Here is a 141,582-nt window from a genome sequence, read left to right as displayed (position 1 = left end):
TCCCAACCCACGAATAAAGAATATTCACGAGTTAGGGTGTGAGCCATACCTTAGCTATAGAAATAAATTCTACAACCAAGATATGGTGGAAAAATTAAAATAAAATTATTTGGAGCTGATTACACAACACATCCTATGTCACTAGTTAACAACTTTTACGTACTAAACACTTGAGTTTACTACATAAAATTTATTGAATACGCAGCAGAATAACTATAGTGCAAAAATTTATTCACAGCAAAAAGTACCAACAAAATAATAATTAAATTGTAACAATTCTTTCGAATGCATGAAATATATGCAAATGAGATGGATGAATGTACTCACTCCATTCTAATCCCGCTAACCTATACCTAAGGCACTCAAGCCTACACGTCCTATACCATTCTTATACCACTTGGCTTCGAATACCTTAGAATATGAGTTAACTCCCGTTCATCCCTTGAACCCAATTTTTGTAATTAGATTCTCAGTTTCCACTTTATTATACAAGCACTTCCCCGAACGACTAATTGTATATTCAAGCCCTTCCCCCAACACCTGAAATATACAAACTTTCATTATTTTATAACCAATCGGTTGTATACTCAAGCCCTTCCCCCAACGCCTGACGTATACAAGGTTCATTATTTTATATTCAAGGCAAACTTCAGCCCTTGAATATCTTCACAACTTAAACACTTTACACAAGTGAGCACTTGACACAACATAACTCTTTTACTTGCTTTGCAATGCATATGTATATGTACTGCACCTAAAGATTAAGAATCACTTACTCACCATATATAAATATGAGCAAAGATTAAACTAATTAGTAACCAATGTAATAATGTTTGATACTATTATTTAAAGGGTAAATTGTTGGAGATATGCCCTAAAAGTTAATCTTTGGAAGAAACCTTCAGGACAATGTCTATATGTATAGATAACTCTAATACAGCAAAAGGCAAAGTCACTCATTAGGACTATCTCAATAAACGATATACATCCAAAATAGTGAATCCATGGACAATGGATCGATAGAATAAGTAATCTAATGATGTTAGACTGCAGAGACCTTCTTGACATAGCCATAATGTCCAAAAAGGTTCTTGGTCGTAGGATTGTCAAAGAAACACTGACAATACATAGACCAGTACATACTATGTCCCCTTTAAATGGGAAGGATGGAAAGTCTCATGCCATCCATGTAGTGACACTAAGACAAGTATGTAGGTGTGCATTAAGGGAATAAGTTCACTAAACACAATCAAACGAGAGTACTTGCATGGAGGTCTACGCACATGTCAAAAAAGTAACTCTACTGGTTGGAATAATGGAAGTAATCTTTTGACCTGAGACATCATAATTGTCTTAGGGATACATTGTTGATCATTTGATAATGAAACGTGACCACATCTCATCTTGGATGTGTTCTATGCATTATTGGGGTCAATGATTTATTCTCAGAGGCATGTAAATGATCAACAAGGCATCTCTAATTCTCGTTATGAGAGGAAGAATACTCTAAGACATGATTCAGAAATCTTCGGTCGAAGTATCGAGCGTAATGATGGAAGCGTTCCAATATGACTCAATTGAATCATATAACTAAGTATAATCACATTAGGGGTTTGACATTAAGTATCCATACCCTAGTAATGTGACTGTGAGTATTGTATTAGAGAAGGATCAAATTACATTGTAATTCCAACTGAATAGGTTCTTTGACCAAATTATACATTAGCTTGGGTAGTCATGATATATGGTTAGATGTCACTCATGGCTTGTGGGTTCTTCTAGATGATTAAATAAGTAGTCATCAAAGAAGAACGAGAATTAAAAGTAAGTTTTAATTCACTAAGTGATTGGATAAATACTAATCAATTGGATTGGTACTAATCAATTGGATTGGTACTAATCACCTCACTGCCTCGCTAATTAGAACCTAAGACAATTGTACACCGATACACTCTTGTGGTGAGACAACTAAAGGATGATGGAATTAATTATGTGCTATGATTAATTAGAAAGTGTAAATAAATCATAGAAGCGATGAAAGATCGTTTCGGGCTTAAAGAAAAGTTTGGGTTCATTCGAGCCCATTAGGCCCAAACCCATTTGGCTTTTTATTCAAGCATAGGATGACTTGAAATGATAAAAACCCAAAGCCTAAATAAACACTTAGTGGCCGGCCGAGGATGTAGAAAGAAGAAAGTGAAAGTGTCAATTAGTTGACTTACTTCTTTTACCTTTATAAATGGTGTTTAATGAAAAAGTTTCATTAGGGCTTTTTGTGTGAACTTTTCAACAAGAGAAAAACAAGTCTCTCTTTCTACACACATACATAGTTGGCTACCAAAGGGGGATATAGCTAATCATCTCTTCTCCTTTTGGTTATTCCAACATCCATCTCACTACACTAGTGAGTGTGGATCTTTAGAGGTCTTCTACTTTGGAGACTAGAGGAGAATCAAAGGAGTTCCAAACCCATTAGGGTGGAGAAATCAAGGAGGGAGGCTAGACTCAAGGAGTTCCAAGAAAAAAGAGCTTAGAAGTGGTCCATCCTTGGTCTAAGGTCCAGATCAATAGGTATAAAACTCAACCTTTACTTTGTTCTTCAATATTTTGTTAGATGCATCATATATGAACCTATGCTTCTTGAAGGAGATTTGCATGACTATAGATTTGATAATATGTGCTAATATGCTTCCGTTACTTATGTATATAAATTTAGAATTGTATATGCACGCTAGTCACTAGAAATCCCACATAAATGTCATATTTCCCTTCATAAATTACATGTTACCCCCCTCAGGTTTGGGGTCAATTTTAGTTCCTTACAACATCTTTAAAATATTTCACTTTCATACTTCAAGTACTATTTTATTTCAATATAATACATCCGTTACATTTTTCATCTATTGGTCCGTTAAGAGCTGAAGTGACTACCAAATTTGTGCCACGTGACAAAAAAATAATTTTTTATGTATTTAAAATATTATAATATTTATCCTATATATTTTAAATAAATAAAAATCCTATCAAACCCAGAAACCAATCCCCCTGACCCGCTCCCTCTACTCTGCCCCACCTCCCCTGCAACCCCCCATCTCACCTTCTCCCTTTCCTCTCTCTCTCTGACTACAATTACAACTCCTCTTCGATTTGAATTTGTATGCGCTCCCAACTCCTCTTCAGACGAGAGCCCATCCCCAACACCGAGAAGAATCAGATCGAGAGCCTCATCGTCTTTTATGCTTCGCGACCCAGATTTGCTGATTTTATTAGTAATCTATTAGGATTTAATTCAAATGGATTTTAGTTTTTTGCTTTGAGGAAGAAGATATTAGAGTTATGGAGGTTTGGAAAGAGATGAAGAGAACTGAGAGGGAAGAAGATGGAATTGCATAAGTCATAGTGGTGCGGCAGTCGGACGGGAAGGAAGAGATAGGTAGGGGTAAAGGGTTGTGAAGAAAGGGAAAGGGAACGATTTTTCGTTTTTTTTTATTTATTTGTTTTAATAGGGTAAATTGTTATAATATTTTAAATGCATAAAAAAAAATTTTTTTTTTTGCCACATAGCACAAATGTGGTAGCCACGTCAGCTCGTAACAAACCAATGGATGGAAAATGTAACGGATGTATTATATTGAAATAAAATAGTACTTGAGGTATGAAAGTGAAATGTTTTAAAAATATTGTATGAGGTTGCAATAGACCTCAAACATGAGGTGGTAAAGTCTAATTTACCCTTATTTAAAATATTGATCATTTACCACTCTATAGAATTACAATCGTCTTGTTCACTCTCGCCTGGCTTTTACTTGTTATTAGTTAGACAAGAATTAGACGTCCATGTTAGTGAAGAAAATTGAAAGTGAAATAAATATCTCAAAAGCAACAAGGCATGAAACTCTACTTCTAGCTTTTCCCCTTCCAAACCTCATCTTTTATTTTTATTTTTATTTGAACCCACCACTTATAGTTCTTCTTATCTCATTTCCTATATTTTCTCACCCACAAACCTGGTCATTTTCTTCCACCTGACTCTCCTCTTCTTCCCACACAACACTTTACCCTTCAATGTCTTTTTATCATCTTTTTGCTTCTCCTTTTTATTCCCTCAAGAACCACTACTTAATCCTTTTCTTCTTTTTTTCAAATTTGTATCTCCTTTCTTTTCTACAAATCGATCCCTCTCCTCCTCCTCTCTCTCTCTCCACAAAACATTATCATCTCTCTTTGTCAACTCCACAGTTAAAGGTGTGGTAATAGACACTATGGATGGAACGGATGATGCACACGGAATGGTCTCATGAAAGCTTAGCCACAATGGCATCATCCATCGTCTCATTTGTCATGGCTGCCATTGATGAGTGTGACTGGCCAAGTGTAGCAGTTGTTGCATTGTGGTGGTGGTCAGACAAAGGTGAAAAGATGTAGAAGGCAGATGTTGGATGCTTGGATTGTTTATGTATAAAGTTGTAGTTCATTTTGAAACTCAGTATTGTTCTATTAATACTGGTTTGTCAGAATTTTGGTTTGGAATTTGAAGTGAAGAATTGTCTTCGAGATTAAGATGAAAGCTTGCAAATATTATAATAATGAACACAAAGATTTAAGTGGTTCACGAAATCGGCTACGTCCACTAGAGTTGTATATGCATTTGTGTTTTCACTATGCAAGAGAGATTTACAAAATACAATGAAGATGGCCGAGAGCCCTTACATAAGGTAAAAGAAAGGGATGGTGGGGAAAGTGGTCTGAGAAGGAAAGATCTTTCTTGTTGTTGCTAGGTTCTTGCTAGTGTGTATTCTTCCTCCCGTGTTCTTTCCTCCCTCTACCTTTATGGAGAAAGAAATGGAATCCTCAATTAAGCCTTTAAGGAAACATTTCAATTCTTTTGCAACACTTAGACATCAATCATTGGAAACATTAGTAATTGATCATGATCACAATGCATGTGGATAAATACATAAAGGCCACGTCCAAACTCTAAAGGATATAGAATCCCACTTCTCCAAATTTGGGGGATGAATCCTCACTAATCATTAACTCCTACATTCCTAATGATTACAAACTTGTCAACTCACCCTTAAGTAGACTTCCACCTTTTATTTTAGAGTGATGAATGATACCTACTCTTTACTCTTTAATGATTGTCAAAATGACATCTTGCCTTTGTGAGAAAAAAATCAAGCCAAACTCATCATAATTTCCTTCTCCAATTCAAACTAAAAATATCTCTAATTACATATAAACATGAAATAATACTAGCTAGTTTTTGAAATAATTTTGTAGCAAAAATGATTTTATTTTGAGACTATTTTACATATTGAAAGTAGGTTCTTGCATAAAAGAAATCTAATAAAGTCATTACGTAAAAATAATTACCCACATGCACACGCGCGCGCACATACACACACACACACACACACATATAACCATTTTTTTAAATACAGGGTATTACATATGTGAACAACGAATTATGCCCATGCGTATTCATAAAGAAGTCACATTCTGGATTTGCGATCGTTACAGTTTATGTCAACAACATGAACCTCATCGAAACTCCCACAGAGCTTGAGCAAATTACCGTTCACTTGAAATCAGAATTTGAGATCAAAGATCTTGGGAAAACCCGATATTGTCTCGACCTGGAGATCAAGCATTGTTTTGATGGAACCCTAGTGCAACAATCGAACTACACCCAAAAGGTGTTGCGACGTTTTAATGAGGATTAAACAAAGCCTTCAAGTACTCTTAAGGTCGTTCAGACTCTAGATGCTAAACGAGATCCTTTTCGTCCAAAGGAGGATAAGGAAGAGATTTTGGTGCCTAAAGTTTCATAACTAAGTGCAATTGAGGCTTTATTGTACTTGGCTTAATGCACTAGACCCAACATCTCCTTCGCTTTTAATCTTTTAGTTAGATATAACAATGCGCCCACGCACAGACATTGGAATAGTGTTAAAGACATTTTCTGCTACCTCAAGGGCATGATGGATTTGGGCTTGTTCTACACCAATGAATCCTCGAGAGGAGCCGCCGCCCCCCTCAGTTCTCGGGTTAATTCTCGCCTTGTTGGTTACACAGATGCTAGATATCTGTCTGACCCACATAGAGCACGTTCTCAAACAAGCTATGTCTTTACCATTACAGATACCGTTATATCTTGGAGGTCTACCAAGCAAACGCTAGTTGCGACTTCTTCAAACCATGTTGAAATCCTTGCCTTGCATGAAGCATCGCGTGAGTGCTTTTGGTTGAGAGCAATCATGGAACATATTCGAAGCACTAGTGGTCTTACTTCTATCATTAACCTTCCTAAAACGATCTTTGAAGACAATGCAGCATGTATCGAGCAGTCAAATAAGGGATACATCAAGGGAGACAACACCAAGCATATAGCACCAAAGTTCTTTTATTCTCACCAGCAACAATAGCATCAGAACATTAAAGTCAAGCAAATCCAATCTCAGGATAACCTGGCTGATCTATTTACCAAGGCATTGCCCAAGTCTACTTTTCAAAAGCTCCTCCAAGGAATCGGTATGCATAAATTATCTGAGTTGAATTGCTTGTAGTTCTCTTATTTGGAAGTTATGTCTAACTAAGGGGGAGTATCCTAAAGCATACTAACCTAAGCTTAATGTACTCTTTTTCCTATGATTAGGAGCATTTTTCCCATTGGGTTTTTGCTACCTAATGAGGTTTTGATGAGGCACCCATCCTCGGATGATCATACTCCATTGATTTCACTATTTTCGTTATGTTTGACATTTCTTTTAGACATTATGCATACTTCTCACTTTTCTCCTTAATCTATAGGTTTTCTCTTGCCTTAGGTTTTACCGTAGCGAGATTTTGTCAGTTTTACTACCAATGCATACTTTCTTTAAATTTGAGACTCGCATTCACCCGTTGTGCTGCCGACTTCATCAACTATTCTACCTTATCTACTGAAGATCTGATATGATGTTTTGTTTGAGTATTTACACTTAAAGGGGAGTGTAGCAGTCATTTTTAGAATAAGAATGTGATTGTGTAAATCATAGTATATCTAGGGATATCTTTGAATATTCCCTTTAGCAGTTAATATCCTATTAGAGTTGTAATCCTAAAAAGGTAAGGATTTAGCCTATCCTACTACTATAAATACAGGCACAATGGGGTGATACAACACGCACCTCACAATTAAATCTCTCTCTTCTCTCTCTTATTGTCGCCGGCCTCTCCCTCTCTATTCCCTTAGAATAGTTCCATCAAATAGGCCTACAATGGGTAGCGCAATTTTTTTTGGATTTTAACTTTTTAATTTAAATGTATGGCTTTATTTTTTTTAATTACGTTAATTTAATTTTTTTTATAGATATTTTAATATAAATTGACATATTCAAAATAAAATTACATATGAAAAGAAGTGATCAAATTATCCATAATAGACATTTTATTAAAAATGTACATATAAATTAACAAATTACAATAATAAAATCCTAATACAAGTCTATTGTGGTGGTAGTGGGTGGGTGGGTGGGTGGGTGGGGGGGGGGGGGGGGGTTGATATGGTATGATAGCGTCATAATCCTCAACTCCTCAATTTTCACCATCAAAGTCCCGGCGATTCCTACAAAAAATAAAAAATAAATATGGTCAAATAACCAAAAAAAAAAAAATATACCAAAAAATGGGCAAAACCTCCCCTAAAATTGGCATACCCCAAATTCCACCCCAAACTCCACCCCTCACCCTATACCCAACCCTAAACCCCACCCAAACCCAAAATTAACTCCAAAAACACATATTAATGAAAAATAAATTAAAATTAGAGAGAAAATACCTTTTGGCAAGATTGAGAGTGAGTGAGAGATAGGGAGAGGGGATAAGTGAAAGATAGGGAGAGAGGAGAGAGTGTGAGAGAGTGAGAAGAGATAGTGAGAGAGTGAGTGAGAGATAAGGAGAGGGGATAAGTGAGAGATAGGGAGAGAGAAGAGAGTGTGAGAGAATGAGAGAATGAGAAGAGATAGTGAGAGAGTGAGAGAAAGAGAGAGAGAGGGGTTGAGTGTGAGAGGGGGTTGAATTTGGGGACAGGGAAAAAGATAAAAGGTAAGAGAACAAGAGAAGATACATTGAGAAAATTGTGGAGGAGTTATTTTGGTTTTAAAAATCATATCACTTTGCACAACGAAAGATTGGTCATGCAAAGTCTTAAAAAAAATTATACAAAAAAAAAAAATATCGCGCTCTATTTTTGGCGCTCACCCAAATTTTTGGGGTCTTGCGTGACGAAACATTTGTTCGTCACACAAAACTTTGCGCGATGAAATATTGGTCGTGCAAAACTTTGTGCGACGAAAGATTGGTCGCACAAAGTTTAAAAAAATTTAAAATTAAATTTCCCGCATCCTATTTTCGGCACCCACCCAAATTTAATGATTTTGTGGGACAAAATATTGGTTCATCGCAGAAAATTTATAGAAATAAACTTTATTAGACAATTTAAAATATAAAATTAAATAAATAAATTAAATAAACAGGATTTATGCCAAGAAATATCAGTATTCGTCGTGCAAAGTTTTTAAAACATAACTGAGCTGAGAGAGAGACTGAGAAATGAAATGAAAGTTAGAAACTGGAATGGAGTTAGTTCAGTCCTCGATGGGGACAAACAAAGCTGAAACTTGAAAGCCTAACAAGGAATAGATGGACGGCATAGATTAATTAGAAACAATCCAACGGTTCAAATTAATTCTAATTATAATTAAAAGAATAATATATATATATAATATTAAAAATATATATTTTCAGTTCGGTATGGGAATACCGAAATATTGGAAAGGCAATCCCGATTCCCATCGAATATAAAAGATGTCAATGCATATCTATCGAATATAAAATTAAAATTAAAACTTGACAGCTCTTAAATGCTTCCATGTATTTCACTCTTTCTAGAAACAATCAATTTCTTTTTTCTTATTTTTTTTAATCAAACATATATATATATATATAGAACTAAAAAATAAAAATAAAAATATTTTGAATAAACGATATTATCCATATTAGGGGTGAGAGAGTGAGTTAAGCCTCACAATAAGCTAGTTAAATGTGATTCAAAATTATCTTTAACGATAATCGAACCTAAAACTCTCACTTTCAAATGGATGGGAGTACACTAAACCGTAGTACTAAGTGGCAATAAAAATAAATATAATCTTAAATTGAATCAGATTATGCCAGATCCAGATTTGTTCCGTTAACGGGTTAATGGTTTTGGAACTTTAATCGGATTATCAGATTGTATCCGTAGATCCATCTCCAATAAATTTTACCTGATAGGATCCGGAGCTCCATCGACACGCCTACTTGTAGGTTGCATACAGGGTAGACTCGTTTGGTTCAACCCATATGGGTTTTGTGATAAGCTCATATTTATATATTTTTTATATCAAATTCACTTGTCTTTTCTTAGTTAGTTCCTTATATTTTTTAGTTATTTACTTTGTTTTTGTGTTTTGTAGGATTTGTCAAGTAAAGAAAAGAAAAATAACACAAGTAGAATTTTAAGTAATAAATTTGTCAAAACTGCCTGTGCAGGTCAGCTGACTTTGGAAGCAAGTTGCAGATAGCTCAGAATGAATTAGAGAATGAGCCTTATATGCTTGGAAAGTTACGGATGTATATTTTCTGAAGCATTTCGCGGATTGTTAATATCATTTTTCTAGAAAAAGTTATGGTCGTTCTAACACTGAAAGGTTCCCAGGAGGCTGAGCAGTTTGTAACTGACAAGAAAGCATTGAAAGCAATAAATCCCATAAAACTAACAGCCAAAACTGATGCAGCCAAGAACAAGCCAGCTAACACCTATTCAAATATCAGAGGAAATGAAAAATTAAGTGAGAGTAATGGGCATAAAGGCTGCCCAAAGAGTTACAATTGTTTTAGCATTTCCTTCCACTTATTGTCATCACTAAATGGCTGTTAGTGGGGTGAGTTATGGAGAAAAAACTGTGGCAGCAGAAAAGAAAAAAAGACCTACAGGTTGCAGCAACAAAAAGGGAGAAAAAGTGTGAAAAAAGATAGAAAAAAAAGAAGCAAAGCAAGGGAAAAAGGCCAAGCTGTTGTGTTGGGGAAGGAAGGAAAGGAAGGAGGAAATCTTGGCATTCTCTTCTCTCGGTTTTATCTTCTCAAACTCATGTCTTTCTTTTGGTTTAATTTGAGAATTATGTGTAACTAATTTTTAGTAGTTAGGGGCTATTTTGAAGCCCATAATATGATTGCAAGTTTGTTATGACATTTCATTTGAATTACTTTTACGAATAGATGAAAATTGGTTCACTACTTGTCTCATTGATGAATTTTTTATGTGTTTTTGTTTGGGCCCAAAATATTATTGCTGGGCCGAGCAGCAGGATGTGCTCGGCCCAAGGAGATGACAAATACTATGGGCCGAATAATAAGGCCCGGGCCAGCTAACAGGGTCGGCCAAATCCTATCATAAATAGTCCAGATAAATAGAAAGGTTGAGGGAGTCGTGTTGCAACCAGGAATCTCGACCAGCAAGGAATGAAGTCCCGAAAAGAAGGAAAATTCAGAATCCCAGTAGGAGTAGGTTTGATCGAGGAAGAAGCGAAATGGGTCAAGAACTCCCAATCCAAATCGTAGTCAGTTTCAAGGAATGGGGCACTATAAATACAAGAAATCATGCAAACAGAAAGGACCTTCGAATCAGCATACAATTGCCCTGCGCAAAACCTCTCAACATCTTGAGATTTTTTCCTTTTCTTTTCCTGCCGACACACCTTCAGTTTGGATAAACAGCACTGTGGAAGCGCCCGGCGAGCACCTTCAGTTTGGATAAACAGCACTGCTGCCGCAGAATCAGCCAACCAAGAAGCATTTTCAGTTTGGATAAACAGCACTGCGTCGAGGTCGACCGATTATCTATCCAAGTCTCGGTCGAGAAAGGTTTTCGAACCTTTGTTGGCAGAGGTCACCTTGCTAAGCTTTCTCGGCATATTTAGGTGTTACGAATTACATTGCTCGGCGTACTGGTCGCCGAGTGGTTTTATGATTGGATACTCACAAGTGAGTTTCAGGGTTCGGCATTCCGACGGCCGAACTACATTTACCATCAAGACATATATCACGTTCGAGTACCTGTGTCCATACACTTTGGTCTCGATTCGACGTGCTTATACTCTCACGAACATAATCACAGTGACCGAATCGGGCTCGGACGATTTGTGAACTCCGCAGAATTGGCAGCCTTGTCTTCAGGCTGTAGAACCCAGAGACCGAGAGTGTTCCTTCCTAGGTCGCAATCGCAAGTTAAAGAAGTCAGCAACGCGCTCAAAGCTACATCAACATATTTTACTCCTCGGCCAGGCTCGGCCGACGAGTTGGCACACCCCGCATTCGACCGAAGGACGTAGTTAGCTTATTAGTTACTCGGCCTGCGCGCCACGTAGGATTTGTAATTTTTAAGGTCAACATTTTGGCACGCCCAGTGGGACCATTGTGCTAAACCTTCGGAGTTCATGACCATTAAGACACGGTCTACGAAGCAAAAAACAACCATGGGAAAGTCAACGACTGACTTACCAGTGCAAGGCCTTGGGCAGGATTTGCACTCTACAAAAAATCCGATCATAATTACGCCGCCCGAGGCCACAAGTGTAACACGCCGAGAGAATGAAGTCTACCTCGGCGGGCAACCTTACAACCCCGCAGTCCCGAATCAAGCAGCTGGAATGTTCATGGAAGGGATCGTGAAAGATTGTGATGACGATGGTGGAGAAGGTTCCGATCCACCAACTAGGACATTCCTTCGAAGACGACTGGATGAACAATATCGTCAGGTCGAGCAATCGATTGGTCAGAAGATGAATGATTTGCTAGACGCAATACGTAGCAACAGCGATACACAGACCAGAATGCTTGAACTACTAGTCAGTAAAGCTTTCGAAGATGGCCAGGTCGGCCAACCGCGGCAGCTCCCGACGAATGTGCCCATACCAGCAGAGAGAGGGTCCGCTCGGCCACAACCAGTCCCCTTAGAAAGAAGAGGACCAGGAAATAGATCCGAGGAACCAAGCCAGGGAAAAGAAGTCGCTTCCATAAACGTGACCGAAGTCCAGATGATGATTGATTTGGCCCTAAAGAAAGGGCCGAAGTTTCCAAAATTCATTCACCCATACCCGGCTTATGTGGAAAGGTTTGAATACCCACGAGGATTTAAGATCCCCGATTTCAGCCTCTTCACCGGGGAATCATCATTATCCTCACTAGAACATGTGGCTCGGTTCACAGCGCAGTGTGGGGACGTCAATAGTGATTTCTACAAACTACGACTGTTTAACTTTTCATTGACAGGCTCAGCTTTTGCCTGGTACATTAATCTTCCACCCAACTCCGTGCAGAGTTGGGAAGAGTTGGTCGAAAAGTTCCATGAACAATTCTATCGGCCAGGGATAGAGATGTCCGTATCATCCTTGGCCAGGATGGCTCAAGCATCTGATGAATCTCCAATGGAATACCTAACAAGGTTTAAATCGGCCAGGAATTGGTGCCGAGTGCCACTCCCCGAAGTGGAATTCGTCAGGATCGCCCTCAACGGATTAGACGTGGAGTACAAAAAGAAGTTTCTGGGGGCAAATATTCGAGATATGTACGAACTTGCTCAACACGTCGAACAATATGAGTATCTGCTCCGAGAAGAAAAGATATCAAAGTCACCATCCCGGGGGACGTTGTATAAGAACCCCACGGTGAGCTATGCATCGGCCGAAAGTGAAGACCCTCAGTATGCTACTGTGGACGCGGCCGAGATAATAATAGACAAACCCTATGTTTGCAAGGCTTTGGCGCAAGTAAATACCAAAGACGCCAAAACACGTTTGACCGCCGAGGAAACGGCTAAGTCATCAAAAGTATACACTTTTGATATCACCAAAGCTAACGCAATTTTCGATCAGTTATTAACAGCAAAAATCATCAAGCTTCGGCCGGGGCATACTATCCCTAAGGCCGATGAATTAAAAGGAAAGATATACTGCAAGTATCATAATTCTAATAAGCATGCAACCAATAATTGTGTTGTGTTCCGGGACACAATTCAAAGCTGGATCGATAAAGGAAAGTTGAAATTTCTGGAAAAGATGGCAGTCGACGTTAATCCTTTCCCTTCAACAACGATTGGTATGGTGGATGCTCACCTTCCCAAAAACAAAGGGAAGGCCGAATATGTCCCGGTGCAGCATATCCGTCAACAAAATGGTCGAACAAGACTAAAGCTTGATATTTTTTCAAATGCACCACCAACGGAACAATCGATGCGACCCGCCGATGAGCCGATGACAAGGTCAAAATCCGACGGAACTTGTGGATCGAAGGTTTTATGTGACCATTGTAAAGCACCAGTCGAACCTGTGAAGAAATCTTCAACACCACCCACGGCCCCTACAACATCATCAAAGGGATTAGGTCCACGACGTCAAGTGTTTGATCGACTCGGCCCATAAGTACAGCCGAAGGACCAGACCTCAGTCAGGCGGCGTCTCGATTTCGACGCACCTTTCTATAATGAGGATTATTACTCGCGCAATGCCAACAGTTTGGGATTACCAGCCGATCGCAAAACTTTCAAACCACCAAGGACATCGGATCAACGCTGGTACAGTTACAATTCTCCGACTGGTTTGTATACGGCGCTGTCCAAATCCCAAAAACGTCGTCGTCAACGGATAGATTGCATGGCTCGGCGACGAGAAGCGCAGGCCAGCCCGGCCAATCAATGGCAACCAAAAAAGGCCGTGGAAGATAGTAGCGAACGGCCAACCCCGACTATCATGACCGAGTTAGCCGAAGGGAAGAAAGTAGCGGATGCTGATTTCGAAACCACCATTGAGGAGGCTGAGAAACGTATTAAGATCCTTCTCCGGCCTGGGGAAACGAGAGCTCGTCTAGAGTACTTTACACAAGAGGCCGAAAGGAAACTTTCTCCGTTACCACCGCGCGAGCCGTTTATCAAAATACGGCGCAACTTACACCCTCCATTCCTCGGAGCATCCATGGAATACATGCGAGAATTTCATAAGAAATACTCCGCAAATGACTTATACGGACTCCCCAAGGCATGTCAGGAAGCCCTCGACTTAGCGCTAACTTGCCCTGATGCCGAGCAAATTATCCAGAAAACTTCTGATCCGGCCATTAAGGCTAGGTTTCAACATATACGGGAGGCTCGGGTCCTTGGTTTTGAGGTCGATCCTTATACAGATATCGACGCCGCCGAATTACCCTTTTCGCTCGAAGACCTTCAGCATTTACGCTATCATTTCGAAGTCTTCTCGGCTGTATCACTCTTCGGCCTCACGGCCGACGAGGAAAAACGGATAGCACGATTGGATACCTATCTGGACACGAGGAACGCCCGTATTGCATATGAAGAACGAGCCCGTGTAACAAAGGACCAACGTAAATCTTCGGCAGTCCACATCGTCGAAGGAAATGGCTCACCCGCACTCGATTTGGTTCCCACGTCTCAGATACCGGCTCTTACTGAGGAACTCAAAAGTTTGATCGAGGATTTTCCGACGACTGCTACAGAAGATAGTTCTCCGGAAGACGACGACCATGACCCAATGGGCCCTTCGGTCCTCGAACAGATGAAGATTAGTATGGTACACGTTTTACCAGCTGAATTCCAACCGAGTACCCACCAGTCAAGTTTCTTGGACGGGGACGTAGTTGCCGAAGAAGCCACACAGGTAGACTTCGTCGCAAACGACGACGACCGAGAAAACCAAAGCGGAGATAACCTCAAGGCAGCTTTGGCCGAGCTATTTCCCCGCTCCTCTTCAGTTAATCTCCAACACCTGAAGCCGTTGTACGTCACGGCTCACATCGAAGGATTTCCCATTTCTAAAGTATTTGTCGACTGTGGAGCCACAGTCAACATTATGCCAATATCCGTCATGAAGGCTTTACGCCGTTCTGATAATGAACTCATTCCGTCAGGGATCACTATGAGCAGCTTTGTTGGTGACAAATCTCAGACCAAAGGGGTGCTCCCGTTGGAAGTTAGCATTGTCGGTCGTCAACACATGACGACATTCTTTGTCATTGATTCCAAGACAGATTATAACGCATTACTTGGCCGCGACTGGATCCACCAAACCAGTTGCATTCCTTCATCATTATACCAAGTCCTCATCTTTTGGGATGGCAAATCGGTCGTAGTTCACCCGGCCGATAACCAACCATTTGAAACCAACATGATTCAGGCTCGCTATTATGATGATCACGTCGGCTACATCACCCTCCAAGGCCTTAACGAGGACGGACGGCCGACGAGAATTTCAGTACAAAAAGTGATTGAGTCGGCGCCGAGACTGTCCAACAGGATTCGGCGAGACTTGGCTTGGCGAACTTGGTTATCAATGCCGATGATTGAGCACACCACACAAGAACGGCGTCAGGCCGCGGTTTCATCTACAATGGGACGTCTGCTGGCCCATTGGTACGCCATTACCAAGCAACCACATTCTGGCGTCAATTTAATCGAATTTCTGGCCGAAGCAGATAACGGCCCCGTTCTATCTTTTGATAAAGTTCAGGCTGCGCCGGCCGAACTTGAAGACCATCGACCTCAAGTCAAGGACCCGTTAGAGGAAGTGAACGTCGGAACGGCCGAGGATCCTCGAACATTGTTTATTAGTGAGTTACTCCCCTCGTCCATGAAGTTCGAACTCCGTAAACTACTCCACGAATTTAAAGATTGCTTTGCGTGGAGTTATCATGAAATGCCAGGCCTCGACCGAAACCTTGTAGAGCATGAGCTACGCATCAAGGAGGGGTGTAAGCCTTTTCGACAGCCCCCTCGCCGATTTTCAAACGAAGTGCAACTCGGCATTAAGGAAGAATTAGTTCGGCTTCTAAAGGCCGGGTTTATTAGGACCGCTCGGTATGTCGAATGGTTGGCCAATATCGTCCCCGTATTAAAGAAAAACGGTGCCCTTCGCATTTGCATCGATTTCCGTAATCTAAATCTGGCTACTCCCAAGGATGAATATACGATGCCGATCTCAGATTTATTAATTGATGCTGCAGCTAATCATGAACTGCTATCTTTTATGGACGGTCATGCGGGTTATAACCAGATTTTCATCGCCGAAGCTGACGTCCACAAGACGGCTTTCCGTTGCCCGGGGGCACTTGGTACTTACGAATGGGTAGTCATGCCTTTCGGCCTCAAGAATGCTGGCGCCACATACCAAAGAGCCATGAATATGATCTTCCACGACTTAATCGGTACAATCGTGGAAGTTTATATCGATGATGTGGTCGTAAAATCCAAACGTCGTCAAACACACCTGGACGACCTGAGGCAAGCGTTCCTTCGCATGCGCAAAAACAACCTCAAGATGAACCCGGCCAAGTGTGCTTTCGGTGTTTCGGCCGGTAATTTCTTAGGATTTTTGGTGCACCATCGCGGCATCGAGGTCGACGAAAATAAAGCCCGCGCCATCATTAGCGCACCACCGCCGACGACAAAGAAACAGCTCCAGTCGTTACTCGGGCAGATCAATTTCCTCCGTCGTTTCATCGCCAATTCGGCCGGAAAAATGTAAGCATTCTCTACACTCCTTAAACTGAAGGAGACCGACCGATTTGAATGGCGCGAAGAGCATCAAGCTGCATTTACGCAAATCAAGGTGGCCCTTTCCACCCCATCTGTGCTCGTTCCACCTTGTCGCAACAAACCCCTTAAATTGTACATTTCGGCAGCTGCTGAATCCATTGGGTGCCTACTCGCACAAGATAACAACGTCGACCGCGAACAAGCTATCTTTTACCTTAGCCGAAACCTGAATTCACCAGAACTTAATTATTCCCCTGTCGAAAAACTTTGCTTAGCATTGTTTTTCGCCGCATCCAACCTTCGGCATTACATGCTCCCCACAGTTACGCAGGTCATCGCCCAAACCGACGTAATTCGTTACATGCTGACTCGGCCTATGGTCAAATGACGAATTGGGAAATGGACACTCGCCTTATCCGAGTTCAGCCTTCAGTATGTATCACAAAAGGCCGTCAAGGGGCAAGCCCTCGCCGACTTCCTGGCACAACACCCATCCCCTTATGGTCTTGAGGGGGGCGATGTCGACATCGGTTTCGTCACCACACGCGATAACCATTGGACTATGTATTTTGATGGTTCCAGTACTTCGACCTCGGCAGGTGTCGGTATCGCAGTTCAGTCGCCTGACCACTGCCGATGGTATTTTTCTCTCAAGTTAGATTTCAGCTGCACCAATAATCAGGCCGAGTATGAAGCCCTCATTATCGGCCTCCATGTTTTACACGATATACGGGCCCCCCGCGTTCTCGTCCTTGGTGATTCCGAACTTGTGATTAACCAACTAAACGGCGTGTTTCGTTGCATGAGTTGTACTTTAGCTCCCTATCACATGGTCGCCACTTACCTGGCCGAGTCGTTCGACCAAATCACATTTGAACACATTTCACGTATCCACAATATTGACGCCGACGAACTCGCCCAGATCGCCTCCGGAGCACAACTCATGGGGGGCAAACCAAGTCGAATTATGGAAATTGCGAACACGGGTCAACGCTCGTACCCCGTTTTGATTAATCAGCAAACTCTCCAACGCGCGCACGTAATACGTACAAGGGTGATGTCGCTCCCATCCATATTAGAACGAGGAGATCCCATAGAAGTATGTGTCGTCGAAGTAGAACCGGATGATTGGAGAAAGACGATGTTACGGTACCTCAATAACCCCAATGGGAAACACGACCGAAGAACGAAGGTGCTCGCGACGAATTACGTGTCATATCAAAATGAGTTATATCGCAAGGGCGAAGATGGTTTACTACTATTGTGCCTCGGCCCACACGAGGCTGCCCAAGTAATGGCCGAGGTACATGAAGGAATTTACGGAGCGCACCAATCTGGACGAAAGATGCGCTGGTTGCTCCGACGACACGGTTATTTTTGGCCCAATATATTAAAGGATTGCATCGAATATGTGCGGAGATGTGTATCATGCCAGATTCATGGACCCGTTCAGAGAGCCCCGGCCGAGTTGTTACACTCGGTTACTAACCCGTGGCCATTCAGGGGTTGGGCAATGGATGTAATTGGCAAAATTACGCCATCATCGGGGGCAGCGAAACACGCATGGATAATTGTAGCAACTGACTATTTCACTAAGTGGGTCGAGGCAAGGTCATACGCCGAATTAAAGGCTAAAGAGGTATGCAACTTCGTAGAGGAGAATATTGTGACCAGATTCGACGTGCCAGAAACGATCATAACTGATAATGGCACTATATTTACGGCCGATAGGTTTAGGGAATACGCGGCAAGTTTGAATATCCGACTCGAGCAATCTACGCCTTACTACCCACAGGCAAACGGACAGGCCGAGGCAAGCAACAAAGTGTTGATCGGCATCCTTGAAAAAATGGTAAAAGAGAAACCTGGTTTGTGGCATTCGAAGTTAAGTGAAGCATTATGGGCATACCGAACTTCACCTCGGTCGGCCACTGGAACCACTCCTTACGCGTTAACTTATGGACACGACGCCGTGTTACCGGTCGAATTGAGTATAAGTTCGTTGCGAGTAATCGAGCAGAGTGATTTGTACAGTATTGAATATAGTCAAGCGATGCGACAAGAGTTAGAAGACTTAGAAGAAAGTCGAATCGATGCAGTTAACTTGTTAATAGCACAAAAGAAAATTGCCGAGCGAGCGTATAATCAGCGTGTAAGACAAAAACGTTCGGCGAAGGAGAATTGGTTTGGCAAACTGTGTTGCCCGTTGGGATTAAAGATCCCAGGTTTGGTAAGTGGTCGCTGAATTGGGAAGGGCCATTCATCGTTCATAAAGTACTCGGCAAGGGGGCATATCATCTAAGAGATCGGACGGGTTCAGTTCATAAATTGCCGATTAATGGAAAGTTTTTAAAGAAGTACTACCCAATTACATGGGAAATGCAAGAGTAAGACCATTGTACTGATAACAAAATAACCATTGTATTGATAACAAAAGATTCATTACAAGAGAACAAATACAATGATTAAATTCCTAAGGGGTCGAAGGGAGGAAAGTCTCAAGGGCAGCTTTCAGCTCCAGCCACTTCGCCTCGCTCAAAATTATCTCAGCCTGCCGCGTCTTCTTGTTGCATTGCAGTTGCTGGATACGCCGTGCGCCGGCAGCGAAGGCCGTCAGCCGAGCCTTGTTAGCCTCAAAATCTTTCTCAAGCTCGGAAGCAGCAGCCGACCTTTGGCATTGAAGGTCAGAAATCTGACGCTGGAGGTCAGAAATCTGGAGATCAAACTCGGTCAGTTTTGCTTTCTTTGCCTTGAAAGTCTCCATCTCTACTCGGCCAGCCTCATGCGCGACCTTGGCCACCTTCAAATCGTCATCGGCCTGTAGGGCACGCTCAAAGATAAGAAAGTGTTGCCGAGTCCGCTCCAGGAGGTCGGTTAGGAAAGAGATACCCTCCGGGCTCAAGTGACCACCGCTGGCGAGGTCATTGAGACACTCTCCAACAGAGTCAAGGCCCTTGCACCGAAGAGCTTGGGAAGCAGTCAGAGATAGGACTTCGTGCAGCTTCACGAAGACTTCGGCGGGCGTGGCTCCTGCCGATTCGGCCGGAGCTGCAGAGAAGCCGACCTCACCGGTCGTGCTTTGAAGCAGAGCGTCAAGTTCCACTTCCCACGATGGCTGTGCACATAAAAGGAAAATGTGAGGGAAAGTAAGACGTGATATAGTGCATAAAGAAAAAGGGGATTGTTTTAGACCTGCTGAGAGGAGACTTCGGCCATGCCCTCTGGGTCATTGCTCGAACCCAGGGAGCTTAATGGCCGAGCCCAGTGCCTTAGACCGCTACGCAATTCACGCGGCCGATGGAGGTTATCTACATTTGATGGCCACGACGGCGGCCAGGAAATATAGACAACGCCCCTCGGCGCGTAAAATTGCCGGTGAAATGAATGTTCAGGCACCTGACATTTAATATCTTTTAAAAAACATGTGTCACAAAAAACTCAAAAACACAAAAGAAACAATACTTACAAAGGCCGAAGAGACTTCCTGTGGAGGAATGGGAGGGTCTTCGTCCTGCGGGTGGATCGGTGACTCGGCCGTGGCCTCAGGATCGACCATGGGTCTCTTACCACGATCCGCCGCAGTAGGACGTGGTCGAGCGGTCACCTCGACTACAGGAGGAGGATGGACGGGAGGAGAGTTGACTGGTCGACGGCGGCGTTGCAGCGGGACTTCGTCACTCTCGCTCTCGACATCCTGAACAAAAAGAGAAAACAGTTAGCATTACGACCAGAAACCTAAAAGAAGCAAGTGGAAGCAGAATTATACCTCCAAAACGACCGTTGGAGACAAGGGTGCTTCGGCAGGCGCAGCCGACTTCCCCACTTCAGGTACCACGACCGGCTCCGAAGCTGGAGCGGGTGCGACGATTGGATCGGCCGAGGAGACGGCTGGAGGATTCGGGGTTGGAGATGCCGGGGTAGCCGGCACAGTTGGAGAGCCGGCAGGAGCAGGCGTCCCAGTAGTGTCACTGGGGACGACATGAATTTCCCGGTCGCCCTTCTTCGCCAATTTCTTGACGCGTTTAAAAGGGCGAGGGGCCTTTTCCGCCGGCTCGGTCTCTTGGTGGGGGCGTTTGGCAGGGACCGACCGCTCGGTGACAAGGGTCCCCTTCTTGGGCACCAGCTTCTTCGTCCTTGCCACCGCGGTGACCACCTCGACAGTTTTCGACCCGCGACCCCCTGAAGTAGCAAAGCAATTAGGAAACAAGGACAAGTGAGTTTTTCTGAACTGGCAAAGCAATTAGTCAACAATATACCTTGGACCGACTCCTTAGGTTGAGTCGAGGGCACTGGTCTAGGCCGGTCACCAAACACTTTGCTCACCACGTCTTCGGCCGAGGCACCGAAGAAGTCGCCAACGTACTCGTCCCACCAGTCCCCAAACGTGTCGGTGCCCAAGGATTCCGGAACGGTTGGCCGAAGACGAAACTTCTTGCACCGATCCTGAAACTCCTGCTCCATCGTCCGGCACTCCCTCTCGGAAGAACCAGAAAGACGTCCCCGGCTCAGGAGGGAACGAGAGACGATCAGGGGTACAGGGCAACCTTGGAGGTAGCCGAGCTGTCGGGCGACAAAGTGGGGCTGGTAGACCTCCCAACCGGCTCGGCGAGCGTCGCAACCAAGGGGAAGGTCGCGAGCCAGTACGATTGACCCCCAGGACTGACGAAAGCCCGCGTCCTCGGCCGAGGCCCAAGTTGCCGTCGGGAGCCCGATTGACGCAGGGTACTCCTGGCGCCGGCACACCAAGAACTCGTCGTCCGAAAGAACTTTGAGACTGAAAAAGTGCTTGAGGACCTCGTCAGCCCGGTGAGGAGGAGCCGGTCGAGAGGCAAGTTGGGGGCCGAGGGCGGTCGAGCGCTGGAAGGCGGGGACCTCAGGCCGAAGAGTGGAAAAATAGACCTGCAGCCAGAGTTGGAAAACCCAGAGGGGCCCATTCTGGTGCGGGTCAATCTTGTTGATGGTCGTCTCGGCCAAGCAACGAAAAAGGTTGGCAAGAATAGCCGGGCTAAGCGCCAGAGAGTGACCACTAGCCAGGGCCTAGGCCACTGGCATATTCTCGACCAAGCACTTGTTCGACCTGGTACAACAAATAAATTTGTTGTACCAATAGAAGAGGAAGGCTTCATGTTCTCCCTTCCTGAGACTCTCCTCGCCTTGGCCGGCAAAATGGAGAATCAGAGTATTGTAGTTAAAGAAGTTCTTATGAAGCTTCTGAACTTCTTCTCTTGAAGGCTCCCGACCACCTCGGCTGAGCGTTTCGACAGCCCGCTCGTCGAAAAGCGCCTTCAGGTCGAGGAGGGAGGGGCATCCAGAAAGAGCGGCATCGATTGGGAGGCCGGATGGTGGAGTCCCAAGAATGGCCGAGATGTCGAGGATCGTAGGGCCGAGGGGTCCGAATGGAAGGACCATGGTGTTGGTGGCCGAACACCATAGGGTCAAGGCCGCCATAAGCAGCTCTTTGTCCATGGTAATTTCCATGGTCGAGAGCAGGATGGCATCATAGATGCCGAGGGCTTTCCACTCCTCGCCGAAGAATGATCTCATTCGATCCACCCAAGCGGCCCAGGCTGTGGTGGTCGAGGGCCAAGCTCCTTGAGGCCGAGCCAAGCACCATTTGGACCAGTCGAACCCTTGAAGCAGGGGTGCTAGGCACTGCTCCTTGAGAAGGGTGGTGATGCACATCGGCACTGCATCTCTGAAGAGGGGGCCCAGAATCTGATGAGTCGTGGCCATGTCATTCTCGAAGCGTAGGGTTTTGATTGCGCTCCGATCGATGAAGTCTTTGCACTTGTTGATTTCGTCGGAGAGTTTTGAGATAAAGGAGGCCATTGGAAGAAGAAGAAATTGCAGAAAGGAAAACTGGGGAAGAAATCGCAGAAGGAAGCACTGGAAAGGTTTTGGCTTAAAACAAGTGTGAACAAATTGGGATTTTGGAGTTTCTGAAAGCGTAAGATGTGAATGGTAGAAATGTGGGCATTTATAGGTTTTTCAAAATGAATATCAAACGACTGGAATTCGAAATTGGGGGAAAATTTAACCGGGAAAAGTTCCCAATCATTTCGAATATTTTTGGAACCTGCGAAGAGGGGATCGAGGAGTCGAAAATCCAGGATGCACGATTGCGTGCGACGCCAGTTTTAAGGCATTAATGAGGATAAGACGTTCCAGTTAGTGCACGGTTTCGAGGCCCACGATTGAAAGTTTTGAGAACGGCGTAGAATCGACACGTGGCCACGCTTTGGGGGCAACGAGGAAAGTGCAATCATGCCTCATAAATACGCAGGAATAACGGTCATTAAGTAAAGTTCCAAAAGCAATAAACGTTTTCGCTTCTGCAAGGTCGAGGCCCTACCAAGAGTTAATGGTCGGCGACCTCAGAAGCGAGGGGGCAATGTTTGGGCCCAAAATATTATTGCTGGGCCGAGCAGCAGGATGTGCTCGGCCCAAGGAGATGACAAATACTATGGGCCGAATAATAAGGCCCGGGCCAGCTAACAGGGTCGGCCAAATCCTATCATAAATAGTCCAGATAAATAGAAAGGTCGAGGGAGTCGTGTTGCAACCAGGAATCTCGACCAGCAAGGAATGAAGTCCCGAAAAGAAGGAAAATTCAGAATCCCAGTAGGAGTAGGTTTGATCGAGGAAGAAGCGAAATGGGACAAGAACTCCCAATCCAAATCGGAGTCAGTTTCAAGGAATGGGGCACTATAAATACAAGAAATCATGCAAACAGAAAGGACCTTCGAATCAGCATACAATTGCCCTGCGCAAAACCTCTCAACATCTTGAGATTTTTTCCTTTTCTTTTCCTGCCGACACACCTTCAGTTTGGATAAACAGCACTGTGGATGCGCCCGGCGAGCACCTTCAGTTTGGATAAACAGCACTGCTGCCGCAGAATCAGCCGACCAAGAAGCATCTTCAGTTTGGATAAACAGCACTGCGTCGAGGTCGACCGATTATCTATCCAAGTCTCGGTCGAGAAAGGTTTTCGAACCTTTGTTGGCAGAGGTCACCTTGCTAAGCTTTCTCGGCATAGTTAGGTGTTACGAATTACATTGCTCGGCGTATTGGTCGCCGAGTGGTTTTATGATTGGATACTCACAAGTGAGTTTCAGGGTTCGGCATTCCGACGGCCGAACTACGTTTACCATCAAGACATATATCACGTTCGAGTACCTGTGTCCATACACTTTGGTCTCGATTCGACGTGCTTATACTCTCACGAACATAATCACAGTGACCGAATCGGGCTCGGACGATTTGTGAACTCCGCAGAATTGGCAGCCTTGTCTTCAGGCTGTAGAACCCAGAGACCGAGAGTGTTCCTTCCTAGGTCGCAATCGCAAGTTAAAGAAGTCAGCAACGCGCTCAAAGCTACATCAACATATTTTACTCCTCGGCCAGGCTCGGCCGACGAGTTGGCACGCCCCGCATTCGACCGAAGGACGTAGTTAGCTTATTAGTTACTCGGCCTGCGCGCCACGTAGGATTTGTAATTTTTAAGGTCAACAGTTTTCTATGGATGCATACTTAGTAAGCATATCTAGGATTCTAATGCTATGAATATGTGTGTGCCTGCCCTTGTCGAATGAGGACCTACATATGTTCTAGAGTAGTACTTGTTAATTGTGATTAACATGTGAACCAATTTCTAGGATAAGTAAGACAACGCCAGTACTTACGATGCCTTGTGATGACTCAAACTCTTTTCGTTCTTAATGATTTCTACTTGTTAAATCTATGAACACACCCTTCTAGATTGCATGTTAGGGACTAAGTTAAGTTGAAAACGTCATTCTCTTAATATACTACATAAGAAAAAGTAATAGGTTGGGTTCTAACATTGAGCCAACTTGAGCATCTTCATCCGAAAATGAAAGGAATTTGAATGAAACATAACATGTTTGCATGATTATTTGGTGGTGGATAGCAATTCCCCTAACTCGTTTTTCTTAATTTGTGAACTACTTAAAAATTTGTCTCTGTCTTGTTTTTGTTCGATTTAATTTAAATATCAAATCAACTTCAAAAATCCCAAAAATTTGTGTGAGTATAGCTCTGTGTGTCTAGTATATGCATCTAAAATTTCGTTGACTTTAGATAAGTGTAAGTCGGTCTAATAATTATTTTTCGGTGGCTGGTCAGTAGGGACAACAGCCAAGTTTGTGTGACATTCTAAGTAGTTAGATAAAACAATCTTCTGCGGGAAAGACCCTTATTTTCATATGCTACAATTGATAAATCTTATTGTTAATAAGGAAAATTAGTAGGACATTTGTGTGCTACTTTGTGGTGTGCTTTTAATCCTTTCATTTTGCTTGTCCTTTGTACGTATAAACCCTTTGTGACGGTTTCTAGTCAGTCATTTCAGGCGCCAATTAAGGCCAACCGCAAGAGCATAACCGACCGCTTCTGACTTGGTGACTTTGTAGGCAAACATGATTGAAGACGACATGGCGAGCTGAGTAAGGGAGACGAAATTGGGGTTTTGCTGTTCTTGAGAGAGGCTCTCGTGGTTCTCGTTTGCTGGATTGGAGTCCAAATTCTAATAGTGATTGGATCGGGCTGCGGTCGAGTTTCAAAATTTTTCCAGAAGGGTTTTGTCTTTGTGTGCCCTTCAGGTTGAAGAATGATCGAAGGGCTGCGGCTGAGAAAATTAGGGTTTGCTACAGACCAGTGAAAAAAAGTACAAAACTAGGGTTTGCTGCACTCTTCTTCGAATTCATCAAATTCCAGAATCTGTAGGCCAAAGGAAGTTGGAGGCGCATCCACGCATATGAGCTCGCACATGTTCAAACTGGCTTTATGCGATTAGGTACTTCGAAACAGCTTATTAATTTCAGAATCTTCGTTTTGGTTAATTGATGTTTCAGTGTTCAATTGAATAACATATTGGCTACTGCAAGTCGTAGTGAGAGTATGACTGTGGTAGATAGATTCAGTGATCTCCCGATTGGAGTTACTCATCACATCCTTTCGTTCCTTAATATAAGGGACCTCACTTGTTTCAGCATTGCGTCCAAAAGATGCAGAGAACTTTATCTGTCAACTCCGTCATTGGATTTCGGTGATTTATTACCGAAGAGAACACCCAAGGGTTCCAGCCACGTTACATGTGAGTTTAGGTTGAAGTTGTTGAGTTCATTGGATAGGTTCTTGCTTAAACGTGGGGATAATAAGATAAAGTACTTTCGTCTGTTTTGGACCGGTCACTTAATCAAAACCAGAGATCGAACACCATGCTTCTGTGTTCATGAGAATTTTCGAATAGTCAATTTAATTCACAATGCAGTGAGGTGTAATGTTGAAGTCCTTGATATTTTTTTGGAGGAAAAGTTAGCATTTCCCTTTAGTGTCTTCCTTTGTGAAACTTTGAAGTCTCTGGTGATTAATATGCCTTCCGTTGTTAAAACACCTTCGGTTGCTTTTTCCTCCAACCTTGAATACTTGGAGTTGATGAATGTAGAAATAAAAGATGAGGGGTTTTTCAAGTGGATCTCATGTTCCTGCAAATCCATCAAGGAATTAATTCTTTGCGGTCTTGGTCGCATAAAAAATATCACCATTGAAAGCTCGTCCTTGGAAAAATTTGAACTATATGACGGCTTTTGTACCCCAATCCATCTTAACATCTCAGGTGAGAAACTTGAAACCATACGCGTTTCCTGGAGATTCCGTTCGTCTAAAGGCAAATCGTTAAATATTTTTGCTCCAAAACTTAGATATTTGTTTTGGAGGGGGAATGTGATGAAGAAAGCAAACCTGGGAAAATTAGAATGTGTAGAAGAAGCATCTATGTTTCTGGAGCCTAAAGCAGATGACTTTGACAACCTGTTAAAGGTTTTTTGCAGTATGCACAGGGTTGAATATCTTGTTATAAATGAAGCAACCATTAAGGTACTGAGAACAACAATCCTTCATTCTGAATATTACTTTTCAGACCTATATATTTTAACCTGACTAATCTTTTATTTCTCACTTGCTACTTGCTAGAATAAAATGATATACGTTTCCCATTTTATGTCATTGCAGGCTTTGTTCAGGGAAGGAGGATCCACACAAGCTCGATTCAATAACCTTTCGTATTTGGAAATGGATATTCGGAGCTTTTCTGATGAGCTGGTTCCTGCATTGGTCTCTCTTTTAAGAGGAATGCCCAATTTGTGTACTTTATACATAGGTTATCACTCAAGTCGTGACACCAAATCTGATGTAGGGGTTTAGTCTACGTTTTTCATTCTAAAGAATTTGTATGGTTTCTTTTCGTTTGGAATATTTCAGTTGGGTTGCATGTTGACATTTTGCTTTTCCAGTCATCTAGTTTTGATGTGGAACACTGGAAGCTCCAACATCTGGAATTTATTCATCAAACTGAGGAGGTTACCATAGCGCTTTCCAGTGGGTCGAATGGGATTGAGTTTGCAAGGTACATACTCGAGAATGCCGAGAAGCTGGAGCAAATGACAATAATTCATTTACCCGAGCAATCTGATGCTATACAGAAGCTAAATGATAGTAGGATGATGTCCAAGGCCACAGTGATATTCAAGGAAGACAGCTAGATAACCAAGTTGTTTTGATGTTTTTCATAACTTTGTTTCATTTTATAATGTTGAAACCGTAAATTTAAATGGAAAGTAATACTCCAAAAATCTCATTATACACTCCTTACAAATGTATTTTCTTTCTAATTATTGAAAGTTTGGAGTGTAAAATGAGATTTGGAGTGCCAATAATATTTCTCATTTAAATTACCTATAAAATAAGGCGAAAAGACAATTTTTTCTTCTTTCACTAAATAAAATTATAGGCAGTAATTTAGTTTTGCACAGACCAAATTTTATTTTTCTTCAAACATCATTCACATGTCATCATAGCATCTCTCATTAAAATAAAATAAAAAAGAAACTCACATTTTCTCTATTTCTTTTACATTTCTCTTTCATATATCTTGTATAAATTAAATTTAGAGTTTGCAAAGCAAAAGGGCATAAAAGGCTGGCATGAGAAGAATATATGTTTTGATGTCAAATTTAAAACATGAAAATGAAATTTGATGGCCTATGTGGTAGTTTGACGTTTTGTATAATTTTTTGCTCCACTCGATATGTTAAATAATAATGTCATTTTATAATATATTTTTTTTTAATCTCTTTGTGGGTTCCAATTATTGAGATAACCAACCAAATTCTTGGAATACAAATAACATTTATTATATATTGCTTCACAATTATTAAAAAATTATAATATAAATTTGATACCTGCTGTCAAATTTGACAGCAGAAAATCTTGCCTACAAATGACTCAGCATCACGTAGGAAACTGAAAGCTCGGTTGGAAAGAGTTTGCTGCCATTTTTTACTATTGTATATCTGTTGACCCTAAAAACTATCATGCCTACGTGGCGCGCAGGCCGAGTAATTATTAAGTTAACTACGTCATTCGATTATCTGCAAGGCGTGCCAACTCGTTGGCCGAGCTCAATCAGGAGTAAAATATGTTGATGTTGCGTTAAGCGTGCTGCTGACTTCTGGATCTCGCAACTGCAGCCGAGGAAGGAACACGTCTCGGCCTTCGGGTTCTAGAGCCTGAAGACAAGGCTGTTAGTTTTGTGAAGTTCAATATCATATTCGGCTTTCAATGTGCCGAATGTAGTAACTTGGTAACACCTCACTTCGCCGAGAAGGCTGATGAGATGACCTCTACCAACAAGGGCTCGAAAATCCTTGTCGACGGAGACTTGGATAGGTAATCAGTCAGCCGAAGCAGTGCTGTTTATCCAAACTAAAGGTGTTTCTTGATCGACTAATTCTACAGCTCCAATGTTGTTTATCCAAACTGAAGATGTCGCCAGTTGTCTTCACAGTGCTGTTTATCCAAACTGAAGATGTGTCGGCAGGAAAAAGAAAATAAAAATCTCAAGGTTATTGAGAGGTTTCGCGTAGAGCGAGAGTTTGCGCAAGGCAGTTTGTGTGTTGAATTGGCAGGGCTTCCAAAATGTTGCACGATGGCTTGTATTTATTGCAACGAGCCTGCTCTTAGCCGAACTAGAGATGTACTTGGACTAGGACTCCTTAATCCGATCCAATTAGGCTTCGGCCAATCCTAGTTCCAACAGGACTTTGAACCAAGCTCTATAATGAACCAGATTCATTTCCTAATTCTCAGCGCCTTCAGCTTCGAGACCCATCATTGTACCAGGATTAGACCGATTTTCCTTTATTCGAATCAATCCTTCTCACAATAGGACTCGGTCGACCTAATTGGGCAGCCTATGGCGGCTGGATGGCCCACAATACTTTTGGAAGAGTACTGAGCCGAGAACAAACCTAGGCTCAACCCAATAATATTATTTTGGGCTCAAACATTGCCTCCTCGCTTCTGAGGTCTTCGGCCTGCAAATCTTGGCCGAACTCTAACCTTGAACAAGCGAAATCGCCTCCTTAGCATATTACTAAAGGACATTGAGAAACCTCAAATTTCACGACCACTGAGATGCATTTATGGAGCACGATTACGCGATTTCAACCATGTCAGATCTTTTTGCCACGTGGCATCTTTCCGACATGTCTGCCCCTAATAATGACGCTTGAGGAGTGCGGCTTACGGAAACATCGTTTCACCATAAACTCACCACCAAATATAATCGTGCAACCTTGATTCGCGAATTTTTTGGCATCTTTAAGTTCGTGCGAGCACCGAAACATCCTTTCATCATAAAACTCACAGTCACACGCCATTATGCATCTTTAATCTGCAAGTTTTTCGGCTTCTTTGTTTAGATTCACTAAATATCCGTCATGATTACATAACATTGCGGTTGAATCTACCCTTAGCTCTTCATAATAAAACTATTGATCTTCTTCCTCAAAGCCTATAAATACCTAACTTTCTTCATTCAGAGTTTTACACTCTCAAGACTCTTAAATTTCTTTACCATTTGTTCTCAAACTCAGAAAACCAACCTTACTTTGAAACCCAGAAAACCTTCATCCTCTTCAATGGCTGCCAACACTTTCATCACCAAGTTGTCGAGGAATGCAATAAATGTTAAAGCATCACTGATCGAAACACTATCAAAACCATCAAATTTGAGGATGAGCTAAACACTTCTCACCAAACCCTCGGCCCACTTTTCAAGGATAATGTTCTAGAAGTAATTACCCAGATGCTCAAAGACCACTGCCTGAAACCCTTATTCTAAGGGTATGATTGGTCAAAATGGGATTTGGCCAAACCCCAAGGTGTCTGGCCCTCGATTACTGCATCCTGGGCTGCTTGGGTCACTTAGATAAAGCCATACTTTGACAACGAGTGGAAATCTCTTGGCATTTTTTATGCCATCAAACTCTCGACCATCGAGATAAACTTAGATAGAGAACTCATGATAGCTTCCTTAAGCTTCTGGTGCTCTGCCACCAACACGATGGTTCTCCCTCTTGGCCACCTTGGCCTAACGATTCTAGACATCTCGGTTATACTTGGCACATCTCCCACCAGCTTCCCGGTCGATATTTCTCTTACCAAGTATAAGTTCGACCTAGACCTGAAGATGTTCTTCAAAGAACGTGTTGTTGAAGCCCTAATGAAGGGTGACCAAAAGCCATCGAAAGAGGATGTGCAGAAACTATACAAGAACTTTTTCAACAACAAGACTCTGATCACCCACTTCGCCTGCTCAAAAAAAGAAGATCTCAATAAGGGAGAACTTGGGGCTTTCTTATTCTACTGGTACAACAAATATGTCTTTTTTGCTAAGTCAAATAAATGTTTCGCCGAGAACATGTCAGTCGCAGATGCCCTTGCCAACGTTCACGTCCTGACTCTCAGTCCAGATGTCTTTGCCAACCTTACCAGGTGTTTGGCCAAAGAAACCTTGGGGAGAATCAACCCCCTCCAAAACGGCCCATTCTGGGTCTTCCAGCTCTGGCTGCAAGTTTACTTCTCGACACTGCGGCCAAAAATCCCAAGCTTCAGTTCCTCTAAAGCGATGGGTCTGGAGCTGGCTTCACGCCCCATCCCTACTCACTCTGTCGAACAAATTTTCAGATATTTCTTCAACCTAGAAGATTTGTCCGACAACGAATTCCAAATCTGTTATCACTGGACATATCCATCCTCCCTCATCCTTCCACAATCAGCATGGGAAGCGGCCAATGATGTCGATCATCGGAAGTCCTAGAGATCATTCATCATGACTCGTGACTTGCCATATGGTTGCAAAGCTCGGGCGAGGTAGTTGCGAGGTCTACCATCCTAATTTCCTAGCTCACCAACTAGGCTATCTCCAAGGGTGCCCTTTGCCGTTCCTTTCTTCTCCTTCCCTTTTGAGCGGAAAGCGCATCTCCAGCTCCTCGAAAAGAGAATGCAAGATAGCCGAGAAAGAGTTCACCGAGCAGTGCACCAAATTCTGCCTTCGATCAAAAACCCTAGAGTCCCGATATGCCAGCACTTTTGTCGACTTGTGGGATGCTTACACTAAGGATTTCTTCTATACACCGGTCGAAGAAACTCTTTGACAGCCATCCAAAGAAAATTCTTACACCGAAGTCCAAAGAAACGGCCTAAGGTATACAATTTTCCTTTTTACTTTTCTTGCTTGTTTATTTCGAATTTCTTTTTTATTCAAGTTCAGTGTTTTTAGGTGGCTGAACCATAAAAATGGCCGAGGTGGTTGCGATGGCCGTGGCTAAGAAAAAACTTGCCCCTCCTGTGAAAAAGGTGGCAACTAATGTGCCAACTCCGTCGAGCAAAACGACCCCGCCGAGACGGCAGGAGACATTCCAGCCTAAAAAATGTGTCAAGCAATTGGCAAAGAAGGGGGAGCAGAAGATTCACGTTATCTCTAGCCACATTATGGGATCAACTGCTCCTAGCGTTTCTCTTCCTCTTCCTGTCATGGAGGCCTAGACAAGAGAATTGCAAAATCCTCCGATGGATCAGGCAACTAAAATTCGCGCCACTATTCCGGCCATGGTCGAACCAGTCGTCGCTCCATTGGTCGAGGGTCCTGCAACTCTAGGGTCATTTGTTACTCTTTGGGTCGGCCCAGTAGCTAATACTGTGGGGAAGGTAGCCACTCTGGCCAAGAAATGCCCTCCCCTAAAAAAGAAATCAATAATCATCGTAGAAAAAGAGGTACGACCATTTTTGTCAGCAATATCTTTTTCAGGAGACCCTTTTTCTGTCTAGGAGGATGAGAGTGAAGAACCTTTGTCGGTGAGGTGCCCCCGACCGGCCGAACTGCCACCCACCAATCCTCAACTGGTGGTCAAAGCGGTTGGCCAAGTTAACCCTCCTGCTATCAAAGCGAATACGGGGCATGAAGCGGTACCTCCTGTCAAAACAGAAGCGACGGCAGAAACGCCGATTCATCTCCAAGATTAGAATCTCGGCATTCCTCCACAGAAGGTTACTTCAGCTTTTGTAAGAACCTTCATTATATTTTTATTAACTTAATGCTTTAGAATTCTAAACCGAGAAAATATTAAATGTCAGGTGCCCAATTACTCGTTTCACCGAAATATGCGTCGAATAGTGTTATCTATATTTCATGGCCACCTCAGTGGCCGTTAAACATAGATAACCTTCATCGGCCACGTGAATTAAAAAGCAGTCTTAAACACTGGGTTCGGCCATTAAGCTCTCTAGGTTGAGTAACGAACCAAGAGACATGCCCGAAGTCTCTTCTCGGCAAGTCTAACACAAATTTCTTCTCTTCTATATTCTTTAAGATTTTCCTTTTTCTAAAATCTTTTTATGTGAAGCCTTCATGGGAAGTTGAGCTCGACTCCCTTCTTTCCAGTTCTTTGGGGACGACCGATCCTTCTGCCACTACAGCCAAACCTCTGCATCAACGACCAAGTCAAATGCCCTTGTCAAGCTACATGACCTCTTGTCTCTCTCGGCTTCTCAAATCCTTGAACTCAAAGTTCTCGACTCTATAGGAGAATGTTTAGACGACCTTGCAGTCGACGACCTACTAAACAATGAAACTGTCACTCACATGTCTTCTATCCTCGAACGAACCCGAGAATATTTTGATTTCTTCGAGAAAGCTCTTCGGGCAAAAGACGACTTTAAGGTTGCAAGGGTCGTTGAAAAAGCTTTTCATCCAAAGGTCAAGGCGATAAAGGTGAAGAAAGAACAATTAGCCGACATTCACCGTTAAATTGCAGAACTCCAATATCAGAGGTTGGCCATTACTTCTGAGCTTGCGAAGGATTTCGACTCGATTAAACCTCGTTTGACCGAATATGCGGCTAGCGCGAAATGGATCGAGCAGCTGAATATGGGTAAGAGAACTCGGCAAGCTGCGATTACAATGAGCGAAGTAAGGTGGTTAAAATTAAAAGCCGCATATGAAGCTTTCCTTCATTCATCACCTTAGAACTGTTTAATTGTAAGCTGGTCGACCAGCTCTATTTGTAAATTTTTTTTTTTTTTTGTGAAATTAATGAAATGAACTTTTATTCTCGTATCTCCCAAGTGACTGGATATTTTTTTTTTTTTTTTTAACTTCCCGTTGATCAAAAGTTTAGGAACTAAACCGGTTCAAACCTTGAGGTGGTATGACCCCTTGCCAAAAACTCTGTGGACGATGAATGGTTCTTCTTAATTTGACGACTATTTCCCAAATCTAGGATCTTTAGTTCTTACCGGCAACACAGTTTACCAAACTAGATCTCGCCGAACGTCTTTTGTCTAACCCATTGATTATAAGCTCGCTTGGCGATCTTTTTCTGTGCCACCAACAAATTATAGGCATCAAGCCAAACTTGCTCAAGTCCTCTAACTCTTACCTCATGGCCTGATTATACTCGGCACTAAACAAACTGCTTTGTTCGATTACTCGTAACGAGTTTATACTTAGCTCGACTGGCAGCATCGTGTCGTGCCCGTAAGTCAACGCATATGGAGACGTCCCTATTGCTGATCAGAGTGAAGTTCGATACGCCCATAATGCCTCGTTTAACTTCAAATGCCACATCACAGGCTTCTCTTGAATCATTTTTTTTAGGATACCAATTAAGACTTTATTACTTACTTCGGCCTGTCCGTTTGCCTGTGGGTAATAAGGCATGGACTGTTCTAGCCGAATTTTTAAACTTGTCGTGTATTCTTTAAACCGAACTGCTGTGAAAATCGTGTCATTGTCTGTTATAATCGTTTCTGGTACACCAAATCTTGTCACAATATTTTCCTCCACAAATCTACAAACTTCTTTTGAGGTTAACTCAGCGTATGACTTTGCCTCATCCCATTTAGTGAAATAATCGGTTGCTACGAATATCCATGCATGCTTTGCTGATTCGGAAAATGGTGTGATCTTGCCGATTACATCCAAGGCCCATCATCTAAACAGCCCTGGTTTAGTGACCGAGTGAAGCAATTCGGCCGGGATTCTCTGCACAGGTCTATGGATCTGACATTGTACACACCCTGGCACATATTCAACGGAATCTTTCAACATACTCGGCCAAAAATAACTGTGTCGATGAAGTAACCAACGCGTTTTTCGTCCGGATTGATGCGTTCTGCATATTCCTTCGTGTACTTCCGCAATAGCTTGGGTTGCTTATTCTGGGCCGAGGCATAATAATAATAGGCCTTCTTCACCTTTGAGTACAACTCATTTTGATATACTACATAATTTGTGGCATGTACCTTTATCTTGCGGTCGTGTTTGCCCATGGGATTATCAAGGTATTGCATAATTGACCTTCTCCAATCTTCTGTTAATGTCTTAACAGCGCAAACATCTACAGGACCCTCTCGTTCCAACAATGAAGGTAGGGATATGACTCATGTATAGATCACAGGATCGTGTTCAAGAACTTGATGATTAACCATAGCCGGGTGTGGTCGCCGCACTACTGGTATTACCCGGCCTAGTTTGCCCTCCAAGAGTTGTGCTCCGGAAGCTACTTGTGCCAGTTCGTCTGCTTCAGTGTTTCGAAAGCGAGAGATGTGCTCGAATGTGATTCCTTCAAACAACTTGGCCAAATAGTTGGCAATCATGTGATAGGGCACCAAAGTACAACTCATGCACCGAAAAGTGCCATTGAGTTGGTTAATCACAAGTTCTGAATCACCAAGGACGATGATGTGGGCTGCTCTTAAGTCATGAAGGACAGTAAGGCCGATGATGAGGCCTTCATATTCGACCTGATTATTCGTACAATCGAAATCTAGCTTGAGCGAAAAATACCAGCGGTAGTGATCTAAGGATTGAATGACGATACCAACACCAGCCGAGGTCGAGGTACTAAAGCCATCAAAGTACATCGTCCAATAATTGTCACGTGTTTCCACCATGCCAATTTCGACATCATTGCCCCCGAAATCATATAGAGAGGGATGATGGGCCAAAAAATCAGCTAATGCTTGTCCTTTGATGGCTTTTTGGGGCACGTATTGCAAACTAAACTCGAACAGGGCCATTGTCCACTTCCCAATTCGGCCTTTTATTATAGGCCGCATGAGCATGTAATGAATAACATATGTATGGGCGATGACTTGAGTAACCGATGGGAGCAAGTAATGCCAGAGTTTTAATACGGCGAAAAACTAGGTCAAGCAGAGCTTCTCAATAAGTGAATAATTAATCTCTGGTGAATTAAGTTTTCGACTGAGATAGAAGATAGCTTACTCATGCCTGGCATCGTTGTCTTAAGTAAGAAGACAACCAATAGATTCCTTGGCTGCCGAAATATACAACTTGAGAGGCTTGCTACGCCGAGGAGTTGTAAGGGAAACCTTGATTTGTGTAAAAGCGTCTTGGTACTCTTTGCGCCATTCAAATTTGTCAGTATCCTTGAGTTTCAAAAGCATGGAAAACGCCTTCATCTTTCCGGGCGAATTAACAATGAAGCGGTGGAGGAAATTAATCTTACCGAGTAGGGACTGTAGTTGCTTCTTGGTCCTCGAAGGTGGAGCGCCAATGATTGCTCGTGCCTTGTTTTCGTCCACCTCGATGCCTCGAAGATGCACGAGGAAACCTAAGAAATTGTTGGCTAATACGCCAAATGCACATTTGGATGGGTTCATTTTAAGGTTATGTTGGCGCATACGAAGGAAAGCTTGCCGAAGGTCATCTAAATGCGTGCGGTGGCGCTTCGAATTCATGAAGTTCCAGACTCTGTAGGACCAAGATTGAAGAGCATCCCCGCAATTGATCCCGCACATATTCCTAATGGCTTTGTGCGATTAGGTACTTCGAAGCAGCTTATTAATTTCAGAATCTTTGTTTTGGTTAATTGATTCAGTGTTCAATTGAAAAACATATTTCGTGGAACGCAAACTGAAGGTATTGGCTACCCCAAGTCTTATTGGAGAGTATGACTATGGTAGATAGATTCAGTGATCTCCCAATGTACTTGCTTATCGTATCCTTTCCTTGCTTACTATAAGGGACCTCACTTGTTTTGGCATGGCGTCCAAAAGATGCAGAGAACTTTATCCGTCAACTCCTTCATTGGAGTTACGTGATTTCTTACCGAAGACAACTCCCATGGGCGAGTTTAGGTAGTTCAGCCGCTTTGTTGAGTTCATTGGATAGGTTCTTGCTTCAGCGTGGTGATAATAGGATAAACTACTTCGGTATTTTTTGTAATGGTCACTATGACCAAGGCAGAAATAGAACACATGCTCGTGTGTTAATGTGCGTTCTCAACTAATCGATTGGATTCACAATGCAGTGGGGTGTAATTGTAAACACGAAAAAGTTCCTGAAACAAGAATACGTGTACAAAATATATTTTGTGTTTAATGATTTTTGGGGTTACAATCTCTTTGTAATTTGATCCTCTGATTCTATCTTCGTAGGGTGTAGGTTTGTGGATGAGTTGTTGATCCAAAGGGCCGTTGGGGCTTGATCTAGGGATGAACAGTTGATGAACGGATCTTCGAGGGCTTTTGGGCTTGATCTTGAAGGTTGATGGATGAGCGGATCTTCAAGGGCTTTTGGGCCTAATCTTGAAGACTGGGTGTATGGATTTCTTCAAGGGGCCGTCGGGGCTTGATCTTGAGGGTTGATGGATGAGCGGATCTTCAAGGGCTTTTGGGCCTAATCTTGAAGACTGATTGGATGTGTGGATTTGTTGAGGTTGTTGATCCAAAGGGCCGTTGAGGCTTGATCTTAGGACGAACGGATGATGAACACTTTCTTCAAGGGGCCGTCGGGGCTTGATCTTGAGTCGGCGGAAGTTCTTCAAGGGCCGTTGGGGCTTGACCTTGAAGGAGGGTTTGACGAAGAACGAAGAGTGTTTTCTTGATCCTTCGGGATTTTGCTTGAGAGCTTTAGAGTTTCAAGGCTTCAAGGTTTTGGTGTGATGTAAATTCCCTTCTTTCTTTCTCTTCTTCTTCCTTTCTTTCTCCCTTTCTTTCTCCCTCCTTCTTCCCTTTGAAATGAATGCCTTGGCCTCCTATTTATAGAATTCCAAAACTTGATTTTTTGGATTTAAATAATCAGATGAAATAAATCATTTCTGCCAGATATTGACACGTGTCCTATTTGATGACCTTTCCAATTTATTTCGATTTTTCGTTGAGTCACACGCTACATGTAAAATTTATGTGACACGTGAGCGTTGAAATTTTAATTATTGGTTAACATTCATTTCACCGAAATTTCGATGTCTACAAATGCCCCCACTTCAAGGCGCGTCGTAGACATGTGCTTGTCACGTGTAGAAGATGCGTTTTGAAGTTCCTTAATGTAGATGTCGATCCAAGGGCCGTCGGGGCTTGATCTTGAATTGGGCTGGAAATTTCTTCAAGGGCCATCGAGGCTTGATCTTGAGTTCGACTGGAAGATATTCTGGTTTCCTCCAATCGTTGATTTTCCACAAGCTTAATCTTGAACTGGGCTGGAAGATTTTTTTGGTCTCCTCCGAAGGTCTGAACTTACTCCTTTTATCTGGAGTTGAATTTGATTCAAGGGTGGTGAACACTTGATTTTGAATCGGACTTGTGATTTCTTCAAGGGCCATTGAGGCTTGATCTTGAACTGGGCTGAAGGATTCTTCTGGTCTCCTCCGCTCGTTGATTTTCCTTTGTGCTACTCTTGAACTGGGCAGCAGGATTCTTTTGGTCTCCCCCCAAAGGTCTACGAGCGGTTTCAGGATATGGCAGGCAAGTACGAGGTGGAGGTGCTGACCTGTTTCTTTGTTCAATCTTTCCAATTCGTATTGAATACGAATCGGAAAGATTGAAGTTTCCTTGTCCCTTCTCTGGCAGTGTATCAACCGTTGAAGATGACTACTCGAGAGCAATACTAGGTAAGCAATCAGGAATAGATTCCAGGTAGTCGGTTCCAGATCGGAAGACTGACTCCAAGTGCCGGCTGATTGCTTCTTTCACTTTGTCATGCGAGTAAGAACAAGGACAAAGGAAAAGACAGGGAAAAAGCATGATATGAGATACCTTTGCTTTCGAAGAAGCAGCGAATGAATCAACACATATATTTGTTGTGCTTGTCTCCACATGCTTCGATGTATCATTTTCACTTGCCTTACTTGCTCCCCTTTGCAGAAGTGGTATTTCCTTATGCAGGTTTAGCCTCTTCTCTTGTAGTATTTGTCCTCCGATGCAGGAGTTGAATGCAACATTTGCATTTAAATGGTGCTTCACTTCTTGGTGGCAACTGGTTTGAGTGGAGGTTCCGACATATTGCTTTCTCTGTCCTTGTCTTGGCAGGTGAGAACAAGGGCAAAGGAAAAGATAGGGAAAAAGCATGATATGAGATACCTTTGCTTTCGCCCTTGATGATATGAGATACCTTTGCTTTTGAAGAAGCGGTGAATGAATCAGCACATGCTTCAATCTATCGTTTCCTCCTGGGTCATCTGTACTCCAGGCATCTGGTATCTTCAAAGGTTGAATAGGTTTTCTTAAAGGAAGAAGAAGAATTGTGTATTTCGAGAGGCTTTGCTGGGAGTGCGCCCTCAGAGGTGAGGAAGAGTTGGGCATTTTCTTCAGGTCTGCCTTGCCATAAGAGACGAAGGTCGACACATATAGGGATTTCTTAATAGCAAGTGGTGGTACCGTTCTTTTACCCTTGTCGACAAACGTCTCTTCGATATCTGAACGACGCCTCTTCGATTTCTGAACGACGCCTCTTCGATTTCTGAACGAGCGCCACTTTTGACAAAGTTGCACGCGTTTTCTGAAAAGCAGAGAAAGCGTCGCCGAACTTTGCACTTGTCGGCTAAAGACGTGTAGTTGCGATGATGGCCTCCACGTGTTCTCGACTTTGTCAGATATCTTTTGACAAAGTTGAACGCGTTTTCTGAAAAGCTGCGAACGCGTCGCCGAACTTCACGCAGGAAAATCCGGATTTTTGAATCGGTGGTCGTGTCGCCTTGGCTTTTTATAGCGGTATTGATCACCCCAACATTCACACTCTGAAGATTGCCCATTCTTGAAAAATTGTCTCCGACCCTTTGAAATTTTTTTTTATATATATATTCCCCACATGGTGCAGGGAGGAAATTGCAGAGGAGCTTGGAGTAGTCAGTGGATGCTGTTGTTGCGGCTATGGAGTTTGGAGAGCTGAAGCAACGGAGTTCGGAGAAAGTCTTTGGGTGTGAGTTGACAAACTTTGGTTTTGTCAATCTCATTCAAAGGCAGCAGCAGAGGCAAGCAGATGGATGAGGTCTTTGGATGTGAATTGACAAACTTTGTTTTTGTTAATCACATTCAAAGGCAGCAGCCATGGCGGAGGTGCAGAAGCATCCAGAGCTTGAAGCAGAGTGTAAGGCGTCGAGCTTCACGATCGGCTAGTCGTTTGACAGCGGTCACTGAAGTTCTTCGCCGATTTTGACCACGGTGGCCAGAGTGAAGCTGAGGGACTTGCAGGCGAGGAGCTGCATGGATGGAGAGGAAGAAGTGCCTTGTCGTGTTCCGTCATCTCAAGCTTGCTCGGCGACTCAACAACCACATGTCCACCGCCTTCGACGACGGCGTCTCCGAGCCCACCGCCGTGCAAAAATCTGCAGTTGGCTCCGTTCTTGCAGTAGCCTCTGGCGAAATACAAGCAGGGTTTCCACCCAAACCCTGAGTTGGGGTCCTCCAAGCTCACGTCGCTGACTGAGCAACTTCGTCGGTGGAGCGGGGAGCGGAGCTCTTGTGTGTTTTGGTTTTCTTCAGATTTAGGCTGAAGGAAAACATGTGGGTGCTGCCATTTTTGGACTGCTTCGTGTTGTTGTTGCAGGTATAGAGAAACGCAGGGGTTGCTAGCGTATAATAGATTCTTTGCTGACCAAAGTTTGTTCAAGAAGACACCTACCTGCAAAACAAAATTACTTCTGATTGTTGTTTGTGGTTTGTTCCCCTTCCCTGCAAGACTCAATTCGAAATCGCCGGCAATGGGATTAGTCTTACGTTGCTTCTTTTCTCTTAATCTCTCTCTTAATTTCTGCAGTCTCTCTTCTTTCTGTGTCCCGTGTTGAAGACCAACACATCGGCATCTCTCCACTTTACAGAATTCCAATCCATTTGATCCACTTTCAGAGTTGTTCTGACATTTTGCAAAGCTCCAGAAGGAGGACGGCTCTGCAGCACCAGAAACGGAGACCTGTAGTACTCCACAGTGCAGTTAAAATCCTTGAATTTGAAGACCAAGAACCCTTTGTGCTTAGTGATTGGTTTTCCATTAACTTCGTAGATTGAATCCTCATTAGGAACTTCAGAAGAGAGCATGCACAGGAGTGATTCCCATTGGTTTCTCCCGATCGAATCGCCAACAAAAACAAGCCGCTTGTTACGCAGTTTTTTCAACATCAACTTCGCGTCAAATCTGGGCAAGTTGCAATGCCTGGGTTGCCATCTCCACTTGGTGTAAAATAAATCAGGACGGCCATTCTCCGAGCACCTAAACCCTTCATCCAAAAACCGGCAATCGTTGGATTGATACAGCAGATACGCCTCGTCCCACACCCAATCCCCTTCAAACACGTCACACCCACCACCCTCTTCTTCCAGAAACTCAACCCTCCGGTGCTTGCCCGGCCAGTTACTCTGCAGCCACATAAACCGCTCCGATTGGCCTGGGGAACTGAAACCCTTTGGCCAAAGCTCTGTCATCCAAGTAAACGAAGCACAGAATCACGCAAACACTGGCAAAGAAGAATCCCAGAACGCCCAGGGACGGCTCAAACGGCTTCAAACGCCTGAACTTTTTGAAAGCTTCGAAGAACTGAATGGTTTCCGGGTCGGGCTGGGATGAGTGCTTAGACATTGGAGCTTGAACTCGAATTCTGGGATGTGGGTTTTGCTCTGGTCAAGTTTTTAAAGGACAGAGAGAGAGAGAGAGAGAGAGGTGTGGTGTGAATGCGGGAGAGAGAATTAGGATTTCGTTGCAGAAGCATTTGTTGGAGAAGGCTTTCCCGGATGCGGCGGCGAGAGATCCAGCTTCTCCGACTTCCTCCGCCACGAAGCGACACCGTTCCTCGCCATCTTCCGAATTGGAATCAGAGAAGTTAAAAACAAGGGTTGCTCTGCTTTCTGTGGCTGAAGTTTTATACAGTGGACAAATGGTGGAGAGAAATGGCGAGGTAAAAGTTGTCTGTCTGCGTCCGCAGCTCTCGGAAAGGCGCCATTGGTGGTGGCCATGGAATTGGGTGGATCGAGACGATCGAAAACCTGAGAATTTTGGGGATTTTTTTGAAGGGCTGAGGAGAAATGATGAGATTGGAGATTGACGCCAAGGAGACGAGTACTCAGTCAAGCCCAAGGCCCATTGAAGGAATTGCCTGCGGCTTGAGAGAAAGTAGGGCCCGGTTCTTTTGGGTATATGGGCCTTCATCATCAACACAACAATCCAGCCCACTATTTTGGGTTTTTTCGACATTTTGCTCTTTTTTTTTTTTTTTTTTTTTTTTTTTACAAATAACATGTAATTTTTTTTGTACAAAGAATGTAATAATATTGACTTTCATTAGTCACTTTTACTACAACCTTATTTTGATGTGACTGAACTCAAAATTAAACGTTCAAGCTACCTACATACCCTTCCAACAAAGAGATCAAGTCGAAACGTAGTTCAAATGCTTTTTTTTTTTTTTTTGTTGGTGCCGTACACAGTTTATGCTCTTGCGGGCTAGGAGCATTTGTTTATCACCTTTTAGGCTCGTGCGAACGAGGAGCTTGCGGTGTCGTTTGCAGTTTCAACTCGTGCAGACAAGGAGCTTTTGATGTTGCCTTTTATGCTCGTGCAGACCAGGAGCGTTGGTTGTCGCCTTTTAGGCTCGTGCAAACGAGGAGCGTTTGGTTGTCACCTTTTAGGCTCGTGTGAACGAGGAGCTTTTGGTGCCGATGCAGTTTCAGCTCATGCAGACAAGGAGCTTTTGATGTTGTCAAACGATCTTAGAGAAGCATTCCTTGCAATCTTTATAGCAAGGAGTCTTGACTGAGTGATTGAAGAAGTCTTTGGGGAAGAAATCGCGCATCGTGATGGCAACGGACGATCTTTGTGTCATAACTTCATCATCCTCAACACTTTCATGTAGCTTTGAAGGTTGACGGTAGCTGCTTTGCCCCCTTTCCGATTGGTGAACTTGTGGAGGAGACCTATGTTTCTTGTGCATTTTCTTTGGAGTGACATAAGTCCATCCTTCAACTTCACTTGACTTGACTGGCATGGTTTTGGAGCATGCCTCCAGCGGTTGAGGTGAAGATTTTGAGTTCAAAGAGCCAGAAGTGACGGTGGTATAGTTTGACTTCACCACATCATTAAGATCTAGCTCGATGATCCCTTTCTGAGCCAACTTCATGATGAGATCTTTTAGCACAAAGCACTTTTCTGTCGGATGACTAATTAAGCGGTGGAATTTACAGTACCTTGGACTGTCAGTACGATTCATATCTTCCGGCCGTTTGCACTCAGGTAGGTCGATCACCTTTTTGTCAAGCAAGTCTTTCAACATGGCAACCACGTCAGAGTCGGGGAATGGATAAGTCTTCTCCTCAAGCTCCTTCAAAGTGCGTCTACGTATCTCTTGATCACGAAAAGCTTCGGTTTGAATCGCCTTGCCTCGTGTATGGGTTTTGACTGGAGTTGTGTTGAGCGTCATTGCTTCCTTGGTGGGTTTCCACGCAGCCTTATCCACCTTTGGCCCCAAAACTTTGTCATTCTTGTAGTCGGCGATCTGTTCTTTCTTCCCATGACTGGTGATGCTTAACTCCATATCATGGGCGCGGGTGGCTAACTCCTCAAATGTTCGTGGTTTGATGCCTTGAAGGATGTAGTGTAGTCCCCATTGCATGCCTTGAACGCACATCTCAATGGCAGAGGTTTCAGAAAGCCGATCTTTACAATCCAGACTTAAAGAGCGTCATCTATTTATGTAGTTGATGACAGGTTCATCTCTCCACTGTTTCGTACTGGTCAGCTCTAGCATGCTTACAGTACGACGAGTGCTGTAGAAACGGTTGAGGAATTCCCTTTCTAGCTGGTCCCAACTGTTGATAGACTCGGGTTCGAGGTCAGTGTACCAGTCAAAAGCGTTACTTTTCAGCGAACGCACGAACTGTTTGACGAGGTAGTCTCCCTCTGTCCCAGCATTGTTGCAAGTTTCAACGAAATGGGCGACATGTTGCTTCGGGTTGCCTTTTCCATCGAACTGCATGAATTTTGGGGGCTGATAACCCATTGGCATCTTCAAAGCATCAATCTTCTTGGAGTAAGGCTTTGAGTACAGTGCGGAGTCATGCGAGCTTCCTTCGTACTGTGTCCTGACAGTGCTTGCGATCATCTCCTGTAGCTACTGGATAGAGAGAGATCCCATGGATGCCGTTGCTTGGTCTAGCTTCGGCTTCTCTTCAACTTTCTCCGCTGGTGGCTCCTCTTCTTCGTCGTCTTCTTTCTTTAATAGGCCAATATTTGGGTCGACTTTCACGTCGGGCAGCGCATCTAGTTGGTTGACAAGTGCGGCAATCTGCAAGTCCTTCTCTTCCACAGTCCGTGTGAGCTTTGCGATTGCTTCATTCATCTGAGCTAGCTGCTCCTCGATTGAAGTTGCTCCAGTGGTCATGACTTGCATGGTTGTACTGCCGCTTGGATCAGGGTCGGAGAGTAAGGACTCTGAGTATTTCCTCGGGCTTTCGTCTTCTTTACCTTCTTGAACCGTGATGTAGAAAACATCTTGGATCTCCTCTTCAGTGCCGTTCTCTTGAGTTTGTTGGCATGAAGATTTGCCAGTGTGGACGATGATGCGCCTCCTTACCTTCAGTGGTCCTTTTGTGTCGACCTCTAGGATTGCTTGGCGCTCCATCCTTGAAGGAATCAAGCTTCGAGCGTCGTCTTTTTCTCCTAACCCATCGAGCTTTTCTTCCTTTGGTGTTGTCTTCCTCTTTCCAAATCTTTCTGAAGCTGATCGTTGCGGAGGAGAGATAGCTGTGTTGCTTTGTTTCTTAGGCTTTAACAACCTTTCAAAAACAGAGCTTTGAGATGTCGGCGCGTTAAGCCTCTTGAAGACAGAGGTTCGGTCTTGACCACCAATGCGATTAAGCACTGAAGTTCTGGAGCTTGAATGGCTCATCCTATCGAAGACCGACGTCCGAGAGGAGGGTTTAGGCTCTTCTTGGTCTGGTTCAATGCTCACGCTGATGTGTTGAGCGCTAGCTTTCTTCACTTTGCTTGAAATCTTCACGGGTGCATTTGGTGTGAAGCCAAGTCCAGCCTTGTTGTTGTCAACTCCATAATCATGCTCCTTCAACTTCTTTTGAGTCTCGGTGAGGTCGCGATCTTTGTCGTTGACGGTGTTTGAAACCTTCTTTCCAAGATTTGAAGAGGAAGCAAAGTCATGCCTAGCCTTTGACATGAGTTCGTAGGCATTTGGGTTGAAGCCTTCTTCGGTCCTCTTAGTTGGAAGAGAGCTTGGTTTCACTTTGACGCCATGCTGTGCCTCCAGACGGTTGATGAGTCCGGCGGTTTGCAAGTTTTTCTCCTCTGCAGTCTTTATCAGCCTTGCAATTGTTTCCTTCATCTGAACCAGCTGTTTTTCAATGGAGGTAGTGCCGATAGTCATGACTTGTTCTTTGTTTGAAGCCATGGACTGTGCTTGAATATCTTGAACGGAGACAGAGATGAGAGGTAGAGATTATCCCACCGGGCGTGCCAAATTTGTAAACACGAAAAAGTTCCTGAAACAAGAAACAAGAATACGTGTACAAAATATATTTTGTGTTTAATGATTTTTGGGGTTACAATCTCTTTGTAATTTGATCCTCTGATTCTATCTTCGTAGGGTGTAGGTTTGTGGATGAGCTGTTGATCCAAAGGGCCGTTGGGGCTTGATCTAGGGATGAACAGTTGATGAACGGATCTTCGAGGGCTTTTGGGCTTGATCTTGAAGGTTGATGGATGAGCGGATCTTCAAGGGCTTTTGGGCCTAATCTTGAAGACTGGGTGTATGGATTTCTTCAAGGGGCCGTCGGGGCTTGATCTTGAGGGTTGATGGATGAGCGGATCTTCAAGGGCTTTTGGGCCTAATCTTGAAGACTGATTGGATGTGTGGATTTGTTGAGGTTGTTGATCCAAAGGGCCGTTGAGGCTTGATCTTAGGACGAACGGATGATGAACACTTTCTTCAAGGGGCCGTCGGGGCTTGATCTTGAGTCGGCGGAAGTTCTTCAAGGGCCGTTGGGGCTTGACCTTGAAGGAGGGTTTGACGAAGAACGAAGAGTGTTTTCTTGATCCTTCGGGATTTTGCTTGAGAGCTTTAGAGTTTCAAGGCTTCAAGGTTTTGGTGTGATGTAAATTCCCTTCTTTCTTTCTCTTCTTCTTCCTTTCTTTCTCCCTTTCTTTCTCCCTCCTTCTTCCCTTTGAAATGAATGCCTTGGCCTCCTATTTATAGAATTCCAAAACTTGATTTTTTGGATTTAAATAATCAGATGAAATAAATCATTTCTGCCAGATATTGACACGTGTCCTATTTGATGACCTTTCCAATTTATTTCGATTTTTCGTTGAGTCACACGCTACATGTAAAATTTATGTGACACGTGAGCGTTGAAATTTTAATTATTGGTTAACATTCATTTCACCGAAATTTCGATGTCTACAGTAATGTTGAAGTTCTTCGTGTTTCGAGCAACTTAAACGATCTTGTGGAGGAACCATCAGCATTTCCTTGTGGTGTCTTTCTTTGTGCAATTCTTTGAGGTCTCTATATGTGAACATGGATGGTACAATTGTTAAAACACCTTCCGTTTCTTTTTCTTCTAATATTGAATACTTGGAGTTGATTAATGTTGATATTGAAGATGAAGGGTTTTTCAAGTGGATCTCATGTTCCTGCAAATTCATCAAGGAATTAATTATATCTCGTGTTTGTCGAATAGAAAATATCATCATTGAAAGCTCGTCCTTGGAAAAATTTCGAGTTTATGCTATTTGTACACTTGAGCATGTTAACATCTCAGGCAAGAAATTAGAAACCATAGCCATATCTATATGGTGCAGCTCTGATTCGCGTAGTGGCAAGTCGTTAAATATTTTTGCTCCAAAACTAAAATATTTAGAATGGAAAGGGCATCTGATGAATCAGGCAAACTTGGGACGGCTAGAATGTTTAGAAAAAGCTCTTATTTGGCTGAAGCCTAAGACACAGATGACTGACAAACTGATTAAGCATTTTTACAGTTTACAGAGGGTTGAACATCTTGTTTTAAATGCAGCGACCGTTAAGGTAATGAGGACCATGACCCTTCATACTGAATAGTACTTTTCGGTGACAAACCAGATATTTTGTTATCCGAAATTTTTTTTTCTTTTTTCTCTCTTTACATTTCAGTTTAACCAGGATAATTAACAACGCTTTTACATTAATAATGGTCTCACTTGCTATAACAAAATGAGAAACATGATATAGGTTTTTCCTTTATGACATTGCAGGCTTTGTTCAGGGAAGGATCCACGCATGCTCAATTTGATCATCTTTTATATTTGCGATTGGATCTAAGGAGCTTTTCTGATGATATCATTCCTGCAGTGGTCTCACTATTGAGGGGATTGCATAAGTTGTGTACCTTATATATAATGTGTTGTGTTGTCCCAAGTTTTCTGGACCGTCCACCTGATGTAAGTTAAGTCTATGTTTTCGTTTCTTAATATCGTAAGACCTCCATCTACTCATGAAAAAATATTCGGTCTCAACTTGAGCAAGTTATAATTAGTATTAACCTCCACATTGTAATAAGTAAAAATCTCTTTACATGTGTTTTAAGAAACTTGTCTTCACATAGTAAAATGGATAATATTAGGGAGACCAAATTTTTAAACAAAATTTATAAATCAAATAATGTGTCACCAATTGAATATAAGCACGTTAATCAATACTTAAGTAATATCCAATTATCAACATCCACATCATTTAGTTTACAAAATTTGATTTATAAATTTGGTCTCCCTAACATTATTCTTGTAAATTGTCAAAACAACCAACACCATTTAAGTTTTATGATGCAATCAAATAATTATAAAGTATGCATTGTCCCCAAGGTTTATTTAGGTCAAGTTTTAAGATAACCTGTCTGCACATTGTAAATAATGTCGAGAACGATTCATTCTTTAGAGTTCCTATCACGTCTTTGAGCTTGCGAATACGTTCTAATTGGTCAACATGAACACCTTGTTGGTGAAGCTAAACTGTTGCTAGCTTCTCAAGTATGTTTACATCCTCTTGTGATGAAACTTCTGGCATTTCAGACTATCTATTGAAAATTGAAATGCTCCACTATTTATGCAGTACTTTGTATCAATACAACTTCCATTAAAGTTAAATAATTCAAAAAATATTTTTTTAACCACACCTCTATCAAGTAATAAGCTCCTTATATTAATTAATAAAATTGGGTTGGTCAAAATATCACTGTAGAGGTTTTAGGATATTTCGTTTGGGTTCTTATTTTGTGGAGAATTTCAAATTGGTTGCTTGTTGTCTTCTTTCTGTTCCAGGTGTCTGGGTTTGATAAGGAATACTGGAAGCTACAGAATCTGGATTTTGTTGATCAGATTCAGGAGGTTACCATAGTGCTGGATGGGTCAAATAATGGGATTGAGTTTGCACGGTTTATACTCGAGCATGCCAAGAACCTGGATTAAATGGACATACAATATTTATTGGATCAGTCTGACGATGCTATACAGAAGCTAAATGAAAGTAAGGAGATGTCCAAGGCCACAGTTATCTTTGAGGAAGACTCCAATGAAAACTCGGTAAACTTCGGAGAAGACTTCGAGGAAGACTAAACTAGATCAACAAAGAAAACAGTTTTGAAGTTTTTCAGAAGTTTGTTCATGCTATTATATTGAAGCCTTACGTTGATATGCGTTGTTAATTTTTATTGACTGATTAGAGTGGATTTCAACCATTTTGGATGCTCAATTCAAGCTCTTTGACTTTAAGTTCTTTTGACATTACGATCGCACTTGATTTATTGGAATGTGGAGTAGAGACCAGAAATCTCAAGTAAGAGACTTATCCTTGATGGAGTGGCCTATTCGGATGTTAAAAAGGATATCCAATTTTTTTCTAATTTGAAATTCTGCCAGTGCGCATAAAGGCAAAAAAGTTTGCCATGAGATCGTTGTTTCTGAAATGGTGGTGGCGGATGTGGCCTGGAAGGGGTTGGCAGATACGGTGGCAGGGATAGACGTTAAAATTTTGGGTAATACTTGGGAGATCAAATTTTAGACTAAATTTTGTAAATCATATGATGTAGTTGTTGATGATTAGCTTATTACTTAACCATTGATTAGCGTGATTATTTCTTATGAATGACACATCATATAGTTTGCAAATTTGGTCTAAAAAAATTGGTTTACTTACCATTACTCTAAAATTGTAGAGAAACAACGCACTACTAATTAATCACACTAATGCCGTATTTAATTTGCATTTCCCATATGTATACTATACACTTAGTGTGAGGTTCTATAACCAAAGATCAACAGTATAACAATTAGTAGTAGAACCTGTCATTATATTGTTAAGTCATTGTCAAGTTTTCAATGTGAGACTTTCTACATTCGTCAAAAGGCCTTCTCACACTTGCAACCTATTTATACATTAGCCATTGATCTTCTATTTTTTAAGGGTAGTAATATAATTCGGGCTTAGTCAACGTGCCCACTTTAATACCATATCAAACAATTGTTTTTGAGAATTTTTCTTGTACACTGAACCGAAACAGCCTATTCAATATACCTTTAAATTTGGCTCTCCATTCTAATGAAATCATGTCTACAAAACGAGCCATATGTTCTTATAGGCAGCCTTTTTTTTTTAAATATATATTTACATACAGTAGTGTGTGCCTTTCATCTAATATGAATTAAATTAGAGTTCTGCAAAGCAAAAAAGCATAAGCGCACGAGAAGAATATAACATTCAAAACAGGATTCCTTTTTTTTCCCCTGATCCTTTCATATTCTTCCACGGTTCCACCTCCCAAACTTTATTGCTCAGCGTACTTTTGCCAAAAGGAAAAAGAAAAATGATTTTTGCACACCAAAGGTTTTTCCTTGCACTTGTTTATTCTAAGTGATGACACCATAATACATGGTTTAAGAGCATTTGTAAATGCATAGGTAAATTTTTACTTTGATGGTATGTGCCACTTCACTTTCATCATTTGCCATGTCAAATATTTTTATTATATACTCACTTTACTTTCAATAGGCATGTTAAATTATAGACTTGTCAGTCAGTCATGTCTCGATTTGAATCAAGTATAATTAATAAGACATATTGAAAATTAAGGGAAAAAAAAAATCAAAATATGGGGTTGAGTTGCTGATCCCAATTCTATATAATATAATTTGGCCAAATTTTTTCATGATTCCCATGCTAACATAGCATTTTCAACGTAACTTTTATGGTGAAAAAGTTGTTAACTAAGCCCTCCTTCTAAGTCATTTTAGCAATTTAAGTCCAAACTCAAACTTCCGTTAATTTTATTAAACAAACTCATGTGAGCTATCATGTGTAGGGGTCAAATTTGTCATTTCAATTCAAATTACATCTCATATTTAATGAGTGGTGATATTCCCACCCCGGTGTCTTATTTCCCCACCCACAATTTAATGAAAATGTTAACAACATATTTATCATTTTAAAAGAAGACTATTAAATCCCTATTTAATTCAGTACTAAAATTTTGAAAAAACAAAAAATAATTTAAAATAATAAATAAATAAATAAATAATGGTGGGTGGGGTGTGATATCTTTGGTGGAAAGAGGTTGGGAAAGATTTGGGTTAGAATCGATGAAAAGGTTGGAGGAAGGAATGGGCGTGTGCTAGATGAAGGCGAGAAACTTCAATGGAGAAAAAAGAGAATTGGGTGTGAGATCTGCGGTTTTGACGAAAAAGGAGGAAGAAGAGTGGTTTGGGGATTCGGGGTCTCTGCAGGGCAGCGTTAGGTGTGAAGAAAATGATGAATGTCTAGGTCTTATGTCTTGCATTTTCTTTCATTTTTATTTTTATTTTTATTTCTTTATTTATAATATTATTTAAAGATATATTAGAGTTATTTAAAAAAATATATATTATGGTTATTTTGAGAATAATGGCGTGTGGGGAAATAAAATTTTACTTTTTTAATATGGTGGGTGGGATTATCATGCGGGTGAGAAAATAAGATACAAGGATGGTTCTAGTAGCACTCTATTTAATTTGGTGATCAATCCCATGAAAATTTGGTGGACAACCACTTTTTTCTCCATCACTAGCTCTTGAAATATTGAGCATTCAAATGGTGAATGTGTTTGATCCATCGCCAAGTGATGGAGGAGAAGAAATGGATCGTCCACCAAAGTTCTACGGGATTAATCACCAAACCAAACATAAGATGTAATTTAGATTGAAACAACGAATTTAACCGTTCACGTGATAGTCAAGTGAGTTTGTTTAATAATATGTAGAGTGTAAATAAAACAACTTCCTTCCTCCACCCCACAATTCTCAACACTCAACTTTGTCAGTTGCTGTAAACCTTTGGCCACAGAGGTTGGAAAGATATTATTCAAACTCTTACACGAATCGATCTCTACTAAATCTAGATTTGGACACTCAAAAGTTGTCAACTGATTGGTAGATGTTTTCCCAAAAGATTGCAGTTGAACTACCAATTGTAGTGACTGGCAGTGCCATATCTACAAGGTGTCTGGATTATTCAATCTTCCCCTTATACTTGGTCGTGTCGTATTAATTGTCATCAACTGAGGTAAACCGTAGATGATCAGTCTCTCCAAGGTAGCAAATTCGACGACCTACATACACACACACACACACACACACACACACACACACACAATAATCTATTTTAGTGCCGTAGATTAATCGGGAATAAATGCATAAAGAAGGAGAAATGCATGAATAATAATCGCCTTACATCGAAAAGAAAAAGGTAATGCTAGGTAGACTAAAATTGTAAACTAAATTATGTATCACTAATAAGAAATAAGTACGTTAATCAACATTTAAGTAATAATTCGATCATCAACTTCCATGTCATTTAGTTTACAAAATTTAACCTGCAAATTTAGATTCCCTAGCATACCCAAAATAAAAATATTGTAAAGCAATCTTAAGATTCTTCTTCCACCCCCTCTCTTCAGTTTCTTTGTGTTTTGGAATACTTTCACTCTTTTCAAAATCTGACGCCAGGCGGGAATTGGTCAATTATAAAAGTTCACTGGATGATTATCTAAAATTAAAGTTTAAGGGAAAAATTAGCCAATTATAAAACTTTAGGGGGCAATTTGCTAAATTTAGGTGCAAGAGGGAAATTTTAGTACAACAATATATTTTACACTATGGGAGGGGGAGTTTGGAAGCCACACAATAGGCAACCTAATTTGGTATAAGTGCAAGAGGGAAATTGACCACTACAAGTTCGGAAGGATGATTGGCAAATACCTCTTATCTCTACTAATTAATAAAACACTCATTGTCAACCAAAACCCTATGAAATTACTAATTTAACCCTTTAATTAAAACAGAACATGAATAAGAAATATGGAGCAGAAATGTAATTTCACACAACCAAATTTTGCTTTTTTTTTCAAAGTCTCACCTACATGTAATCCTAACATATTTCTAATTAAAAAAATTAAAAAAAAAAAAAAGAAAGCCTTTCCACTCCCACATTCTCTATCACTCTCTTCCTCTCTCCTTCTATTTTAAAAACAAAAATAAAAAAATTTCTCACACACACTTTATGTAGCCATATGCTAGTTTTAAATAACGGAGTGGGAAGACGCTTCCTAATTTACGTTCCTATATTTAACAAAATTAGGGTTTTCTACGGACCAGAAAACAAAGGGGAAAAAAAAAAGAAACAAACAAACAAACAAAATTAGAGCTTGGCTGCGTTCTTCTTCGAATTCATGAAGTTCCAGACTCTGTATGTAGGACCAATGAAGTTGGAACCACATCCGCGCATTTGAGCTCTCACATGTTCCTACTGGCTTGTGCGATTAAGTACTTCGAAACAGCTTATTAATTCCAGAATCTTCGTTTCGGTTAATTGATGTTTCAGTGTTCAATTGAAAAACGTATTTCATGGAACGCAAACTGAAGGTATTGGGCTACCCAAGTCTTATTGAGAGTATGACTATGGTAGATAGATTCAGCGATCTCCCCAACGGAGTTGCTTACCGCATTCTTTCCTTCCTTACTATAAGGGACCTCACTTGTTTCGGCATTGCGTCCAAAAGATGCAGAGCACTTTATCTATCAATTCCGTCATTGGAGTTACGTGATTTCTTGCCAAAGACAACTCCCACGGGCGAGTTTAGGTTTTTCAGCCACACAACGTGTGAGTTTAGGTTGAGGTTGTTCAGTTGATTGGATAGGTTCTTGCTTCAGCGTGGTGATAATAGGATAATATTGATTTTCAAGGAATGAATTATATCTCATTCATTCATCATTTTTAGTTACAAGAACAACAAAACATATATAGAGGAACCTATAGAAAACTAAGAGGAAAGCTACGGAAACAATGGAGAGTTAAGACCCCTCCATGACACCTCCACCTAACTTAAACCACTAATTAATCCTTACAATGATGATGAGGTCTCCACTCTACCTAACTAAACATCATCAAGGCTTGCATTATGCCTAAAGTAGATATTAAACTAAGATGCACTAAAGCATCACTTAAGTTTTAGCCGAAAGTTTGAATCCATGCATTAGCTAGCTTTCCATTATTCTATTCTTCCATGATACTCCATGATGCTTCCAACTCTTAGGAGCCCTACTTCAAATAAACAACCATCCAATACTCCCCCTCAAGCTGGATCCAGAAGGTTGATGGATCCAAGCTTGGAGATGAGTCTTTGAAACTGATGAGAGGCCAGAGGTTTGGTGAATATATCGGCCAGCTGATCGGAGCTTTTTACATAATGTGTCTGAATCACCTGCGACTGTACTTGTTCACGAACATAGTGATAGTCGACTTCAATGTGCTTCGTCCTCTCGTGAAAGACTGGATTTGATGCTATGTGCATAGCAGCCTGGTTGTCACAAAATAAGGTCATTGGTTGAGTCGTGAACACACCTAAGTCACATAGAAGTCCTTTTAGCCATATCAGCTCACACGCGGTTGAGGCCATTGCACGATATTCAGCTTCGGCACTTGATCTTGCGATGACAATTTGTTTTTTGCTCTTCCATGTGACCAAATTTCCACCGACAAAGGTACAGTAACCAGTGGTGGACTTGCGATCGATGGCATTTCCTGCCCAATCTGCATCGCAGTACCCCATGATTTGAGTGTTGTCATTCTTCGTCATGAGGATGCCACGACCAACGGACCCTTTTAAGTAACGTAAGATACTTTTTACAAGGTTCAAATGCTCGATGGTGGGGGAATGCATGAATTGACTGGCTATACTCACTGAATATGAGATGTCAGGTCTGGTGATCGTTAGGTAAATCAGCTTACCGACAAGCCTCTGATAGGAGCTGATATCCAAGAGTGGTGTGCCTCCCAAGTCAAGTTTGAGCTTGCTATCGAGAGGAGTAAGTGCAGGCTTAGCATCGCTCATATTAGCATCCTTGAGTAGGTCCATGATGTATTTTCGTTGATTAAGAAATAGTCCCTTGTGAGAAGATGCCATTTCGATTCCAAGAAAATACTTCAGCACCCCAAGATCTTTAATCGCAAATCTTTGTTGAAGTGACTTTTTGAGTGTGGAGATCTCTGCAGCATTATCACCTGTAATTATTAAGTCATCCACGTATATCAACACAACTAATTTGCTCGCAGCTCCCGTGCGAACAAATAATGATGAATCTGCATTACTCCTTTTGAAACCAACACTATGAAGAACTGAACTTAGTTTTGCATACCAAGCACAAGGCGATTGCTTCAATCCATAAATCGACTTATGCAACTTACACACCAAATCAGGCTCCTGGCTTTGAGGGTGTCCTGGTGGCAATCTCATATAGACCTCTTCTTCAAGATCACCATGTAGAAAGGCGTTCTTTACGTCCATTTGGTACATGGACCAACCCTTATTGACGGCAACAGACAATAGGACCCTAACTGAGTTCATTTTTGCAACAGGAGCAAATGTTTCTTTGTAATCTACCTCAAATGTTTGAGTGAATCCTCGAGCCACCAGCCTGGCTTTATGTCTTTCAATTGAACCATCAGAATTAAACTTGATCTTATAGATCCATTTGCAGCCCACTGCCCTTTTTCCTTTTGGAAGTTTGGTGATGCTCCAAGTGTTATGTTGGTCCAGTGCTTTGAGTTCATCTCGCATTGCTTCTTTCCACACAACTTGGTTATTAGCCTCATGAAAGTTTTGAGGCTCACTGTGACTTGAAATGGTATTAAAAAAAGCAGCATGAGATGGAGTCACCTTTTGATACGACACGCAATTAGAGATTGGATACCTCGGTTTATATGTGACAAAATCTTGAAGTCTTGTGGGAGGTTGTCTATCACGCCGAGGGTTACGTCGAGGTACTGGGAGAGTTGTCTCATCCTCGTTCAAATTATCAGCCACACTTTGAAGATTTTCTTGGTTGCCGCTGTTATCATCATCCACAGAACCATCAGGATGAGTGCCTTCATTGTTGACTTCAGTGAGTGGTGTAGGAGATTCATCATTGTTGTCATGGTTAGAACCTCTTTCGTTTAAAACATCTGGAGTGCTGATTTCATCTGGAGTGCTGATTCTTGGTAGAGGAAACAGATCAAAGATACACTCCCCCTGACCTGTGGCTTCAAGTGACTTGCTGAAAAAAGGGTTAGCTTCATGGAATCGAACATCTTTGGATACAATGATTTTTCTCAGTTGGGGATCATAGCACTTATATCCTTTTTGTGTTGATGAATAACCAAGAAAAATGCATTTGAGAGCTCTAGGGTCCAATTTATCTTGATGGTGTGACTGAACATGAACAAAACAGACACAACCAAAGGTTCTAAGATGTGAGAGGTCGATTTTTCTTCCTTTCATGACTTCAAGGGGAGATTTAAACCCCAAGACTCGGCTAGGAAGTCTATTGATGATGTACACAGCCGCCATGGCTCCTTGGGACCAAAATCTCTTTGGTACATTCATGTGTAACATTAATGCTCTTGTTTTTTCCAGTATGTCACGATTTTTCCTTTCGGCTACACCATTTTGTTGAGGTGTGCCAACACAGCTTGTTTGATGCATGATACCATGATTGCTCAAATATTGTGACATGAGATGGGACGTGTATTCGGTGCCATTGTCAGATCTTAAAGTTTGAATTTGAGAAGAAAAATGGTTCTTAACAAGGTTGTGAAAATCCTTAAATACTTCCATCACTTCACTCTTAGACTTTAAAAGGTACAACCAAGTGGCTCTAGAGAAATCATCAACAAAGATCACATAATACTTATAACCATCAAAAGATTCAAACGTTGGTCCTCATACATCTGAGTGAACTAGTTCGAAAACTTTACTAGTCCTAGATAAGGATGGGTTAAAAGGCAATCTAGTGTCCTTAGACAAATGACAGGTTTCACACGAAATTAAATCATTCCCTAAATTTGGAAACAAAGATGACAAAACAGGTTGAGAAGGATGAGCTAGACGTTGATGCCACAATTGACTATCTTGGGATGGATTGGACTTGGCTTGAAATCCCCTGGGACTGCTCTTTGATATGTAATAGAGACCATCTAGATAAAACCCTTCACCAATCGTCTTCTTGGTGAGACAATCCTGAAAAATGACATTGTGAGGAGAGAAGATGGCTAAACAATTCAAGGTATTGGTGATTTTTCCCACAGATAGAAGTTGAAATGGAAAAGAAGGAACATATAAGGCTACTGACTCAATTTTGTCCGACATTAAGTGGATATTTCCCTTGCCTAAAACCTTGGAACTCTCACCATTGGCAGTTGAGATTTGAGAAGGTTGCGAAAATTTTTCAAACTTTTAAAACTTAGAAACATGATTGGTCATATGATATGTGGCACCCGAATCAACAATCCAAAAATCATGCATCATAGTTACATTAAGAGCAGTTTTGAAAGCAGTCATGATACCTTGCATGTCATCTCGGGACATGTGTTGTGTGTCTGTCAGAAAACCAGCGAACTTGCCTAGCAAAGCTGTTGAGTTTCCATCTTCAAAAACGACCGTTTGATCACTCTTAACCTCTTCTTTCTTGCTATGAAGATATGCTGCAAACTCATTTATGAGTGCAACCGGATTTGCTGTGAAGCTCTTGAGTGCGTCAGACCCATGTGAGGTTAAGGTAGATGCATTGTTGGCTCTGTGTGGTGCACGGTTCAGTCTTTGTGAGCCCTTGTTATCCTTCATGAACTCTGGCTTTAATTCTGGATGTAAAATCCAGCATGTCTCCTTAACATGGCCAGTATAGTTGCAATGTTGGCACTTCAAGTGTGGATTCTTCACTTTGTATTTTCTTTCGTTGGTTAGGTAAGACCTTGCTTCAGTTACATTGGTCTTTGTGCCAATGTTCATGACTTTCCTTCGTACTTCTTCACGTTGGATTGTTGCACATACACTGGTGAAGGAAAGTAGTTCGGGGTTCATGAGTATGTGGCTTCGTAGGTCTTCGTATCCTGAATCGAGGCTTGACAAGAGTTGGAATATCTTGTCTTCTTCTGCCCTTTTCAGTAGCACGGACGCTTCAGTTGTATGAGGCCGATACATTTCCAACTCATTCCACATGCTCTTCATGCTGCCAAGAAGTTGAACAAATGGCTTTCCTTCTTGTTGCAGGTTGGAAATGTCCTTCTTTAGTTGAAACACACGTGCAGCATTGTGTTGACTGCCATACATCTCCTTGACTGGCTCCCATAGCTCGAATGATGATTCAGAATAACTGAATATTTCAGCTAGTTTACGCTCCATGGAATTTAGGAGCCATGACATAACTAGCTGATCCTTGCAAAGCCAGTTTTCATATGTTGGTGAGGAAGCATCAGGAACTTCGATGCTTCCATTTATGAACCCTAGCTTGGACCTTCCACCTAGAGCAAGGCTCACTGCTCTCGACCAAGGTAAGTAATTAAACTCATTTAACAAGACTGAGCTTAACCTTTGATTTGGATTGACATCCACCTCAGACATATTTCCGGAAGAAAGAACCGATGAACTTTCAGCATCTGACCTAAGAGGATTGTCTTCAGCCATCTTGAGGATTGACCACGTTCGGATGAAGCAGAAGCAGGTTATTTTTCCTGCTCTGATACCATATTGATTTTCAAGGAATGAATTATATCTCATTCATTCATCATTTTTAGTTACAAGAACAACAAAACATATATAGAGGAACCTATAGAAAACTAAGAGGAAAGCTACGAAAACAATGGAGAGTTAAGACCCCTCCATGACACCTCCACCTAACTTAAACCACTAATTAATCCTTACAATGATGATGAGGTCTCCACTCTACCTAACTAAACATCATCAAGGCTTGCATTATGCCTAAAGTAGATATTAAACTAAGATGCACTAAAGCATCACTTAAGTTTTAGCCGAAAGTTTGAATCCATGCATTAGCTAGCTTTCCATTATTCTATTCTTCCATGATACTCCATGATGCTTCCAACTCTTAGGAACCCTACTTCCAACCCTACTTCAAATAAACAACCATCCAATAGATAAACTACTTCGGTATTTGTTGGAATGGTCACTCTGACCTAGGCAGTGATCGAACACCATGCTTCTGTGTTAATGTGCGTTCCCAAATAATCGATTGGATTCACAATGCAGTGAGGTGTAATGTTGAACTTTTTTGTGTTTCGAGCAACTTAAAAGATTTTTTGGTGGAACCGTTAGCATTTCCTTGTGATGTCTTTCTTTGTGCAACTTTGAGGTCTCTGTGTGAACATGGATGGTACAATTGTTAAAACACCTTCCGTTTCTTTCTCTTCTAATATTGAATAATTAGAGTTAATCAATGTTGATATAGAAGATGAGGGGTTTTTCAAATGGATCTCATGTTCCTGCAAATTCATCAAGGAATTAATTCTATCTGATGTTGGTCGAGTAGAAAATATCATAATTGAAAGCTCATCTTTGGAAAATTTTGAAGTTTACGACCATTTTTATGACGGTATTTGTACACTTAGCCATCTTACCATCTCAGGCAAGAAACTTGAAACCATAGATATATGGTGGAGCTTTGATTCGTATAGTGGCACGTCGTTAAATATGTGTGCTCCAAAACTTAAATATTTAGAATGGAGAGGGCATCTGACGAATCAGGCAAACTTGGGACAGCTAGAATGTTTAGAAAAAGCTCTTATTTGCCTGGAGCCAAAAGCAGATGACTCTGACAAACAGATTAAGCATTTTTGCGTTTTGCACAGGGTTGAACATCTTGTTTTAAATGCAGCGACCTTCAAGGTAATGAGAACCACGATCCTTCATACTGAATATTATTTTCCGGTGAAAAACTATATATTTTGTTATTCGAATTTTTTTTCTCTCTTTACATTTCAGTTTAAACAGGATTGCAATGCTTTTACATTAAAAGCCGTCTCACTTGCTATAACAAAATGAGAAACATGATATAGGTTTTGCTTTTTTCACATTGCAGGCTTTGTTCAGGGAAGGATCCGCGCATGCTCAATTCGATCATGTTTTTAATTTGCGATTGAATCTAAGGAGGTTTTCTGATGACATATTTCCTGCAGTGGTCTCACTATTGAAAGGATTGCATAATTTGTGTACTTTGTACATAAGTTGTTGTGTTGTCCCAAGTTTTCTGCACCTTCAACGTGATGTAAGTTAAGTCTATGATTTCCTTTCTTAATATCGTAAACCTCCATCTACTCATGAAGAAAAATTCAGTCACAACTTGGGCTAGTTCTATTAGTATTAAACTCCATGTTGTAATAAGGAATAATTTATTTCCATTTGTTTTAAGAAACTGTCCTCACCTTGTAAAAATTGTCAAAATTAAACCAAGAAATATGAAATGTCACAATATACGTTTTAAGATGAAAATCAAATAATTCTCTAAACTAAAGTATGCAGTGTCCCAATGTTTGTTTAGGTCCCGTTTTAAGATAAACTTGTCTACACATATTAAAAAATTTCGAGAATGATTCATTCTTTAGAGTTTTTGTCACGTCTTTGAGCTTGCGAATATGTATTAACTTGTCAACATGGACACCTTGTTGGTGAAGCCAAACTGTTACTAGCTTCTCAAGCATGTTTAACCACACATCTATCAAGTAATAAGCTCCTTATATTAATAAAATTGGGTTGGTCCCAATATTACTATAGAGAGTTTTTAAGGTATTTCATTTGGCTTCTTATTTTTTGGAAATTTTCGAATTGGTTGCTTGTTGTCTTCTTGCTGTTCCAGGTATCTGGGTTTGATAAGGCATACTGGAAGCTACAGAATCTGGATTTGGTTGATCAGATTAAGAAGGTTACCCTAGTGCTGGATGGGTCTAATAATGGGATTGACTTTGCACGGTACATACTCGAGCATGCCAAGAACCTGGAGCAAATGGACATACAATATTTATTGAATCCGTCTGACGATGCTATACAAAAGCTAAATGAAAGTAAGAAGATGTCCAAGGCCACAGTTATCTTTGAGGAAGACTTTGTGGAAGACTCCGATCAAAACTTGGAAAACTTCGATGAATACTTCGAGGAAGACTAAAACTAAATCAACAAAGAAAGAAGTTTTGATGTTTTTCAGAAGTTGTTTCATGCTATAATATTGAAACCTTACGTTGATATGCGTTGTTTATCCTTATTGACTGATCAGAGTGGATTTCTACCGTTTTAGATTGTCATAAATCTTACTTTCGATTGTTCTTTTGCTCAATTCAAGCTCTTTGGCTTTAAACTAGAGGAATAAAAAATGAAGAAAATATTTATTCCAAGGAATTGAGATAGTTGTAGAGAGAGACGGCACAGAGAATTCATTTTTATTGTTCTTAGATGTCTTTTTACACGAGAGTAAGCAATTTTTCTTTGGTTGGGGGTGGGGTGGGTAAAAATAAAATAATAATAATAATAATACTAAATATTGTTATAAATATTATATTAAAGTGTAATTTTATAAATCCTGAATAAATTTGGTTACTAGTTATTCTTTCCATATAGTATTGTATTTACTTGGACGACAAGTAATTCATCTCCTCTTTTATGAATTTAGAAAGCAATGACAAACGCCCCACACTCTGAACTCTGAAGCACCAGTTCAATCAAGGGCACCCCCAAAATCAACAAAACTAGGGTTTGTCGCGCTCAGTATCTGCATAACTCAGGATGATGGAGACGCATCCACCCATTTCCGCTCGCACAGTCACCCACTATTACTAGCTAGAGTATGCTTGAATTCTGTTGGGTACCACAATGGTACGTACTCCGTGTACTCACCGTACTTTTCTTCAATTTTGGTTCAGCATGTAAAGATCACAACTTAATTGGAGTTTTTAGTGTTTAATTCCAATTTCTCAGTAGTATTAATCGAAACGCACTTTCCCTCCAAAAGAAAAAGTTTTTAGATTAATGGAGCGAACGCATAAGTTATTGGCTACTGAAAGTTGTGATGGTGAAGGAGGTTGTAGTGGGAGGACGGCAGACCTATTTGGTAACCTTCCAGACCAAGTTGCCCATCACATTCTTTCCTTCCTTGCTATAACAGACCTCGCTCGTTTCGGCTGTGCGTCGAAAAGATGCAGAAAACTTTACCTATCAACTCCTAAGTTGGTATCTGATGAATTTTCGGAGGCGAATACGTCCGAGTGTAATCAAACGCTAAAGTTGTTGAGTTATTTGGATAGATTAATTTCTCACCGCGGGGATAATAGGATAGAGTGCTTTCGTTTTCATTGGTATAAACACAATGCAGACAACGGTGACGAAACACCATGCTCCTGTGTTCATGAGAATTTTCGGATGCTCACGTGGATCCAGAATGCAGTAAGGTGTAATGTTGAAAAGCTTGATCTTGATATGACTTTATATGATTATGAGGAGGAACTGTTTCCGTCTTGCATCTTCCTTTGCAGATCTTTGAGGTCTCTAGTGGTGAACATGAATTGTACAATAGTTAAAACTCCTCGCCGTAATTTTTCCTCTAATCTCAAGTACTTGGAGTTGGGATATGTCCGTGTGGGAGATGAGGATTTTTTTCAAATGGGTCTCGTGTTCCTGCAAATGCATTGAGGAATTTGTTGGGGTTTAAAAATGCTTCACTATTTTGAAGATGTTTATCTCACAAAGGAAAAGGTAATGCAGAATTTGATAGGCAAGAGAAAGAAAGAACACTTAAAGTGTTAAATAAATTTTTTTTATTCTCACACAAACTTAGTACAAGAGGAAACACTCAAACACTCTTACACTTCTTCACTCTTTTTCTCACTTCCTCTACATTCTTACATAGCAATACAATCTCTATTTATAGCCTTGATTAACCGACTCACCATGTCGGTGGAATTGGACTAAATTCCTCCTAGCCACAAGTTTTGTGGTTCTAGATATTTCTGCTTGCAAGCCTACTTAAATATTGCAAGAACTCTCCAGATTTTTTAGTATGCATGCCTAATGCACCGACAACCTTTTGGTAGAATTTTCTAGCACATTTCATGAGTTTTCTATGGGCTGGATCATCTTCTTGGACCAAGAACAAGATTACAATTCAACATTCCCTCATAATCTTGTCTTGTGACGCCGATTGAGTTCCTTAATCTCACAAAGTCTTCTTGTTTGAGTGGCTTGGTGAATATGTCTGCGATTTGGTCTTGAGACTTCACGTATTCCACTTGCACATCCTTTCTTGCAATGCACTCTCTTATGTAGTGATAACGGGTATCTATATGTTTGCTCTTGTTATGGAATACTGGATTCTTTGCTAGGGCTATTGCAGACTTGTTGTCGATATAAATCTCTATTGGTTCTTTTTGCGACATGCTTAATTCTTTCAGCAAGTTTCTCAACCAAATTGCATGACAGACGCATGCGGTAGCATCTACGTATTTAGCTTCGCAAGTAGATAGTGTGACAATTGGTTGGTTCTTCGACATCCATGTGAATGCAGTGTCTCCCATGAAGAACACAAATCCAGTAGTGCTTTTTCTATCGTCAGAATCTCCTGCCCAATCACTGTCGCTATATCCAGCAAGTTTGTAGTTATCAGAACTTGAATAGAACAAGCCAAAGTTAACAGTACCTTTGAGGTATCGAAGAATTCTTTTGGCGGTCTTCAAATGTGTAGTTGTGGGGTTCTCCATGTGGCGACTGACTAATCCGACGGCATAGAGAATATCTGGTCTTGTGCAAGTCAAGTAGCGCAAGCTCCAACTAGACTTTTGAAAAATGTTGGATCTTCGCTTTCTCCTTTTTCATGCTTGGTTAGTTTGACTCCACACTCCATTGGCGTGCTTACGGGCTTGTAGTCGTCCATTTTGAACTTTTTTTAGTATCTCTTTTGTGTAGCTTTCTTGGGAGATGAAAATTCCTTCTTCGTTCTGCTTGACTTCAATGCCTAGGTAGTATGCCATCAGCCCGATGTCTGTCATCTTGAATTCTTTGGTCATCACTCTCTTGAACTCTTCAAACATGCGTGGATTACTTCCGGTGAAGATTAGATCATCCACATATAAGCACACAATCAAAATATCTCCATCCTTGACTTTGACGTAGAGAGCATGTTCATGAGGGCACTTGGTGATGTTGTTCTCCTAGAAGTACTTGTCGATGCGACTATTCCATGCTCTTGGCGCTTGTTTTAACCTATAGAGGGCTTTTTTTAGCTTCAGAAATTTGTCTTCATGCCCTTTGATTTCATAGCCTGACGATTGCTGAATGTAGACTTCTTCTTCAAGGACTCCATTTGGGAAGGCGGACTTCACATCCATTTGTTGAATCTTCCAACTGTTTTGAGCTGCCAAAGAAATTAGTAATCGTATAGTTTCCAACTGAGCAACAGGTGCAAATACCTCATCATAGTCAATTCCGGCTCTTTGACAATAGCCCTTCGCCACTAGTCTCGCCTTGTATCTTTCAACCTCTCCATTGGCATTTTTCTTTGTCTTGTACACCCACTTGACTCCAATGGCTTTGTGTCCTTCCGAAAGAATAGCGAGTTCCCATGTATCATTCTTCTGGATTACTTTAATTTCTTCATCCATTACTTTCCTCCACTTAGTATCTTGCACTGCTTCTTGGAAGTCAACTGGTTCATAATCAGCAAAGAGACAGAAGAAAAGTGTAGGATTATCAAGTCTTTCAGCTACCTCATAGAGATCTCGTATACTTCTTGTGCGTGGTACTTCTCTTTCATTTAGACTCCCACTTGACAATGCTGATGCTGGTGGATAGCCATGATTGGTTGATATTGGTGAAGCAGGTAGAGTAGTGGATTCTTGTTAAACCTTTATTGTTTGCTCTATCATCCCTTGTTCATTCTTTTCTTCAAACTGAGGAAAGAAGTGAAGATCACCTACATGTGAGCCAAAATCCCATTCTTCTTCTTCATCGAACGTCACGTCTCAACTGATCACCGTCTTCCCATTGTTTGGATTATACAGCTTATAACCTTTTGAATTTGTGTCATAGCTGATGAAGATGAACTTCTCACTTTTGTCATCGAGTTTGGTTCTCCTATCGTCTGGTACATGTACATGGGCTATGTTTCCAAAAACTCTTTGATGAGAAATACCTGGTTTTCTTCCACTCCATGCTTCTTGCGGAGTTTTTCCCCACACACTTCTTGTTGGAGACCGATTGGATAGGTAAACAACACATGCTACAGGTTCTGCCCACAATTCCTTAGGCAATTTCTTGCTTTTGAGCATGCTTCGAGCCATGTCAAGGATGGTTCAATTTCTTCTTTCCGCCACACCATTTTGTTGAAGGGATCTTGGAACTGTCAAAGGTCGAGGAATTCCATTTGCTTCACAAAACTCTTGAAATTCATTCGAAGTGAATTTTCCTCCTCGATCAGATCTCATGGCTTTGATCTTGCAACCACTCTCATTTTCTACAATGGCTTTGAACTTCTTGAATACTCCAAAGACTTCTGATTTCTGCTTCAAGAAATACACCCAGGTTTTCCTTGAAAAATCATCAATGAAGAGAAGGAAATAATTATTTTTACCCAAAGAGCTTGGTTTTATTAGACCACACACATCGGTGTGAATGAGCTCGAGTGGCTTCTGGGCTCTTGTGGTCTACTCCTTTGGAAAGCTTTTCCTGAACTGTTTCCCAAGTAAACATCCTTCACAAACTTGATCAGGGTGGCTGATGCACGGTAAGCCTCTCACCATCTCTTTCATAGATAATAACTCCAATTCCCCAAAGTTAAGATGCCCAAAACGAAGATGCCAAAGCCAAGATATGTCTTTGTAACATATCTTGAGACACTTTTGCAACATCGTTTTGAATGTTCATGGGAAACATCTTATTCTTTGACATTTTTGCCTTGGCAATTAATCTTCCTTTGTCATCTCTAAGAAAAAGGCTATAATTTTCCGTATGAAAATTAGAACCTTTTTCTAAGAGTTGACCCAAGCTCAAAATGTTGTTTTTCATATTGGGCACGTTAGTAGACATTTGAAATTAATTGGTGACCGCCATTTTTCAGGGGAATAAGGATGTTACCTTTTCCTTTTACGGGTATTTTGGATTCATCTCCAAAAGAATCATTGCCACTCACTGATTCATTAAGCTCTACGAAGATGCTTCTTCTTCCACACATGTGGTTGCTGGCACTAGTGTCAAGGTACCATGTATAGTCTTGGTCTCCATCATTGTTCTTGCATGCTAGTAGCACAACGCCATTCTCTTCTTTCTCTTCTTTCACATAATTGACCTTCTCATCAAGTCTACTGTTTGGAGCTCTACATTCCCAAGCATAATGCCCAAACTTTTGACAATTATAACATTGAACTTGAGATTTTTCATACCTTAAGTTTGAGCGTCCTCTTCCACGACCTTTTGTTGACCTTCCTCCTCTTTCGTAGTTGCGATGGTTGTTGAAGTTCCAACTATGTCCACGTCCGCGACCTCGGCCACAACTTCTTTCATACTGGCTTCTCTCGTTGTCGAAGCTTTCTTCTTGCTTCTTTGGTTGGACATGTGTCTTGAGGAGCTGCTCATCATTCCCTTGCCTCTTCTTATGTTTCTCTTCATATGCTTGTAGCGAACCCATTAATTGCTCTATACTAATTTCTTCCAAGTTTTTAATTTCTTCAATCGTCACGACAATGCTCGAATTTGGGGTCCAACGAGCGTAGTATATCTTCTCCATAATTCTAACATCTTCTAACTTTTCTCCGTTTCTTTTTAATTGATTGGAAACGGCTAAGACTCTTGAGAAATAATCAGAGATTGATTCAGACCCTTTCATTTGTAGAGATTTGAACTCACCTCTTAATACTTGAAGACTAACCTTTTTTGCTTGTTCGGCTCCTTTGTAAGAGGTTTGAAGCTTCTCCCATGCTTGCTTGGCAGACGTTGCACTCGAGACCTTCTCAAAGCTAGTGTCATCTAATGCTTGATAGATGAGGTAGAGAGCCATCTTGTCTCTCTTTCTTGAATCTTTCAAACTCTCCTTCGGTTGAGATAGAGTAGCTTCATCTTCTGGCTCAGTGTAGCCTTTCTCCACGACTTCCCAGACATCGTGTGCCCCCAAAAGGGCCTTCATTTTGATACTCCAATTATCGAAGTTGTTGTTGTCGAGCACTGGAACTTGGAAGGCTACCATAGCGTTGCTAGCCATAGCTCTGGTACCACTTTGTTGGGGTTTAAAAATGCTTCACTACTTTGGAGATGTTTATCTCACAAAGGAGAATGTAATGCAACGGACTTTGATAGGCAAGAGAAAGAAAGAACACTCAAAGTGTTATACAAATTTTTTTTATTCTCACACCAACTTAATACAAGAGGAAACACTCAAACACCCTTAAACTAATTCCCTCTTTTTCTCACTTCCTCTGCATTCTTACGTAGCAATACCATCGCGCTATGTATAGCCTTGATTAACCGACTCACCATGTCGGTGGAATTGGACTAAATTCCTCCTAGCCACAAGTTTTGTGGTTCTAGATATTTCTACTTGCAAGCCTACTTAAATATTGCAAGAACTCTCCAGATTTTTTAGTATGCATGCCTAATGCACCGACAACCTTTTGCTAGAATTTTCTAGCACATTTTATGAGTTTTCTATGAGCTGGATCATCTTCTTGGGCCAAGAACAAGATTACAATTCAACAGAATTACATCTTGAGAACATTAGTGGGACAGAAACTATCACCATTGAGAGCTCGTCATTGAAAAAGTTACATCTTTCTAATTACTGTAACGAAATTTGCCATATTAATATCTCAGGTGAGAAACTTGAAGACTTAACTATTGCCTGGGTGTTTGATTCACCAAACGAAAATTCCTTAAATATTTGTGCTCCAAATCTTAGGGATTTGAAATGGGTCGGAAATCTGATGAACCGCCTAAAGCTGGGAAAATTAGAACGCTTATTTGCTGCCGGGGTTTTATTGCAGCCCGAAGTAGACGACTCAGACAATGCGTTTGAGGTTCTTTGCAGTTTATGCAGCGCCAAGTGTCTTGTTCTAAAGTACCATAACCTTTTAGCCTGATAATTTTTCTTGGCAAAGACCAACCTTTTCAATTTATTTTTATAACAGTTTCGTTAACTAGATGAAATTCATTTTTATGCTACGTTCTGTCGAGGAACATGAAATTTAGATGTGTTAAACATGCATTTTAAATCTGCAGGCTCCATTTAAGAAAGGATCCAGACAAGCCTTATCATGCGATGCACTCTCGTTGTATCTGAGCATCGGAAGCACTCAAACACATCTCTCGACAACCCTAAATCTAATGTAAGTTATCTGTGCTGCTACTTGCTTCAGTAGCGTATTCACCCCGTTCAAACTGCGTAACCTTATACAGATTTGCTTGTTGCCGTTCCTGCTTTGCAGACATTTGGGTTCAATGTAAAATATTGGAAGATGCAAAATCTTGCTTTTATTGATCAGCTTGCTGTGGTTCTAATGGAATTGAGTTAGCTACGTATGTGCTCGAGTGTGCCCCAGATTTGCAGGAAATGGTCGTACTTTTGTCACCGCAGCATATGGCGAAAGTTACGAGTCTTACAACAACGTTGATGGGATGCAATAAGATTTCCAGTGCCGAAGTTATCATTCGGGAAAAGCAACCAAGAGAAGCAAAACATGGGTTTTAATTGTATGTAGATATCACAGCCTCAGTTCTCGGAATTTATCCGGCAATGTTAATTAGCTCTGCTATATACTTGCGTTCGTCCTTGTGCTCTGTTTTAGCAAAGTATCGGGTGGACGATCGATCGTCCGTATCGACTCGACGGAATGCAAGAATTCGTTATCAGGCAAATTTGGGATGGGAATTGCATTATTTGCATAGATACGAGTAACATGTTTTTTAGGGTATACAACTAACAAGGACGTCCGTCCACATACTCATTCGTAATATAATTAGATTGATATTTTTGGAGAAAGTTGTTTATATTACAAACAAGTAATTTGAATTTCATAGCCAGAGTGCCTTTGCTTTCCATTTTTCTGAATTATTGTTGAAAAGACCGACCTGGAATCCTGTATGTAACGCAAAATCAGAAAATCTCGCTTGGACATGATCCATGTGTATGCCACTGCTTGTTGCCATGGTAATCGGGTCACGAGCCCTATGACACATGCTGACCAGCCAAGAGACTCGAGCGAGTTACCTCTTCAAGTTTTCCGTCACCTAAAAGGAACACTCGTTTAGCCATCAGTATCGTTTCTAACCGATGGGCAATCACCAGGACCTGTTAATAAGCACAATATCTGATCCATTAAGGTTCAACATATCTGCAAGTAAAAGCACGGAATGTATGCATGCACAGAAACATTATGTGAGATGCAACATGCAGTGCAGTAAGTGTTTTTTCACTACCATTGCTCAACAAGAAATTTTTTCGTTGTTTCTTTGTTAAAAACAGATGGTAATGGGGTATCGCTGCAGTTGCACACACACAAACATAACTAGATAAAAGATTGTGCTGCAGTTAAATCAGTTGAAAAATAATAAGATGTGGGAGGAACAGAGGGCATGCTAGGCAGATAGGATGTGCTGATACTTACCGTATGATTTTCCATCAAGCGTTGGACAGCTTCTCGGACCAACAACTCAGACCTGCTATCCAAAGCAGAAGTGGCTTCATCCAAAATCAATATAGAAGAATTCTGATAGAGTGCCCTTGCAATAGCTAGTCTGCATTCGAGGAGAGAAAACAGAGAAGTTTATTAACAAACTTTTGGAGTATTTAACATGTAAATCATCATATTCAACGTGAGCTTTTTTTTCGGCTGAACCTAGCAATCATACTAAACATCAACATTTGGATCGTGGTTGCTTCACCTTTGCTTCTGACCTCCACTCAAACTTGAGCCTCTCGGTCCTATGTTGGTTTCGTACCCTTCAGGGAGGTTTCTAATAAATTCATCTGCATTTGCGGTTCTCGCTGCATCCTCGACCATTTTCATGTCAATATTTGTCATGAGATCCTTATACCCAATATTTTCAGCGACTGTTCCTGAAAATAGTGTCTAACAAAGACAAAGTTCATTGTATGATTATTTGAAATAATAATACAAACAGCGTGAGATAATTGAAAAACTTTTTACTCAAATCATTATAAGCATAGAAGTAGAAGGAAGATTTTGTGTTTTAGCCCTTGTAACGAAATTTTATTGTTTCTTTTGTGGAAAAAAAGAAAGAGAGACACCAAAAGATATAGATATAGGTCACTCACGATATCCTGAGAAACGAGGCCAACGTGTCTCCTTAAACTTGTCAACTTGACGTCTTGGATGCTGTGGTTATCAATAAGTATACAACCTGTAAAACAAGAAAAACCCATATGGTGCCTCCAGATTTAATATGCAGATTCATAAATGAACAAGAAAATGCTCATGGCAGCAGAATCAATAATCATAATTCCAAAGAACTCACCGGATAAAGGATCATAAAGTCGAAGAAGTAGTTTTGCAAGGGTTGTCTTTCCTCCTCCAGAGGGCCCAATAAAAGCAACTGTCTCTCCAGCTTTAATATGCAGATTCAATCCATTCAAAACATAAGGCATATTGTTCCCGTATTTAAATGATACATCACAAAATTTGACCTCTCCTGTAACGCGGTCTAAATCAACAGCATCTGGTTTCTCCTTTATCTGTGTTCAGGAATAAATAATAGATGTCAAAGCAGCATGAATAACAACTACACTGAACGATCACAATGTTGAGTTAAAAAGTAGAGTTAAGCATCTAGTCAAAGGCACAAAATAATGATTTTTATATATTTACAGAAAGAGCATTCGTATTGCACTGGCGTAGAACTAATCTCAACGAATTTTATGTGTTTATGTATCTGAAACAGATAATTACACCAAAGATTCTCCACTTGAGTCTTTTGTTTAGGAAAAAAATTACCATCGATTTGAACCTGGTCAATTCAAACAAGCGTTCAATAGCTGGTTCTCCTTGCTTCAACTCATTGTATGCTTTTCCAACACCCTGCGCGATTCTTTAGATTCAGATTGATAACTTAAGACAGCTCCTCAACAGCTGAACAATAATAATAAATACAGAATGATTAGGAAATCAGCTTCAGACAACTGCAGCAAATTATTTACATCTCATAAGTGGACCAAAGCAGACTAAGTTAATAGTGTCAATTGAATTTCAAGAAACGTGAAATGAAGGACATAAAATAATTCTCCGAAATCCTATAAAAAATAATAATGCTCCAAAATATTAAGAAACCTAAAAAGACAATTTCCACATATCAGTAACCAAGTTAAAAAAAAAGCTATGGAATACGATTAAAACCTGCAAACTGAGTTAAGAAGGCTATGTCACATAATATTACCTGAATTGGCTCAACTAGAAAAACCAATGCCGTTACAAATGAAACCACGTCACAGCTGTCAAAAGTGCCGCGAGAAAACACCAGTGAACCAGCACACAACACAAACAACACTCCAAAATATATAATCTGTGTTATCTGAGGAATAAGCGCCTTCATCTTCTTCTTTTCCAAATGTGCAGAGAGGTCAGCGTAGGCAAACTTCCTAAACCTAGCATTCTCACACAACTCAGCATTGTTTGCTTTCACAAAAAGAATTGCAGGGAGGACCTGCAACGCAATAATATAAGAACTAATCACGATCCGCCAGCCAATGACGAAGAAACTCCAACAAAGACGCGCATGCGCAGAAACCATAATGTTAATGCAAGAAAGAGAGTTGAGCACTCATGGAAGCATATGCTATGGAGCAGGGTTATAATATAAGATATAGTGTATACCTCATTGAGATACGCTGAGAGAGCAGCAATGGTAAGTTGGGCCTTGTTAGATATCTTTCGGAGCTTCACACCGAGACGGACAATGACAAGAGCCATACATGGAATCACCTACCCATACTCCAAACCACAAAAGAGAATCAAACCACACTCAACCAAGAGCACAATAACTTTACGTGAACTAAACAAAGTTACCAACTTAATTACCAGAGCTGAAATCAAAGACAGCAAAGGGCTGATAGACAACATCTGCGCAGCCATTGCTAACAACTGCAGAGCACTGGGTACAATGGTCTGCCATTCACAAAACCAATCAGAACCCACATAATCAACAAACATTTGGTAGGTGCTTCTCCAAAAAGCGCTTCTACGACCAAAAACACTTGTCAACTTTTCTGCTAGGCGCAGTTAGATTGTAAGAGCTTTTAGCCCCTTCAAAAGCAGTCCCAAACAGGTCCTAATAGTCGTTTTGTGAATAAAATCAATCATAGTACTTTACTCACATTGAGAAGAGCATAGATAGTGTCAGCAACATCCGCCGCCTCAGCAGTGATCCTATAAGCTACGTCTCCACTCGAAACACCGCCGGAGCCTTCAAAAAACCCCAAGTCACTCCCCAGAAACCTTTCAAACACTTCAGCCCGAACCCGGTAAACGGCGCTGAGCGCTGCGTCCCAGAGAAACGCCTGCTGCCAGTACACGGCAACAAGCCTGGCGAGCACCAAGACCCCCACGGCCAAGCCCTCGTTTCTCAACGCGGCGGGGTCCAAATTTCCGATAAAGGCTGAGAATTTGCCCATTTTGGTGACGGTTTTCGAAAGGGAGTAGACGGAGACGAGGCTGCAGAACCAGCCGAGGAGGATTGGGCGACGGTGGGAGAGAATGTATGGTTTGAGGGAGGTGATGGAGTGGAGGGTTTGAGAGAAAGGGTGGCGCTTTGTGGGGTTTGGTGGGGTGGTGGGGAGGAGGGAGGGAACATTTGTGGAATTATGGGATTTGAGGAGTGGGAGTTTGGGTTTGGGGAGAGGGGAAAGTACGTGTTGGGGTTTGAGGTGGAGGTGGAGGAAGAGGGGCGGAGGTGGAGGAGGTTTCAGAGAAATTAAAAACATTTTTGGGCATTTTTTGAGGAAGAAGAAGGTTGTTCGTTGGCCTTCAGGTTCAGCTCCAAACTTGAACCTGTGCACTTTTGCTTCACTTTCGGGACACGGAAATAACTGTGCACTTTTGCTAATAACCGTGCTAAAAACGTATGGGTTTAAATTTTGAAATTTATATTAATTAAATAGATGGATATCGAAATTTAAATTCATTTAACGAAGAAAATGGGATGATGATATTTAAAAATAAATAGAATAGTGAACATTACCATCATTTGAGGATGAGCAAAAATATTCTTCAAAAATAAACACAACTGTAAAATTTTATTCCACGTCTTTATTCTATTGGTACGAGAAAGCACGTGCATAACATGTTTATTCTCCCCTTTTAAACTTCTAATGCCACGAAATTACATCACTTGCTCTAGCCCAAATGTACTCTCTATCGTTATTGAGAACAATGTTTTTTGACAAGTCGGTATTCTTTTTTTTAAGGTAATAAATATTCTATTAATCAAATATATCAAGAAGCATTATCGATTAATATAATTTTATGATTACAAATGCAACAAAAAGACAATACAAAACCTATCACACATAACCACATCAAACCAAACTAGAAGATACGCTCACAAGAACAAAATCTTGAAACACTTTGTGATGAACTTACAAAAGATGATGCTCACGAGGATAAAATCTTGAAACATTTTATTTAACATTCTTAAAAAAAAAAAAAAAAAAAAAAAAAAAAAACAACAACAACAACAAAAATTAAGGAACACTGCGTTAGATTTCATGTTTCCTTACATAACTCATACAATGTATAGTTGATAGAGAATTACCAAATCTACATCAAATTATCCGAAAAGTAGTTACTACCATGCAAGTTCCCTCATTCCAAAATAACACTAGAACAACAGAAGCAACGGAAGGGGCTGGAAATTTTTCCCATTGCTTCTACATCGCCCGGGCTTCGAAGTTCATTTCTCTCTCAATTTCTTGGTTAGGGCAAATATCGCCCCTACGACAGCCACAACCATAGCCGAGATTATAACGCTTGTCTTGACCGTCTGCGCTGCGTCTTTCTTCTCCTTCTCCTTCTCCTTCTCCTGCTTCCTCTCTTCAGCCTCTACTTTGTCCTTGAAGATGATAAGGGCAACATTATTCGCAAGACTGCACTACATATATATGAGAGGCACAAAAGAATAACAAGGTTTCCGACTTTTTTTTATTTAATTTGGTTGCTAAAAGTGTTCGTGTTAGCTTGAAATGTGTTGTTAAGTGGTTCTAAGGTTCACTGACAAAGAGCTTGACATGTAAGATTCAATAGTTGTCTAACATGGCATCAGAGCTTTGGTTACTGAAGATCATAGGATCAAACTGTCAACCGCATCACTTGCTTATCACTTTTTGATAAAACGATTTCCTACTTTGTAAACTTGCAATCCTCTCCTTACTTTCATGTTTTTTTACACGAAAGAAAAACTACATCCATTCGAAAACTACATCTAACCAAATACAATCAGAGGACTGCTGATGCCCAAAATTGGCTAAAGCATTAACCTCTAAGTGCAACTTTGTATTCAATTATTGGCTAAAGCATTAACCGCTAAGTGCAACTTTGTATTCAATTATCAACAGCATCACAGTAAGGTGAGGAGTGCAAGCCTACAAAATATGATTGCGTAAATCATTAGGTACTCAAGTATGATTGTATATACAAAAGAACTGGTTACAAACTTTTAATAAAAACGTACGAAGACCAAAAGTAAAAATCAACAATAAGCGGGATATAAAACACGTTTTGGGCTCCCTCTATTAAGTCCTAGATTTCCCGAGTTTTATTTTTTATTAAAAGTTTGTGGTTCCCTGTTTGTATTTGAGAATACAAAAATTCAGGCGTTTAAAAAAAATATCACCTTAATTTCCTTCGAGGTAATTACTAGAGATGATCCACTGTCTTCCTCAAAGTTCTTGTTTTCGCCTGGATTCAATTCTGCATCCACATTAGCCGCTGGAAATGTCGAATCCGCCATTTTTTTTTTCCAAACGATAAAGAGTTCGTTCTTCCTTTCAAGTTATTGCTTTTCTTTCTTTGTTTCTATGGCCGTAGGAAGGGAAGCAGGAGAGAGAAAATGTAAGGCAAGGACACGTGTCAGTACCTTTTCTTAAAGAACACGTGGTGAGTTAGGTTGAGCTGCAACGGTTTGTCATGTTTTTCTGGGTCTTTTAGGTTAACCAACCTACTTTTTTGTTCTGTGCTAAACCGTCCGTCAAAACTTCCGTGATCCACATTTAGAGGGCGCGGGAGTGAAATCTTGAGTGCTGATGTAGTGTGGGCTCCACAGACATTAACAGCATCACGATCATAAATCTCACATGCACATGAATGACTGACCGCAATATATTTAAGAGCGTTGCAACCGCAATGCATGAATTTCTCATTAATACAAAGATAGATTGCGTACAGAAAAGTGAATATACAATGAGCTTGATACATTGCCTACTGCAGGAACATCAACTCTCACAAAGTACAGCGATCACGAAGAATATGCATTATGCTTGTGCAGTCCGTGTAAAATACCAAGAGCTCGCATCTCATTGACCTGAACTCCCCTTTGCTATGCTCGCTCAGTTCCCGCCTCCGAAACCACGAGGACCGGGCCGAGATGCCGAGCCAACAAACTGCTTCCTTGAATCAGATCGTCGCTTCCGCCTTGCAGTGCCGGGAGGAGCCTGACAAAGGAAGGATCCCAAACAGTAAAACATGTATCCACCAAGCAACAACAGTCTATGATAAATGCACAAAAAATGGTAAGTGCGAAAATGGCAAAACTAGAAGGCAGAGACATGTTCTACAGTTCAATGGCATGGCGTATGAATTACAGAGAGCGCATAAAAGTAACGGAAAGTAAAGCACCTTTTGTTCAGTTTTGAGAGATTCTTCAAGATTGTTCAGTGCAGGTATAGATCCGCCTTCCATTACACCCATTAGATTCTTCATACGAACTCGCATTTGGAAGAGTTGAGCAACAAGTTGGCTCACCTGATATTGTCATCAATGAGAACATTACGGTTATACGTCACAGTTGATTGTAAAAATGTGTGTGCATGTGTGTTCAACATCTGCAACCCGCCCTTATGGGGAAGCTAATATGAGGAGATGTGAAACGTAGGTAGCCATTGCACATACCTGCTGCTCTGTTTTCCCGGACTCTTGAGCAACTCTTTTTCTCCTGGTTGAAGATTCTGCCAACAACTCTGGCTTCTCCCTTTCCTCTGTGATCAAAGATGAGAATCAGAAAGCCAAATTTAACCCACAACGCACCATGAAGCATCTTAAGTATCATCATTAAATGGTAGTTTGAATAAATCAAGAGGAATCAAATACCAGGGGTCATCACTTCAATCATTGCTTCCATAATCTTCAGACTCTTCTCTGCTTCTCGAATTTGTGCAGGCGTAACCTGTTCGGTCAGACAAATTGGAAAGTTCAAGAATTAGATACAACCAAAAAAAAGAAGCCACTGGATCTCAGCAACTATCAAATTTCAGGTCATAAGTAAACACGGAGAATAGCGACCAAACAGGCTTTCATACTTTGCCCATTCCAGGGATCATTCCAAGAACACGAGTCATGGAACCCATGCGTGCAACAGCACGAGTTTGCTTCAGGAAATCGTTGAAATCGAACTTTGCACTCATTATCTTCTTTTGTAAGTCTTCGGCATCTTCTTGTTTCATCTATAGTGACAACTCAATCAGAACTATATTCATATAAATATTCAGGGAATCTGTGGTGGAATTTACAAGGGGGGAAAAACCCCACTTACAACTTCTTGCGCCTTCTCCACAAAAGAGAGAACATCTCCCATTCCTAATATGCGTCCTGCCATACGGTCAGGGTAAAAAGGTTCAAGGTCCTCCATCCTCTCTCCTCGCCCGACAAGCTTGATTGGCTTTCCTGATACCTGCCATTAACTCAATATTAGAAAATTACAGAAAAGTATTTTCAGAAGCTTAACTATTTTTGCAAGAAGAGATGCTTCAAAATGCAATACTGCGTACTCAGAATGCTAAAAGGAATGCAAACATCTTATAGTGTACAAGGTATTGTTACACTCCAAGCATAATTTGAAAATAAAATTCTTGATAAATTATACAAACATTCTTTTCGAGATTTTCAAATCATTGTTTGTACCACAAATGCTTACCTTTAGCTTCGCGTTCCCTTAAAATTTATAATGAATGACAAATGGGGCAGAACAAATGAGATTACTGTGACAAAAGTAAGGCAACAACAGGCAAACCTCTTTAACACTCAAAGCTGCTCCACCTCTAGAATCGCCATCTAGCTTTGTTAAAATAGCTCCAGTAATCCCAATCTCTACGTTGAATGTCGTGACTAAAGCTGCAAACTCAAAGAAAATAGTCAGCCTACTTCTAGGAAAAATCATACTTCCTTTTGTAGCATAGCAACATTACATCTTTTAACAATTGGTAACCGCAATTGCACCAGATGTGTATTTCAAGTTTTGAATGCACTAAGAACATCAAATGGCATGCAAACTAATCACAATATGATTCAAATCAACAACTGTGTCTATGAATCTCATAATTCAATTCAGATGGGTATGAATTTGGTACTTTATCTCGAACATTATGTAGTGCAACCAATTTCCAAACTCTTATGCGTACATTAAACTACGAAAACAAATACGACAGTAAAAACATGTTCGTTTTGCTTCTCTGTCTAGTTTTTGCAGCAATAACTGAAGAAAGGAAAAGAAAATTCTGTATAATTGGGTGATTAAACTTGAAAATAAACTCAAAAAAATTGAACTACAAGTCTGAAATCGGAATACCTGCAGCTTCTTGGCCAGTCATGGCATCCACAACAAGCAAAACTTCTGTGGGGTTCAATACCCGCTTAACTTCTTTCAACTCATCCATCATTCCTTTGTCTATCTGTTAAACGGAACAAAACGAAAACATAAAGAAAATCCAGCCGAAAGTTAATATAACCCAGCAGTCGTTCACAAGATATCATTACAAAACTAACTAATAATATGTAGAAGAGTTACCTGAAGTCTTCCAGCAGTATCCATTATTACTACATCTATGTTCTTCTTTTTGGCCTCTGCTAAACCTTGCCTAGCTATTTCTGAAGGTTTAGTGTTAGTCCCTGCTGTATATACGGGCACTTTTACCTGTTACACGCTAAACTTTAACATAAGAATGAACGCGAACCAAAAATTTTAGAGCATAAGAGTCACTGGAAATGTAAAGTCGCTCACTTCATTGGCAATGAAACTTGTATACCTGTTCACCTAAAATTACAAGTTGGTCAATAGCAGCAGGTCTGTATACATCACCAGCGACAAGCATAGAACTCTTCCCCTGTGAGCGGTGTATGTCACCAGGTCAGAAAACGGAAAAAGTAAATTTTGCATAGCTCCAATGCATATAATAATGGTATGGAAAGAGGGATATGCTTGTGGAAATGCACCAGTTTCTTAAGGTAGTTAGCCAATTTTGCGCATACAGTCGTCTTCCCAACTCCTTGTAAGCCAGCCAACAAAATAACAGTGGGACCAGATTTTGCAAAGGTAAGTTCAGACACCTCTCCACCCATCAGTTTTACTAGCTCATCATTCACAATCTGAAAGAAGCCACAATCGACTCATTAGAAATCAACGCTCAACATAAACTACCTAGCTTTTCGTTGAAATGAGCAAGAGAATGCTGTATCGTTATATAGCATGCGAAGTTACCTTGACCAATTGCTGATCCGGCTTCACTCCTCGAATAACCCCGACACCAACAGCCTGGTCACTGACAGCTTGCACAAACCTTCTTACAACAGGAAGGCTCACATCAGCTTCCAAAAGGGCCCTCCTTATATCTCTCATAGGCTCCGCAATATTCTCCTTAGTCAAAACCTCTGCAGTACAAAAACACAGTAATCAGTGTGATCATGCTGTGGAATTTTAAAGGGGTTTTTTTTTTTTTACATAGAAGCCCGTGATAACATTACACTTTAGAGAAAAACACTTCAAGGCCAATACTTGAGAAAGAAAAAAAGAAAAAAAATAAAAAAATCATGCCAACCCTTCAACCGGAGAAGCGCGTCAATGAAATTCCACAACTAAGTATCAATTAGAAAATGACAATGTGACTCGTTGAAGGGTTTTTTTTCTCTCTCCAATTGAACTCTATAAGAGCTCATTTGGGACTGCTATTATAGGAAGCACTTTTGCTGATACGTGCTTCTTCTAAAGGTGCTTTATTATTTTTAAGCATGCAATAAAACTTTATTAAAAAATTAAAAATCCAAGTGCTTCCTAACAAAACACTTGGAACTTGGAAGTGCTTTCTAAAGAAGCACAGAGCAAGTGCTTCTTCAGAAAGCGCTTCTACCATTTAATAGTGCTTTTGGTTGTTAAAAAACACTATTAGCCCTTCAGGAAGCAACCCAAACAAGTGCTTTTTAATAGAACTCACTTGACCCTAGAAAATTTGATTCAAAATTTTGCAACGCACAAGGAGTAAAAGTGCAAAAGAAGCAAAACCTTCGCCCTTGAGCTTGCTCCAAGCCGATTCGAGCCCGCTCGTCAACTGGCCAAACATTTCAGCCCTCACAATCCCCCGCAACTCCTTTCGAGTAATCACAACTTGCTTGGAATTCACCCAACCCCATATCTCTCTCTAACAACAATTCACCAAACACAAATTTATCAGCATACAAAAAAAAAGTACGAAGCTTTCATTGCCGATTCCAAATTCCAAACTATTTTCCCTCATTTTCTCGGAAAGCAAACAAGATTTAAGGACTTACAGTGAACAAGTTTCTAGAAGTGAGCCAAGCGGGGTTGCGCGGAGCTGTCCAGGAAGAGCCCAGCTTGGCCGTTGGACTCCTCGCCCCCGCGTACTTGGAATCGGAGAAGCCTCTGCTGGTGGACACGGAATGCGACGTCGCAGAAAAGTGGCGGGATGCAACGGTCGAGAAATGTACGGCTTCCATCGCCGTTAAGATTTTTCTTTTTTCTGCTTTTTCGGGCCAAAGCTGATTACTCTATCCATGTCTGTTATCTTCTAGTTAGATGGGTGATAAGGTGCTTCGCGCACCAACGCAATTACCGTAGACCCTCAGTATCACGTCCCCATCGATCACGTAGAGCAACGTTTTGAATTGAATTATATTTTGTAAACGTAGTTTTACCTGAATAACCGTTTTTACTTCTTATACGACTCTCATAATTTTCGATTGTCTGATCAAATAAATTGAAAAAGATCGAAGGTAAAAAATAATAAAAGTACATGAAAAGTAAAAATAAATGTGTGAATAACACTATCTTTTTTGTAATTTAGCAATTGTCTTCAACTCACTAGCGGCAGAACCAGAAACTTTGGGTAGCAAGCGATTTTGTGACGTTCCAGATTTCTATTTCATTTTAGTGGATTATTATTAAGGAAAACTAATGAAAATGACTTGAAAACTTTGAGTTTTAACGATAATGACAAAATAAAAGGTAAAGTGAATAATATCAGGTTTGACTTTATAATGTAAAAATGTAGTTTTTCATTAAAATGAACAATATCGCGAGCTTTTCATTAAAACTCCCTTATTATTATTGTGAGCTCCGCCTCTACAACTCAAAGCGTTCCGAATTCAAATTCTTTCTTACTCTTAGCAAAGCTTAGAATAGTAATATCATTTATGATAGTGTGCTTAATGCTTACAATTGAAATTCTTGAACAAATTCTTTAATTTTGTCAATTTTTTTTAACGAGATTAATACGCAAATAAAATGTTCTATTTATCTTCCTATTCTTGTCGAGTACTCATAGGCTCATAGCCATGGGGGAGATAAAAACATTGTTTTATATTTTATACAAGCAAATCAGGCTAAATTGTAGCAAAGATTCATGATCAATACCACGAAATTAGTTTTCGTTCTTGAACTCCATTAATAGTTTCTCATGTACTCGAATTATGTCCTTTGTTGCACTAGTAGTCATTTTCGTTAACTTTGTCAACTTTTCCGTTAAGTTGAGTAGTAGAATAAGAATTTCTTCCAAAAAATAAGAAAACAAATTTTTGAAAGAGAGACTTGGCTCGTCAAGGGTAAGGAGGAACTCCTCAAAATACCTCGTAACTTAGGGACCGAAGTCGTAGTGATAAAGAACCTGAGGGTTTGCGGAGACTGTCATGTTTATAAAGTTTGAATCGAAAAGGAGGTTTTGGACTCGAAATCATGAGAGAAGTTGAGGTGAAAGGTCGCTATCTTGGCTTGAAGTCCTCATCGGCTTTTGGCTGTTGAACACACAAACACAATGCCAGAGAACAAGTTTCCTACAGGTGTTGGGCGACTTAATTCCGATGATCTCGGTTCTGATTTAGCGGGTTCATGGAACTTCTCTATGACAATACATGGGTTTGAAGTACAAACTGTTCAAGAGAATCACTGGCTACGAAACCTGATACTAGTGGAGCAAGACGCCGAAGATATAGGTACATTGTTCGTAGAAAGAAAGAACTACTTACAAAAATAATCAACAATTCAATCCGCCTATTGGTACGGCCGCATCAGTTCCTGTAACACATTCTTCTTCAACATATGGAATAGTTCTCCGCACCGTCAATTCTATCGGAGCTTTTTCTTTGCCTGCAAATAGTTCAAATTATAAAGTAGAATTGGTTTCTCAATCATTTCATTAATCCACAATAAGAATAAAAATCATTAAACAAAAAGAAAGTGAAAGACTCTCACCTCCAACGGTTTTATGTCTTTCCATACAAATGGCACCATAATGAGAACCAGCCAACTCTAGAAGCGAAAATTGCCAATTTCTTGTGAGGTTCACGGGGCCAAAAGGTTCAACACTAATTTCGGATATCTAACAACAGAGTGAATATTCAAAGGGAGGCCAAAACTTCTTCAAGATAAGTAAATTGCATACTAAAACCAATATTTAGACCAGAAGTAATTTTTATATAAGCTATATGCAGAAAGTGAAGACGGTGGAGAATATCCTCGGACTCCATAAAATAACGATAGTAGACCATTGTACTTCAACACTATAGTTGATAATTTCATAGCCAATTCACAGCCAGGGTTATCCCCGGACTCTATATAAAGCGCTTTCAGTTTGATACCCATGGAATATGTTGCAATAAATTTGTGTTTATAAGTCTCTGACATACCTCAGAATCTACATCCCCAGATAAATTGATGCCTCTCTTAGCTGCATCCCTCAATCGAATGGTGAAGGTATTAAACGGAGAAGCAGAGAAGCCCATTCCCAATGCTTTCACATATGCCTCCTGGAAAGGAGAAAGGAGATTGATGGCAATAAGGAAATGCTTGAGAAAACACAGCCTAGACGTGAAGGTATTATGCGTTTTCAGTATATTTGTGAGCTCGTATTAAATTTTATGGATATCCCAGTTAATTTCAAATGTTTTCCGTCATTCATCCCCACCTTTGCATATGATCCCTATATAAGTGCTTTTATGAGTTTCTTTTCCCTTGACCAATCTCTGGATATTTTTTTGGAAAATCATACAAACAAAAGTTTCTTACAGAAGTTATCAGATTTTAAGGCTTGCCATTTATACCTCAGTCATGTACCAATTCAAGTGTTCATGTAATGTAAGATTTCATACAACTATAAAAGAGAAACTTGATGGATTATCATTATTCAAGCAGTCTCACAAACCTTGAGAGTCCATAATTTTATAAACTGTTGACGCTGAATTTCAATGTCCGAAATAGAAGATAAATGTTCCACTTCATGAGAAGAAAAGTACCGTCGAGCAAACGCTAAAATATTGTTCTTCAACTTCCGCTGCTTGTCTTCCACATCTACACCAATCTAAAATAGGAATCAATTCGCATAGGTTCAAAATATAATTTCTTCAATAACAATCCGCACTACGCACAATCATAATAAGTATACTTGAATACTCTCAATACATACCGGTGAATCCACAGTTACACCACAAGCTATCAAGGAAGAAGTGTGAGAGAGGTTGAAATGCAACGGTGGTGGCTGCCAGCCAGCTGCAATTTGCCACTCTACCTACACAAGTAAGCTATAAGAACGATTAAAATTTGCTCCTGAAAAAGAGCTCAAACAACATGATTGTAAGAAAAACCAAGTCAAGGAAATGAGAGTATACACAAATTTTCACTAAACATCAATACCTCAGGCTTCCCATGACTGTTCTTTTTAAACTTTAAGGATCTCGGATCAACTCGATGGTCCGTCTGATCTAGTATTAAACAATATATCCACATTAACCACACAAACAAGAAACAACACAACTAGTCATTTTCTTCAACTTGTATAAGTAAAAATGAGGTGACCTACATATCTCGAAATCGTAGTGCGAACCAACGCCCGGGCAAGCAATGCTCTTTTCTGGAGCTCAATCCCACGCATGCCCAAAACATTATCTCTCTCAGACGGTGACAGAAGCTCGAAATACCGATTCAAAAGGCCCTCACTCTTCACCTCCTCAGGCAAAACATACCACAAATGACTTTCCCTGCAAAACCCATCATTTTTAAGACGCAAAATTTGAGAATTCGATTTCGAAAAGCAGTAAAATGTGATTGAAAATTGTGGGTTTTGTGGTAAATACACATACATTCGAGAAGGAAGTTGAAGAGGGAGCAGAGAGCAGAAATTGCTATGGAGGGCACGAATGTTCATTCTGTAAAATGGTCTGCGTCTGAATAAAATCATGCGTGATACAACAATCTGTGACACAAAAAATCACGATTTGAACACCACGATATTGAAAGCAAAGCAAATCAAAAAAGTTAGGTTACCTCTGAAGCAAGCAATCTAACTGGTGTCTATCAGCACAAAGAGAAGAAATTTTGCTATGAAACATGGATTTTGCTCCGACGATGAAAGCAAAGACGGAGAAAGGAAAGACGGGGAAAGGAAAGGTGGAAACTTGTGGAGGTTTGGGTTTTGGGCTCGGCGGGTTTTATCACAAAATATGGGTCGGGTTTCTTGACCCAATAACAGCGGCACTAGTCCCACCCACTTTTCTTATTTCCCGAATCCACCCGCACAGACGGGTAATTCGAAGAAAATAATCGAACTGAATCAAACCGAAAATAACTCAGTTCTCAGTTTTGCCGTTTAAAAAATCGAACCAGATACCTTGTATGGTGTCAATCCACATACAACTTAAATCTTTTTATAAATCAAATATTAATGTAGAATATTGCTTGTAATAAAAAAAATAACAATAAAATTATAGTCGTCTCAACTCTCCTTCACGCTCTTGTAGTCTCCATCTACACCTCCAATGATGTCATCCGAATTGGTGTTTCCCTTAAGAGTTGATTGATGGATCCGTGTAGTGTCTGACCTGAATCTTCAAGTGATGATGAGGCAAACCCAACAAAACATAACGAATGAGTTCGAGGCCAAACCAAATAGACCGAACACAGCCTAGCGAAACTTGTATGTGAGGGGATGTATCGAATAGGAGTCTCACATCAAATGTAAGTGAAAGATATTAAGTTAAATTTCTCGTCCCTACTAGAAAATACAGAAAATATTAGAATGGGTTAGAGAAATGTGTACAAGGGACAAGGTTAAGAAGCTTAATCCACAAACAAATGTAAAACACACATCACATCATACAGACAGAGACATACACAATATTTCCACATGGGAGACGCAAATATAACCCAAATCTCCCCAACACCCGAAAACACCTCCAAAACACTCTTCAACGCCAACCTTCAGCCAACTCCGTCCTCGAATTTATGCGGCTAAGAATTCCACTTCTTTTGCTCTTATCTGCAGTCACAGCAGTTTGAATCAGCAGCTGCTCGTTTACCTTCTTGGGCCCCTTCTTCAGATTCGAACCGCTTGCTTGACCACTTTTGATCTTCCTAATGTTTGGCTGAGCCTCTCTACCTGAACTTGTTAAACCCTCTTCTTGGGGCCCATTTGCCAAAGAGCTAACTTGGGATACAACCTCGCAAGGACAATTATCTGCCAGAAACCAGTTTCCTCCCGGAATGATATTCTTGATAGAAGATAGAAAAGTTTGAGATCCACTTTCGGTTGTGGGATCATTTTGTGTAGAATGAAGGGGGCTCTCTAAATCAGGTTCTTCGCCAACAAATGCGCCCTCCTCATTTTCCTTGTTAGCCTCTTCGTTGGCCTCTTTGTGATATGGTTGAAAAGTGCTTTTGTGCTCATCCTCGTCAGAAGGCTCTAGGTGGGGTACAGGGGCTGTTTCCACCAAAGATTCCTCTCTTTCTTTTAGTGTCTTGACAATAAGAGTCTTGAGGAAATTCATCACTTGGACGGCATACATCAATGCAGTCAAAGGATCTACCATCTGCGGAAAATGAAAGTTACAAAGGCTTGTTCAAAATAATTTGACAACGTGTGGCTTAAACATGACAACATGCTGAAACAAGACTATCACATCTAACCCTAAATGGAAAGTGAAAAAAGATATCGGATGAAGAAATTTATCACACCGCGTAGTTATCAGATTAGCAATGGTTTTTCCTAGATGATTCATAACAAGACTGATTTTCGGTCTTAGAACATATTAAGCATGTAACAGAAAACCAAGCATTGCAATAAAATCTCTCTCCAAAAATTATACCTCATCTTATCCCATTCTAATTCACTCTATATATCTTCAAGCTTTGAACATAAAAAATGCCGAATGCATTGATTATAGATAGCCTGATATTTGAGTTAACATATTGGCTCCTACTCTAGTACATAGAACGTGTTGGCATGGATGTCGCTAACAATGAAGATTATGCATGAAATCGGGGTGCGTTTTAACTTTGGACAGTAAAGTTTTCACTCACATGAGTCATGTTTGGTGCAAACACCATGGCAATATTGCGTGCATTCATCTTGTTAAAGTGTTCCATTTGTGCAACATCAGCCATTAGGTTTACTGCCCAATCCAATAACGCAGCTTCTGTTGGAGGTAGGAGCCTAACAAGTTCAGCACACTCCTCTTCCGACTGGGACTGCATTACCTGCTCTGGTGTTAGAGAGTCTAACACACCAGTTGGAAGTTCTCGGAACCAAGCCTGAGAAGCAACAGTACATGAATTTTAACATCAAATGTCATTTTGTGAACTGAAAACGCTTGAAGATGAGTTCACCCTTTGATTGATTGAGGGAGGGGATATTGAACAATGACAATAAGATGGAACAAAGAATAAGACCAGTATTAACAGACGGTAAAGCCTTACCTTAATAAGACCGGCCAAACAGTGCACGTCAACGCCCTCCGGTATCACTCCCCGATTTAATTGGTCCCTGACGTACTCCTCCTGACTGTTCTCAGCATTAATTCTGAAGATCCCTTCAGCCTGCATGTAAGAGTGAACTCCAGTTTTTATTGAAGATAGTTTGAAACTTTGAATTATAACAAAGTGTCCGAAATTATGTCTTCTAATTACATTCTACCCCGGACATACTGTAAGAAATGAATATATGCAAAAGAGTGATATACCTGCAGACCCCCTTGTGCATACAAATGTCTCTGCATCAAAATAAGTATTGTTGGGACACTGTTCCCTCTGGCATCAAAAGAAAGCTGCATAGACTCTGTTGAGACCCCAAAAACGTTTGCGCTGCAGATGAAATCAATGTCAGTATAATACTTACCCTTAAAACTTTATTCATGCTATTAAACATCACAGTACTCAAATTTGACGGCACATCGTCACCACGCAGAGTTGAATCGTGATGAAATTCTACTACAACGGACATATTATAATTGGCATCCATTGTTCCTTGTTGATACATGTTGAAGGATAAAATTAATGGAATAAAGTACAATAATTGGTGAGTCTTTTGTGAGGAGGAAAAAAATAAAAATAAAAACTTTCTACGGAGCAGAATCAAAGCAAGCAAAGCAGAATAATGCCATGTGCCAACACAGAAACTAAAACAAAACGACGATTTATCATCGAAAATTTCCAGCAAGGCATAAAAAAACAAAAGAATGCAGCTCCAAAACCCACCCAGAAAACACGTTAGAAATCTTTATCCCCAATACCCCAAATGAAACCCTAACACAGGGATTCCCAATAAAAATTCAACAAACTCAATTTTTATCAAGATAAAAACTTTCAAGAAACCCAATTATCAGAAATCGAAAACTTTAAAAACCCATCAATCAAAACAAAATTACACATGGAAAAAAAAAACCCAATAACAAAAAGATTGAAAATTTGCAATAGACCTGGCACTCGGAGCCCTCCTGGGGACCTCAGGTTCAAGCTCAACAGGCAATCCAAGAAACCCATTGAACCGATCAAAGGTGACATGGGCAACATGCCTGACATTCGAAGGCCACCCAATCTCCATGGAAGAAAGCTTCCCTCTTCCACTATCTGCACTATTAGTACTGCTACACCCAATCAAAGACCTCCTGAAAGCAGTGACCAAAAGGGTCACAAGGGAAAGCTGATCACCCTCTCTGTCCCTCTCCTTCCTCTTCCCCTCTTCTTCCTCTTCGTCTTCGCTTTCGTTTTCTTCGTCTTCTTCCGAACCCAAATACCCCTGGAGGGTATCCTCTAAAAGGGCATGTGGGTATGGTGAGTCATTGGGTGTAGGTGGAGCAGCAGCACATGGAGTGGAGGAGCTTGAAGGGGAAGGGAAGTGAGATGGGGACGGCGATTGAAGGACCTCGGTCATGTTTTGGAGGAAAATGATGCAGTCTTTTGTGATGATTGCTGGGCTAATTAATTGGGGTTTTGACTAAATTTGGATTGTGAAATGTTTGGAGTTGGAGTTGGATTGAAGGAAAGGTTTCGGAGGAGGAGGGTGAGACGTGACTGTCATCACTTTACTTATTTTTCTCATTTTTTTTAATATCTGTCATTGATGCTCAACTCAAAGACTGAAGATGTTTAGAGAGAGAAAGTGAGGAGAGAGAGAGAAGGAGAGATTGAGTGCTAGCTTGAGAGATGGGGATGATGGAGTATGAGTAGAGAGAGAGAGAGAGAGAGGAGAGAAGATGTTGAATTGTTTATTGTTATGGAAGTCTTTGGACAGATTTGCAGGAATGGAAGGAAAAAGAAAGAGAGGAAGAGGTGGGTGGTGTTTCTGTTTCCACTTCTCAGCAAAGTCATCCAATATATATGACCTGGCTGGATTGGTATGTGTAAGCTGTTGCCATGGCTAAAAGTTATACGCGCAAATATGAGAGGCTTTGCTCGTTCTTGGGAATGAGTCCGATAGGATTAAGATGTCGTTGTGACAGTATTTTAAAGGGGCTTTTAAATCTAGGTTTAAAAACGTAAAATATTTTTAAGAGTGAGTTCAGTTATTTAATTATATATTTTTATTTTTTTATATTTATTTTATATTTTTTAAAAATATTAAAAATCAATTAAAATCTTCTAATATTATGCATTTTCCAACTCCAAAAGAATATATTTAATATCTTATAACAAAAAAACTAATATACTAACATAAATTTTTCTGCAAAACATTCTACCCTAACTCAAGTAACAAATATATGAACGTATATAATACATATACGTGAGATATGAAACCCAATTAAAATGTAGAAAAAACATAACATACCTATAAGCAAGACACATTAATTTGTAACAGGTTGATTATAAAAAAGAATATGTCATATAGGTAGATAAATATAATTAACCTGTTATATAGGTTGATTATAAAAATTAAAAATAAAATCTATAAATGGGGCTTAAAGCAGGAGGAAGAACGAGAAATAACAAAAAGATAAATAAAAAGAAATAAGCAAAGAGATAATTGGGAAGAAATTTAATTTTTATAATAAATCTTATCATTGAACAGATAATTATTGATAATTAAATAATTAAATATAACAAATTGGACTTATTTTAATAAACTGGACTATTCCTACTATTGACTCAAAAAATTGGACTTATATCAAGTTTCCTCTATTTTTTAAAATTAATCAAGTAGTTATATATAAAATAGTTAAAATGTATACGTGATTGTCACTCACTACTACGGTCTAGTGGTATTCCTCTTTATTTAGAAGTGAGAGGTCTTAAGTTCGAATCTCGTGGCAAATTCGATACCAAATTAGGCTGACAATTGTATGGCTTAACTGAACTCCCCCTTTCTTTAGTTTAAAAATATCGATGTACTAAAAAAAATGTAATACGTGATTGGTTTGTAATGATGTTGATGTATCTACTCCATTATAGACACATATTTTTCCACTCTCATTAGGCTGGATTGAGATTCATTTTGGATCTTAGTGTCCAGAGTTCAAAGATCACGAAATTCAGATCACGAAATTTCAATTATACAACCTCATTAGCTCATCTCATTAACCTACCTCACAAAACACCAAAAACTTAAAGTGCCCGGATTTCGGGGTCATTATGCTTTGGACATTGAAATGGGAGGAAATCTCAATCCCATTAGGCCATGTGTGATAACAACTGCACAGAGCACTTCATTAACCTTCAAAATACAGGAAATTTTTAAGTATATTGTGATTTTCAAGCTTCTGTTTACTCCTTATGCACTTCTCTTGTTTTTATTTTCTGATTTTTTTTAATTCATAAAGACTTTATCTTATTTAAAATCACCTATTTTAAAATTTTCTCAAATTAATTTAAAGATAAGAATTCCACCTTCAGTCTCACATAGATGATACTAGTTTATGGAGTTAAATCACATTCTTACCAACACCCAAGCGTAATTATGAAAATGGGGACCAAAATCTTAGATGAGATAAAATTGATGCAATGTTGGGACTTTTGGGCCAAGTGGGGATATTTTTCTCTTTAATTAGTAGTGTGGTAATGTTGCAGGGAATGCAATTAAGATATGATTGAATTATTACCCTTTACCAAGCGTGGTGCCAAAGGGTGGTTGAAGTTGGTACTTAAACTGTCTGGCAAAGGATAGACAATTCAAGCATGAGGTTACACTAAATTACTTTTTCATTATTTACTCATTGGAATTATATTGTAAACTAGACACACGCTGATAATTATAAGTGATGAGTTGCACCAGTGAATAACATTTTCTTCTTCATCTTATTACATTTGGAGTAGGATTCTTTCCTCTTTTTTTCTCTCTCCTCTTTTATTCTATTTGAATGATCATGATTAAATCACGTTAACTTCTTATGTTGACTTCTTCGTAGAGAGAGAAAGGCAAAGTGAAAAGTGTGAAACGAGGGAAGAGAAGGGGAGGGGAATTGGAGGGGAGAGAATCCTAGTCTCCCCTCCAAATCTCTTTTCCCCCTCCCCTCACCTTCCTCTTTTTATTTCTCTTCCTGTAAAAAAGTCAACACAAGATGTTGACGTGGCTTAATTATGTCCGTTAACATAAGAAGGGACTGAAGAGAAAGGGAATTTGGAGGAGAGAGAATCCTACCCATTGCATTTGCATCTCGGTTCAAACTTTCCTCTTTGTTTAGTCTAGTTTAGAGTAAAAATATTAGTAACAAAATGAAAACACGTTGATGTCACTTAGTATTACAATCTAGTAGTATCCATCTTCACTTGTAAGTGAGGTAAGTGTGTGGCCTTAGGTTCGATTCTCGTCAAATGCGAAGTTGAACCGCATTATTATGGCAAACTCATTGTAAGGTTAAGTCCACTCCCCCACCCCCTTAATGTAGATACTATCGTTTGTTTAAAAAATAAAAAAAATAAAAAATAAAAAAGACATATTGATAATTATAAATTATAAATAATAAATAATAATAAAATAAATATGAAAAAACTATAATAAAAATAAAAAACCCATTTAGAGAGCTGTTGAAGAAAAAAAAAACCTATGAACTAGCCACTTCTGGAGTGTTCTAATTGATTTTTAGATTCAAAATTATATGTAATGTTCTCATTGGGCACTCAATGGAGTCTTTCATTTATTATTATTTATTTTTAAAATAAAGGTTGAAGTGTTTTTTTTTTTTTTTCCTAAAGTGTAACATTATTAAGAACTTACATATCACAGTCCAAAATTAGACATAAAACTTATGGTGTAATGATAAATACTCTTAATTACGTGATTTACATATATGCTACGAAAAGATCCATATTTATGTAAGTAGGCCTCCCAACCGCTTGCACAATTGAACTTTCAAGTTTCAACCCTTCAATAACTTATCCATAATGATCGAGTTGTCCCAATCTTTATGTATAAATACAGAAAAAGAAAAAGGAAGGGATAAGCAATTGGCAACAACGAAGTACAAGACAAGCAATGACTTGTCTATTTTTTGGTGCAAATTGAAGAGATTTCTATGGTGATTCCGAATATGCGATACTCTAGACTTTTTAATCTTAAATTTTTAAATCTAACTATCCAAAATGTCTAAAATAACATGTACTTAGAGTATTATAGAATTTCACGCAAATTTAAATCCGTCATAATTTTTTTTTAATAAACGATATTATCTACACTAAGGGAGAGATGATGGGCTTAGACTTACAATGGGCAAATAATAATGTGATTCAAATTCGCATTTGGGGAGAATCGAACATAAGACATCTCACTTACAAGTGAAGATGAATACAAGTAGACCGTAATACTAAGCGGCAAATCTATCACAATCTTTATATCTCAATATTATGTACACCAAACACACGTGCCACGTAAAAACTCAGAAGGATTGGTAAATTTTAAAAGGAGAAACTTAGGGTTAGGGGACCATTTCTTCATTTGAGCAGAGCTGGTGAGGTTTTTCTCATCTTACTGTATAAAAACATGTTATGTGTGCCGAGTTATCGATCTAAATCTTACATCCAAACATGCATTACATGATACGATGTTTCAAACTATACGATTCGACAATTTAGCAATGTAACATGTAGAAGAGCATTCAACGAAAAAAGTTAAATTCAGGAAGTTGAGACAGATTTGAGCTTTCCATTTGAACCACCAAATATAAAAATGGGGATATAAAGGGTTTTTACCTTCCAATATAGGGAGCTAAATGGAGTTCCTCCACTTTAAGATGATTGCGTTATCTTACGCACTTTTTAGCAACTTCGCCTAAAAAATAAAAAATCAAACAAACGGGGAAAAGCTGGCTATCGGAATCGAACCGATGACCATCACATTATAAATGCGATGTTGTATTTAGACTCTGTTTACTCTTTTATTTTAGTGGATAACATCTTCTTCTTCATCTTATTACATTTGGAGTAGGATTCTCTCCTCTTCTTTTCTCTCTCCTCTTCTATTCTATTTGAATGGTCATGATTAAGTCATGTCAACTTCTTGTGTTGACTTCAAAGTGTGAAAGGAGGGAAGAGAAGGAGAGGGGAATTGGAGGGGGGAGAATCCTAGTCTCCCCTCCAAATCTCCTTCCCTCCCCTCCAAATCTCCTTCCCCCCCCCCCCCCCCAACTCCCTCACCTTCCTCTTTTTATTTCTCTTCCGATAAAAAAGTCAACACAAGATGTTGACGTAACTTAATTGTGTCCGTTAACATAAAAAGTGACTGAAGAAAAGGGGAATTTGGAGAAGAGAGAATCCTACCCATTGCGCATCTTAGTTCAAACTTTCCTTTTTGTTTAGTCTAGTTTAGAGTAAAAATATTAGTAACTAAATGAAAACACATTGATGCCACTTAGTATTACAATCTAGTAGTATTCCTCTTCACTTGTAAGTGAGATAAGTGAGAGGCCTTAGGTTTGATTCTCGCCAAATGCGAAGTAGAACCACATTATTATTGGCAAACTCATTGTAAGGTTAAGTTCACTCCTCCATCCCCTTAATATAAATACTATCGTTTGTTCAAAAAAAAAAAAAAATCTTGTTAATAATTATAAATTATAAATAAATAAATAATCATTTAGGGAGCTCAGTTGAAGAAAAAAAAACCTATGAACTAACCACTTCTGGAGTGTTCTAATTGATTTTTAGATTCAAAATTATTTGTAATGTTCTCAATGGGCACTCAATGGAGTCTTTCATTTATTATTATTTATTTTAAAAATAAAGGTTGAAGTGTTTTTTTTTCTTTCCTAAAGTGTAACATTATTAAGAACTTACATATCACAGTCCAAAATTAGACATAAAACTTATGGTGTAATGATAAATACTCTTAATTACGTGATTTACAGATATGCTACGAAAAGATCCATATTTATGTAAGTAGGCCTCCCAACCGCTTGCACAATTGAACTTACAAGTTTCAACCCTTCAATAACTTATCCATAATGATCGAGTTGTCCCAATCTTTATGTATAAATACAGAAAAAGAGAAAGGAAAGGATAAGCAATTAGCAACAACGAAGTACAAGACAAGCAATGACTTGTCTATTTTTTGGTGCAAATTGAAGAGATTTCTATGGTGCTTTCGAATATGCGATACTCTAGACTTTTTAATCTTAAATTTTTAAATCTAACGATCCAAAATGTCTAAAATAACATGTACTTGGAGTATTATAGAATTTCACGCAAATTCAAATCCGTCATAATTTTCTTTAATAAACGATATTATCTACACTAAGGGAGAGAGGATGGGCTAGACTTACAATGAACTAATAATAATATGATTCAAATTCGCATTTGGCGAGAATCGAACCTAAAACATCTCACTTACAAGTGAAGATGAATACAACTAGACCGTAATACTAAGTAGTAAATCTATCACAATCTTTATATCTCAATATTATGTACACCAAACACATGTGCCACGTACAAACTTAGAAGGATTGGTAAATTTTAAAAGGAGAAATGATGCCCTAACCCTAAGGTTCTGTGACAAAGAGTGTCGAAAGTGTGGTAGCTCCACATTTACAGCCCAACATGGGAGATGCTCTAATAAGAAAACATTTTTAAACAGACACCTAACGGCCCAATTAGTCCATTTTACGTTTTGAGTTCTTCTTTTTCTACATTTGATTGCATTAAATTCATCTTAATTACCAAGAAAGGAATTTAAACTTAAGCATAGAGGATTGAGCACGCTGTTCTAATCGAAAACTGCTAAAAATGAAAAACGAAAGCGTCACCAAACTTGCATCAAATGTAGCAAACTTAGCATGCACCATTGCCCGAAAACTGCTTTAAAGTTGTAGGCAAAGCAACCACAAAGCGCATGTCGATAAAGGGAAAGGCAAATGCTGCTTTCAATCCAAGCTTCCTCAGTCGGCATTTTTTAGTTGCCGTTGCCGTTGCCGTTGTCGTTGGCTAATTGTGAAAAAAATATGCAAGCATCAAACAAAAGTTGGAAACACCGAAAAAAGTGAGGAAGAAAAAGCAGGTTTAGCGCGTCGTAGTCGAGGCTTTCTCTCGAGCTGTTTTTTTCAGGCAGCAAAAGATGCTTTAGAACTTCCCAGGAGCGAAAACGCAGCTAGCCGTTGTGTGGCATCTTTGCCTCGTTCAAATTCAAAAATAGACAACCGTTAGTGGTTTTCATTCAACCATGGCATGCTCAATAAAGCTTTTGCTTTTTCTATGACCGCCGGTGACACGCAGATTCTGGGGGTGGACACGTTTTGATTTGGTCTAGTTTTCCAAATGAAACCGCAAACCGAAGCATAGAATATAACCAATTTCGTTCATTTAGGTTTTGCACAATTCATTTGGGTTGGCTCAATTCCGTTTGAGCTCATCCCCATTTGATTTCTTGAATTTTGGGAGCCGAAAAACGAAATTTCGAGAGAGCATTTCCAACAACCAAATCCATAATATAACCAACTTTGTTTAGGTCCTTTGATTGGAAATGAGATATGAATATGAATACGGCATAACATAACTCATAAAAAATAATTTCTTGCAAAGTTATAATTCTAAATTGGATTATGTTTAGCCCCTTTCGGTTGAAAATAGCCGAAGAATAGAAAGAAAATTTTAAAGATTAACCGGTCCGGTCAAATTCCGATCGAATTAATAAGGCAATAACCCAAACCAAGTCTAACCAGTCTGGTTGAGGTTTTTGAGTCGAAAACCACACCAAACCCATGGGTTCAGACCGGTCTGGTCTGGTCGACAAAATATCATAACCTCTAATTTTGGCATCTTACTATTTTCTAATCATTAACAATCACATATTAATTTGAATAATAAGCTGTTTTGAACTAAAGCACAGAATGTTCAAGCTTGAACAGTCTGATGGACCAAAAAAGAAGCAGAACTAGGCTTCCCAAACAATTAGTAAAGTTTTCTTATACAGTGAGAGATCTTATATTCGATTCTCGCCAAAGACGAATTTGAACCACATTAAGAGCCCAGGCTCAAAACACATCCCGATGCCTAGTTCTGGCATTCAACATGCATATCAGGCCACCATCCAACTACACAGATATACGTGCAAAAAACGAGCTAACTCAGAGTTCATAAACAAACAAGAGCTCGTCCCAACTCAACTGCAAGGGAGGAGGGAAGCACGCAGTAGCTCGTTTAAATAAGTCTAGAAAGTAGATATCATCGAAGAGAATAAATTCGAAGTGAGTCATATAATCGACGTCCAGGATGACAATTACATTGTATATTATCACAAGTCAACTAACTGGTATTCCATGACAACCAACACAAGTACATATTACCACAAAATCTCTATGAAAAGGGAATCTAAATATTACCGACAGAAAATACATCGAACTCAAAGGAATGCAAAGCCGGAATCATCACTGCATTTTAGCCACCGGTTCGAGTGCTTCAACTGTAACTACACTATTGCCCCTGATCACCTGCAGAAACAAAAGTTAAGAATTGAGCAAACCAACCAAATTACCGGAACATCTGGCAAATGGCAGTGGAATTATAAAAGTAAGAAATAAAGGAGAAAACTGGGACCTACCACCATGCCAATTTCATTCTTTTCGTCGCCGTTGACTTCTACGGTGTTGTCAACGACCAGGTTCATGAATTGGTCAAAACCACGGAGGGTTCCAACAACCATGCGATTGGCATTCATCTTGACTGCAATCCAAGACATCAGTTAATTCAGCCATTTCCATTTAAAGTTCTCGTAATGTTGAAGAGAAGAAAATATAAATTCCAACGCATTAGAATCAAGGAAAATTGTTTCTGCAAATTTAAGACATAAGGTCATCCCTAACCTAAGGCTGGCTAGAGGGCCCTTCAAGAAATTAATATTTTAATGAACAATGCAGGGTCATATTTCTTACCATCTCCAACCGAGAGCCAAAGGATCATAGGGCTCGTTTTAGCCCTGTCACAAAAAATCATCTCCAACCGAGGGCCAAATGGCAATAGGCCCAAACATATTATTTAAATTTAAAAATTACAACTTAAATTAAATGCACACTTACCAGTTATAAATGCACATTTACCATCTCTAATAGGAAGCTTATATTTAGGGCACCCATTATATTTGTCCCACATCGGGAGAGAATTGAGCAAGCAAAAGTTTGCATGTGTGGCACCCATTATATTTGTCCCACATCAACTCTGGAAGAGGTTTGAGCAATTAAACATGCTTATAAAAGCAACATCCCCACATAGAAGCCAATCACTTTTCTAGGCCTTAATTAAATATTCTTTTTAAAATTTTGGCCCAAAAAAAACTGTAAAAATTCAAAAATAACGGGTAGCTGACGTCAGCTAGCCGTTGAGATTCAAATTTTTTAGCCTAGTCCAAGGCCGGATGGCTCATTTGGGCCGGCCAGTTGGCCCTTTTTTGTCTAGTGGGGCCCACGAGCCATTTGGCCTAGCCCACGGTTGGAGGCAATTTTAGGGCTATTTTCTACCCTCTAGACCCTTCAGTTGGAGATGGTCTAAGACTGGCCAAAGGGCTCATTTTAGCCCTCTGGCCCTCCAAGAAATTAATATTTTAACGAACAATGCAGGGCCATATTCCTTTCCATCTCCAACCGAGAGTCAAAGAGTCATAAGGCTTGTTTTAGCCTTGTCACAAAAAACCGTCTCCAACCGAGGGTCAAAGGGCTATAGTATGGAATGTGAAAAATTAAAATAAAACTAAGCCATAAACCCTAAAGTGGGTTGCGCAATGAAAAAGAACAAAAAAATTTAAAAAAATTTGAAATTGGGCTAGACAGCGGGTTGGTTGAAAGTGGCCAACCGGTTAGCCCTTTCAGATTATGTGGGGCCCACGAGCCCACTGGCCTAGCCCTTGGTTGGAGACGATTTTCGAGCGTTTTTTTACCCTCTGGACCCTTAAGCCATCTCCAACCGAACAGTCCAGAAGGCCAGATTGAAGAAAATAGCCTTAAAACCATCTCCAACTAAGGACCAGACCAAAGGGCTTGTGGGCCCCATTGGACAAAAAAGGGTCAAAGGCCCAACCAGGCAGCCTCAGGCTGGGCTAAAAAATTTGAATCTCAATGACTAGCTGACGTCAGCTACCCGTTATTTTTGAATTTTTCATTTTCTATAGTTTTTTTTTTTTGGCCAAAAATTTAAAAAGAATATTAAATTAAGGTCCAAAAAGGTGATTGGTTCTATGTGCGAATGTTGCTTTTATAAGCATGTTTGATTGCTCAAACCTCTCCCACAGCCGATGTGGGACAAATATAATGGGTGCCACACATACAAGCTTTTGCTTGCTCAATTTTCTCCTGATGTGGGACAAATATAATGGGTGCCCCAAATATAAGCTTCCTATATCGTACATGTGCATTTAATTTAAGTCGTTGTGGTTTTTAAATTTAAATAATATGTGTGGCCCTATGGTTATTTGGCTCTCGGTTGGAGATGGTTTTTTGTGACAGGGCTAAAACGAGCCCTATGTCCCTTTGGCCCTCGGTTGGAGATGGTAAGAAATATGGCCCTGCACTATTCATTAAAATATTAATTTCTTGGAAGGGCAGAGGGCTAATTCGGTTGGGGATGGCCTAAGGGTTTGACCTTCTACAATTTTCCCCTAAACTTCAACAACTACATACAAAACACAGTAACTATTCCTATTTAAGCTTTATCCCAAGCACTGCTAGAGAGGGGCAATCTAGCGAACCAAGAGGGCCAAGTTAATAACTTGATTTTCACACAACGATCCCAGGTGATCAAACATCTACCATCTAAAAAAATTTCAAAATGCCTAATGATTTTAAAAAGGAGCTAATAAGCCCTTATAAACATCATAATATCACGCAAGTAAAGCAACTAATAAGCCCGTATAAAAACAAATGGCATATCCTTGCTAACTAATACAAATACATCTTTATGTGCTCAGACGGTCAGTGTACAGGCATTAGAAAGTGTCCCAACAAACCCCTACTTGACTAAAAATGTACAAGAATATAAAATCAAACTTTTATTAATGAAAAATTAAACAAAATAAACTTCAGAACGCTGCAAAAATAAAGGCCATCATCGACATGCCAGCTCCCAAATCACACCAGATTAGGAATGCAAAGGCCTCCCCTTTTTTATCATTTTGTTTGAGGCTAGAGAATTAAATGCAGAAATAGGGGAAGGGTTCCAAATCTTTTTTGGTTCCTGTTCAAAATTTCACCTATACCTTTGAGATTAAAAAAAAATTGATTTTCTTATAACGTAGGAGACATCTCTATTTTTCCCCCGGGGGAATCCTTGGAATTACCATGATCAACCATTAACGAGTAATCCTAATATGGGGAGGTGGAATCTTCTAGTTCTTCCTATTTGCCGTTCACAGCACAGAATTATAGAAACCAAGCTTGAATGTATGTCATGAAACTCAACTTAAAGTTCATGTTCACATCAATTTAGAATTACATGTTCATTAACAAATTACTTTGACAGTCTGAAATCATGACATTCAACAACAAATTACTGCCAAAGAAAAAACCTAAACCCCCCGTCACGCTCACAAACACAAGCATTGGGTTACAGAAAGCGATCTTGCCTTTTAAAAATGATAAGATAATAGTAAACCAATCAAAACATAAAAATATGTAGTATTATTATCTTTTGGCCTCAGAATATTTGGTAGTATCAATTACGGTTTCTGTAAAATCTCAGACTTCTTCCAAGAAAGCAAAACAGACAGATCATTTCGTTACTAACTTTTCCACCTAGTATTTAATACCCAGATAACTGAAAATTGCGGTTAAATTCAGCTAAATTTTCGTAGCAACCAAACAGAACAGGAATGCAAATCCAGCAGAAGACATAAAATAGAACAAAATTGAGGAGAAAATGCATCGAAAACTTACTTTGGAGCTTTTTGTCCATGTACCTGTTGAAATAAAAAAGCAACAAATTCGAATTAATTAGCACCCTAATTCATTAAAAAAAAATCAAAAAATAACGAAAACAATGCAGCAGAGAATCGGAACGACGAAATCGAGCATTCGACACAAAATAAAACTTACTTTTTCAGATCCGGAGGCTGGCCTGATCTGCTCATGGCGAGGAATGAGAGAGAGAGAGAGAGAGAGAGAGAGGTTTTGGGCGAAGTTGACTTCTGCAAAACCCTAGCGAATGAGATTTCTGGTCTCTTAGGTTTCTATGGGATGTAGGAAACGGGTTTTGATTGAGAGGTGGGCCATAAAAAGCCCAGTCACCGGACACTAGGGCTCAATAAGCCCACAAAAAATAAGGAAAATGTTGGGGTGTTGCGAGAATCGAACTCACGACCTCTCGCACCCGAAGCGAGAATCATACCACTAGACCAAACACCCGTTGTTGGTATTGGTTCGGAAAACAACATACTTAGACGTTGCATGATAAAACAAACTTGATAACTTTCATCCGTTTGTACTAAACTGCGGATTGAGATGATTTTACTTCCTTATGATATATGTGTACCCTATATGGCAAGTTCTATTAATTCTCTGCCTTGGGGCACGTTTCTTTGTATCTCCAAGCCTAAGAATTGGACGATGCTACTGTGTTGTGATCGTGATCGGCTTTGTTGACTAATGGTTCCGTCCAGAAAGTTTCAGGCCATTCAACCTTGGTTCCACTTTCAAGTCATTCTTACGTTCTAATGGCGTCAACAGACGAGAAACTTTTCATCTCCGCTTGTTTATAATTTGTTGTTAGTTGGTGTTATTTCCCCACTGAACGCAGGTTCTTCTCCAAGTCTTTCACGTTCCGATCCCAACACAGTTGTCTTGTTGTAATTTCGAATGTAATTTACAGTGTTGGTTGCTGAAGTTAGACGATTTGGTGTTGGGGTTGGGTTCATGTTATGGTGATTGGTTTCTTGCCTTGGTTGCTGGAGTTTAGTTTTGTCCAAAATTTAGGTACTGATAATTTGATTTAATCTTGAAGATGTTGTTATTGGTGTGTCGTTGTTGTGGAAATGATGGACGTGGTGTAGGCAAGCTGTGAAAGTTGGTGTAAGTTGAAGTTCAAGTGTGAGCGGTGCTCCTTTTTTCTTATCCCGAGTTTGTCCAACGTGGTGTTTTTTTGGGAAGGTTTTTTACTGAGACCCACATCAATGGAGCGCACCATTGATTAGCTTCATGTTCTTTTCTTGGAAGAAGTTTGTATTTTATGGTTAGTTACGTTGGTTTTTGTATGACTTTTTTGTTTGTTACCTCTCGTGATGTTAATCAGGCAGCGTGTCTTTTAATTAAAACGCAACCTTAGTTTTTTATATTCAGTTTGGGTTTGGATAGATTTGTTATTCTATGTACTATCTTATGATATTTAATAAAGTATCAAATTCATATAAAAAATAAATAAATAAACCAATATTCTTGTTGCTCGCAAGAAGTTTATATATGGCTTGGTGTTGTAAATATTATTTATTATGTGGCTGTTCAGAAAGGTCAATATGTAATTTGTCAAGACTTTTCTACGTAAATATTAAGTCTATAAATAGACACTCTAATGAGAAGGAAAAGACACTTTGATTTTTCCTCCCAATCTCTCTCTCGTCTCTCCTTGTTCTCTCTTACTCTACACTCTATTTTTAATAGTTGGTTAATAATAAGGAAAATTAATAAAAATAGTTTGAAAACTTTGAATTTTAACGATAAATACAAAATAAAGAATAAAGTGAATAGTACCATGATTGACTTTTTAGTGTAAAAATGTGATTTTTCGTTAAAGTGAACAGTACCAGGAGTTTTTCGTTAAAGTTTCCATAATAATATTGATCTCGAGTCATGCGTCCGGCTCCTCCCTTATATCACTTGTATTAAAAAAAAAATTGTTATTAACACTCCAAAAATCTCACTCCTCATAAGTGTATTTTTCTTTCCAATTATAAAAAGTTTGAAGTGCCAAATAAGATTTTTGGAGTGTTAATAACAATTAAAAAAAAACTAATATTTCAAATGCTAACGGGAAACGTTATTCCAATGACATGGAGAGACCTTGACAAACCTAGGTCTCCGATAAGCCTCCTGGAACTAGAAGACATGGGGTGAAAGCTAATCGACAACCACGCTTCCCTCAACTTTGTCCCCACAAAATTGGGAATCTTTTGACACGAACGAACACTTTTGTTCGTATGTTCAACTATTTCAATTGTGTGATATTTCTAACTTAAAGACTAAGAAAGTCAAAATTGAATACTAAAGTTTTGGAAGATTTTTGGTTGTCCACATAGATATATCCATCTTCTTATATCGCTCATTAAATGATTAAGAAAAACTGATTTATTCAATCATATGCAAGCATCAAACATCTCTCCATAACTTGGAAAAATTCTTATGTTTGGCAATCATACTTGTTCAAATCTGAATGATACGCAAACACATTGAAACACATTTTTTTGTAAGTGAGTCAAATGATCAACATTATTTTACTGTCGGACGCAAGAATTTCTCCACTACTCAACACATACATTTGTGGACACTTATTTATTAAATTGTTTATGTATTCCTTTCGTTGAATTTAAATTTTTCAAAAGGTGTCCTTGGTGACTGGAGTACATTTTTTACATACAAATGGATGTCGTGGCCCAAATAAACAACTCAAAGTCTCAAAGTATGACTCTTAGGCCTGGTCAATGCATACTGTTCCAAATCTAGAATCAGATGAATTAGGATAGACTAGTCGATCGATCTCATTCACATTTTCGATTCATAACCTTCCTTATTCTAAGTAAGTAAATATGCAATATGTAGAAATTTTTCTCAGTGATAATGTTTATTTATAATGATGAGAATGCAAAGTGTAAGTATTATTCTCATTCTTTAACATATCATGCATTTACTAACCAGATGTTATTATTGAGGGGATTGTTTATCTTATACTTGAACAACTAGGTCGCATTCCCGTATCATCCTTGTATTATTCTCATACTTGAAAAAGTACATAAAGAACACATATGTCAGCGTTTTATCTAAATTATACATTTTAAACTATTCTAACCTATGTAAAAGTGATTTAAACTTGAAAACAAAAAACAGGCACGTTACGTTTCGTAATAGCGTAATTGAACTAACTTATATATATGTCAAAACTCTATAATATCTTTGCTTGTGAGATTAATTGCTCTAAACAGTTATGTTTGGATCAAATAATTGCTCTAAACTGTTAAGAAGTCAGAAACAAATGGGGAGAAAGAGAATTATTATTACGACTATAGGTTAACATTTTAAAAAGTCAAAGGAGACTCCTTCTGAGACATTCCCCCCACTCCCATAAATCTCATATAAAATCCTCTATCCCACCCACCACCATTTCCCAATCTCCAGTAACCAAAATCATGAAGCCACTCCCTCCTCCTTAGCCTTCTCAACCTCCACCACCTCCAATCTCCACCCACCTCTCTCTCTCTTCTCCCCTCTCTCTAAACCTCAAAAAACTAAACCAAAATGCTTCGAAAAAAGATGGTGAGTTTCAAAGAGCTAGCAAAGAAAGTGAAGGTTATGGGAGGAGCTGAGAGAGAGCCATCACACCATGAGTATCTGCTGAGGGATTCAGAGCAAGGATGCTCTCCGTCGGCGCAAACGCCGACTGGGTTTTTGGCCCTGTATGTAGGGGAGGAGCGCCAGAGGTTTCTGGTGCCAACAAGCTCCCTTTCTCATCCACTCTTCAAGATGCTGCTGGAGAAAGCTTACAACGAGTACGGCTTTCAGCAGAGATATGGGCTTGTGGTGCCCTGCAGCGTCTCAGCTTTTGAGGAGGTTTTGAATGCTGTGGAATGCAGCAACGGCAAGTTTGATTTTGGTGAACTTGCTGAGGAGTTTATTTCATGAGTAAAAAATATGTGTTTTCTTTTTGTACGAGAAATACTGAAAGAGAGATAAATCGAAATCGAGACCTCAAGTGCTAGTAACATAGGGCGATCGGGCCAGGCCGAGCTAGAAAGGTTTTGATTGTATAAGGTGAATGCTCTTAACTAAATTGAACTACGAGCCGTTGAAAATAAAACGTTATGTTTAGATGCTTTTTTTTATTAGTGATAGTGTTTAGCTTAGTGATTATGGGTTTATAATTTCAAGTATGTATATGTTCGTATTACATATTAAACATTGCTCACTATGTTCCTTAATCTCTCTTAATACAATTAATTGAAATTCTCAGTTCAACTTCTACAATTTGACCTCTAAGTTGTGGTCTTTAGAGCGAAGGACAAGACAATTGACGTGGCAAACCTACTTTTCCTTCCACATCAACATTTTATCTTCCAAAGGATGAAGGCAAGCGTCTAAAGGCAATTTGCCTCAACGGGTTTAGCGGCAAGGCAACACATTGCTTTGTTGACAAGGTGAAGGCAAATAGGGACCCATTTTTTATATTATTATTTAGAACATGATTTATATGTATGTCATGAAGTGACGTTGTCTGGGTGTTTGGTTAAGAAAAATAACTTGTGCTTCATTAGTTGCCTTATCACCTAGAGTGACAAGGTAAAATTTGAGGCACCAGTATTTTGATGATCCATATGAACTTTCTTCAGTATTTGCCTCATGAAAAATTTGTCACTCTAAGCAACGAGGCAAATACTGAAAGCAAAAGTTTACATGGATCATCACAGCACATGTGACTCAAAAATTTACCTTGTCCCTTGGAGATGCTCCAAGATCACTTAATAAGGTCGCAGGTGCTGTGGAGCTAATTCTGCAGATTTTCTACCACATTGAATATAGAGGCCAAATTTACGGTGCAGAAGGAAGTTGTATGACTTGCAAAAGGGAAATTTAGACATGATGGGCTGGTATGTTGCCCGGGATTGGATTGGAGTTGGATAACTCTCTAAATTCAATGTGTGTTGAAGGAAGAAATGAGTAAATTTTCCAACTTGGAAGTAGGAGATGGATGAAACTTATCCCATCCAATTGCTAGAAAATGGTAGGTTTAGAAGAGATAAGTTTCCTTCCTGTCTAATCCCTTGCATTCGACTCGGAAAAAAAGAAAATCATTCACTTCTACCTCCACACATACCTTGAATTATATAAGAATACAAAACCTAATACAACAACATATAACATGAGTACACCACCACTGTGGCAATAATATGACGCTTACACCACCACTGTGGCAATAATATGACGCCGTGTGTAAAGGTTTTTACACATGGCATCGTATCATTGTCATAAGCCGTCACAATTGCTGTGTACCTGTGCCATGGAATTCCTTCTTCAATCCTAGGCACCACATGAGATAGCCCAAGACTGGACTGTTTCTCATGATGCATAAGAGATTCTGAATAAAAGAGCAATTCATACAGTTGGGCATCTTTGTAGGAAACAAATTTTGTTGTCCATTTTATTGCAGACCATCATACTACACCACCAAGTACAAGTTTCAACAATGAACTTTCCAGGGAGAAGGAGAACCTGGTAATAAACTGTAAACCCGGTGAACTGACGGGTTGGCCTCTTATAGGCCTTCTCATCCTTCATCGGAAAGCTGTATAGCCCGGGCCAATGGGCACATGCCTCCACTGATTAAGATCATAAAACAACCTAGCTCTCACTCTCAACATCCTTACAACCGTCCACAAGAATGCTCTTCATGCGGTCCATCAAGTCCTGCATTTGTTCCCTCGAATGCAATGGAGACGGATAAACACAAGCACAGTTCAAGCATCCATCACGTATGGTGTCGAAAATGGCTATGGAGGGGCCAACTCCATGGACTGAAGCGCAACCCTCATAGTCCTCAACCCCAAGCTCTTTGTTGACTTCACTAGACTCATCAATCACAGTGTCCTCAAACACTGAGATAAAGGCAGTTCTCATTGCCGATGATGGGGTCAAGCCAGGGTTTTCAATAGCCTTGCACATGAGAAAGTTGAGGTCTGCCATGTCCGTGAAATGCTTGTTAGAGTTCTTGGCACCGGCAAAGGACGTGTAGCATCTCTTTGCCAGATCCCACAATGTATTGCCTTCTCCGTTGATGTCATGCGTGTTCATGATGGCAGAATGATAAAACCCTGAATCAATTAGTGATGCATGCCAATCTTATTTCACCAGCACTTTTATTATTGACAATTTGACATTGTATTCTCATCAATGATCAGTGACTTTTAAAAACTGAAATTTAATTGTCAAAAATTCGATTGAAGGTAAAAGTAAGCAATGGCTTACCGAGATGATTGATAGAGAGGGGTGGATCAAGAATTGGCCGACAATCGAGTAGGGTTACAACACCATACTTCTCCCATTGATGATCGGGAAGCTGCTTAGAGGCACGGGCAGCAATCATTCCAGCAGCTGCCAAGGCTCCGCATAATTTTATATCTCTAGACTTACAACCCTGCAGTTCAAGTCACCAATAAAGCAACCTATAAGTAATCTAACAACACCATCAGTCACAATTCTTGACATTTTCGAGTTATAACAAATCAACAAATTTGCATTGACAATTACTTAGTTTATATAGAACCATAGATGTAGAAGTACAAAAGAGAGCTCTAGTCTTAAGTTTATAATAATTCACAAGTATGTGTATAACCCGAAAATGTTTGTATGGTTCACTTAATACGAAGCTTGATTGTATGTTATGATTAAGTAAATGGGTTGATTAGAACGATTTATGAGTGCACCAACAAATTTTCAAGTAACATCACTTAAGCATAAGATTGTCCTTCCTATTTACAGACATGAGTCCATGATGAACCCAAGGATATGGAGAAAAACTTCCCTAGCAGTTGTATGCGTAGGTCTGGTCACATAAAACGGACACATAATTATACACAACCGGCTACAGTTAAAATTTTCATCGCAGATGTGACGCATTATGCGCAACTGACAAGCAGCAGAAAAACGAGTAGTCCACATACTTTCTTATGGAAGAAGGACAAATCATCAGGCCCATGATGCCCATTCCTACCACTCCAAAGGCTTACACACGACAAGGGTTTGGTGCGACAGTGGACCAAACGACTAGTCGTATAGCCCACAGGACCGCGACCCATTTCCATTCTCAATATGGAGCCCATCTCAGATCATTGTTAATTTTGTTACCTCTTTTGTTTCTGCAACAGCACAAATGAACCCACTCGGTTGCTGATACGATATTACTTTTCACTTTTAAGTAAGATGTTTTCAATTTTACTCTTATTGATAGCAAGTTCGATACTGAATTATTGTAGCAGACTCATTGTGAGATTTAGCCGAAATTCTTCTTTTGTATTTTATTTTATTGTTATATTAAAAAAACAGAAAAAATACACCCTATACATAAGTGGTCACGTGTCAATAAACAGGGGATAGTTTAATCAGAGTAGATGGATTATTAAATTGCCGTTAAAATTAGGGTCATGCGCCGTTACATTTTATAAGGCAACCTACTTTTATGTCCTTTTCAAACTCATGCATGCAGTGACCCTTCTATCTCTAACAAAAATACATAAACTAATTAAAAAAAACTAAAATAATATCGATAAAGCACAAATATTCTGTTGATCTAATAAAAAATTGTGTAATTATTTATGTTTAAATGTGATATTAAAAGTGTAGAATAATGCATATTTGCGTAATTTCATCATTTAATGTTAAATTTAACGGTGAATAACGATGACCGAGAGAACGTGACTCAAGAATCGAAAACGACTTACAACGAGCAGCCTGTCGGTATCTTCTGGGCTCAACTGTAATTTCACCACCTGGGAGCGCCTTTCTGAACTCACGTCTTGGAACTCCAGGTTCGACAGCCTCAGCGAATTCAAAGAGTACCCCAGCACGTCCACCCCACGCGCCCAAAACGGCTTATTCGCCTTCCCGTTCGGGATCAAATCTTCTATTCCCAAACTCACCTCCTCGTCTCCCTTTAATTCCTTCTCTGCCCCTCCTCCCCCCGTTGACTTCAACTCCCGCAGCAGCTCCTTCAGCACGGCCACGGCCGCCGCTCGGTCGCATGCTGACGTGTGCAGGCGGAGCACCAGTACCCACCGCGACTCGCTTATCGCGTACGTGCTCGCATATATCACGTCCGTGTCGGATTCCAACGAGGGGTCGAGGTTTTGCCACGTGTTCAAGTTCATCTCGTGCTCAAGGATCTGATGCAACGGGGCAATATTGTCGGGGTTGATTTGGAGAATGGGAGCCGTTGATGGGAGATCGAACGGCTGGATTTGGAGGTGAGGGGTGGGGGGAGTGAGGAAGGAGTAGGTACCGGTGGCGGGGTCGAAGTGGTGTTTCGAGCGGAGGATGGGGTGGGAATTTTGGAGGTTGTGGAGGGCAGTTTGGAGATTTGAGAAGTTTGGGGGTCTCGAGAGGAGGAGGGCTAGGACTGTTATGCCGGTGCCGCTAGGAACGGCTTTGCACCAGCTGAGCTCAGTCCCGCCGACGGGTCGGGTCTTGGGCTCCGGCATTGCTGGTGGGTTGGGGTTTTGATCATCCGACTCCGACATGTTGGAATGCGAGAGATTAGATGATTAAAAAAATTAGTTGGGGAAATGTTGGGTCCGTTGGGATATAAGGGAGGAAGATTAGACCAACTCCAATGATGGACTAAAAGCCAAATTACTTTCCAAAATTTCCCTCCAAACACACTCAAACTCAAGGGGAAATTTTAGACTAAATGCTAAACTAATGCCAAATTCCCCTCAAAATTTAGCCCAGAAATCGGAGTGGACTCCACCCAATATTTATAAGAATTTAAATTTTTTTAGATTAAAATGTTTATAAAATTAATTTACAATGGTCTACATATTTATTTAAAAAAAAAAATTAATTTAACAAAAAAAATAGTATAAGTTCATTCTTTAATAGTTCCAGGCTAAAATTTTAGGCTAGAAAGGTTGGAGCAAAAAAACTGTTTCTGGGCTAAAAGCTAAATTTTTCGGACTAAAAAATTTGATTTTTAGCCCAACCATTAGAGATGGTCTTATGTGAAAATAAAAGACCACGTTTTATTTATTTATTCATTTATTTTAACTAGAAAGTAAAAGACCATTGGCTCCTCAATGCATAGTGAGGAGTTCATCCTCAATTAATTACGTAGCCGATTCATGAAATCAAAATCGTTTATATTTTAGATTCCTATGTAACGATTATTTTTACAAAAAATTAAATAAATATAATGAATTTGTAAAAATTACGAACCGTTTATTTGTTTACAATAATTAATTGATTAACAACTTTAATTTAAATTCCTTTCATAGATAATGTTTACAATATAAATTTATAATATAAATTGTTCGGATCATAAACTCAAAATTGTGTTTGCTTTTTAAGTATTTTTCTTTATTTATGGGTCAACTTTTGTGTGCATTTCAGTCTAATTCTTAATATTTGGTACATTTTCATATTATTATTTTGGGGATACCTGGGCCCGTAGGGATATGCTATCCTGGAAAAGAATATGTGTGCTTTATTTTTAGTAAGTGTTATGTTCTAAATGGTAATTACGACCAAGGTTTATACCATTCATTTTTCATTTAGTAGCAGTTATACGAACATTTATTTGCCAAGATATGTACATATTATTTACCACATCAAATGGTAGATCAATGTCTTATAAACATGTGGTCTCCTTAACATGTTCTTTAAAAGAGATGACGATATATATTGTAATGAGATGACCATTATTATATAGGTGTAGCTAGGTAAATTCGTGGCCTAACTTTTGGAGAAGTTTTTCAATGCACGAAAAATGTCGCGAAGTCAAGAATTGTGTGAGGAAAGACGAAATTTAAAAAGGTAAAAGGTTCAAAAAAAAAAATTAGATAACCAAATGCTTTTAGCATGAGATTAAAAAACAAAAATTTAACACATGCACAGCGCAGCACTACGGCAAGTCTACCACAACGAAAGTTTTAAATATCGATTTTTACAAAAATATCGGCATATATTTTATTTCGATATCGATAGACATTTGGAGAAAATATTTTACAGATGCACTCAAATATGTTGTATAAAAATTAGGTAGTGTGTATATCATATATTTCATTATATAACTGTTTGGGCCCAAAATATTATTGTTGGGCCGAGCGGCAGGATGTGCTCGGCCCAAGGTAATGACAAATACTATGGGCCAAATAATAAATCTCGGGCCAGTTGGCAGGATCGGCCAAATCCTATCCTAAGTAGTCGGCATAAATAGAAAAGGTCGAGGAAGTCCTGGTGCGACCAGGATTCTCGACTGGCAAGGAATAAAGCCTCGAAAAGAAGGAAAATTCAGAATCCCAGTGGGAGTAGGTTTGATCGAGTTAGAGTCGAAATGGGACAAGGACTCCCAATCCAAATCAGAGTTGGTCTCAAGGAAGGGGGTTCTATAAATACAAGAAATCATGCAACAGAAAACCCCCTTCAAATCAGCATACAATTGCCCTGCGCAAAACCTCTCAAACACCTTGAGATTTTTCCCTTTCTTTTCCTGCCGACACACCTTCAGTTTGGATAAACAGCACTGTGGAAGCACCCCGCGAGCATCTTCAGTTTGGATAAACAGCACTGCTGCCGTAGAATCAGCCGACCGAGAAGCACATTCAGTTTGGATAAACAGCACTGCGTCGAGGTCGACCGGTTATCTATCTAAGTCTCGGCCGAGAAGGGTTTTCGAACCTTTGTTGGCAGAGGTCACCTTACTAGCCTTCTCGGCATAGTTAGGTGTTACGAATTGCATTACTCGGCGTACTGGACGCCGAGTGGTTTTATGATTGGATACTCGCAAGTAAGTTTCAGGGTTCGGCATTCCGATGGCCGAACTACGTTTACCATCAAGACATACATCACGTTTGAGTACCTGTGCCCATACAGTTTGGTCACGATTCGACGTGCTTATACTCTTACGAATATAATCACAGTGACCGAATCGGGCTCCGACGATTTGTGAACTCCGCAGAATTAGTAGCCTTGTCTTCAGACTGTAGAACCCAGAGACCGAGAGTGTTCTTTCCTCGGTCGCAATCGCAAGATAGAGAAGTCAATGACGCGCTCAAAGCTACATCAACAAATTTTACTCCTCGGCCAAGCTCGGCCGACGAGTTGGCACGCCCCGCATTCGACCGAAGGACGTAGTTAGCTTATTAGTTACTCAGCCTGCGCACCAAGTAGGTTTTGTAATTTTTAGAGTCAACAATAACATATTATCTAAGTACTACTAATTGACCCAATACGTTCAAGTTATTGTTGACAAAAAAAAAAAGGCTGATCAATTTTTGGTTTTGGGCTAAAAAATTGTGGAAATTTTGGTTGATATAATCGATTTTGTGGATATTGACAGATATTTGCCCAAAATTGCCGACATGGAAGAAAACATTTCGTCGAACATTTGCTATGCATATTCGGAGGGGCAAATTCCTCGCTCTTCATAGAGATTTTCGATAATATAGATGTGGCCACACTTCCTTGCATTGTTGTGGCTTTACCACTGCACTCGACACACCGTCATGTGGTGTTAATCTCCACTCATATTATGAAATATGTGAGATGATACACAATGTGACAAGTGTTTTCTATACACAAAAAATCATTCAATATTTAAGTTTTACCTTTTATGTCTGATTCCTGTGACAATTGTATAAGCACTTCAAAATGATCGTACACCATCATATATACAATTATATGGACATGGGAATGATTTAACCCATCATATGAGACCCCTATCCATGAAAAATCATCGGAACTCAATCTTAACGGAGTTGACGGGATATGGGTGTGGCATAGAATGAGATCGTCATTATTTATTTTCGGTTTTTCAATTAAAATGGTTTTTGAGATTTGTATAACTCTTCATTTTAGTTTTTGAGATTTAAAATTAATACAAGTGGTTCATGAGATTGTCCATCATCAATCATTTTGGTCTTTCCGTGAATAGTTATGTTAAATAAAGATTAAAATGACAAAACTACCCTCAATTTAATAAACAATAGGTTAAAATGATTTGACAAAAATTGAGTATTTTTGTTATTTTATCTTTATTTAATGTAGATTTTTCACAGAATCATCAAAATGATTGATGGTGGACAAACGTAGGGACAAATTCTATCGATTTCAAATCTCACAGACCATTTTAGATAAAGAAGTTTTTATTTTCAGTTTCTTCCAATATCTCAAATTCATATGGGTTCCAAATAATTCATTTTCCAAAGTCGTGATGATATGTTCATCCTTTTCTTATCCACATATCGCTCTCATGTAAGTGTGACCATACATAGGACCATAACATCAGTTAAGTATGTTGTCTATATATGAAGAAAATTCAGTTTCGTTTAAAATTAAACTTTGATTTAAAGGATTTGGACAATGTTGTAAAAAGAACTTCTAGTGATTTCATTCATTTTCGAGTAATACTATACTTACCGTTTATTTGTACTATCTTTCTAATAAATGTAGAGCTCACCAATACATGTGACACAAATATACAGTATATTAGTCAATTTGTCTTCAGTGCACACCAAGATATATATCTTCCATATAATTAACCTAATAAAGAAGTTGACTAAAAAAAAAAAAAAGACCTAATCAAGAAGATTTAGGGTTTAGGGTGAACCTAATCATCAGGCAATGAACCTAGTCTTTTAGATTACGGAGAGATTTAGGAAGTGTGAAACAATCACGCTAATAAATAGTAAATAAAATAATGGTTCAAATCTCAAAATTGAAGTTATTTAGTATTATGGTCTAGTAGTATTTTTCTTCACTTATAAGTAAGAGGTTTTAGGTTCGATTCCAGGCGTATTAGAACCATATTATTGTTAGCTCATTGTGAGACTCAGCCGCCTCCCCCACCTTTTTAGATAGGCCTGACAAATGGGTTGTGTTTAATGTTTTCGTATAACACCTGTTATCTTAACGGGTTCTTAACATGTTGGGTCACTTTACCGACCCATTAAGAAAAAAAAAAATTTCTAAATTTGCACATACCACCTTACTGTGTAAATATTACTTTAAAACATAAAAACACATTTGTTGTTAAGTACTACATCTACATCAAAATAAGAGCTTAATAAAAAAACATCAATACACTATTAGTCTACTGCAAAATATCAAATGTGTAAGAATATGCAAAACGAAAGAGTTTTTCTTTTCAAGGTTGTGAAGCCTTTCTAAGAAGTTAAAACAAAATACATATAAAAAAAAATATTAACAAAAAGAAAAGGTTAACGCAAGCTTGGAGACAATCAGTATGGTGGAGGAAGACTTGAGAGGTGGTCGTGGACTCGTGGCCGAATTTGAGGTTCGAGAGAGAGAGAGAGAGAGAGAGAGAGAGAGAGAGAGAGAGAGAGAGAGAGAGAGAGAGAGAGAGAGAGAGAGAGAGAGAGAGAGAGAGAGAGAGAGAGAGAGAGAGAGAGAGAGAGAGAGAGAGAGAGAGAGAGAACGGCTACTTCAATTTGAGCCTTCGGCATTGAGAATGAAAGAGAGAGAGAGTGCAAAGTTCAATCGAACCGGTTGTTTTTATATTAGAGAGTGCAAAGTTTTGAGTCTATATTCATAGCAAAAAATGGTCTCTCCACCAAAGCCGTTGTGAGCGGTAATATCAAAACCAATGTAAATGCTTACATTGGCTAGGATTAGATTCTAAAAAACGTTAGGCGCTAGTTAGACAACAGACTGAGGTCTTGTAGCTAGGCACCTAGACGAGATCTAGGCAGGAGCTTAGATGGATTTAAATGAGTTTCTTTTATCGTAAAATAAGCATTAAACAATATTTGCATTATTTTTTAAAAAGTAATACAATATTTTAGATAATGTGAGAGTTTAAGATAAAGGATAATACTTGGGACAATACTTACTCACCATTCAGTACCAATTTTACTCACTAGACTTCATGGCCCAATTAAATTACGACAACTGTCATTCTCAACCCTCTAACCAAACAACAACATATCTACTATTCTAGCAACAAAACACTTTAGATATCACCCTTAATACCTCTTCTATGTGGCCCCCGAATACACCTTGCCCAATCCCTTCCTTCTCCGGCGACCCCATTGGCAATGACCTCCACCATCTCCACCAGAATCATAATTAGGAGACTAAAAGCGTCGTCACTAGAAGCAGAGGCGTCCAACTCTTGCCGTTGAAGCAAGCCAGCACCGACGACCTCTTCATTCCGCTGCTTAACTTGTCCATGGACAATAATTTGGGATTTTTTATTTTTTTATTTTGTAGTTTTAATCGTTCTTATCCTATGTCAATTGATGCTATTGCCTATCATGTTTTGCACAGGAATCAAACTGTGTGTTTGTATAAGATATGTACTATGATGAGCATCAATTTTATGGTGGAGATGAATCGATGCAAGAGTTTTCTTTTGGCTTTAATTTTTCTTCAGTTGTTGCTATTTGGTATAGGGAATATCAAATTGATTAGCCTTCATCTTCTTTGCAAGTTCCGCTGCTCTGCAACAACTTTTTTTATTTTTTTTAATTTTTTTTAAGATTTCGTTTTCAAATCTAAAAAAAAAAAAAAAAAAAAAAAAAACAAACCCAGCCCTGCTGCAGAAACCAGATCATCGGAGCGGGAATTCTCACTTTCGGCAAGAGCGGAGGGGCTAAAGCAATGCTCCTAGGCGTGTTTTCCAGCAAGGGGAGGGGTGGCCGCCACTCCTCGCCCTCACGTAGCTTCGCCACTGAACCGGAAGGGTGGCATGATATCATCAAAAGTGGTGTCATCCATTCTAATTGAGCAAATTTCTTCCAACTATTAAGGGCAACTGAGATTATGAAAGATTTCAAGAAATATTATGGGTTGGATATTTTGTATCATACTGCTTGGTATTTGATGGTATCGGCGAAGAAAAGGATGTACGGTGACAAGTCGTCGTAATATAGGCATTTAGCGTGATATGTCAAAGCTATCGCTAGTTCTAATTCTAGCTCACATTGCGTGTTGGAGTGCGATTCCCAGTCATCCTGTTTCAAAAGAAAAAAAATTCATGTCATTCCATGTTATACAGAGTGGTTTACGTTTTGCAGGTAAATGTTTTCTTAATTTTTAGGGAAGTGTTATTGGCACTTCAAAAATCTCATTCTACACTCCTCAAAAATGTATTTTTCTTTCCAAATATAGAAAGTTTGGAGTGTAGAATGAAATTTTTAGACTGTCAATAACAATTCCCAATTTTAATTCTACATCAATATTAGTGGTGTCATCGTCACATTCTTTAATTTACCTACCAACGCTTGTTCAGGCCTATGTTATTTCTTGAAGGATTCTGATCAGAACCGCATGAATCATTTAAAGAAAACGGAATGAAAGAACATACAAAATGCATAAATTGACGATGAGAAAGGAAAAGAAACAAATAATTTGTCGCTGCCGTTCTCATCTCTTCCCGGCCCTTTTGTTATTTTTGTGGCAACCGAATAGACGGAAACGAAGCTATTTGGGATTCTTCCCTAAAAATTAAGGGTTGCGGATGGCTTGTACAAGTATTTGGACTTTGCGAGACTATTATGCCTTTTCAGATCATGTATTTTTTTTTCTTTTTCTTGGAAGTTTGGTTTTCAATTTGTGAGAAGTTTTGTTAGAGCATTCTACCTCTATTTCAGTATAACGTACAAGTCAAACGGTAGTCGTCGCAACGTCGTCCAAATACCATTCAACAAAGCCTGTATGTTTAGATTTTGTAGCTCTTAACGTTTCCAGGATTCTCATTTTGCATTCGTCGTTATACCATCTTGTGATATAACGAAATGTCAAAGTGGCGTTGTAGCTGCTTGTACAAGGAACTACCTCAGGATGTGAAAGATACAGCTGACCGGCTAACTTTAGTGATTTCATGGAAGTTTTCGCCTCTGACGACATGGAACGAGAACTTGTTCAAGTATTAGCAGAAACACATACGATGGATGGCGAGCTAATCAGTTCAATGAATTTTATAGATAAAGATCACAAACGCAAATCATATATAATTATGCCAGCATATATAGAACAAGTGCTGCATCATAAACTGAAAAACATACAAACTTCAGTTTATGTAGATAGTTTAGTACTCAATTTTTTCAGCACACACGTAATGTTAACTACGTTGGAAAAATTAAAGAGCAATGAAGAATTGAGAAGATGAAGAGCTAGGGAGCCAACTGAGAAGAAAGGAAATGATCTTTATTATCAAAAGACTTGAATAATTACAATATGATTCATCACTCAATTATATAGAGTACGAAGCTTAGCTCCAAAGATAACAGATATAACAAGCATAACAGCAATAACCAACTCTATCAATCTAACAACCTTTCAACAAACTCTTGATGACATGGCACTTTGATGTGAATATTGCCAACATGCCCCCTCAATCTCAACTCGGATTTCCAGTTTGAGATTGTATGAGTGCTTGAGAAATGCAGAACAATGAAATCCTTCTTGTCCATGTACTCCTAGCCTTGCTCCCATCATCAATTAATCCTCTGTTCTTGGTGTTTAAAGGTGTCTTCATGCATCTGCATTATCAATTAATCCTTTGCTCCCATCATCAATTAATCAGCCTAGTTTTCAAAACGTCTCTGTCTAGTTGTATTTCTTGTCTTCACTATGTGACTGGAATTGATAGCTCCACTTAACAAAATTATCATCCTGAAGTTTTACAGTCAACATTCCCAACAACCCTTCAATCTTGACACTTGAATCCACCATTGTATCAACACTCTAAACACTTCAAATTGAATCTTTGCAAGAACCCTTCAAACACTTCTAGCTATCGGCCTTTCTAAAGCAATAAAATCTTAATTTTCGTAAGTAAATCACAACAAGAATTCTACACACACTTCTGGCTAACGGCCTTTCTGAAGTGGGATGCAAAAGGGAAATGGCTATCGGCCTCTCTATCCCAACAAACACCTCGCAGCAAGAATTCTACACACTTTTGGCTATCGGCCTTTCTGAAGTGGAACATAAAAGGGAAATGGCTATCAGCCTCTCTATCCCAACAAACACCTCATTTATCTACAAATTCCATGATTTCAACACTTATGGCTATCAACCTTTAACAATTATGCAATTTGAAGCAAAGAACTTGGACTGCGACACTCCATCAAACACATAGAGTGCAAGATATGAATGAACCTGACAATTTTGCGAACCTTGAATCTGTACCCGAACTAGAAAATATATGAATGAAGATCTTCACCTCTGTTTTGATCACAATCAGCAGAAGTCGGTCAAACGACAACGAACTCACAGCGTCCCTCAAACGTTTCTTAGGAACTTTGTAGATCTTCTTGTATCCGTGCATGTCAATGATCTGATTGAGATAAGCGACGGTGAGATAGAGGTGGGAGTTGGATTGAATAAGGAGAAGGTAATCTTCTAGAAAATCTTGCTCTTGGAACCCGGCAAGAACAAATTTTAGTATGAAATAACACATGCGACTAAGCATTTGTTGTTCTGTTGAGAGCCTATGTGATAACTTCTGATCGAACTTCCAAAACCCAGTTGGGAATGATCAAAGCTTCATTTCTCTGGAACCCGAATTCGATCCCTATGTGGATTAAGTTGTTGATGTCGTCGTCTGGGTTGCAATTTCTCTTGAAAAAGATGAACCCATATCAAATCGCCAAGCAATTCTACTTCCCGAGAGTATGGACCCCTTCAAGAAACAGAGCCGCCTGGAACACGTTGGTGGCACCAAGGATCTCCAAAAGAACGCTCCTTCTCAGCCGATTCACATCCACAAAAACTGAGTAAGAAATTGATTCTGCTTCCTTCTCCGGTTCAGGGATCAAAGTGAAGAAGGAAACACCGAAGAACTTGATGAAAATTCAAGAAAATCTGAAGAGAAAATAAAACTAGAAAATGAAATCTAATTAAAAAAAATACGGAACCACCAGAATCAATGGCGTGAGCCTGATGGCTCTGATGCCATGTTAACTACATTGAAAAAATTAAAGAGCAGTGAAGAATTGAGAAGATGAAGAGCTAGGGAGCCAACAGAGAAGAAGGGAAATGATCTTTATTATCCAAAGACTTGAATCAATTACAATATGATTCATCACTCAATTATATAGAGTACGAAGCTTAGCTCCAAAGCTAACAGATATAACAAGCATAACAGCAATAAACTCTATCAATCTAACAACCTTTCAACAAACTCTTGATGACATGGCACTCTGATGTGAATATTGCCAACACATAAAACCCTTCAATAACCAATAATAATATTACTACCTGGCCACACACTCTTAAGCTTATCTCTTGCTGTCACAATCCACAAGAATTTTCTTCATGTTATCAACCAGCTCCAGCATTTGCTCTCTCGAGTGCAACGGTGTTGGATACACACAAACACAGTCCAACCTTCCATTCCTTATTGTGTCGAAAACCGCAATGGAAGGGCCAATGCCATGCACCGAAGAGCAGCCGATGTAGTCATCTACTCCCAGCTCTCGCTGTATGTCATTGTAATCATCAATGATCGTGTCTTCAAACACTGTCATGAATGATGTTCTCAGTGAAGATGATGGGGTCAAGGCCGGGTTATCGATGGCCTTGCACATCACGAAGCTCAGGGTAGCCAAATCCGTGAAGTGTTTGTCGTTCTTTTTGGAGTTTGCAAAGGCCGTGTAGGTTTTCTTGGCCAGCTCCCATAGATTTTCTCCTCCTTTTATGGTGTGGACGAGGGGGATGATAGAGTGGTAATTCCCTGAAGGTCAAACGGTAGTTCTCTTTATTACCATCACGGGTAGAAAAATCCTAGAATTGTATGGTCTAAATAAAAAACAAATCATAGAGTTCTCATCCAGTACGACCTTTTGTAACTATATATGTTTTGTAGCATCATATCACACGAGAAAAACTTATGTGAGATTGCTCGTGCCATGTGACACGAGTGGATTGGTCAGCGACATGTGTGTAAATTCAATTTCAAGATGCCATCTCATACATTAATTCTAGATATGCTGCTATTAATTTATTGAGTACTCTTAGCAAACCAAGTTACTGTCAAGTCTCCCTCGCAAGGACAAATAGATAGGTCAAGTATACCAGACACAAACCCAAACATGTCTAGCTAGGATTATGACTTTTCATGCCTTCGATTTATTATAGATAATCATAACATGTTAGAACAACTTCTATGACACAAGAGTTGTTACGATAACAAAGTACTTGTTTTGTGAAAATCCTCTCTTACTGTCTGTACGTTTATGTATGATTAAGATCACTGAGAGAGTAGTGTGAATTACCAAAGTGGTGAATTGAAAGAGCTGGATCAAGATCGGAGCGGCAATCAATGAGTGTCAGCACTCCATACTTCTTCTTTTGATTAGGTTTCGAGCATTTATCTGCTGCAATCAATCCAGCAGCCACCAATGCTCCACATAGTTTAATCTCTCTGGCCTTGCATCCCTACAAATTTTGATTTCATATAACACAAGGGTCTCAACAAACTCTATATATTTTGACCAAAGAAAAACCTTATATATATAAATGATAGAGTTATTGGGTACCGGTACTCATCTACAATGTTAGAGTATACTTTGATACAATACTATTGATAGTCTAAAAATGTCATTCTACACTTTCTATTTTTTTTTATATATACAAATTTCTTTTAGATTTTTTTAACTTATCGATATTTAGAAATATCAACACTCTATCAGCTACTGTAAATTAGTAGCGGTAGCTGCGGTACTACTCATTACAAGCGTGACGGAAAATTTGAGGCTGCATGCATATCTATATACATATAAAACTTACAGTGAGAATCCTCTTCGTTTCATCTTGATTCATCTGAAACCTCACCACCTGGGACGATCTAACTGATTTGTAGTCTTTGAATTTCAAACTTGACAGCCTGACGGTATTCAGAGAGTAACTAATCATGTCACCCCCACGACTCCAAAAGGGTTTCTTAGCAACCCTAGCAGGAACGAGATCCTCAATTCCAAAATTGGCCTCCCCTTTATTCCCAGTTTCCTTCACTATCCCTTTCCCCTCTCCACCATCATCACCATCATCAGCACTCGTCAAGAACCCAAGCAACTCTCTCAGCATAGTCTCAGCTGTAGTGTGGTCGCATGCTGCCACGTGGAACCTCATCACTGCCACCCACTTGGCGTCCGGTAGGGTGTAGATGGTTCCAAAGAACATGTCATGATCATTTGGCGGAGACGACGATGACGACGAAGTAGTTTTAGTCCAAGTGTTTTGGTTGAGCTCATACTCAAGGATCAGATGGAAGGGAGAGACTGAACTGTTGCTAGGGTTTGAGAGGGTTTCAAGGATTTCCAAAGTTGATGAGAGGTCCAATGTTTTGATTTGGACAAAAGGAGTAGGGGATGTGACAAAGGAGAATGTGTTTGCTTTGGTATTGGTATGGAGCCTAGAGTTGAGGATTGGGTGGGCATTCTGGAGTTTGTGAAGAGCGGTTTGGTATTTGACCATATCCGGGGCTTTGGATATGTCAAAACCTAGCACCGTTATGCCCGTGCCGCCGGGGACCGCCCGGCACCAGCTGTTCTCCATGGCACCAACTGCCCGGCCTTTTGGTTGCTCAGCCATTTTCAAAAGCCTAGTTGGTTGTGGTAGTGGCAGTGGTGGTAGTAGTAGTAGTCAAGGTGGTGGGATTTTATACAATATAGTGCATAAATTATAAAGAGTTGGGATTGTAAGAACTGTAACGCAAATTGGTGAATTTTGCATTAATTTTCTATCTGCCCTCTGTTTGGTAGGTGGTTGCTTTGATGTTGCATTAAAGAAATCTTGAAGGCCCAATTAATTTCTTAGCTATCCCAAATTCCCAATTCCACGAGAATGGACTTCATTTGCTATGCATCTCAACCATTCTTATGTGTAGGTTTAGGATTTGAACTTTGGGGGTTTTAGTGTTTAAAATTAAAATTTTTAAGATAGAAATGGAGTGTGAAGTGCGCAAAAAAAATTTAGTTTATTTATTGAGACATTGCGTCGAATAATTGTTCGGCGTGTTGTCAGCCAACCCATGTTGCGCACAAGTATACAGATATTGACACATGCCAAAGCAATCTGAGTAGTATCAAGAGAATTTGGCGTGTGTTGTCTACACAACTTGTCGAGATATGCCTAGCAGATATTACATCAATTACTTGGTTTGCACAAAAAGGACTTGTACCAAACATTCGAAGGGTCCTCAGAAGATCTTCACATGAATATTTTCCGAACCCCGGGTGGTCCTGGGACCTTCATCCCAATGTACATCCTCCTCTAGTAATGGGGCAGATCGGTCTCATCATCAACCACATTATAACACGTGTAATAATAGTACTATGTGAGGGTATTTTAAGTGAACACAAAAATTTTACATTGAGAACGAGTTATATGAAATGAGGATGATAAGGTGACGATATCTCAAAATAATCATGGGAAAATGTTAAAGCACATGAGTAACGTATGTATGATATATAATTTAAGATACAACTAGACGTTCCGTTGCAAATTGAGACCTAATACGAAAATGAAATGAGACCTTTCTAATTTAGTACCTTAATGTGATATTTTTCACAATAATATAAATTGGAGGTGCATCATACTAGATTTCTAAGAATAAGAGATAAATGATGAATTTTTTACATATATAATGAGAACATGAAGAAAGTACGGTGCCTAATTTAAAGCAAGGCCTAAAACGTATGCCTTATTCACCTTGTCTCCGGGCTGCCTCTAGACCCAACCATTTTGATGTTTCTTTTTCGTATAAAGCTCGTTTGCAATTGCTTTTAAAATGATTAAAAACATTTTATGTGAAAAATGTTTTGGAATCAATCTTTAGTAAAAATATAAATGAATCTTGAAAAAGTATTTGAAATGTTTCCTACAATAAGAATATAAATAGTGATTTTTACAAAAAAAAAAAAAAAAAAAAAACATTTTTAATACTTTTGAAACCCAAAAATGTTTTTTTTTAAAACCAATTTTAATCATTTTTAAAACATTGTCAAACAATTTCTAAGCCTCTCACCCAGTCCACATCAGCCGAAGTTGGAAAACCATCAGCCGAGGTTCTTTAGCATTAAAAACTCATATCTTAATGCAACTTAAAGGAAAGTGCCAGCCTCCGGTCTCTCTTTTACTCACATTAACTACTTCTCCTGTTTTATTCTCCTACAAAAACAGAGATTTCCTCTCGTCAACAAATGATTTTGAAAATTCGTCTCGTCCTGATGTCTCTTTTCCTTTATTACTACATTTTTTTTTAATAAACAATAATATCTACATTAAAGATTAGATTTACCTTTACAATTGGTTAGCAATAATATGATTTAAATTTACCTTTGGTGAGAATCGAACCTAAAACTTCTCACTTACAAGTAAAGATAAATTTCACAAAACCGTAGTATTAAGTAACCCTTTATTACTACTATTTTAATTTCACATAGGAAAATTGTTTGAGGTCTCCACCCTTGCTATTGAACGGACAGGCACTTCTGCTTCACACATGAGAGACTAGTTTGGTGTCAAGAATTGAGAAAAAAAAATGGTGATAAATCTCGAAAAATCGATTAAAAACACGAAGAGGGATCTGCAGAGGAATTTATTGATATGCAAAATGAAGAGAAACATGGCACTCATTTTCTTAGATTTGTAAATGGCTTCTTTATTGTTTTCCATTTTGGTGTGAAACAAGAACGAGCTTTCATAAGTTCATTTTCTTAGGTACAACAATAGCTTATCGGGCTTATCGGCCATCCACCAAAATAAATTTAGGTAAGGAGCTCCATCACTGGCATGTTAAATATCAATGAGTTCAGTTACGTTGTATTGGAAGCCCTAAATTTTTTAGGTGATTCGAAGTACTCGATAGTCTGGATGTTTTAGCTATTGCATTGCAGATTTACCTAAAATATTGGGTGCTCCGGAGCATCCCAAAAAAGAGCTAAATACGGCACCGGGCGTACTCGGTAAACTTTGATTTCTTTAGAGGGGAATTTATTATTGATTTCATGATAAAAGGAGGGAGGGGAAATGTTAAGATCGGTACTTTGACTCCGATCCTCAATGAAGACAGTTGCAAAAGAACTAGCGATTTAATACAAACAGAATCGCTATCTCACTAGCAATTGTAATGAATCATAGTCGCTATCTTCTTACCGATCCCTCTCTGTTCAAAATTTTCCTTTTCATTTATTTTATTTCTCTTACCATAACTACAAACTATCATATTCATGTTCTTTAAAATATATTTTCCATGCTAAATCTATTATAATTAATATTTAAACACTTGAAATTAATGATTTAAAACCTAAATTTAAAGATACTCTCAAATTTTCAACTTAAAAAATCAATAAAAAAAATAGTTTCAGGAGCTAATAAATGGTATTACGTCCAAAGGTCTTCCAATATTTTCCTTAACTCCGACGCAAATATTTCCTAAAGCTAAAAATCTCAAATTTTCACAAAAATTGTGATTTATAACCCATACTTCTCTAATCAATGTTGTGAACTTTTACAATATTCGTTATAAACTTATAAGCCAAAGTTATAGTCATTTTACTCGCACCACATGTTTCCTAAAATTAAGTTAGCACATTTCCAAGATTTTGTACACCTACAAATCTCTTTTGGGAGACCCCACTGTTAGTTTTCATTTTTTCTTTCTATTTTTCAACTTCAAAAAATTAACGTGAAATAGTTTCGGGGCTTCATAAAGGATAAAATCACATCAAGTGAACATTTTCGTTAATTCCCGCGTAAAATGTTTTCTAGAGCTAAAGGTTATGGTTTAGTAATTAGTAATTATGATTCACTAATTAATTTTATGTAGTTAATAAGTGTCAGGTTTAGTGATTTTTCAATATTTATTGGAATCTAAATATTTTTAGATTAAAACGGCTATAAAATTAACACGCCCCTAAACACTTGAACTCAAGGTGTTATTATTCACGTGCCCCTAAACACTAAACCTCATGGGCCTCCACTGCTTCTACGGCGTCTTGAACTTTCTAGTGGGCATAAGTTTGGGCTTAGGCGTGAGTTTAGATTGCGTCTAAACCATTAATTTTATTTATTTAAAGTTTTCTTTTTTTTTTGTTAAATTTTCTTCTTGCCCATACCACAACACGAAACTATCATCTTGATGTTCTACAAAATGTATTTTTGGTGAAAATTTTCTTATAATCCATGTCAAAAAATTTTGAAAATAAGGATACAAATATAAAAGGTATTTGAATCTGAATAAAGTAATGCACTAGCAAAAGAATTTCAATGGAAAAAGAAAAAGAAAAAGAAAAAGAAGGGGGAAAAATGTTACGATCGGTATTTTCCTCCGATTCTCCCTGAAGAGAGTTGCTAGAAAAATAGCAATTGAGTTCGGGAAGAATCGCTAGTACGGTAGCAATTATACAGAGAAAAATCGCTTACTTCTTACCGATCCCCCTCTTTCTAAATTTTTCCTTTTTATTTATTTTATTTTTCTTACCATAACTACAAACTATCATATTCATGTTCTTCAAAATATATTTTTCATGCTAAATCTATTATAATTAATATTTAAACACTTGAAATTAATGATTTAAAACCTAAATTTAAAGATACTCTCAAATTTTCAACTTAAAAAATCAATAAAAAAAATAGTTTCAGGAGCTCATAAACGGTATTACGTCCAAAGGTCTTCCAATATTTTCCTTAACTCCGACGCAAATATTTCCTAAAGCTAAAATTTCAAATTTTCACAAAAATTATGATTTATAACCCATACTTCTCTAATTGATGTTGAGAACTTTTACAATATTTGTTATAAACTTATAAGCCAAAGTTATAGTCATTTTACTCACACCAAATGTTTCCTAAAATTAAGTTAGCACATTTCCAAGATTTTGGACACCTACAAATCTCTTTTGGGAGACCCCATTGTTAGTTTTCATTTTTTCTTTCTATTTTTCAACTTCAAAAAATTAACGAGAAATAGTTTCGGGGCTTAATAAAGGAGAAAATCACATCAAGTGAACATTTTTATTAATTCCCGCGTAAAATGTTTTCTAGAGCTAAAGATTATGGTTTAGTAATTAGTAATTATGATTCACTAATTAATTTTATGTAGTTAATAAGTGTCAGGTTTAGTGATTTTTCAATATTTAATGGAATCTAAATATTTTTAGATTAAAACGGCTATAAAATTAACACACCTCTAAACACTTGAACTCAAGGTGTTACTATTTATGCCCCTAAACACTAAACCTCATGGGCCTCCACTGCTTCTACGGCGTCTTGAACTTTCTAGTGGGCATAAGTTTGGGCTTAGACGTGAGTTAGGACTGCGTCTAAACCATTAATTTTATTTATTTAAAGTTTTATTTATTTTTATTTTTGTTAAATTTTCGTCTTGCCGATACAACAACACGAAATTATCATCTTGATGTTCTACAAAATGTATTTTTGGTGAAAATTTTCTTATAATCCATGTCAAAAAATTTGAAAATAAGGATACAAATATAAAAGGTATTTGAACCTGAATAAAGTAACGCACTAGCAAAAGAAATTCAATGGAAAAAGAAAAAGGAAAAGGAGGGGGAAAAATGTTACGATCGATACTTTCCTTCGATCCTCCCTGAAGGGAGTTGCTAAGACGATAGCGATTGAGTTCAAGAAGGATTGCTAGTACGCTAACAATTGTATTCTTCCTAGTACGCTAGCAATTGTACACCATCAAAGTCGCTTTCTTCTTACCGATCCCCCTCTTTTTAAATTTTTCCTTTTTATTTATTTTATTTTTCTTACCATAACTACAAACTATCATATTTATGTTCTTCAAAATATATTTTCCATGCTAAATCTATTATAATTAATATTTAAACACTTGAAATTAATGATTTAAAACCTAAATTTAAAGATACTCTCAAATTTTCAACTTAAAAAATCAATAAAAAAAAAAGTTTCAGGACCTAATAAACGGTATTACGTCCAAAGGTCTTCCAATATTTTCCTTAACTCTGACACAAATATTTCCTAAAGCTAAAAATTTCAAATTTTCACAAAATTTGTGATTTAAAACCCATATTTCTCTAATCGATGTTGAGAACTTTTACAATATTTGTTATAAGCTTATAAGCCAAAGTTATAGTCATTTTACTCGCACCACATGTTTCCTAAAATTAAGTTAGCACATTTCCAAGATTTTGGACACCTACAAATGTGACATCCCACATCGCCCAGGGGAGTGATCCTTATATGTATATTCCCATCTCTACCTAGCACGAGGCCTTTTGAGAACTCACTGGCTTCGGGTTCCATGGGAACTCTGAAGTTAAGCGAGTAGCGCGCGAGAGAATTCCCAGGATGGGTGACCCATCGAGAAGTTCTCGTTTGAGTTCCTAAAAACAAAACCGTGAGGGCGTGGTCGGGGCCCAAAGCGGACAATATCGTGCTACGGTGGTGGAGCGGGGCCGGGAAGTGGTCCCCCCCCGGGCCGGGATGTGACATTTTCGTATCAGAGACTAACCTTGGTCGTGGTGTGTCGACGAGGACGTCGGGCCCCTAAGGGGGGTGGATTGTGACATCCCACATCGCCCAGGGGAGTGATCCTTATATGCATATTCCCATCTCTACCTAGCACGACGCCTTTTAGGAGTTCACTGGCTTCGGGTTCCATGAGAACTCTGAAGTTAAGCGAGTAGCGCGCGAGAGCATTAGGATGGGTGACCCATCGGAAAGTTCTCATATGAGTTCCTAGAAACAAAACCGTGATGGCGTGGTCGGGGCCCAAAGCAGACAATATCGTGCTACGGTGGTGGAGCGGACCCGGGAAGTGGTCCCCCCCGAGTCGGGATGTGACAACAAATCTCTTTTGGGAGACCCCATTGTTAGTTTTCATTTTTTCTTTCTATTTTTCAACTTCAAAAAATTAACGAGAAATAGTTTCGGGGCTTAATAAAGGATAAAATCACATCAAGTGAACATTTTCGTTAATTCCCGCGTAAAATGTTTTCTAGAGCTAAAGGTTATGGTTTAGTAATTAGTAATTATGATTCACTAATTAATTTTATGTAGTTAATAAGTGTCAGGTTTAGTGATTTTTCAATATTTATTGGAATCTAAATATTTTTAGATTAAAACGGCTATAAAATTAACACGCCCCTAAACACTTGAACTCAAGGTGTTACTATTCACGTGCCCCTAAACACTAAACCTCATGGGCCTCCACTGCTTCTACGGTGTCTTGAACTTTCTAGTGGGCATAAGTTTGGGATTAAGCGTGAGTTTGGTTTGCGTCTAAACCATTAATTGTATTTATTTAAAGTTTTATTTTATTTATTTTTTGTTAAATTTTCGTCTTACCCATACCACAACACGAAACTATCATCTTGATGTTCTTCAAAATGTATTTATTTTTGGTGAAAAGTTTCTTATAATCCATGTCAAAAAATTCGAAAATAAGGATATAAATATAAAAGGTATTTGAATCTGAATAAAGTCACGCACTAGCAAAAGAAATTCAATGGAAAAAGAAAAAGAAAATGGAGGGGGAAAAATGTTACGATCGGTATTTTACTCCGATCCTCTCGGAAGGGAGTTGCTAGCACTTTAGCGATTGTGTTTTGAAGAATCGCTAGTACCCTAGCAATTGTAATGAATCATAGTCGCTATCTTTTTACCGATCCCCCTATTTTCAAAATTTTCCTTTTTATTTATTTTATTTCTCTTACCATAACTACAAACTATCACATTCATGTTCTTCAAAATATATTTTCCATGCTAAATCTATTATAATTAATATTTAAACACTTGAAATTAATGATTTAAAACCTAAATCTAAAGATACTCTCAAATTTTCAACTTAAAAAATCAATCAAAAAAAATAGTTTCAGGAGCTAATAAACGGTATTACGTCCAAAGGTCTTCCAATATTTTCCTTAACTCCGATGCAAATATTTCCTAAAACTAAAAATTTCAAATTTTCACAAAAATTATGATTTATAACCCATACTTCTCTAATCGATGTTGAGAACTTTTACAATATTCGTTATAAACTTATAAGCCAAAGTTATAGTCATTTTACTCGCACCACATGTTTCCTAAAATTAAGTTAGCACATTTCAAAGATTTTGGACACTTACAAATCTCGTTTGGGAGACCCCACAGTTAGTTTTCATTTTTTCTTTCTATTTTTCAACTTCAAAAAATTAACGAGAAATAGTTTTGGGGCTTAATAAAGGAGAAAATCACATCAAGTGAACATTTTCATTAATTCCCGCGTAAAATGTTTTCTAGAGCTAAAGGTCAGGGTTTAGTAATTAGTAATTATTATTCACTAATTAATTTTATGTAGTTAATAAGTGTCTGGTTTAGTGATTTTTCAATAGTTATTGGAATCTAAATATTTTTAGATTAAACCGGCCATAAAATTAACATGCCCCTAAACACTTGAACTCAAGGTGTTACTATTCAGGTGCCCCTAAACACTAAACCTCATAGGCCTCCACTGCTTCTACGGCATCTTGAACTTTCTAGTAGGCATAAGTTTAGGTTTAGGCATGAGTTTGGACTGCGTCTAAACCATTAATTTTATTTATTTAAAGTTATTTTTTATTTTTTATTTTTCTTAAATTTTCGTCTTGCCCATACCACGACACGAAACTATCATCTTGATGTTCTACAAAATGTATTTTTTGTGAAAATTTTCTTATAATCCAAGTCAAAAAATTCGAAAATAAGGATATAAATATGAAAGGTATTTGAATCTGACTAAAGTAATGCACTAAGCAAAAGAAATTCAATGGAAAAAGAAAAAGAATAAGGAGGGGGAAAAATGTTACGATCGGTATTTTCCTCCGATATTTCCTAAAGTTAGTTGCTACAAAAGTAGCGATTGTGTTCACTTATAATCGCTATTACCCTAGCAACGGTTATGGGTTAAAGTCGCTATATTTATACCGATCCTTCTCTTTTCAAATTTTTCCTTTTTATTTATCTTACCATCACTACAAACTATCACATTCATGTTCTTCAAAATATATTTTCCATGCTAAATCTATTATAATTAATATTTAAACACTTGAAATTAATGATCTAAAACCTAAATTTAAAGATACTCTCAAATTTTCAACTTAAAAAATCAATAAAAAAAATAGTTTCAGGAGCTAATCAACGGTATTACGTCCAAAGGTCTTCCAGTATATTCCTTAACTCGGATGCAAATATTTCCTAAAGCTAAAAATTTCAAATTTTCACAAAAATTGTGATTTATAACCCATACTTCTCTAATCGATGTTGAGAACTTTTACAATATTCGTTATAAACTTATAAGCCAAAGTTATAGTCATTTTACTCGCACCATATGTTTCCTAAAATTAAGTTAGCACATTTCAAAGATTTTGGACACTTACAAATCTCGTTTGGGAGACCCCACAGTTAGTTTTCATTTTTTCTTTCTATTTTTCAACTTCAAAAAATTAACGAGAAATAGTTTTGGGACTTAATAAAGGAGAAAATCACATCAAGTGAACATTTTCATTAATTCCCGCGTAAAATGTTTTCTAGAGCTAAAGGTCATGGTTTAGTAATTAGTAATTATTATTCACTAATTAATTTTATGTAGTTAATAAGTGTCAAGTTTAGTGATTTTTCAATAGTTATTGGAATCTAAATATTTTTAGATTAAACCGGCTATAAAATTAACACGCCCCTAAACACTTGAACTCAAGGTGTTACTATTCACGTCCCCCTAAACACTAAACATCATGGGCCTCCACTGCTTCTACGACATCTTGAACTTTCTAGTGGGCATAAGTTTGGGTTGAGGCGTGAGTTTGGACTGCGTCTAAACCATTAATTGTATTTATTTAAAGTTATTTTTTATTTTTTATTTTTGTTAAATTTTCGTCTTGCCCATACCACGACACGAAACTATCATCTTGATGTTCTACAAAATGTATTTTTTGTAAAAATTTTCTTATAATCCATGTCAAAAAATTCGAAAATAAGGATATAAATATGAAAGGTATTTGAATCTGAATAAAGTAACGCACTAAGCAAAAGAAATTCAATGGAAAAAGAAAAAGAAAAAGGAGTGGGGAAAATGTTACGATCGGTATTTTCCTCCGATCTTTCTTGGAGTTAGTTGCTACAAACGTAGCGATTTAATTCACGTATTATCGCTAGTACTCTAGCAACTTTTCACGGATTAAGTCGCTATCTTTATACCGATCCTTCTCTTTTCAAATTTTTCCTTTTTATTTATTTTATTTCTCTTACCGTAACTACAAACTATCACATTCATGTTCTTCAAAATATATTTTCCATGCTAAATCTATTATAATTAATATTTACACACTTGAAATTAATGATTTAAAACCTAAATTTAAAGATACTCTCAAATTTTCAACTTAAAAAATCAATAAAAAAAATAGTTTCAGGAGCTAATCAACGGTATTACGTCCAAAGGTCTTCCAGTATATTCCTTAACTCCGATGCAAATATTTCCTAAAGCTAAAAGTTTCAAATTTTCACAAAAATTGTGATTTATAACCCATACTTCTCTAATCGATGTTGAGAACTTTTACAATATTCGTTATAAACTTATAAGCCAAAGTTATAGTCATTTTACTCGCACCACATGTTTCCTAAAATTAAGTTAGCACATTTCAAAGATTTTGGACACTTACAAATCTCGTTTGGGAGACCCCACAGTTAGTTTTCATTTTTTCTTTCTATTTTTCAACTTCAAAAAATTAACGAGAAATAGTTTTGGGGCTTAATAAAGGAGAAAATCACATCAAGTGAACATTTTCATTAATTCCCGCGTAAAATGTTTTCTAGAGCTAAAGGTCATGGTTTAGTAATTAGTAATTATTATTCACTAATTAATTTTATGTAGTTAATAAGTGTCAGGTTTAGTGATTTTTCAATAGTTATTGGAATCTAAATATTTTTAGATTAAACCGGCTATAAAATTAACACACCCCTAAACACTTGAACTCAAGGTGTTACTATTCATGTGCCCCTAAACACTAAACCTCATGGGCCTCCACTGCTTCTACGGCATCTTGAACTTTCTAGTGGGCATAAGTTTGGGTTTAGGCGTGAGTTTGGACTGCGTCTAAACCATTAATTTTATTTATTTAAAGTTATTTTTTATTTTGTATTTTTGTTAAATTTTCGTCTTGCCCATACCACGACACGAAACTATCATCTTGATGTTCTACAAAATGTATTTTTTGTGAAAATTTTCTTATAATCCATGTCAAAAAATTCGAAAATAAGGATATAAATATGAAAGGTATTTGAATCTGAATAAAGTAACGCACTAGGCATAAGAAATTCAATGGAAAAAGAAAAAGAAAAAGGAGGGGGAAAAATGTTACGATCGGTATTTTCCTCCGATCTTTTCTGAAGTGAGTTGCTAGAAATATAGCGATTGTTTCCACGTATAATCGCTAGTACTCTAGCAACGGTTCTGGGATAATGTCGCTATCTTTCTACCGATCCCTCTCTTTTCAAATTTTTTGCTTTTTATTTATTTTATTTCTCTTACCATAACTACAAACTATCATATTCATGTTCTTCAAAATATATTTTCCATGCTAAATCTATTATAATTAATATTTAAACACTTGAAATTAATGATTTAAAACCTAAATTTAAAGATACTCTCAAATTTTCAACTTAAAAAATCAATAAAAAAAATAGTTTCAGGAGCTAATAAACGGTATTACGTCCAAAGGTCTTCCAGTATATTCCTTAACTCGGATGCAAATATTTCCTAAAGCTAAAAATTTCAAATTTTCACAAAAATTGTGATTTATAACCCATACTTCTCTAATCGATGTTGAGAACTTTTACAATATTCGTTATAAACTTATAAGCCAAAGTTATAGTCATTTTACTCGCACCACATGTGTCCTAAAATTAAGTTAGCACATTTCAAAGATTTTGGACACTTACAAATCTCGTTTGGGAGACCCCACAGTTAGTTTTCATTTTTTCTTTCTATTTTTCAACTTCAAAAAATTAACGAGAAATAGTTTTGGGGCTTAATAAAGGAGAAAATCACATCAAGTGAACATTTCATTAATTCCCGCGTAAAATGTTTTCTAGAGCTAAAGGTTATGGTTTAGTAATTAGTAATTATGATTCACTAATTAATTTTATGTAGTTAATAAGTGTCAGGTTTAGTGATTTTTCAATAGTTATTGGAATCTAAATATTTTTAGATTAAACCGGCTATAAAATTAACACGCCCCTAAACACTTGAACTCAAGGTGTTACTATTCACGTGCCCCTAAACACTAAATCTCATCCGCCTCCACTGCTTCTACGACATCTTGAACTTTCTAGTGGGCATAAGTTTGGGTTTAGGCTTGAGTTTGGACTGCATCTAAACCATTAATTTTATTTATTTAAAGTTATTTTTTATTTTTTATTTTTGTTAAATTTTCGTCTTGCCCATACCACGACACGAAACTATCATCTTGATGTTCTACAAAATGTATTTTTTGTGAAAATTTTCTTATAATCCATGTCAAAAAATTCGAAAATAAGGATATAAATATAATTGTGATGTAATTCCCTCTGAATCAATCTTGTATTTCGTGTTTTGGATACACGTAAGATTGATTGAGTTCTTGACAATTATGTATTTATGATACCTAACTGATAGGCTAAGAAAGTGGGATTTGAGATTCTTTTATGGACGAAACCATAATGCCTTAGCCAGTATAAATTGCAAACCCTAGATACACAACAAACCGAACCTGACAGACACATTTTATCCTTTTGGGAGGCTTCCCATAAAGTAGTTGTATCCGGCTAGGTGCTTGTAGAAGATCTCAATATTGCAAAAGCTTTTCTTCATGTTCAAACTGATTCCATGGATGCTGGAGCCACCTCAGGTTAGTCATCTTTCTTTTATTATTGTGTTTTAATCGTATAATCATATCAGGCTAACTCCCCCCTCACACAAAAATATGTAAAGATGGAAGTTCATAACGAATTAATTAGTACCTTGTTGTGCTGCCGTTGCTGCTAGTAGTACTTCCATTACTGCAACCTGTGCCACTTTTTTATTTAGGAAAAACGTACGCATCTTACACCAGTATCTTTGTGGTTCTTAGGTTCCCCAGCTGACGGCCTTGGTGAGACTTTCGAGCGATTCTCAGGTGCTTTTTCTTTCTTCTTTGAACCTAGAAAAGTTGGAAAGAACACCTTAATTCAGAAAATTTCACTTCCATGCTTCAAATCCTTGATATCTGGCGTGTCGTATTATTGTTTTTCTTCTTTTTAATCTTTTGCTTCCTGATTTGGGGTTCAATGTGAAAATTAAAACTCGTCTCTTGGGCATCATTTTCTTCTTTAACCCCCTTCATACTTTGTTGTTCATCCATGAGGTTCATCCTACTTTGAAGAATCCCTTGTCTTCGCGATGTTGGAAAAGGAATGTTATAATGATGGTTGTGTGGGAGCAAAGGAGAAGACTCGCCTTTCAAGTTTGATCTCAACTTGTTTGTTTCCCATGGTAACGGTGAGTAACCACCACAGTCCTCATCGGTATGTGCTTGTTTATGAGCACTCCCAAAATCAAAATCCTATTCTTCTCTGCACTTTCATGATTGGCGATGCAATGGGCATGGCGGGTTGGATAGAGCCTAGGGGTGAATCTGATTTCTACGGACGTTTTGACACTGATCAAGATGAAACATATTGTGAAGAGGGAAAAGTAGTCGGTACTGAAAGGTGAAGCAAGTTGTGAGTCTAAGTGTGAGAGCTAGAACTTGAAGTGGGTGTAAAAGTATATCATGTCATGGGAAGATTTGGTCATTGTCATTTTATTCGCAGAGTTTAATAGGAAGCACTTAGTCGTTGCCATCTAAGATGGGGTAGTCAAGTAATTAAATAGCCCTTTTGTTTATTTTATTATAAGCTTTATTATCGTAAGCTACACTAAAAAAAAGGAGAGTTTAAACCTGAATCCAAAAGAAGAAGACATCGTATGTCCACCAAAGCAATTCACCGCTTGTTGCATTGAAGTGTTAGAAATATATATAGTGAATATTAAGCTTATAAGGAAAAAAATGAATATTAGAAGTTGTTGCAGGCATACATCACGGTGATCGAGGGTGATCATTATAATGCCAAAAGAAGTTTCCTTGAAGGTGAAAATTGAGTATGGACTTCGACTTGTTAGTGGCCAAAGCCAAAGTTCCATGGTTTCAACATTTTGATAGGATTCAGTTAGCTTAGAAGGGACACCGTATGTCCTGTAGTCACGATTTCTATTCGAAACTACACGGATTAACGAGTGACCATTTAGGTGTCGTCAACTTTCAGGAGGGCACCAAATCAATTTCACTAAAAGTCTAAAATAGTGGGGTACATAAAGAGAGCAACATATATGCAACATGGTCATTGTAATCCTGGTGTCTCAATGTATTGTCATGTAGAAAAAGACATGTACATGATATGACCAAGTATTATTGAATTGATACGCTGTTTGGCTATAAACATGTTCCATGCAAGTTATTTATGTACATGAGGAAAGAAGTTGCTTAAGCAATAGTGAATGAAGCAATGAAGTTCCACAATTTCTGAGATGCAATTTGAACTTGTATTTGTATATAATTAAGTTGTAGTTGTGTTGAAACCAATTGAGCTTCACTTGTGTAACTTAACTTTAAAGATGTGTGAGTTTAGTAAATTCACCTCATTATTGAAAATATAAATTCTGAAACCCCCTTAGACCATAAACCTAAACGCTTTCAATCACTTGAGCTCTGCAAACCTTAGCATGTAGCAAGCTCGTTATTGAAAATATAAATTCTAAACCCCCTTAGTGATCGTACATAAACAAGTAATTAAAATCTCACACGCTCTATACATTGCTATCACAATCCACAAGAATCTTCTTCATGTTATCAACAAGCTCTTGCATTTGCTCTCTTGAGTGCAATGGTGCTGGATACACACAAATACAATCCAACCGTCCTTCTCTTATTGCGTCGAAAATTGCAATGGAAGGGCCAACGCCATGAACTGAAGCACAACCCATGTAATCCTCCATTCCCGCCTCTCTTTGCACGTCGCTAGAATCATCAATCACGGGGTCTTCGAACACCGACATGAAGCTCGTCCTCAAGGAAGATGAAGAAGTCAATGTCGGGTTTTCGATGGCCTTGCACATCAGGAAGTTGAGGTCGGCCATGTCTGAGAAGTGCTTGTTGCTGTTCTTTGAGCTTGCAAAGGCCTTGTAGGTTTTGTTGGCCAGCTCCCACAGAGTTTCTCCTCCTTTGGTGGTGCGTGTGTTGAGGATGGCAGAGTGGTAAGATCCTGGAAATCAATGAGGGTGTTATAGTCATTTCAACTTGAAAAAGAAAATGGAAAATTAGTAGGGCTCACATGAAAGGATTTAATGAGCGTGATAGAAAGACATTATCTCACGTGTAACGATTAAGTAGGGCTCAATATTTGGAAGTGTGTAGTGCTACGGAGAATATTAAAATTGTAAACCGAATGATATAGTGGTTGATTATTGGATTATGGTCTGGTTTGGTACTGAGGTAATTCTAAAAAAAGTTGGGAGCTATTTTTGTGTTTGGTAAACATTCAGCTTCAGTTTTTTTTTTATAGTTTTGGATGAAAAAAAGCCAAAAACAATAAGCTGCAAAACCCAGCTTTTTTTCACATCTGTTTTATATAAAAGTTTACCAAACACTATAATACTGCTTTTTTTTTTTTTTCAAAAGCACTTTTACAAAAAAGTTTACCAAACACTCTGCTGCTTTATTTCACAGCTGCTTATTCTCACAGCACAGCAGAAATAACTTTTTTTCAAAGCACAACGATACCAAACCAACTCTATTACTCAACCGTTGATTAACCTGCTTAATTTTTTTTTTTTTTTGTCACACGATAAATTTTGTTAGATTAAATGTTAGATTAGCCACCAACAGAGTTCGAATTCACGTTGTCATGCAAGAGCTCAACTCTTTTCTAGCACTGTAGTAAAAGGCCACTTTGCTTAATTTATATTGGTGATACATTATTTAATTTACAAATTTAGTTTAAAATTTTAGTCTTCTTAGCATTATTCTTCGAAAGTGCTCTCATAGTAGCAGAAGCGCTTGACACTGCTTCTCTAGCAAACAATTCTGCTTGATACATAGACTCATTAGAGCAACTCCAGCGTTGGAGCCCTCCCCCCTGGCAATACACTATTCAATCCACCTAATGAACAGTAACTGCCCTTAATGAATAGTAAGTAGCCCTGGCAATAGAATTTGCATCTCCACCGTTACACTTCAATAGCCCTGGCAATAGGCAATAAAATATTAGTATTTTTTTTTATTTATAAAATAATACAAAATAATTTTAATTGTAATATCAGATAAGATTTTTAATCGTTCTCGTTGCGCCACGTGTCATTATTCGAAGTATTATTAAATAATACAAAATAATACAATTATTGGTGATGGATTTCTGATAAGATTATTAACCAATCACGTCGCGCCACGTGTCATAATCGGTTCACAATCTTTGAGGATAGATTTCCATCAGATTTTTAACGAATGACGGCATGCCACGTGTCATAATCCGTTCACAATCTTTGAGGATAGATTTCCATCAGATTTGTAACGAATGACGGCATGCCACGTGGCATTATGCAGAACCTAATCATTTCTTAATCCTCTATATAATCCACCATCCATCCTCACAAATCTCACACCAAAATTCTCAAGATCTCTATCGTTATTCATAGTTTCTGCTTCCTTATTCACAAAAATTTGTATCATTATTCATAGTTTCTGTTTCTTTCTTTCAATGTCGTCTTCTTCTTCCTCAAGGATGATGTGGGAATACAATCAGGAAGAGGAAGAATTGTTTAACGAATCTGAAGCAATCTTCAATCACCAGAGGGTAAGAAATGAGAGGGAAGAGGATGAGGAGCGTCAAATGAGAAATGACGAAGTAAGAAGGGGCAGAGCCTCACATTCCCGTCGAGTCATCCAAGCTGCGGCTCAGATCTGCAGGCCCAGCCGTTCCGGAAACCTTGATAGAAGCAGGCAACGACGAGGTATGGAACTCTTGGATGATTATTTTGTTCCTAATAGTGCATTCCCTGATACGTACTTTAGACGTCGTTTTAGAATGGAACGACATTTGTTCAACAAAATCATGATTGCTGTTTGCAACCATGATTCTTATTTTGTGCAAAAAAAAGATGCTTTTGGTGCTATGGGTCTACTGCCTGAGCAAAAAATTACTGCTGCCTTGCGGATGCTTGCATATGGAGCATCTGCAGACCAAGTGGATGAGATAACGAGGATGGGGCAATCAACCATTCTTGAGTCCCTGATGAGGTTTTGCGGAGCAATCAAATCTATCTACACCGCTGAGTACCTCCGCAAACCTACACACATGGACTTGGAGCGGCTGTTGAAGAAGGCGGAGATGCGTGGCTTTCCGGGGATGATTGGAAGCATTGATTGTATGCACTGGACGTGGAAAAACTGTCCAAGTGCATGGCAAGGCGCTTACGGGGACAGAAAAGGAGCAAAAAGTATCATTCTGGAGGCGGTGGCATCTTTTGATACATGGATTTGGCACGCCTTTTTCGGGGTCCCGGGAGCTCAAAATGACATCAACGTCCTTGCCCAATCCCCAGTGTTCAACGATGTCTTGCAAGGAAAGGCACCAAAAGTTACGTATGAGGTCAACGGACGTATGTACGACGGGCCATACTACCTAGCTGACGGCATCTACCCGCGCTGGTCAACCTTTGTCAAAACAGTGCCACGTCCACGGAGTGCAAAGGAAAAACACTTTGCAAGCTGTCAAGAGGGGTGCAGGAAGGATGTGGAGCGTTGTTTCGGTATCCTCCAAGCTCGCTGGGCGATCGTCAGGGGTGCTGCCAGATTGTTTGATGTAGAGTCGCTTCGATCCATCATGATGACGTGCATCATTCTTCATAACATGATTGTGGAAGATGAGTACGATTATGAAGCCGTTGATGAATATGAGCCAGACCCGATGAACAATTCAAGAACACGTATATATTGTGCTCATGACGCCACCGATGAGCCCGTGCAACATGAGCCATTACAAAGGGATGGACGTTACAATGAAAGGCTCATTCAACGATATACTGCATTTCAAATGCCAGACATGCACAATACCCGACAAATTGACTTGATAGAGCACCAGTGGGCATTGAAACAAGCTGAAGATAATTAAGTTCATTTAGTGTGTTTTTTTTTTTAATTTGGTATGTTTATGTTATTTTATTTGGTGTGTTTTATTATTTGGTATGTTTATGTAATTTTTTTATGTTTATGTAATTCTTAGTATATGTAATTCTTAGTATGTTTATGTTTATGTTTATGTTTATGTAATTTTGTTATGTTTATGTTTATGTAATTCTTAGTATGTTTATGTTTATGTTTATGTTTATGTATTTTTTTTATGTTTATGTTTATGTAAAGGACTTTTAATTAGAACGATGGACTTTTAATTATTTTATACAAGGACTTTTAATTTGAACAATGGACTTTTAATAAATAACTTACCAAATTAATTTGAATAAATATTCAAGAAATTGGAAACAACATAAATAATACAAACAATAAATAATAAATTACAACCCAAAGTGATTGGAAAATTATGGGCTCCGATTACAAAAAGTACTCTATTCATCATCACTTAACCAATTTGTGGTGCTAGGATGATCTTCTCTTGCGGTGCTAGAACCACCTTGGCTTGCTATTGCTTCTCTTGCACGCCTCCTTCGCACAACGTCCGCTTTCTCTGATTTCCAAAAAAATTTAGAATTTGGAGACTTCCCTTCTAAAGACATGTTCATAATCTCACGATCTTGTTGAGCCCGTCTTTCTTCTCTACCATGTTCCCTTTCTTGCCTAAGTAGCTCTCTTTCTCTCTCATTAGCATAAAATTCTCTCTCAACAGCTGCTTGTTTTGATGCCTCTTTAGCCTTATCAGCCTCATCTTTCGCCAGGTCCCTCGCCAGCCGCCACAAAAAGTGCACATAATTTTATCCCTCTTGCCTTGCAACCCTAAAAATCAGTTCGATTAATTTCATTAACAAGAATTATAATTATTAATTAATCCATGCATGCATATATATATATATATATATATATATATATATATATGGACGGTTGAATAACGTTGCATCAGAAACTTTATGAAGTTAACTACTTCTATTAAATTGTTTCATATAAAAGAAACTGTTATTAACGCTTCAAAAATCTCATTCTACACTCCTCATAAGTGTATTTTTCTTTCTAATTATAGAAAGTTTGGAGTACCAAATGAGAGTTTTAGAATGTTAATAACAATTCCCCATATAAAACTCAACACCTATTAGATTTAGATTGTACAAAGAATATAAGTTGAAGGCGTGTTAATTAGTAGCAATGACAAATTAATTAATAAATCTTACATTGAGAACCCTCTGAGTCTCGTCTCGATTCATCTGAAGCCTCACCACCTGAGAAAACCTTGCTGATTTGGTGTCTTAAATTTCAAATTTGCTAGCCTCAGAGAATTGACAGAATAACTAAGCATGTCCATCCCACGTAACCACAAACCCTTATTTGCCTTCCCACTAGGAATAAGATCCTCAATTCCCAGATTAACCTCCCCTTTGTTCCCAATTTTCTTCTTTACCACCACCTCCCTCTCCCTTCCTTCATCTCGACCACTCATCAATCCCGCCAACTCTCTTAGCAAAGACACCGCTGTGGTGCGGTCGCATGCTGAGACGTGAAGCCTCAGCACGAGGACCCACGTGGTGCCTGGAAGAGCGTAGATACTCGCAAAGAACATGTCCTGATCAGGATCGGCAGTGTTGTGATGCTGCCACGTGTTTTCGTTTAGTTCATGTTCACAAATCAGGTGGAGGGGAGAGACTGATCGGTTGCTAGGGTTGGCTAGGGTTTCAAGGATGTTTAGAGTTGATGAGAGGTTGAAAGATTTGAGTTGGACGAAGGAAGTGGGAGATGTGACAAAGGAGAACGTGTTTGTTTTAGGGTTTGTATGGAGCTTGAGCTGAGGATTGGGTGGGAGTTTTGGATTTTGTGGAGGGCGGTTTGGAGGTTGAGCATTTTTGGGGGTTTGGAGAGAAGGAAGGCTAGCACCGTTATGCCCATGCCGCTGGGGACGGCGCGGCACCAGCTAGTCTCGGTGCCACCAACTGGTCGGGCATTTAGCTCAGCTGCCATTTTCGAGTAGCTAGCTAGTTATGGTTGCTTGCTACTTTGCAGGTGCTGTTTTTGTTGTAGCAAGTTGTGATGGGTTTATATAAAAAGAGAGGTGGGTTTTAGTTTTTGTCAATTTCCTGTATAAATAAATTTAAACAATAATTAGATAGGGCGGTATGATCTCATGGCCAAATCTCACGTGAAGTTCTATCAGCCTAGGTTGTGAAATAATAGATGCTTAGTAGAAGATTTTGAAAGCCTCAGGTGAAAAAAGAAAACAAAATGAAACCCAAATTTGGTAACATTATCATGACTCATCTCTTGAAGCGTTACGCATGCAATTGCGATACTTGATGAGATTCGAGCATTCCTTGAAGGAGCTCAAACACAAAAAAGGGAGCACCAACTAAAAAGGGAGTTGGGTGGTTTCCTTATATATAGAGGAAATTTGGAGCACTAGTTTCCGAATTTAACTCAATTGGAGCGATTATCTTGAAATAAAAAATTTTGACTATTGGTTCATGAACTTGTCAAAACAATGATTTTTTTTCGTTAACTTTGTTAAAACTTTCGTTCAAGTGAAACATGTGTGTGTCACGTAAGGCGGACTTGAGGCCATGTCCATTCTCCATTTCCTCAAATTCCTTCCAATTGTCACGAATTTTTAGTACTAGAAGTCGCTATCTTCTTATCGATCCCTCTCTGTTCAAAATTTTCCTTTTCATTTATTTTATTTCTCTTACCATAACTACAAACTATCATATTCATGTTCTTCAAAATATATTTTCCATGCTAAATCTATTATAATTAATATTTAAACATTTGAAATTAATGATTTAAAACCTAAATTTAAAGATACTCTCAAATTTTCAACTTAAAAAATCAATAAAAAAATAGTTTCAGGAGCTAATAAACGGTATTACGTCCAAAGGTCTTCCAATATTTTCCTTAACTCCGACGCAAATATTTCCTAAAGCTAAAAATCTCAAATTTTCCCAATACCACAACACGAAACTGTCATCTTGATATTCTACAAAATGTATTTTTGGTGAAAATTTTCTTATAATCCATGTCAAAAAATTTGAAAATAAGGATATAAATATAAAAGGTATTTGAATCTGAATAAAGTAACGCACTAGCAAAAGAAATTCAATGGAAAAAGAAAAAGAAAAAGAAGGGGGAAAAATGTTACGATCGGTACTTTCCGCCGATTATCCCTGAAGAGAGTTGCTAAAAAAATAGCGATTGAATTCGGGAAGAATCGTTAGTACCCTAGCAATTGTACACAGACAAAGTCGCTTACTTCTTACCGATCCCCCCTCTTTTAAAATTTTTCCTTTTTATTTATTTTATTTCTCTTACCATAACTACAAACTATCATATTCATGTTCTTCAAAATATATTTTTCATGCTAAATCTATTATAATTAATATTTAAACACTTGAAATTAATGATTTAAAACCTAAATTTAAAGATACTCTCAAATTTTCAACTTAAAAAATCAATAAAAAAATAGTTTCAGGAGCTAATAAACGGTATTACGTCCAAAGGTCTTCCAATATTTTCCTTAACTCCGACGCAAATATTTCCTAAAGCTAAAAATTTCAAATTTTCACAAAAATTGTGATTTATAACCCATACTTCTCTAATCGATGTTGAGAACTTTTACAATATTTGTTATAAACTTATAAGCCAAAGTTATAGTCATTTTACTCACACCACATGTTTCCTAAAATTAAGTTAGCACATTTCCAAGATTTTGGACACCTACAAATCTCTTTTGGGAGACCCCATTGTTAGTTTTCATTTTTTTCTTTCTATTTTTCAACTTCAAAAAATTAACGAGAAATAGTTTTGGGGTTTAATAAAGGAGAAAATCACATCAAGTGAACATTTTCGTTAATTCCCGCGTAAAATGTTTTCTAGAGCTAAAGATTATGGTTTAGTAATTAGTAATTATGATTCACTAATTAATTTTATGTAGTTAATAAGTGTCAGGTTTAGTGATTTTTCAATATTTATTGGAATCTAAATATTTTTAGATTAAAACGGCTATAAAATTAACACACCCCTAAACACTTGAACTCAAGGTGTTACTATTCATGCCCCTAAACACTAAACCTCATGGGCCTCCACTGCTTCTACGGCGTCTTGAACTTTCTAGTGGGCATAAGTTTGGGCTTAGACGTGAGTTGGGACAGCGTCTAAACCATTAATTTTATTTATTTAAAGTTTTATTTATTTTTATTTTTGTTAAATTTTCGTCTTGCCAATACCACAACACGAAATTATCATCTTGATGTTCTACAAAATGTATTTTTGGTGAAAATTTTCTTACAATCCATGTCAAAAAATTCGAAAATAAGGATACAAATATAAAAGGTATTTGAACCTGAATAAAGTAACGCACTAGCAAAAGAAATTCAATGGAAAAAGAAAAAGAAAAACGAGGGGGAAAAATGTTACGATCAGTACTTTCCTTCGATCCTCCCTGAAGGGAGTTGCTAAGACGATAGCAATTGAGTTCAAGAAGAATCGCTAGTACGCTAATAATTGTATTCTTCCTAGTACGCTAGCAATTGTACACCATCAAAGTCGCTTTCTTCTTACCGATCCCCCTCTTTTTAAAATTTTCCTTTTTATTTATTTTATTTCTCTTACCATAACTACAAACTATCATATTCATGTTCTTCAAAATATATGTTCCATGCTAAATCTATTATAATTAATATTTAAACACTTGAAATTAATGATTTAAAACCTAAATTTAAAGATACTCTCAAATTTTCAACTTAAAAAATCAATAAAAAAAAAGTTTCAGGACCTAATAAATGGTATTACGTCCAAAGGTCTTCCAATATTTTCCTTAACTCTGACACAAATATTTCCTAAAGCTAAAAATTTCAAATTTTCACAAAATTTGTGATTTATAACTCATACTTCTCTAATCGATGTTGAGAACTTTTACAATATTCGTTATAAACTTATAAGCCAAAGTTATAGTCATTTTACTCGCACCTACATGTTTCCTAAAATTAAGTTAGCACATTTCCAAGATTTTGGACACCTACAAATGTGACATCCCACATCGCCCAGGGGAGTGATCCTTATATGTATATTCCCATCTCTACCTAGCACGAGGCCTTTTGGGAGCTCACTGGCTTTGGGTTACATGGGAACTATGAAGTTAAGCGAGTAGCGCGGGAGAGAATTCCCAGGATGGGTTACCCATCGGGAAGTTCTCGTGTGAGTTCCTAAAAACAAAACCGTGAAGGCGTGGTCTAGGCCCAAAGCGGACAATATGCTACGGTGGTGGAGCGGGCCCGGGAAGTGGTCCCCCCCCCGGGCCGGGATGTGACATTTTGGTATCAGAGCCTAACCCTGGTCATGGTGAGTCGACGAGGATGTCAGGCCCCTAAGGGGGGTGGATTGTGACATCCCACATCTCCCAGGGGAGTGATCCTTATATGTATATTCCCATCTCTACCTAGCACGAGGCATTTTGGGAGCTCACTGGCTTCGGGTTCCATGGGAACACCGAAGTTAAGTGAGTAGTGCGCGAGAGCATTAGGATGGGTGACCCATTCGGAAGTTCTCGTATAAGTTCCTAGAAACAAAACTGTGAGGGCGTGGTCGGGGCCCAAAGTAGACAATATTGTGCTACGGTGGTGGAGCG

The 141,582-nt window shown here is 39.0% G+C and overlaps 11 protein-coding genes, 1 non-coding gene and 4 pseudogenes across 16 annotated transcripts; 4 read left to right on the top strand and 12 right to left on the bottom strand.

Moving 5' to 3' along the window:
* Positions 1–24,991: 24,991 nt before the first annotated feature.
* Positions 24,992–27,378, top strand: LOC137744572 (putative F-box/FBD/LRR-repeat protein At5g44950). Its single transcript, XM_068484352.2, has 3 exons — positions 24,992–26,524; positions 26,660–26,839; positions 26,941–27,378. Exons 1-3 carry the CDS (start codon positions 25,547–25,549, stop codon positions 27,187–27,189), a joined length of 1,407 nt encoding a protein of 468 aa, XP_068340453.2. The 5' UTR covers positions 24,992–25,546; the 3' UTR covers positions 27,190–27,378.
* Positions 27,379–40,039: 12,661 nt separating this feature from the next.
* Positions 40,040–40,943, bottom strand: LOC137712294 (protein trichome birefringence-like 10 pseudogene; annotated as a pseudogene).
* A 17,375-nt stretch (positions 40,944–58,318) lies between these two features.
* On the top strand, positions 58,319–59,786 carry LOC137744571 (uncharacterized). The gene is made up of 3 exons (XM_088681459.1): positions 58,319–58,513; positions 58,707–58,892; positions 59,481–59,786. Exons 1-3 carry the CDS (start codon positions 58,319–58,321, stop codon positions 59,784–59,786), a joined length of 687 nt encoding a protein of 228 aa, XP_088537585.1.
* An 857-nt stretch (positions 59,787–60,643) lies between these two features.
* LOC148692537 (F-box/LRR-repeat protein At4g14103-like) lies at positions 60,644–67,442 on the top strand (annotated as a pseudogene).
* Positions 67,443–67,495: 53 nt separating this feature from the next.
* ABCB29 (ABC2 homolog 12) lies at positions 67,496–71,711 on the bottom strand. 2 transcript variants are annotated; one of them, XM_068485917.2, is made up of 10 exons: positions 70,980–71,711; positions 70,684–70,770; positions 70,480–70,587; positions 70,043–70,309; positions 69,604–69,687; positions 69,128–69,344; positions 68,928–69,013; positions 68,534–68,721; positions 68,257–68,386; positions 67,496–67,940 (listed from the first exon to the last, which is right to left on the bottom strand). In XM_068485917.2, exons 1-10 carry the CDS (start codon positions 71,583–71,585, stop codon positions 67,818–67,820), a joined length of 1,896 nt encoding a protein of 631 aa, XP_068342018.2. In that variant the 5' UTR covers positions 71,586–71,711; the 3' UTR covers positions 67,496–67,817. The 2 variants fall into 2 exon arrangements, with proteins under 2 accessions (XP_068342018.2, XP_088538218.1); XM_088682092.1 differs by having other exon boundaries at positions 67,704–67,959; positions 70,980–71,644.
* A 629-nt stretch (positions 71,712–72,340) lies between these two features.
* On the bottom strand, positions 72,341–73,732 carry LOC137744569 (uncharacterized). Its single transcript, XM_088681425.1, has 2 exons — positions 73,493–73,732; positions 72,341–72,712 (listed from the first exon to the last, which is right to left on the bottom strand). Exons 1-2 carry the CDS (start codon positions 73,607–73,609, stop codon positions 72,554–72,556), a joined length of 276 nt encoding a protein of 91 aa, XP_088537551.1. The 5' UTR covers positions 73,610–73,732; the 3' UTR covers positions 72,341–72,553.
* A 246-nt stretch (positions 73,733–73,978) lies between these two features.
* Positions 73,979–78,776, bottom strand: CPSRP54 (chloroplast signal recognition particle 54 kDa subunit). The gene is made up of 14 exons (XM_068485134.2): positions 78,412–78,776; positions 78,146–78,281; positions 77,348–77,517; positions 77,083–77,235; positions 76,896–76,973; positions 76,658–76,783; positions 76,439–76,541; positions 75,884–75,984; positions 75,407–75,544; positions 75,174–75,317; positions 74,965–75,040; positions 74,767–74,852; positions 74,494–74,619; positions 73,979–74,309 (listed from the first exon to the last, which is right to left on the bottom strand). Exons 1-14 carry the CDS (start codon positions 78,595–78,597, stop codon positions 74,205–74,207), a joined length of 1,728 nt encoding a protein of 575 aa, XP_068341235.2. The 5' UTR covers positions 78,598–78,776; the 3' UTR covers positions 73,979–74,204.
* Positions 78,777–79,981: 1,205 nt separating this feature from the next.
* On the bottom strand, positions 79,982–82,770 carry LOC137744937 (uncharacterized). Of its 3 annotated transcripts, none has more exons than XM_088681319.1 (9): positions 82,415–82,770; positions 82,231–82,343; positions 81,951–82,128; positions 81,785–81,847; positions 81,558–81,672; positions 81,388–81,452; positions 80,782–80,901; positions 80,348–80,474; positions 79,982–80,242 (listed from the first exon to the last, which is right to left on the bottom strand). In XM_088681319.1, the coding sequence occupies exons 2-9, from the start codon at positions 82,326–82,328 to the stop codon at positions 80,130–80,132; spliced, it is 879 nt and encodes a 292-aa protein (XP_088537445.1). In that variant the 5' UTR covers positions 82,329–82,343; positions 82,415–82,770; the 3' UTR covers positions 79,982–80,129. The 3 variants fall into 3 exon arrangements, with proteins under 3 accessions (XP_088537445.1, XP_068340857.2, XP_068340859.2); XM_068484756.2 differs by having other exon boundaries at positions 81,297–81,452; positions 81,558–81,659; positions 82,415–82,767; XM_068484758.2 differs by having other exon boundaries at positions 80,348–80,404; positions 81,297–81,452; positions 81,558–81,659; positions 82,415–82,734.
* Positions 82,771–83,105: 335 nt separating this feature from the next.
* Positions 83,106–86,860, bottom strand: LOC137744936 (rho GTPase-activating protein 1). Its single transcript, XM_068484755.2, has 5 exons — positions 85,840–86,860; positions 85,105–85,225; positions 84,842–84,961; positions 84,446–84,676; positions 83,106–83,955 (listed from the first exon to the last, which is right to left on the bottom strand). Exons 1-5 carry the CDS (start codon positions 86,292–86,294, stop codon positions 83,335–83,337), a joined length of 1,548 nt encoding a protein of 515 aa, XP_068340856.2. The 5' UTR covers positions 86,295–86,860; the 3' UTR covers positions 83,106–83,334.
* Positions 86,861–93,978: 7,118 nt separating this feature from the next.
* Positions 93,979–97,997, bottom strand: LOC137746026 (putative small nuclear ribonucleoprotein G). Its single transcript, XM_068486074.2, has 4 exons — positions 97,858–97,997; positions 97,699–97,721; positions 94,380–94,501; positions 93,979–94,269 (listed from the first exon to the last, which is right to left on the bottom strand). The coding sequence occupies exons 1-4, from the start codon at positions 97,890–97,892 to the stop codon at positions 94,207–94,209; spliced, it is 243 nt and encodes an 80-aa protein (XP_068342175.1). The 5' UTR covers positions 97,893–97,997; the 3' UTR covers positions 93,979–94,206.
* Positions 97,998–98,094: 97 nt separating this feature from the next.
* TRNAP-CGG (transfer RNA proline (anticodon CGG)) lies at positions 98,095–98,166 on the bottom strand. Its single transcript has one exon. It is a non-coding gene; the product is annotated as a tRNA-Pro (tRNA).
* A 2,951-nt stretch (positions 98,167–101,117) lies between these two features.
* On the top strand, positions 101,118–101,821 carry LOC137744568 (auxin-induced protein 15A-like). The gene has a single exon (XM_068484350.2). The coding sequence runs from the start codon at positions 101,263–101,265 to the stop codon at positions 101,644–101,646; it is 384 nt and encodes a 127-aa protein (XP_068340451.2). The 5' UTR covers positions 101,118–101,262; the 3' UTR covers positions 101,647–101,821.
* A 1,309-nt stretch (positions 101,822–103,130) lies between these two features.
* Positions 103,131–106,390, bottom strand: LOC137745318 (GATA zinc finger protein). Its single transcript, XM_068485259.2, has 3 exons — positions 105,456–106,390; positions 103,984–104,152; positions 103,131–103,829 (listed from the first exon to the last, which is right to left on the bottom strand). The coding sequence occupies exons 1-3, from the start codon at positions 106,248–106,250 to the stop codon at positions 103,360–103,362; spliced, it is 1,434 nt and encodes a 477-aa protein (XP_068341360.2). The 5' UTR covers positions 106,251–106,390; the 3' UTR covers positions 103,131–103,359.
* Positions 106,391–113,874: 7,484 nt separating this feature from the next.
* Positions 113,875–118,447, bottom strand: LOC137745747 (uncharacterized). 2 transcript variants are annotated; one of them, XR_015954289.1, is made up of 4 exons: positions 117,484–118,372; positions 116,970–117,132; positions 115,866–116,428; positions 113,875–114,024 (listed from the first exon to the last, which is right to left on the bottom strand). XR_015954289.1 is itself a non-coding variant. In XM_068485749.2 (3 exons), exons 1-3 carry the CDS (start codon positions 118,285–118,287, stop codon positions 115,974–115,976), a joined length of 1,422 nt encoding a protein of 473 aa, XP_068341850.1. In that variant the 5' UTR covers positions 118,288–118,447; the 3' UTR covers positions 113,875–115,973. The 2 variants fall into 2 exon arrangements, 1 of the variants encoding a protein (XP_068341850.1); XM_068485749.2 differs by having other exon boundaries at positions 113,875–116,428; positions 117,484–118,447.
* A 12,244-nt stretch (positions 118,448–130,691) lies between these two features.
* LOC148692536 (uncharacterized) lies at positions 130,692–131,680 on the bottom strand (annotated as a pseudogene).
* An 882-nt stretch (positions 131,681–132,562) lies between these two features.
* Positions 132,563–137,927, bottom strand: LOC137744567 (uncharacterized; annotated as a pseudogene).
* Between the last annotated feature and the right edge of the window lie 3,655 nt (positions 137,928–141,582).

Source organism: Pyrus communis, chromosome 12 (genome assembly GCF_041283825.1).
Source record: "Pyrus communis isolate YQ-2024b chromosome 12, ASM4128382v1, whole genome shotgun sequence".
In the NCBI taxonomy this organism is placed as follows: domain Eukaryota; kingdom Viridiplantae; phylum Streptophyta; class Magnoliopsida; order Rosales; family Rosaceae; genus Pyrus; species Pyrus communis.
This window is presented reverse-complemented; position numbering and strand designations above follow the sequence as displayed.

What these genes read in the sequence shown, in the direction of transcription:
- LOC137744569 (XM_088681425.1), bottom strand. Translation starts at nt 73,609, where the DNA reads ATGGCGGATTCGACATTTCCAGCGGCTAATGTGGATGCAGAATTGAAT. An exon ending in TTACCTCGAAGGAAATTAAG is followed by an intron (nt 72,713 to 73,492) that starts GTGATATTTTTT and finishes ATCATCTTCAAG; the next exon opens with GACAAAGTAGAGGCTGAAGA.
- LOC137744571 (XM_088681459.1), top strand. Translation starts at nt 58,319, where the DNA reads ATGTGTGCTCCAAAACTTAAATATTTAGAATGGAGAGGGCATCTGACG. An exon ending in TAAATGCAGCGACCTTCAAG is followed by an intron (nt 58,514 to 58,706) that starts GTAATGAGAACC and finishes TTCACATTGCAG; the next exon opens with GCTTTGTTCAGGGAAGGATC. An exon ending in TTCTGCACCTTCAACGTGAT is followed by an intron (nt 58,893 to 59,480) that starts GTAAGTTAAGTC and finishes TTGCTGTTCCAG; the next exon opens with GTATCTGGGTTTGATAAGGC.
- LOC137745318 (XM_068485259.2), bottom strand. Translation starts at nt 106,250, where the DNA reads ATGTCGGAGTCGGATGATCAAAACCCCAACCCACCAGCAATGCCGGAG. An exon ending in ATACCGACAGGCTGCTCGTT is followed by an intron (nt 104,153 to 105,455) that starts GTAAGTCGTTTT and finishes CTTGAACTGCAG; the next exon opens with GGTTGTAAGTCTAGAGATAT. An exon ending in CCTCTCTATCAATCATCTCG is followed by an intron (nt 103,830 to 103,983) that starts GTAAGCCATTGC and finishes TAATTGATTCAG; the next exon opens with GGTTTTATCATTCTGCCATC.
- LOC137744936 (XM_068484755.2), bottom strand. Translation starts at nt 86,294, where the DNA reads ATGACCGAGGTCCTTCAATCGCCGTCCCCATCTCACTTCCCTTCCCCT. An exon ending in ATGCACAAGGGGGTCTGCAG is followed by an intron (nt 84,962 to 85,104) that starts GTATATCACTCT and finishes TCTTACATGCAG; the next exon opens with GCTGAAGGGATCTTCAGAAT. An exon ending in GTTTGGCCGGTCTTATTAAG is followed by an intron (nt 84,677 to 84,841) that starts GTAAGGCTTTAC and finishes GTTGCTTCTCAG; the next exon opens with GCTTGGTTCCGAGAACTTCC.
- LOC137744937 (XM_068484756.2), bottom strand. Translation starts at nt 82,328, where the DNA reads ATGATTTTATTCAGACGCAGACCATTTTACAGAATGAACATTCGTGCC. An exon ending in ACAGTCATGGGAAGCCTGAG is followed by an intron (nt 81,660 to 81,784) that starts GTATTGATGTTT and finishes TTACTTGTGTAG; the next exon opens with GTAGAGTGGCAAATTGCAGC. An exon ending in TAAAATTATGGACTCTCAAG is followed by an intron (nt 80,902 to 81,296) that starts GTTTGTGAGACT and finishes TCTCCTTTCCAG; the next exon opens with GAGGCATATGTGAAAGCATT.
- LOC137746026 (XM_068486074.2), bottom strand. Translation starts at nt 97,892, where the DNA reads ATGAGCAGATCAGGCCAGCCTCCGGATCTGAAAAA. An exon ending in CATGGACAAAAAGCTCCAAA is followed by an intron (nt 94,502 to 97,698) that starts GTAAGTTTTCGA and finishes CTTGGATTGCAG; the next exon opens with TCAAGATGAATGCCAATCGC. An exon ending in AGAATGAAATTGGCATGGTG is followed by an intron (nt 94,270 to 94,379) that starts GTAGGTCCCAGT and finishes TTGTTTCTGCAG; the next exon opens with GTGATCAGGGGCAATAGTGT.
- CPSRP54 (XM_068485134.2), bottom strand. Translation starts at nt 78,597, where the DNA reads ATGGAAGCCGTACATTTCTCGACCGTTGCATCCCGCCACTTTTCTGCG. An exon ending in CGGATCAGCAATTGGTCAAG is followed by an intron (nt 77,236 to 77,347) that starts GTAACTTCGCAT and finishes GGCTTCTTTCAG; the next exon opens with ATTGTGAATGATGAGCTAGT. An exon ending in TGATCCCTGGAATGGGCAAA is followed by an intron (nt 75,041 to 75,173) that starts GTATGAAAGCCT and finishes CTGACCGAACAG; the next exon opens with GTTACGCCTGCACAAATTCG.
- LOC137744568 (XM_068484350.2), top strand. Translation starts at nt 101,263, where the DNA reads ATGCTTCGAAAAAAGATGGTGAGTTTCAAAGAGCTAGCAAAGAAAGTG.
- LOC137745747 (XM_068485749.2), bottom strand. Translation starts at nt 118,287, where the DNA reads ATGGCTGAGCAACCAAAAGGCCGGGCAGTTGGTGCCATGGAGAACAGC. An exon ending in AAACGAAGAGGATTCTCACT is followed by an intron (nt 117,133 to 117,483) that starts GTAAGTTTTATA and finishes CAAAATTTGTAG; the next exon opens with GGATGCAAGGCCAGAGAGAT. An exon ending in TCTTTCAATTCACCACTTTG is followed by an intron (nt 116,429 to 116,969) that starts GTAATTCACACT and finishes TTTGACCTTCAG; the next exon opens with GGAATTACCACTCTATCATC.
- LOC137744572 (XM_068484352.2), top strand. Translation starts at nt 25,547, where the DNA reads ATGACTGTGGTAGATAGATTCAGTGATCTCCCGATTGGAGTTACTCAT. An exon ending in TAAATGAAGCAACCATTAAG is followed by an intron (nt 26,525 to 26,659) that starts GTACTGAGAACA and finishes ATGTCATTGCAG; the next exon opens with GCTTTGTTCAGGGAAGGAGG. An exon ending in GTCGTGACACCAAATCTGAT is followed by an intron (nt 26,840 to 26,940) that starts GTAGGGGTTTAG and finishes TTGCTTTTCCAG; the next exon opens with TCATCTAGTTTTGATGTGGA.
- ABCB29 (XM_068485917.2), bottom strand. Translation starts at nt 71,585, where the DNA reads ATGTTTTTAATTTCTCTGAAACCTCCTCCACCTCCGCCCCTCTTCCTC. An exon ending in CTATCTATGCTCTTCTCAAT is followed by an intron (nt 70,771 to 70,979) that starts GTGAGTAAAGTA and finishes TGTGAATGGCAG; the next exon opens with ACCATTGTACCCAGTGCTCT. An exon ending in AGTGGAGGTCAGAAGCAAAG is followed by an intron (nt 68,387 to 68,533) that starts GTGAAGCAACCA and finishes CCTCGAATGCAG; the next exon opens with ACTAGCTATTGCAAGGGCAC.